The 143,368-nt window shown below is 47.7% G+C and overlaps 4 protein-coding genes across 4 annotated transcripts; 1 reads left to right on the top strand and 3 right to left on the bottom strand.

The window, feature by feature from the left end:
- Positions 1–961: 961 nt before the first annotated feature.
- Positions 962–4,242, top strand: LETMD1 (LETM1 domain containing 1; the record flags this gene model as incomplete). Its single annotated transcript, XM_054294229.1, has 4 exons — positions 962–1,063; positions 1,355–1,507; positions 2,287–2,383; positions 3,491–4,242. Coding segments are annotated over 4 exons (435 nt in total), but the record flags the coding sequence as incomplete, so codon positions are not given.
- Positions 4,243–9,200: 4,958 nt separating this feature from the next.
- Positions 9,201–16,903, bottom strand: LOC128949335 (forkhead box protein J1-like). The gene is made up of 5 exons (XM_054294199.1): positions 16,708–16,903; positions 16,529–16,612; positions 13,197–13,675; positions 10,504–10,646; positions 9,201–9,804 (listed from the first exon to the last, which is right to left on the bottom strand). Exons 1-5 carry the CDS (start codon positions 16,901–16,903, stop codon positions 9,201–9,203), a joined length of 1,506 nt encoding a protein of 501 aa, XP_054150174.1.
- Positions 16,904–20,746: 3,843 nt separating this feature from the next.
- STAC3 (SH3 and cysteine rich domain 3) lies at positions 20,747–36,466 on the bottom strand. The gene is made up of 11 exons (XM_054294201.1): positions 36,401–36,466; positions 32,364–32,628; positions 32,172–32,269; positions 31,238–31,310; positions 29,431–29,522; positions 28,905–28,968; positions 24,480–24,529; positions 24,289–24,383; positions 22,717–22,768; positions 21,810–21,947; positions 20,747–20,867 (listed from the first exon to the last, which is right to left on the bottom strand). Exons 1-11 carry the CDS (start codon positions 36,464–36,466, stop codon positions 20,769–20,771), a joined length of 1,092 nt encoding a protein of 363 aa, XP_054150176.1. The 3' UTR covers positions 20,747–20,768.
- Positions 36,467–42,070: 5,604 nt separating this feature from the next.
- R3HDM2 (R3H domain containing 2) lies at positions 42,071–107,881 on the bottom strand. The gene is made up of 24 exons (XM_054294207.1): positions 107,646–107,881; positions 89,483–89,681; positions 87,188–87,229; positions 84,809–84,895; positions 84,501–84,627; positions 83,311–83,389; positions 82,725–82,784; positions 82,121–82,261; positions 80,256–80,364; positions 77,314–77,409; positions 75,204–75,235; positions 70,026–70,258; positions 65,172–65,326; positions 62,035–62,124; positions 59,856–60,101; positions 58,379–58,505; positions 57,183–57,418; positions 55,619–55,773; positions 53,458–53,558; positions 51,498–51,667; positions 49,339–49,486; positions 46,768–46,868; positions 46,594–46,678; positions 42,071–42,753 (listed from the first exon to the last, which is right to left on the bottom strand). The coding sequence occupies exons 2-24, from the start codon at positions 89,648–89,650 to the stop codon at positions 42,377–42,379; spliced, it is 3,165 nt and encodes a 1,054-aa protein (XP_054150182.1). The 5' UTR covers positions 89,651–89,681; positions 107,646–107,881; the 3' UTR covers positions 42,071–42,376.
- Between the last annotated feature and the right edge of the window lie 35,487 nt (positions 107,882–143,368).

Here is a 143,368-nt window from a genome sequence, read left to right on the forward strand (position 1 = left end):
AAATGAACCCAAGATGAACCCAGTGTTCACAAAATGAAGCCAAAATGGTCACAAAAGAAAAACTACTGACAGAGTTAGTTACACCCAAGATGAACCCAAAATTGTCACAAAATGAACCCAAAATGGTCACAAAATGAACCCAAGATGAATCCAAAATGGTCACAAAATGAACCCAATATGGTAAAAAACTGAACCATGATGAGCCCAAAATGGTCAAAAAATTAACCCAAAGGTTCACAAAATGATCCCAAGACGAACCAAAATGAACCCAAAATGGTCACAAAATGAACCCAAAATGGTCACAAAAGAAAAACTACTGACAGAGTTAGTTACACCCCAAGATGAACCAAAATGGTCAAAAAAGGAACCTGAGATGAGCCCAAAATGGTCACAAAATGAACCCAAAGGTTCACAAAACAAACCCAAGATGAACCAAAATGAACCCAAAATGGTCACAAAATGAACCCAATATGGTCAAAAAATGAACCTGACATGAACCAAAATGGTCACAAAATGAACCCAAGATGAACCCAAATGGCACAAAATGAACGCAAAATGATCCCAAGGTGAACCAAAATGGTCACAAAATGATCCCAAGGTGAACCAAAATGGTCACAAAATGCACGACCTCTCGCGGGGTCTCTCACTTTTATAAGTTCTGTTCCATTTGTATGTTGGAGTTAATTATCCAATTACAGCTTTAGGGTATGAATTCCCATCCTTCTTTTTTTTCTCTCCTCAATTCACCATTATTTATGCTCTTGGGCCTGAAATTTGGATCATTTCTCCTTGGTCACCAGCTAGAGCAGGAATTGTTTTGTCTCCCTACTATGAACAGAGCTCACCATCCCATAATATGAAACCCACACCCACTAAAGCAACACAAAATGTGAAAAACGCCTCAGACCTGAGGCTTTGACGTGTCTGAGGTGTCACTTGTGCTCTCCTGGGGCTCTTCCAGGTGCAGGGAGGTGCCCGGCCCCACCTGGCGCAGCTCCTGGCTGTGAGGAGTTTGTTCTCGGGCTCTCTGCTGGTCCTCAACAGGCTCCAGGTGGATCACGTGGTGAGTTCAGGGGTTCACCTGCCCAGGTGTGCCCCAAAACCAGCCCAGGGAAAGCTGCAGAGGTGGCCTGGGCTGGGCAGGGGGGGATCCCCATCTCTGGGTTGGGATCCCCATCTCTGGTTTGGGATCCCCATCCCTGGTTGGGATCCATCATTTCAAGGAGGGGGTCAGAGACGTTGGGCATTGATTTTATTCCCAATCCACTCCTGCACCGGGAGCAGGGCACCTGGCTGGGTGGGAAGGTGGGTGAGCGGAGCTGCAGCCACCCCCGGGTCCCCCCTTGTCCCGCAGAGAGCCCTGAGCCAGGTGCTGTTCCTGACCCCTCACCTGCCGGCCTTCGTCCTGCGGCGCCGCCTGCGCAGCCACGTCCTGGAGATCCGGCAGCTGGACCGCGCCCTGCTGCACCTGGGGCTGGGGCAGCTGTCCGAGGAGGAGCTGCGGGCGGTGAGCACGGCTGTGCCAGCCGCGGGCACCTCAGGGGGCACCTGGGGGCACCTGCAGGGCGTTGGGGCACCTCACGGGGCACCGGGACTGCGCCCTGCTGCACCTGGGGCTGGGGCAGCTGTCCGAGGAGGAGCTGCGGGCGGTGAGCACGGCTGTGCCAGCCGCGGGCACCTCAGGGGGCACCTCAGGGGGCACCTGGGGCTGGGGCAGCTGTCTGAGGAGGAGCTGTGGGCGGTGAGCATGGCCTAGCACACCTGTGCCAGCTTGGGGCACCTGGGGTGGCACCTGGGGTGGCACCTGGGGGCACCTGGGGCTGGGGCAGCTGTCCGAGGAGGAGCTGCGGGCGGTGAGCACGGCTGTGCCAGCCTGGGGCACCTCAGGGGGCACCTCAGGTGGCACCTGCAGGGCTGTTTCCACATCTCCCTGTCCTTGAGGGGGTCCTGGTGGGTGCTGGGTGTCTGTGTGTCCGTCTCTGACCATGTCTGTGTGTCCATCCCTGACCGTGTCCGTGTGTCCATCCCTGACGGTGTTCGTGTGTCCGTCCTGACCGTGTCCGTGTGTCCATCCCTGACGGTGTCCGTGTGTCTGTCCCTGACGGTGTCCGTGTGTCCATCCCTGACCGTGTCCGTGTGTCCATCCCTGACGGTGTTCGTGTGTCCGTCCTGACCATGTCCGTGTGTCCATCCCTGACCGTGTCTGTGTGTCCATCCCTGATGTGTCTGTGTGTCCATCCTGACGGTGTCCGTGTGTCCATCCTGACCGTGTCCGTCTGTCCCCAGGCCTGTTACCTGCGTGGGCTGAACTCCACTCACCTGGGCCGGGCGCAGTGCCAGGCGTGGCTGGAGCAGTGGCTCAGGCTCTCCTGCCAGCTCCAAGGTACCCAAAACCTTCCCTGGGCACGGGGGTGGCACTGCAGGGGTGGCATTGTCACCATCGGGGCTCAGCCCTGTCACCTGTGCAGAGACTGTGCCCGTGTCCACCCCTGTGCCCATCCCAGTGCCCATCCCAGTGCCCATCCCAGTGCCCATCCCAGTGCTCCCCAGTGCCTCCCTATACTCATCCCAGTGCCAATCCCAGTTCTCCCCCCATGCCCAGCCCAGTGTTCCCCAGTGCCCATCCCAGTGCCAGTCCCAGTGCTCCCCAGTGCCCATCTCAGTGCCCCCAGTGATCCCCAATGCCCATCCCTGTGCCCATCGCAGTGCTCCCAATGCCCGTCCCAGTATTCCCCTGTGCCCATCCCAGTGCCAGCCATGCCCATCCCATTGCTCCTTCCATGCCCAGCCCAGTGCCCCAAGTGCCCATCCCAGTGTTCCCTCTATGCCCATCCCACTGCTCCCCCTGTGCCCATCTCTGTGCCCATCCCAGTGCTCCCCATGCCCATCCCAGTGCCCTCCATACCCATCCCAGTGTTCCCAGTCTGCCAGGTTCCTATCTCAGTGCTGCCCAGTCCACCCAGGGCCCATCCTGTGCCCATTCCATCACCCCCAATGTCCCCCAGTGCCCCCCAGTGCCACTCCCCTGCCAGTCCCCTCTCTCCCAGTGCCACTCCCACCCCAGTCCCAGCCCCTCCAGTGCCCCCAGTGCCAGCCCCAGCTCTCCCAGTGCCCCCCCAGTGCTGCCCAGACCACCCAGAACCCCCTCCATGCCCACTCCAGCACCCCCAGTGTCCCCCAGTGCCACTCCCACCCCAGTCCCAGCCCCGCCCAGTGCCAGCCCCAGCTCTCCCAGTGTCCCCCAATGCCACTCCCACCCCAGTCCCAGTGTCCCCAGCCCCCCCAGTGCCCCCCAGTGCCTCCATCCTGTGCCTACCCCAGACCCCCCAATGTCCCCCAGTGCCACTCCTGCCCCAGCCCCAGCTCTCCCAGTGCCCCCAGTGCCCATGCCGGTCTCTCCCAGTGCCCCCAGTGCCACTCCCACCCCATCCCATGCCCCCCCCAGTGCGCCCCCACGCCAGTCCCTGACGGTGCCCCTGTGCCCCCGCAGCCTCGGAGGCCTCTCTGCTGGCACACAGCCTGGTCCTGCTGGCCCTGGAGCCGTGCCAGCCCCCGAGGGACAGCCCTGCGTGACCGGAGGGTGACAGGGTGGCACCTGTCCGTCCTCCCCCCAGCTGGTACTGCCGCAGTGACTCAGAGGTGACAGGGTGGCACCTGTGTGTCATCCCCTCCAGGTGGTACTGCCATGGTGCCCTGAGTGAGCGGGCAGTGACAGGTGACACCTGCACGTCCCCCCCGGACTGTGCTGCCATGGTGCCCTGCATGACCAGAGGGGTGACAGGGTGGCACCTGTGTGTGCCCTCTCCAGACTGTGCTGTGACAGTGACCCAGGGAGGGTGGCACCTGCCTGTTCCCCCACCCCAACTGGTGCTGCCACAGTGCCCTGAGTGACCCGGGGGGTGACAGGGTGGCACCTGCGTGTCCCACCCCCACCAGACCGTGATGCCATGGTGCCCTGTGTGACCCAGGAGGTGATAGGTGGCACCTGCGTGTCCCCCCCAGACCGTGCCACCATGGTGCCCCCAGTGACCCGGCAGTGACAGGGTGGCACCTGCGTGTCCCCCCCAGACTGTGCTGTGACAGTGACCCAGGGTGGCACCTGCGTGTCCCCACCCCAGCCCGGGCTGTGCCCCCACTGTGCAGCCCCTGGCACAGTTGGCACAGCTGGCACAGGCGGTGGCTGTGCTGGTCAGTAATTAACTGTGTCTCGTTAATTGTGGGGAGAGAGAGCGGCTCCCAGAGCTGGGGGGGTGTTCTGTGGGACCTGATGGAGCTTCCTGTGGGATCTGCTGGGGGTTCCTGTGGGATCTTCTGGAGGTTCCTGTGGGACCTGATGAAGGTGCCTGTGGGACTTTGTGGATGCTTCCCATGAGATCTTTGAGATGTTCCTGTGGGATCTGCTGAGTGTTCTTGTGGGATCTCCTGGATGTTCTCATGGGACCTGCTGGGTGTTCCCGTGGGATCTGCTGGGTGTTGTCATGGGTTCTTCTGGATATTCCCCTGGGATTTGGTGGATGCTTCCCATGGGATCTTCTGGGTGCTCCTGTGGAATATTCTGGATGTTTACGTGGAATTTGGTGGATGTTTCTGTGGCATCTGCTGGAGGTTCCTGTGGCATCTGCTGGAGGTTCCTGTGGGATCTGGTAGGTGTTCCTGTGAGAACTTCTGGAGCTTTCCATGGAATTTGGTGGAGGTTCCCATGGGATCTGTTGGTTGTTCCTGTGAGATCTTCTGGGTATTCCCATGGGATTTGGTGGATGCTTCCCATGGGATCTTCGGGATGCTCCCGTGAGATCTTTTGGATGTTCCTGTGGGATATTCTGGATGTTTACGTGGAATTTGGTGGATTCCCATGGGATCTGCTGAATGTTTCTGTGGGATCTGCTGGAGGTTCCTGTGGGATCTGGTAGGTGTTCCTGTGAGATCTTCTGGAGCTTTCCATGGAATTTTGTGGATGCTTCCCATGGGATCTTCTGGATGTTCCCATGAGATCTTCGGGATGTTCGTGTGTGATCTGGTGGGTGTTCCCATGGGATCTCTTGGAGGCTCCTCTGAGATCTGCTGGATGCTTCCCCTGAGATCTATTGGATGTTCCTGTGAGATCTTCTGGAGCTTTCCATGGAATTTGGTGGAGGTTCCCATGGGATCTATTGGATGTTCCTGTGAGATCTTCTGGAGCTTTCCATGGAATTTGGTGGATGCTTCCCGTGGGATCTTCTGGATGTTCTTGTTGCATCTTCTGGAGGTTCCTGTGGGATCTGCTGGATGTTCCTGTGGGATCTCAGGATGTTCCCCTGGGATCTGGTGGCCCTGGCTCCCTCCTGGACACTTTTCCCGTTTCTTTTCTCCTCTGAACAGTCTCAACTGTCCCGGCCCTCCCTCAGGGGTTGAGCAGCGCCCTGGAATTCCCACCGACCCCCCCGGTCCTTGTGGGATCTCCTGGAGCCTTCTGGGGGTTCCTGAGAGAATTTGGTGTTTTCTGAGATGCTTTTGGGGTTCCCTGAGATCCTTTTGGGGTCTCCGGGGTTCTTTTTGGGGTCTCCTGAGAACTTTTTGGGGTCTCCTGAGAGAATTTGGGATTTCCTGAGAGTTTTTTGGGGTTTCCTGAGAACTTTTTGAGGTCTCCTGAGATCCTTTTGCGGTTCCTTGAGATCCTTGTGGGGTTTCCTGAGAACTTTCTGGGATTTCCTGAGAACCTTTTGGGATTCCCTGGGAGCCTTTTGGGGTTTCCTGAGATCCTTTTGGTTGTCCACCTAAATATTTCCCTTAAATTCCACATTTTTGGGAATTTCAGAGCCCCTCCCCTTGAGAAATTCACATTTTTTCACCACAATTCAATTTCATTTAACCATTTTTTTTGGTTTTTCCACTTAAATATTCTCCTTAAATTCCACATTTTTGTGAGTTTCAGAACCCCCTTTAATGAATTCACATTTCAGCCATAATTCACGTCTAATTTTACCAATTTTTTTTGTTTTTCCACTTAAATATTCCCCTTGAATTCCACATTTTTGTGAATTTCAGAGCCCCCCTTGAATTCACCATTTTCAGCCAAAATTCAATCTAATTTAACCATTCTTTTCATTTTTCCACTTAGATATTTCCCTTAAATACAGAATTTTTTGTGAATTTCAGAGCCGCCCCTTGAGAAATTCACTTTTCAGCCACAATTCACGTCTAATTTTACCTTTTTTTAATGTTTTTCCACTTAAATATTCCCCTTAAATTCAGAATTTTTCAGGAAAAAGGAGCCCGTTGTTAAATTTCCCATTATTTGTGGATATGGTTGGGAAAAAAATAAATTGTAAAATATTGAAGAGAAGCTTTGTATTCCCAAAATTTGGGAAAATAAAAATGAAAAATGAAAAATGAAAAGTGAAAAATGAATGGGGGTTGGAGGAATTTGAGGGGACCTCTGGATTTTGGGGGGCAGGGGGGACGCAAGGAGAGGATCTGGTGGATTAAATCAAATAAAAATTATTTTAAAATGGAAAAATGTCCTTGAAATGACTGAAATCTGGTAAAAGGGAATGAATTCTGGGAGGTCTGGGGGGGTCACATCTGGGGACACATCTGGGGTCAGATTTGGGGTCACAGCTGGGGTCACCCCCAGGACAGGGTGGGGGAGCAGGGGATCCGTGGGGATCAAAAATACCGGAAAACCGGGATTGTCACCCTCAATCCTGTGTCACCCTCAAGCCCTGTGTCACCCGTTTGTCACCTCCCAACCCTGTCACCCCTCAGCCCCGTGTCACCTCTGAGCCCTGTGTCACCTCTCAGTCCTGTCACCCCTCAGTCCTGTGTCACCTCTGAGCCCTGTGTCACCCATTTGTCACCTCCCAGTCCTGTGTCACCCCTCAGTCCCGTGTCACCCCTCAGTCCTGTTTCACCTCCCAGCACTGTCACCGGTAAGTCCCGTGTCACTTCTGAGCCCTGTGTCACCTCCCAGCCCTGTCATCTCTCAGTTCTGTGTCACTCCTTTGTCACCTCCCAGCCTTGTGCCACCCCTGTGTCACCTCTGAGCTGTTTGTCACCCCTCAGTTCTGTCACCCCTCGGTGCCGTGTCACCTCCCGGCCCTGTCCTCTCTCAGCCTCTGAGCTGTTTGTCACCCCTAAGTCCTGTGTCACCTCTGAGCCCTGTGTCACCCATTTGTCACCTCTCAGCCCCCTGTCACCCCTCAGTCCTGTGTCACCTCCCAGCACTGTCACCGGTAAGTCCCGTGTCACCTCTGAGCCCTGTGTCACTCCTGTGTCACCTCTCTGAGCTCTTTGTCACCTCTCAGTCCTGTGTCACCCCTTAGTCCTGGTCACCCTTCAGTGTTGTGTCACCCCTCCCAGCCCTGTGTCACCTTTGAGCTGTTTGTCACCTCCCAGTCCCGTGTCACCTCTGAGCCCTCTGTCACTTTTGAACTCTTTGTCACCCGTCAGTCCTGTGTCACCTCTGAGCCCTGTGTCACCTCTTAGTTCTGTCACCCCTCAGCTCTGTGTCACCCCTGTCACCTCTGAGCTCTTTGTCACCCCTCAGCCCTGGTCACCCCTCAGTCCTCTGTCACCCGTTTGTCACCTCTCAGTCTTGTGTGACCTCTCAGCTCTGTCACCTCTGAGTTCTGTGTCACCCTGTCACCTCTCAGGCCTGTCACCCCTCAGTCCTGTGTCACCTCTGTGCCCTGTGTCACCTGTCAGTTCTGTCACCTCCCAGCCTTGTGTCACCCCTGTGTCACCTCTGAGCTCTTTGTCACCCCTCAGTCCTGTGTCACCTCCCAGCCCTGTCACCTGTGTCACCTCTGTGTCACTTCTCACCCCTGTGTCACCTCTCAGCCCCGTGGGACCCCTCAGTCCTGTGTCACCCGTTTGTCACTTCCCAGTCCTGTGTCACCTCTCAGTTCTGTCACCTCCCAGCCCTGTGTCACTCCTTTGTCACCTCCCAGCCTTGTGTCACTCCTGTGTCAGCCTTCAGTTCTGTCACCCCTGTGTCACCCCTGTGTCAACTGTCAGTTCTGTCACCTCTGAGCCCCATGTCACCTCCCAGCTCTTTGTCACCCCTCACCCCTGTGTCACATCAGCCCTGCCACCGCCTCCTGGGGAGTGACAAAGGGACAGTGCCAGCCCTGTGCAGTGGCACAGGGACAGTGCCGTGCTCTGGGTGATGGCACAGGGACACTGCCAGCCCTTGAGTGGCACAGGGACAGTGTCAGCTCTGGGTGACGACACAGGGACAGTGCCAGCCCTGGATGGTGGCACAGGGACAGTGCCAGCCCTTGAGAGGACACAGGGACAGTGCCAGCTCTGGCAGTGGCACAGAGACAGTGCCAGCCCAGGGAGTGGCACAGGGACAATGCCACCCTCCAGGGCAGAGCCAAAGGTGCTGGAAGGAAACCAGAAAATAAAACAGGAATTCTTTTCTTTCTTTGCTTTGCTCTCTTTATTCTAGCTCTTAAAAACTGCCAATAAAACATTAAAAATTCAAATATCCCCAATTCAATTAAAAAATTCAATATCCCCAATTCAATTTAAAAATTCAATATCCCCAAATATCTTCAGTGCCGTTCCCCAAGCAAAAAACAGAACAGAAAGCAGCAAAAAGAACCGAAAGCAAAAAAATTCCCTCATCCATAAAACCACTTACGCCCACCCCTAAACCCCTCCTAAATCAATAAAATTAAATTAAATTTAATTGAATTGAATTGGATTGAATGGAATTGGATGGAATGGAATGGAATGGAATGGAATGGAATGGAATGGAATTGAATTGAATTGGATTGGATTGGATTGGGTTGAATTGGATTTATTGGAATGGAATGGAATTGAATGGAATTGAATTGAATTGAATTGGATTGGATTTAATTGAATTGCATTGCATTGAATTGAATAGAATCGAATCTAATGTAATCTAATGTAATCTAATGTAATCTAATGTAATGTAATCTAATCTAATCTAATCTAAAATTAATCTAATCTAATCTAATCTATAATCTAATCTAATGAATGGAATGGAATGGCATGGAATCTAATCTAAAATCTAATCTAATCTAGTCTAATCTAATCTAACATAATATAATCGAATCTAGTATAGTCTTGTCTAATTAATCTAAACAATATAATCTAGATTGTTTCTAGTCTAATTAATCTATCTAATCTAATCTAATCTAACCTAATCTAACCTAATCTAATCTAATCTAACCTAATCTAATCTCCCATGTCTAATAGAGCCTTAAATGTGCCAGCGAGTCCCAGTCCATGATCTCCCTGCTGCCCTGGAGGTTCCCAGCCCCCTGTTCCGCGGGCACGCAGCCGGGCACGCTGCCCCTCATCTCCTCGTGCCACGCGGCCTCCAGGAACGCCGTGGCCATCAGGGTTTCATCCAGGCCTGGTTTAGCTGGGCTGGGCTCAGGGAGGGCCTGGGACCAGCCCCGGGCCTGGCTGGGGTGCAGGGCGAAGGTTCCGGGCTGCCCCAGAGCACAGAGCTCCCCCTGCTCCACGGGGGCATCCAGCAGCGCTTCCCACTCCGTGCTGCCCTTCAGCTCCGTCAGCTCGCCCGGCGCCTCCTGGCACGCCTGGGCACAGCCGGGCACCCAGGGCACCTCTGCCCAGGGCTGCTGGCTCTGCTGGGCGCCTCGGTTCTCCACGGGGCTCCACCGGTGGCTGCTCTCAAACTCCTCGAACTCGTGCAGCAGCCGCTGCAGCTCCGCGCCCACCTCGAGGCCACCGCGGGTGGCGGTGACGGTGGCAGTGCCAGCGGGGCTGGGGACACGGCGGGGACGCTGCTGGGCTCGCCTGGAGGATGGCACAGGCTCTGGAAGGGCCCTGTGGGACAGAGATGGGTCACCATTGTGTGCTCTGAAAAATCGTCTTTGCCCAGCGTGCTTCTCATGGGGAGCTGAGAATGCTCAGGGGAAAATGAAAACAATTCTTTTGTCATTTGCGTCTCCTGTGTTTTGCTGCTTTGGGGTGTGGTTGGACAGTGTTAACCCAGGTAATTGTTTCATTGGTTTCTGCTGTGAATTGTTTGGAATTAATGAATTAATGGCCAATTAGGGCCAAGATGTGTCAAGGCTCTGGAAGGAGTCACAAGATTCATTATTATATTGTTAAGCCTTCTGTCTGTATCCTTTCTTTATTCTTTAGTAGAGTTTAGTATAGCATTCTTTAAAAAAAAAAAAAAATTACACGCACTATATATATATAATATTATATATAGTGTTATATTGTATTATAATATTAATATAATTATATATATTGTATTATTATATTAATATAATTATATAATATTATTATATTATATTATTATTTACTATTATAATATAATATAATATAATATAATATAATATAATATAATATAATATAATATAATAAAACTTTTCTGTTTCCAACACTCCCACAAAAGCCATCCTGCTGATTTTATCCATCTGAAATAGCTCAGCTATCCCAAACATGACAAAAATCACCAAAATCTAGCTCGAGGAGACCCTCATATCACTGGATTTGGTTTTTCCTGAGAATCACCTGTGTCCTTTGAGGGTGCTGCTCTTGAGCCACTGGGCGTACTGGGGGTGAAGCTTCCAGAAGGCTCCTCTGCCCGGCTCCCCCTTCTCGCGGGGCACCTTCACAAAGCGCTTGTTGATGCACAGGTTGTGCCTGATGGAGCTCTGCAGGCAAAGAAAAAAGAACAAATTTTTAAAATTTTCCAAGTTTAATAGTAATAAAATGATGCACAGGTTGTGCCTGATGGAGCTCTGCAGGCAAAGAAAAAAGAACAAATTTTTAAAATTTTCCAAGTTTAATAGTAATAAAGTGATGCACAGGTTGTGCCTGATGGAGCTCTGCAGGCAAAGAAAAAAGAACAAATTTTTAAAATTTTCCAAGTTTAATAGTAATAGAATGATGCACAGGTTGTGCCTGATGGAGCTCTGCAGGCAGAAAAGAAAACAAACTTTGAAAATTTTAAAGATTTAAGAGTAATAATATTAAATTACAACCATTAAATTAATGGTTGTAAGAATAGCAATATAATTAGAGTAATAAAAATTTGGACAATTAGGATTTAGGACAATATGAGACATTAAAAACAAAGAGTTATGGATGATCTCAATACCTTTTTCTGGGCAAAATAAGCCCAGAAAACAGCATTAACCCTTAAAAGCAACAGCCTGTTGCATATTCATACATCTCATGAATGATTCATAATTCCACTCAAACACAGGATTCTGTGTCAACTTCTTCCTCTGAATTCTGATGGCTCTTCAGGCCTGAGCAAGGTGGGAATGTGAAAAATGCCAATAAGTTATTTTTAAAATTTTAAGACCTTAATAGTAATAAAATAGCTATGAAAATAGCAATATAATTAGAGTAACAAAAATTTGGACAATTAGGATTTAGGACAATATGAGACAATAAAACAGATGGTCCAGGTACCTTTTTCTGGGCAAAATAAACCTGAAAAAGGACCCACGTTAACAGAGGATTAACCCTTAAAAGCAACAGCCGGTTGCATATTCATGCACCTCATGCATGATGCATAAATTCCATTCAAACACAGGATTCTGTCTGGGCACTGTTGGCTTCTTCCTCTTAATCCTGATGGTCAAGGTGGGAAGAACTCGATAAAAAAGCAATAAATTCTTTTTCTCTGAAAGATTTAGGTGTCCTGTGGCTGCTATCTCACTGAGAGTCCTCCCCAAAACAAAGTATCTTACATAGCAAAGTTTCTACTTTAACATTTTGTTATAACCTAAAACTGTAGTTAAAACACTACTTAAGAAAATTATTACAGCACAAATTTCTAACATTACACATAAAATATTCATTCGAATATTTGGAAAAAGCCAAGCATAAAATACACATTTCATAATATTTAACACACTACTTGAGAAAATTAGTACAACACAACTTTCTAACATAACGTAATATTCATTTGAACTCCTACCTGGACACAATCTGGGATTTCAAACATTCCCACCTGGTCAGAATCTGAGATTTCAAACATTCCTACCCAGATATAATCTGAGATTTCAAACATTCCTACCTGGATACAATCTGGGATTTCAAACATTCCTACCCAGATATAATCCAGAGGTTTTGAGACACCAGCACAGCTTCTCCACTGGATTTCCCAGAGGAGCAGCAGCTGCCTCTTCTTCCACTGGATCTTCAGAGGAAGAATAAATCCTTCTCTACAGGATCCCTGCTCCAGCAGAACCACCCCTGACACTGCAGGAGGGCTGCAGCCACAATTCCAATGGGACTGCTGCCAACACCCTGACCCACAGGGTGTCAGGTTGGGTTCTGACTCTGTCAGTGTTGTTCTAGTTCATTGCATTGTTTATTTTATCCTTTTATTTTCTTCCCTATTAAAGAACTGTCATCCCTGCTCCCATATTTTTTGCCTGAGAGCCCTTAATAAAAAATTTATACACATTTGGAGGGAGGGGGTTTGTATTCTCCATTTCAGGGGAAGTTCCTGCCTTCCTTAGCACACATCTGTCCTTCCAACCCGAGACAAACTGTTATTCCTGCTCCCATATTTTTAATACAAAATTTACAGCAATTCAGATGAGGGGAGGGTTTACATTCTCCATTTCAGGGGAGGCTGCTGCCTTCCTTAGCACACACCTGATTTTCCAAACCAAGACAAACCGTTATTCCTGCTCCCATATCTTTGCCTGAGAGCCCCTTAATTTCAAATTATAACAATTCAGAGGGAGGGGGTTTACATTCTCCATTTCAGGGGTGGGTCCTGCCTTCTTTAGCACACACCTGTCTTTTCTAACCAAGACAAAATGTTATTTCCTGCTCCTGTATTTTTTGCCTGAAAGCCCCTTAATTTCAAATTTCTAGCAATTCGGAGAGGTGGGGAGGGTTTACATTTTCCATTTCAGGGGTGGCTCCTGCCTTCCTTAGCAGACTGCTGTCTTTCCAAACCAAGACAAACTGTTATTCCTGCTCTCATATTTTTAATATAAAACGTATAGCAATTCAGATGAGGGGAGGGTTTACATTCTCCATTTCAGGGGAGGCTCCTGCCTTCCTTAGCACACACCTCTGTTTCCAAACCAAGCCAAGCTGCTATTCCTGCTGCCATGTTTTTAATATAAAACTTATAGCAATTCAGATGAGGGGAGGGTTTACATTTTCCATTTCATGAGAGGCTCCTGCCCTTCCTCAGCAGCCACTTCCCAAACCCACACACCCTCTCCTACCTGCCAGCTGGGGTGGGCACGGCGGAAATAGCAGAAATTGTTGCTGATCCACTTGCAGATGGCAGCCAGGGTGAGCTTGGGCTGCTGGCTGGCCTCCATGGCCATGCAGATCAGCGTGGCATAGGAGTAGGGCGGCTTGACGTGGCCGTTTGTCCTGTAGTCGACGTCCCCCGGGTGTCCCGGCGGGGTCACAGCCCGGGGCAGGCTCGCGGTGCCCGGCGAGGACGCGGCCGAGCGCGGGATGTCCATGTAGTGGCCGAGCTCCTCGGAGGTCAGGGGGAATCCCGGGCTCTGGAAGTCCACCAGGCTCACCAGGTTCTCCCAGATGCTGCAGCGATCCTCGGGGTCCTGGGAGATGGGGGCCAAGCCCAGGTGGGCGCCCGTCAGCTCGGCCAGCCACAGCAGGTCGGGCTGGGCGCCGCGGCGCTCGTCCTGGCCGGAGCCCTGGGATCTGGGCACGGGGCTGGAGCACACCATGGCTGCAGGAGGTAAAGGGCAGAGTGAAATATGAGATTTTTCATGGCTCACAGTGCAGGGTGGATGATGCAGGAGGAAGGGGCACAGTAAAATAAGAGATTTTTGGAGTTCACTTGTGTGATCATGTTCACAGTGGTCTCAGGTTAAGAGAAGAGACGAGGATCTGACTCCATGTTTCAGAAGGCTTGATTTATTATTTTATTCTATATATTATATTAAAACTATATGAAAAGAATAGAAGAAAAGGTTTCATCAGAAGGTTGGCTAAGAGTAGAATAGCAAAGAACGAATGATAACAAAGGCTCTGTCTCAGACACTCTCTGAGCCAGCTGGGCTGTGATTGGCCATTAGTTAGAAGCGACCACATGAGACCAATCCCAGATGCGCCTGCTGCATCCCACAGCAGCAGATAACCATGGTTTACATTTTGTTCCCGAGGCCTCTCAGCTTCTCAGGAAGAAAAAATCCTAAGGAAAGGATTTTTCATAAAAGTTGTCTGCGACAGGGCACAGTGAAATAAGAGATTTTTTGTCACAGACATCTTTTATGAGAAATCCTTTCCTTAGGATTTTTTCTTCCGGAGAAGCTGAGAGGCCTCGGGAACAAAATGTAAACATTGATTATCTGCTGCTGTGGGATGCAGCAGGCGCATCTGGGATTGGTCTCATGTGGTCGCTTCTAACTAATGGCCAATCACAGCCCAGCTGGCTCGGACAGAGAGCCGAGCCACAAACTTTTGTTATCGTTCCTTCCTATTCTATTCTTAGCTAGCCTTCTGATGAAACCTTTCCTTCTATTAATTTAGTATAGTTTTAATGTAATATGTATCATAAAATAATAAATCAAGCCTTCTGAAACACGGAGTCAAGATTCTCATCTCTTCCCTTGTCCTGGGATCCCTGTGAACACCACCACATAAACCAAACCCAAATAATGCTAAAGCTGGGTTAGCTGGGTTTATAATGAAGAATACAGAAACTGATAAATGGCTTTTAGGAACATAAGACAATTGTTTTTAGGAAGATAAGACAATTGTTTTTAGGAACATAAGACAATTGTAGGACTCCTCTGCTCTGAAACCAATTGAAGATGAGGAATGGGAGTTCTACCAAAGGTTCATTTGTCACATTTGCACTGAAAAGGTAGAAAGGTCAGAAGGAGGAAGACTTCATTTACTTCCTCATTTTGGGTCTCCTCCCCGTGAAAGGGACCCCATTTCAAGGAACAAACCGTGCATGCTTCATGGCTTTTGAACTAATTACCATGGGAAGCGGGGAATGGGATGTACCAAAGTTATCAATATGTATTTATGTTTTGGGTATTCAATACTTGTATAGATAAAAGGACTCTATAATCACCTGTAAATTGCAGTGTGGTTTTGGGAATTACCACACACTAAACGTCCACTTTCTAACTCTAAACTGTTAGGGAGTTTTTGGATATTGGTACTAGATCAATATCCATATTGGGAATGGGATGTACCAAAGTTATCAATATGTATTTGTATTTTGGGTATTCAATACTTGTATTGAATTGATATCTATGGATATCAAAATCCATAGATCAATATCCATGTTGGGAATGGGATGCACCAAAGTTATCAATATATATTTTGTATTTTGGGTATTCGATACTTGTATAGATAAAAGATACACTTGTGTAGATAAAAGATATAGATTATAGATTATATATTATATAGATATAGATTTGTAATCACCTGTAAATTGCAGTGTGTATTTGGGAGTTATCCTGCAATAAACATTCACTTTGTAACTTTGAACTGTTGGAGAGTTTTTGGATATTGGTACTAGATCAATATCCATATTGGGAATGGGATGCACCAAAGTTATCAATATATATTTTGTATTTTGGGTATTTAATACTTGTATTGAATTGATATCTATGGATATCAAAATCCATAGATCAATATCCACATTGGAAATGGGATTTACCAAAGTTATCAATATGTGTTTGTATTTTGGGTATTCAATACTTGTATAGATAAAAGATATACTTGTATAGATAAAAGATATAGATTATATATTATATAGATATAGATTTGTAATCACCTGTAAATTGCAGTGTGTATTTGGGAGTTATCCCACAATAAACATCCACTTTGTAACTTTAAACTGTTAGAGAGTTTTTGGATATTGGTACCATATCAATATCCATATTGGGAATGGGATGTACCAAAGTCATGAATATGCATTAGCATTTTAGGTATTCAATGTTTGTACAGATAAAAGGACTCTGTAATCACCTGTGAATTGCAGTGTGTATTTGGGAATTATCCCACAGTAAGGATCCACTTGCTAACTTTAATCTGTTAGAGAGTTTTTGGATATCGGCGCTAGATCAATATCCAGATTTTTAATAAATCAGTGGACTCTATTTATTCTGTGTATCGCTTCAGGAGGGTTGAGGTTCTGCGAGGTGCAGCCGCTGCCTGGCACCCAACAGGCGTTCCTGGAACCCCTGGAGCTGCCTGGGTGACACCTCTGGGTGACACCTCTGGGTGGCACGGAGCTCCATGCCTGCCCTGGTGGGGATTTTACAGCCCTGAACCTCGGGAAATTCCCTCTAAACCCCCTAAACCCGCCGGGCTGGCCCCGCCCAGCGAGGTTTTGGCAGGAAAGAAATCAGCATCCCCTCCCTGCCCTTAAACAACACAAACTCAGTCCTGCGTCCCACCGAGCGAGGATGTTCCTCATGGGTCGCAGGAGAGTCCAACACCTCCACCCTAAATACCCTAAAAAACTCATCCATCCCCCTATCCCGTCCCTGCCTCGGATTTCCCCCCCTTTGATGCCATTTCTTTGCCATCTCCCCCATCCCCGGTCCCCAAAACCAACCCGTGGCAGGGAGGGACCCCGAGGCCAGCGTCACCTTCAGCCTGCGGGGAGCGCCGGGGATGCTGCGCTGGTTCGGGCTCCGGGCTGCGAATCCGGGCCGTGTTTCGGGCCAGGAGAGAGGCGGGGAGGGAGGGAGAGGAGCGGCCCGAGGGCAGCAGCGGCCGCTGGCCCGGCGGAACCGGGAGCGCGGCGGAACCCGGGGCGCGCGGGGGGCGCCGCCGTTTGGGGCGGGGGGCTCGCGGGCGGCTCCCGGGACGGGCATTCGCTCGCATTCGCTCGCATTCGCTCTCCCCGTGGCCAAACGGGCTCCTTGGTGCCTTGTCGGGCTCGGCGGAGCGGCGGCACGGGGCTCCGGTAGCGGGGGAGCCGCGGCATCCCCGGAGCGCTCCCCCCGAGCCCGTTCGCTCGCTGCAGCCCCGGAGAGGAGAACGGGCCCGGCCCGGGAGGGAGAGCGAGGGTTGGGGAAGGGCAGGAGCGCAGAGAGATGGGAAGGGAGAAGGGGAAAGAGCAGAGAGGAGGGGCCGGGGCTGGCGGGGATGGTGCCCGGGGGTGCCGGGGACCAGAGCGGGGCAGGGGCAGCGGCAGCAGCCCCGAAGGCGGTGTCCTGCCCTGTGTGTCCTGTGTGTGCCCTCTGTCCTGCCCTGTGTCCTACTCTGTGTCCTGCCCGGCCCTGTGTGTCCTACCCGCGTCCTGCTCTGTGTCCCACGGTGTGCCCTGCCCTGTGTCCCGCCCCGTGTCCTGCTCTTTGTCCCGTGCCGTGTCCTGCCCTGTGTGTGTCCTGCTGTGTGTCCTACTCTGTGTCCTTCCCTCTGTCCTGCTCTCTGTGTGTCCTGCCCTCTGTCCTGCCCTTTGTGGTTCCTGCCCCTTGTCCTGCCCTGTGTCTGCCCTGCCCTGTGTCCTGCCCTGCCCTGTGTCCTGCCGTCTGTGTGTCATCCCCTCTGTCCTGCTCCATGTCCTGCCCTGTGTGTGTCCTACTCTGTGTCCTTCCCTCTGTCCTGCTCTCTGTGTGTCCTGCCCACTGTCCTGCACCGTGTGTGTCCTTCGTTGTGTCCTACCCTGTGTCCTACCCTGTGTCCTACCCTGTGTCCTGCTGTCTGTCCTACCCTGTGTGTCTTACCCTGTGCCCTGCTCCGTGTCCTGCCCTCTGTCCCATGCTGTGTCCTGCCCTGTGTGTGTCCTGCCCTGTCTGTGACCTTCCCCTCTGTCCTGTCCTCTATGTGTCCTCCCCTGTATCCTGCCCTCTGTCCCATGCTGTGTCCTGCCCTGAGTGCCCTGCCCTGTGTCCTGCCCTCTGTGTGTCATCCCCTCTGTCCTGTGCTGTGTCCTGCCCTGTGTGTGTCCTACCGTGTGTCCCGCCTTCTGTCCTGCCCTGAGTCCTGCCCTGTGTCCCTGTGTCCTGTCCCGTGTCCTGCCCTCTGTCCTGCCCCGTGTCTGTCCAGCCCCCAGGAGCACCCCCACCCTTTTGGCTGCTCCCTGAGCCCCCACCCCAATTCTGGCTCCTCATGCAGCACCCACAGCCCTGAGGGCAAACCTGGGGGGACGGGGGGCGCCAGAACCCCGAATTAAAGGGTTAAAGAGCTGTACCCTCGTTGGAATCACAAAATACAGCCAGGGGTTTGTAAGAGAAATCCCTCACTGACCCCTGTGCCATCCTCGAGCCTGAAATTCACTCGAAGCTTTGCAGGAGAAATGCTTAATATCAAAAATCCTTTATTTTATAGACAGATTGGACACATTCTGTTTGATTGGCTGACTGACAAAAACATCTTTTCACAAACAGTCCTTGAGAAGAGAAGAAAAACAGAATAGGAAAACATCTAAAAATAAAAAAAAATGGGAAGGGAAGGGAAGGGAAGGGAAAGGAAAGGAAAGGAAAGGAAAGGAAAGGAAAGGAAAGGAAAGGAAAGGAAAGGAAAGGAAAGGAAAGGAAAGGGGAAAGGAAAGGAAAGGGGAAAGGAAAGGAAAGGAAAAAGGAAAGGAGGGAAGGTAGAAAGGGGAGAGGAGAGGAGAGGAGAGGAGAGGAGAGGAGAGGAGAGGAGAGGAGAGGAGAGGAGAGGAGAGGAGAGGAGAGGAGAGGAGAGGAGAGGAGAGGAGAGGAGAGGAGAGGAGAGGGCAGCACAGGACAGGACAGACAGGAGAGGCTTTGGGGGGCCCTGGGGAGCCTGTGGGGAATTGGGGGGATCTGTGAGGAGCTGGGAGGGGATTTCGGGGGGTCTTTGAGGAGCTAAGGGGGGCTCTGAGCAGTTGGGGAGGGGATTGGGGGAATCTGTGAGGGGCTCTGGGGGGGGATCTGTGAGAGGCTTTGGGGGGCTCTGAGGAGCTGGGGGAGGATTTGGGGGAATGGGGGGACACCCCATTATGGGGGTCTCACACCTCCTTCCCCCACCCCTGGGGTTCCCTGTACCCCTCCACGGACTGGGGGGCGGGGGAACACGGGGACCCCTCCTCTAATTGGGGTGCTGGCAATGGAGGACACCCCAGTGTGGGGGTCCCGCACCTCCTTCCCCCTCCTCTAACTGGGGTGCTGGGAATGGGGGAGACCCCAATGTGGGGGTGCCACATCTCACCAGGGTCTCACATCCCACCAGGAGGCGCCGCTGCCTCCCTGTGTCATTTGCATATTTTTGCATATTTCTGCATACGGCTCAGCCGCTCCGCGCGCCCACCGCGCCCCCTGGCGGCGGAACCGGGCAAAGCGCGGCCACGCCCACCCCGCCCCGTTGCCGTGGTTACCGATGACGCCACGCGCACTGTGACGTCACGGGCGTCCGCGGGCAGCTCCCAAGGCCCCGCTGTGTCCCCGGCACCGGCACCTGGCACACCTGTCACTGTCACCTGTCACTGTCACCCATCACCTGTCACTGCCACCTGTCACACCTGTCACACCCATCCCCTGCCACTGTCACTTGTCACCGTCAAGCATCACCTGTCACTGTCACACCTGTCACGTGTCACACCTGTTACCGTCACCCATCATCTGTCACTGCAACGGGGGCGGGGGGGGGCCAGAACTGACCCTGCCCCTCGGAGCGGGGCCGGGGGAACCCGCGGGGGGACAGCGGCACCCCCAGAGTGACCCCAGAGTGACCGTGAGTGACCCCCAGAGTGACCCCAGAGTGACCCCAGAGTGACCCTGAGTGACCCCCAGAGTGACCCCAGAGTGACCAGTGAGTGACCCCAAAGTGACCAGTGAGTGACCCCAGAGTGACGAGTGACCCCCAGAGTGACTGTGAGTGACCCCAAAGTGACCAGTGAGTGACCCCAGAGTGACCGTGAGTGACCCCAGAGTGACCGTGAGTGACCCCCAGAGTGACCTGTGACCCCTTCATTGGGGACACCATCATCCCACAGCGACCAGTGAGTGACCCCCAGAGTGACCCCTCCACTGGGGACAGCGGCACCCCCAGAGTGACCAGTGACCCCTGGAGTGACCAGTGAGTGACCCCCACAGTGACCACTGACCCCTCCATTGGGGACACCGGCACCCCCACAGTGACTGCGAGTGACCCCAGAGTGACCCCTCCACTGGGGACACCAGCACCCCCAGAGTGACCACTGAGCCCCCCCACAGTGACCACTGACCCCTCCCCAGTGTGCCACTGCCACCCCAGCAGTGCCACCCCCGAGGTGTCACCGCTGTCCCCCAGTGACCCCCTCAGACCCACTCACCCCCCCCAAGGGGCACCCCCTCCCCATTAAATCCACACCGAGAGCAGGGGGTGGGCACAGCCGTGTATTGCCAACATCGGGGGGCACCGGGAGCAGCGGGGCACGACCCCCCCCAAACCCCAGAGACCCTCCCGAGGGACCCCCAGAGACCCCCAGGAACCCCCAAGGAACACCGAGGGACCCCCCAGAGACCCCCAAGGGCCCTCAGAGACCCCAAGGAACCCCCTGGGACCCTCAGGAACCCCCAGAGACCCCCAAGGACCCCCCAGAGAGCCCCCCAAGGACCCCCAGGAACCCTCAGGGACCCCCAAGGAACCCCCCAGGAACCCCTCCAGGCACCAGCAGAAATGGGGGTGCCCCCCTCGACCCAAAACCTGTCCCGCAGCCAGGGCCCTCCCATCCCAATCCCGGGGTTTTTTTTGGTTTTTTTTTCCCCATTTCCCATCCCCAGGGTGCCCCAATCCCATCCCTGCCCTGCAGCCTCTCCCCGTCCCCATCCCGGGGGGTCTCTGCCCCCGATCCCGGGGGTCTCAGCCCCCCCCCCCCAATGCCGGGGGTCGCAGCCCCCTCCTCAGATTTCCTCCAGGAAGTCCACGGGGAACAGCCCCACTTTGCGGCCCGTGAACACTTTGACGTATCCGTTCACCTCCTCCCCCTTCTGCACCACGATCTGGGGGGGACGGGGGGGTGGTGAGACCCCCGAGAGCCTCCCCAGAGCAAGGGGGGGACCCCTGAGACCCCCTCAGAGCAGGGGAGACCCCCATGAACCCCCCCAGAGCCAGGGGACCCCCAGGAACCCCTCCAGATCAGGAGGGAACCCCCCCTGGACAATGGGGACCCCCAGGAACCCCCCCCAGGACAATGGGGACCCCCGAGCCCCCCTCTCCCCCTAGAGCAAGGGGATCCCCAAGAACCCCCCAGGACAGGGGAGACTCCTGAGACGCCCCCCCCCAGGACATGGGAGACTCCCCCAAATCAGGGGAGACCCCCAGGAACTCCCCAGAAAAGGAGGGACCCCCCCCAGGACAGGGGAGACCCCCCAGGACAGGAGGGATCCCCCCAAGACAGGGGAGACCCCCATGAAATCCCCAGATCAGGGAGACCCCCCAGGACCCCCCCAGAGCAAGGGGACCCCCCCAGGGACCCCCCAGATCAGGGGAGACCCCCGAGACCCCCTCAGGACAAGGGACACCCCTCCAGAGCAAGGGGACTCCCAGGAATCCCCCAAGACAGGGGAGACCCCCAAGACCTCCCCCAGGACAGGGAGGACCCCCAGGAACCCCTCAGATCAGGGGAGACCCCCAGGATCCCCCCCAGGAACCCCCCAGATCAGGGGAGAGCCCCGAGACCCCCCCAGAACAGGGGGGACCCCTGAGACGCCCCCAGAACAAGGGAACCCCCCAGGACAGGGGAGACCCCGGGAACCCCCCAGAGCAAATGAGGAGGAGTCGGGACAGAGCAAATCTCATCCACTGGGATGAGGATGATGAGCATGATGAGGATGATGATGATGATGATGATGCAGTTTATGGGGTCCAGCTGTTTTTGGGGGGCTTGAAGAGGGACGGGGGGGGGGTCCCCTGGTAATTTTGGGGAGGGGGTTTCATCTCACCTGATCCTTTTTGAGCGTGATTTGCCCGATTTCCCGGTTTCCAACGAAGGAACGCGTCACTTTGTGCACCCGCTCGCCCGCCCGCACCCGGATGATGAAATTAGGAGGGAAAAACCCGACTTTCTCCCCGATTTTGCCCTGCAAGGAGTTCAAGGAGTGTAGCATTGTGTGTTTTATACAGGTTTTGTTGTAAAATTTATTATTTTATATAAATTAAGATTATGGTTTGACCCTCGGTTCCCCCCCCATGTTGTCCCCTCATAATGGTTTGTTCCTGAGTTATTTGTCCCTCGTTTTCCCGCCAGTGACCGGGAGGGACCAGACTGCAAGGGGGGAGGTTGAGGCCGATTTGGGGGTCCCAAACTCCCCTTTCCTGCCAGGATAGTGGTGCCAGGATAGGCATTGTGTGTTTTATACAGGTTTTGTTGTAAAATTTATTATTTTATATAAATTAAGTTTGTGGTTTGACCCTCCGTTCCCCCATGGTCTCCCCTCATAATGGTTTGTTCCTGAGTTGTTCGTCCCTCGTTTTCCCGCCAGTGACCGGGAGGGACCAGACTGCAAGGGGGGAGGTTGAGGCAGATTTGGGGGTCCCCAAACTCCCCTTTCCTGCCAGGATAGTGGGTGCCAGGATAGGCACAGTGTGTTTTATAAAAAATAACCAACTTTACCACAAAACCTGTATAAATTAAGATTATGGTTTGACCCTCGGTCCCCCCCCCATTTTGTCCCCTCATAATGGTTTGTTCCTGAGTAGTTCGTCCCTCGTTTTCCCGCCAGTGACCGGGCGGGACGAGGCTGCAAAGGAGGATTTGAGGAGGATTTGGGGGTCCCAAACCCCCCTCCCCACCAGGATAAGGGGTCAGAGAAGGCTTGGGGGTCCCCCAAAGCGTTTCCCCATCCTCACCCGCCACCACTCCTCGTTGGAGTCGTCGACCACCGTGATCTTCTCCCCCGGCCTGGAAGGGAAGGAGGGGATCTCTGAGGGACGGAAGGACCCCCAACCCATTACTGGGTGGGTTTTCCAGCCAAGAAAAATCTCATTTTCCTTCAGAATCTTCAGGGAAACCAATGGGGAAAAGTAGGCAGGAAAAATATCAGGGAAACAGTCAGGAAAAGCAGCTGGGAAAACCATAAGGAAAAACCAGTGAGGAAAACCAGTCTGGAAAACCAGCTGGGAAAACCAGTCTGGAAAACCAAACAGGAAAACCAGTCAGGAAAAATCTCATTTTCCTTCATAATCAGCTCCTCCAGCCCCGAGTCTGGCACAGCACAGAGCAGCTCAGCTTTGGGAAATCACTGAACCACGTGGAGCCAAACCCCAAAAAACCCTAAAAAACCTCAAAAACCCCCCAAAAACACACACAAAAAAAAACCTCCAAAAAACCTCAGGAAAGAGCCCAAGGAAAGGCTGGGAAATCCACAGAACCACGTGGAGCCAAACCCCCAAAACCCCCCAAAAAAACCCCCAAAAACTCCAAAACCCCCCCAAAAAACCCCAAACCCCCAGAACCACCAATAAATCCTCCAAAAAAACCCAAAACCACAAAAAAAAACCCCCAACCCCCCCAAAAACAACCAAAAAAAACCCCCAAAAACAAAAAAAAACCCCAACCCCTCAGAAATCCCCACCAAAAAAACCCCCAAAAACCCAAACCCCACAAAAAACAAAAAAAACCCACCAAAACCCCCCCAAAAGCCACCAAAACCCCCCCCCAAAAAAACCCCAACACCCCAAAAAACCCCCCAAAAAACCCCAAAACCCTCCCAAAACCCCATAAAACCCCCCAAAAAACCCAAAACACCCCCCGACCCCCCCCCCCAAAACCTCAGGAATCCCCCCAAAAACCGCCAACCCCCCCCCCAAAAAACCTTAAAAACCCCTAAAAAACCTCCAAAAACCCCCCAAAAAACCCCCAAAACCCCAACCGCCCCAAAAAAAACCAAGAACCCCCCCCAAAAAAAATCCCCAAAACCCCCAACCCCCCCAAAAAAAGCCCAAAACACCCCAAAAAACCCCCCAAAAACCCCAAGAAAGACCCCAAATAAAACCACCAAAAACCCCAAAATCCCCCAAAAACCCCCACCAAAAAACCCCATAAAACCTACAAAAACCCCATAAAAACCTAAAAGCCACCCCAAAAAACCCATAAAGCCCCAAAACCCCAAAAAAAACCCCCCAAAAACCCCAACCCCCCCAAAAAATTCCAAATAAACCCCCCAAAACCCCAATAAACCCCCAAAACCCCCTGATAAAAAACCCCAAAACCCAAAAAAACCCCAAAAAACCCCGAAAAACCCCATAAACCCCCAAAAAACCCCAAGAAAGACCCCAAAAATACCACCAAAAACCCCCAAAAACTCCCCAAAACCCCCATAAACCCCCCAAAAAAACCCAAAAAAACCCCAAAAAACCCCCAAAACCCCCAAAAAAACCCCAAAACCCCCAAAAAAACCCCAAACAAATCTGAGCACTCACGGGAAATCCAGGTCGTCCTTCTCCAGGGCTTTGAAGCGATAAAGGGCCACGAAATAATGGGATTGCAGGAACCCCCCCGGCTGCGGCTTCTTGCTCTGGGGGGTTTTGGGGGAGCCCTGAGGGTCTCCAGGGGGGACCCCAAAGGTTGAATTCGGGATTTTTTGGGGTGCAGGGGTGAGGTTTGGGGGTACCTTGTCGTCCGCCGGGCTCTTCTCGGCTTTTTTGTCGCCCTCGGAGGCGCCTGGGGAGGGAAGGAGGGGTCGGGATTGGGTCGGAATTCAAAGGAGGGGTCGGGATTGATTGGGAGGAGGGGTCGGGATTGAAAGGAGGGGTCGGGATTGGGAGGAGGGGTCGGGATTGATTGAGAGGAGGGGTCGGAATTCAAAGGAGGGGTCGGGATTGAGAGGAGGGGTCGGAATTCAAAGGAGGGGTCGGAATTCAAAGGAGGGGTCGGGGTTCAAAGGAGGGGTCGGGACTGGAAGGAGGGGTCGGGATTGGGTCGGAATTCAAAGGAGGGGTCGGGATTGAGAGGAGGGGTCGGGATTGGAAGGAGGGGTCGGGATGGAAAGCAGGGGTCGGAATTGGGTCGGGATTATTGAAAGGAGGGGTCGGGATGGGAAGGAGGGGTCGGGATTGAGCTGAGGTTGGATGTGGGGTGGCCAAAGTGGGGGTGTGAATTTGGGGACACTTTTTGTGAAGGGAAAAACCCCCCTAAAAAAACAAAATAACCCCAAAAAACCAAAACAAACAAACAAAAAAACAAAACCAAAACCAAACCAAACCAAACCAAAACAAAAAAAACCCCACAAAAATCAAAACCCACCCGAGGTTGGATGTGGGGTGGCCAAAGGGGGGGTGTGGGTTGGGGACACTTTTTGTGAAGGGAAAAATCCCCCTAAAAAACAAAATAGCCCCAAAAATACAAAAAAAACCCAAAAAAACAAAACCAAAAAAACAACAAAAAAAAAACCAAACAAAAAAAACAAAACAAAAAAAACCACCCCAAAATAACCCAAAAATCAAAACCCACCCGAGGTTGGATGTGGGGTGGCCAAAGTTGGGGTGTGGGTTGGGGACACTTTTTGTGAAAGGAAAACCTCCCTAAAAAACAAAATAACCCCCAAAAAACCAAACCAAACAAACAAAAAACCCCCAAAAAACAAAAAAAACCACAAAAATCAAAACCCACCCGAGGTTGGATGGGGGTGGCCAAAGTGGGGGTGTGAATTTGGGGACACTTTTTGTGAAGGGAAAAACGCCCCTAAAAAACAAAATAACCCCAAAAAAACAAAACAAAACAAAAAACCCCAAAACAACAAAAACAAACCCCAAACAAAACAAAAAAACCCCAAAATTCAAAACCCACCCGAGGTAGGATGGGGGGTGGCCAAAGTGGGGGTGTGAATTTGGGGACATTTTTTGTGAAGGGAAAACTCCCCTAAAAATCAAAATAACCCCAAAAAAACAAACAAAAAAACCCACCACCCCCAAAAATCAAAACCCACGCTAAAAACTAAAAAAAAAAAAAACCACAAAAAACCCCCAAAAAACCAAAAACCCCCAAAAACGAAAAGAACACCCCCCAAAAAAAACCGCCAAAAAATCCCCCCCAAAAAAACCCCAAAACACAACCCCAAAAAAACCCCCAAAAACAAAAACAAAAACAAAAAAAAAACAAAAATCAAAACCCTTGCCAAAAACTAAAAACCCCCCAATAAAAACCCAAAAAACCAAACCCCTCTCAAAAACGAAAAAAACACCCCAAAAAACAAACAAACAAAAAACCCCCAAAAATCAAAACCCACGCCAAAAACTAAAAAAAAAACCCAAAAAACCCCAAAAAAACAACCCCCCCCCAAAAAAACCCCCAAAACGAAAAAAACCACCCCAAAAAACAAACAAACAAAAAAAAAGGCAAAAAATCCCCCCCCAAAAAAACCAAAACACAACCCCCAAAAAAAGCCCAAAAAACAAACAAACAAAAAAAACCCCAAAAATCAAAACCTGCGCCAAAAACTTCAAAAAAAACCCCAAAAAACCAGAAGCCCCCCCAAAAACCAAAACCCACCCCAAAACAAAAAAAAACTAAAAAACCAAACCCCCCAAAAAAACAAAACAAAAAACTGCCAAAAAAACAACAAAAAGAAAACCCCCAAAATCAAAACCCACCCCCCAAAACAAAAAAAAAACAACAACAAAAACCACCCCCCCAAAAAACCCTCAAAAACGAAAAGAAAAACACCCCAAAAACAAAACAAACCAAAAAAAAAAAAAACCAAAAAATCCCCACAAAAAAACCCCAAACAAACAAAAAACAAAAACAAAAACAAACAACAAAAACCAAACCAAAACAAAAGACCAAAAACCAAAACCACGACCAAACAAACAAACAAACAAAAAACAAAACAAAACAAAACAAAACAACTAAACAAAAAACAAAAAACAAACCCCCCCCCCAAAAAAAACCCAAAAAAACCCAAAAAAAACTGAAAACCAAAGGTGGGGATGTGAATTGGGGACCCTTTTTCTGAAGGGAAATCCCCAAAAATCCCCAAAAAACAAGGAAAAAACTGAAACAAACAAACAAAACCTAAAAAAAACCCCCAAAAAACAAAACAAAAAAACCCCCAAAAAACAGAAACCAAAGGTGGGGACATGAACTGGGGACGCTTTTTCTGAAGGGAAAACCCCCAAAAACAACAACAACAACAACAAACCCAAAAAAACAAAAAAAACCCCAACCCCCCCCCAAAAAACAGCAACAAAAAAACCCCAAAAAACAGAAGCCCCCCCCAAAACCAAAACCCACCCCAAAACAAAACAAAACCCAAAAAATCAAGCCCCTCAAAAAACCCCCAAAAACGAAAAGAACATCCCAAAAAAACAAAAAACAGAAAAAGCCAAAAAATCCCCCCAAATAAACAAAAAAACAAAAAAAAAAAAAACAAAACAAAAACCAACCAAACAAAAAAAACCCACAAAAAACCCCAAAAAAACAAAACAAAAAACCCCAAAATAACAAAAACAAAGGAACAAAAAAACCCAAAAACAACAACAAAAAAACCCCTGAAAACCAAAGGTGGGGATGTGAATTGGGGACCCTTTTTCTGAAGGGAAACCCCCCAAAAAAACCCCAAAAAAAACCCCAAAAAACCAAAAAACAAAACCAAAAAAACCCAAAAAACAAACAAACAAACAAACAAAAAAACACTAAAAAAACCCCCCACAAACCTTCCCAAAAAACAAAACAAAAAAACCCCAAAAAACCAGAAACCAAAGGTGGGGACATGGATTGGGGACACTTTTTCTGAAGGGAAAACCCCCTAAAACAACAACGACAGCAACAAAACAAAACCCAAAAAAACAAAACCAAAAAACAAACAAAAAAAGAACCCCCCCCCAAAAAAAATAAAAAAGAAAAAGAAAAAAAAAAAAACAAAAAAACCCAAAAAAAAAGAAAAAGAAAAAAAAAACCAAAACAAAAAAAAAACCCCAAAACAAAAAATCCACCCCCCCCCCCCAAAACAACAACAATAAAATCCCAAAAAACAAAAACCACCCCAAAAAAACAAAAAACCCCAAAAAAAGATGGGGATGTGAACTGGGGACGCTTTTTCTGCAGGAAAAGCCCCCCAAAATACAAAACAAAAAAAAACACCAAAAAAACCCAAAAGCCAAAGATGGGGACCTGAATTGTGGACATGAATTGGGGACCCTTTTTCTACAGGCAAACCCCCCAAAAACCAAAAAAAAACCCTAAAAACCACACCCAGAGCATCCCCAAGGACTCAGCCAAAAAACCCCAAAAATCCCCCAAAAATCCCCCCAAAAAACCCCCTTAAAAAACCCTAAAAAGCCCCAAAAAACCCCCCAAACCCCCAAAAATAAAAAATAACCCCAACCCCCCCCAAACCCCCCCCCCCAAAATAACCCCCCAAAACCCCCTAAAAACCACACCCAGTGCATCCCCAAGGACTCAGCCAAAAAAAACCCAAAAATCCCCCAAAACCCCCCGAAAAAACCCTAAAAAAAACCCCCCAAAAACCCCAAACCCCCCAAAATAAAAAAATAGCCCCAAAAGCCCCCAAAAAACCCCCAAAATAACCCCCCAAAAACCCTAAAAATCACACCCAGTGCATCCCCAAGGATTCAGTCAAAAAAACCAAAAATCCCCCAAAAAACCCTAAAAAACCCCTAAACCCCCCCAAAAAAATCCCCCAAAATCCCCCCCAAACCCCCCCCCAAAAACCCCTAAAAAACCCCCCAAAAAACCCAAAATCCCCCAAAACCCCCCCAAAAAACCCCTAAAAAACCCTAAAAAAAACCACAGAAAACCCCCGAAATCCCCCAAAACCCCCCCCAACAAACCCTAAAAAAACCCAAAAAAAACCCCGAAATCCCCCCAAAACCCCCCAAAAAACCCTAAAAAAAACCCCAAAAAACCCCAAAAATCCCCCAAAACCCCCCCAAAAACCCCCTTTAAAAACCCTAAAAAACCCCAAAAAAACCCAAAAACCTCAAAAAACACCCCAAACCCCCCAAAATAACAAAAACACCCCAAAATCCCCCCCAAAAAACCCCAAAACCCCCCAAAAACCCCAAACCCCTCGGCTCACCCTCGGCTTTGCTCCCCGCCGCCTTCGCGGCCTCGGGCTCCTCGTCCATCATCGCTGCCAGCGGCTGCGGGGAAACAAGGGCAAAACTTGGGGGGCTCGGGGGGTTTGGGGGCGTCATTGGGGGGTTTGGGGGCGTTATTGGGGGGTTTGGGGGCGTTATTGGGGAATTTGGGGGGTTTTGGGGGGGTTTTGGGGGATTTTGGGGGGGTTATTGCAGAGTTATTGGGGGGTCCGGGGGGAGTTATTGGAGAGTTATTGGGGGATTTGGGGGCGTTATTGGGGTGTTTGGGGGGGTTATTGGGGTTATTGGGGTTTTTGGGGGGGGTTGGGGGGTTATTGGGACGTTATTGGGGGGTTATTGAGGGAACTTGGGGGGATATCGGGGAATTTGGGGGGTTATTAAGGGTTTTGGGGGGCTTATTGGGGAGTTTTGGGGGTTTTGGGGGGGATTTGGAGGGGTTATTGGGGGGTTTTGGGGTTATTTGGGTGGGTTTTGGGGTGCTCCCCCGCCCCCCCCCCTCCTCACGTTTTTCTTGTCCTCCTGGCCCTTCTTGCGCTCCCTGTTGGCCATGATGACCCCGGTGCGGAGCGTCTCGAACACGGGGTCGGAGCCGCTGCCTGCGGGGTCAGGGGGGAAAAGGGGATTTTGGGGGGGTTTGGGGGGATTTTGGGGGGGTCAGAGGGGATTTTGGGGGGTTATTGAGGGATTGGGGGGGTATTGGGTGGGCTCGGGAGGGCTGAAGGGGGTTTGGGGCGTCAAGGGGCTCAGGGGGGTTGTTGGGGAATATTGTGGGGTTTGGGGGTCAGGAGGGGTTTGGGGGGCTCAGGGGGGTTATGGGGGGATTTTGGGGGGTTACTGAGGGATTTGGGGGGGGTATTGGGTGGGCTCGGGAGGGCTGAAGGGGGTCAGGGGGGTCAGGGGGGGATTTTGGAGGGGTTTGGGGGGCTCAGGGGGGGGCTCAGGGGGGTTATTGGGGAATATTGGGGGGTTTTGGGGGTCAGGAGAGGTTTGGGATGCTCAGGGGGGTTTGGGGTGCTCAGGGGGGTTATGGGGGGTTTTGGGGGGCTCAGAGGGGATTTTGGGGGGGTTATTGAGGGATTTGGGGGGGTATTGGGGGAGCTCGGGGGGGTCAGGGAAACTCACAGGGGGCTCAGGGGGGGTCAGGGGGGATTGTGACACCCACAGGGAGGTGACAGAGGTGGCAGATGTGACACAGGTGACAGGTGACACAGTGACACAGTGACACGGGTGACAGATGTGACACAGTGACACACAGGTGACACATAGGTGACGCACAGGTGACAGAGGTGACATACACGTGACACAGTGACACAGTGACACACAGGTGACACAGTGACACAGTGACACAGGTGACACACAGGTGACACACAGGTGACAATGGTGACACACAGGTGACACACAGGTGACACAGGTGACAATGGTGACAATGGTGACACAGGTGACACAGGTGACAGGTGACACAGGTGGCAAAGGTGACAAAGGTGACACAGTGACACACAGGTGACACACAGGTGACACGGGTGACACACAGGTGATAATGGTGACACACAGGTGACACAGGTGACACAAGTGACACAGTGACAATGGTGACACAGTGACACAGCGACACAGTGACACAGGTGACAATTGTGACACAGTGACACAGGTGACACGGTGACACAGTGACATGGTGACAATGGTGACAATGGTGACACAGTGACACAGTGACAATAGTGACACGGTGACAATGGTGACACAGTGACAGTGGTGACACGGTGACAATGGTGACACAGTGACACACAGGTGACACAGTGACACAGTGACACAGTGACACAGGTGACACGGTGACAATGGTGACACACAGGTGACACACAGGTAACAGTGGTGACACACAGGTGACACGGTGGCACAGTGACAATGGTGACACACAAGTGACACAGGTGACACGGTGACACACAGTGACAAGGTGACACACAGTGACAATGGTGACACAGTGACACACAGGTGACACAGTGACAATGGTGACACAGTGACACACAGGTGACGCACAGGTGACACACAGTGACATGGTGACACACAGGTGACAGGTGACAATGGTGACACAGTGACACACAGGTGACACACAGGTGACACAGTGACAATGGTGACACAGTGACACGGTGACAATGGTGACAGTGACACACAGGTGACACGGGTGACAGGTGACAGGTGACACAGTGACACACAGGTGACAGGTGACAATGGTGACACGGTGACAATGGTGACACAGTGACACACAGGTGACACACAGGTGACAATGGTGACAATGGTGGCGCGGTGCCGTGGCACTCACCGATGTCCCTGGCGCCGCGCAGGCGCTGCTCGCTGTACAGGGGGGAGCTGTAGGCGCGGCGGAACCCGGGCGGCTGCGGGGGGGGGGGGGGGGGGCGATCAGGGACCCCCAAAGGCACCGGGGAGAGTCTGGGGGGACCCCAAACGGGAATGGGGCACCCCCAGAGGCAGCAAATGCCCGGGGGCGGCGGCACCTGCGTCGTGCCCGTAGGGACCGAGGCTGGCACTGCCAGGGGTGCCCATTTGGGGTCACAGACTCGGGCACCCCTCAGAGCCACCTGGCAGAGTTTGGGGACCCCCAGAGTGGGATGGGGGCACCCCCAGAGGCAGGAAGTGCCCAGGGGTGATGGCACCTGGTGTCGTGCTCACAGAACCGAGGTTGGCACTGCCAGGGGTGCCAAACTTGGGGCTGGATTTGGGGTCACAGCATCAGGAACCTCCTGGCAGAGTTTGGGGACCCCCAGAAGGGAATGGGGGCACCCCATAGCCAGGAAATGCCCAGGGGCGGTGGCACCTGCGTTGTGCCCATAGGGACCGAGGCTGGCACTGCCAGGGGTGCCCATCGGGGCCGAGGCTGGCACTGCCGGGGTGCCCGTTCGGGACCGAGGCTGGCACTGCCAGGAGTGCCCATCGGGGCCGGGGTTGGCACTGCCAGGGGTTCCCATTGGAGCCGAGGTTGGCACTGCCAGGGGTTCCCATTTTGGGGGGCCGGGGTTGGCACTGCCAGGGGTGCCCATTGGAGCCGAGGTTGGCACTGCCAGGGGTTCCCATTTTGGGGGGCCGGGGTTGGCACTGCCAGGGGTGCCCGTTCGGGACCGAGGTTGGCACTGCCAGGGGTGCCCATCGGGGCCGGGGTTGGCACTGCCAGGGGTGCCCGTTCGGGACCGAGGTTGGCACTGCCAGGGGTGCCCATCGGGGCCGGGGTTGGCACTCACGATCTTGCCGAAGCAGCGCTGCATCTCCACGTAGCCCTGGCAGTGCTGGTGGATGTTGGTTTTGCAGTTCTTGCACCTCAGCCCGAACTTGTTGTTCACTGCGAGGGGCGGGAAGCACAGGGGAGGTGACAAAGGCGACATCGCGCTCGTGACGATGTCGCGACAGAGCCCCGCCCCCCCCGCGGCACTCACGGACGATCATGCGGGCGCAAACATCGCAGAATTTGGGTTTTTTGAAGTAATGGTCTTTGAATTTGTGCGGTTTGTCGTTGACCAGTTTCTCCGGCTCCGGGGGCGGCTCCGGCTCCTCCTCCTCCTCTTCCTCGTCCTCCTCATCCTCGTAGATGTAGAAGAGGGGTCCCCCCGAGGGGCTGAGCAGCTCCCCGTTGGGCTGCGGGTCCGGAGCCGGCTCCTCTTTGGCTTTGCGGTGGAAAATTTCCTTCAGCTTCTGCAGCTGCTGGGACGGGACGGGATGGAGGGTGAGTGGCGCAAAAAAACCCCAAAAAAACCCACAAAAAAAAAACCAAAAAAACCAAAAAAAACCCCCAACACCCCCCCCAAAAAACCAAACCAAACCAAACCAAACCAAACCAAAAAAAAAAACCCAAAAAAACCAAACCAAAACAAACAAAAAAAACCCCAAAACAAAACCAAAAAACCCCCAAAAAACAAAAACAAAACCAAAAACAAACAACAAAAAACCCCAAAAACCCCAACCCCCCCCCACAAAAACAACAAACAAATCCCCACAAAAAAATACCAAAAAACCAAAAAAAAAAAAATCCCCCAAAAAACCCCAAATCGCAAAAAATCCCCAAAAACAAACAAACAAAAAAAACCCCCCAAAAAACGAAAGCAAAAAACCAAAAAACCCAACGCCCCAAAAAAAACCAAAAAAACCCCCACCAAAAAATACCAAAAAACAAACAAAAAAATCCCGCCAAAAACCCCAAAATGCAGAAAACCCCCAAAAACAAACAGACAAACAAAAAAACCCCAACCAAATAAAAACAAAAACAAAAAAACCCCCAAACCCCAAAAACCTTCCCCAAACCCACAAAAAACACAAAAAAACCCCAAAATCTCCAATAACCCCAAACTCCCCCCAAAGCTCAAAAAATCCTGAAAAAAACCCAACCCCCCCCCAAAAAACCCCAAAACCCCCCCAACCCCCCCAACCGAAAAAACAACCCCAAAACCCCCCAAAAAACCCCAAAAAACCCAAAAAACCCCCAACCCCCCCCAAAAACAGCAAAAAAACCCCACAAAAAATACCAAAAAACAAAAAAAATCCCCCCAAAAACCCCAAAACGCAAAAAATCCCCAAAAACAAACAGACAAAAAAAACCCCCCAAAAAACAAACAAACAAAAACCCCAAGAAACCCAACCCCCCCCAAAAACAACAAAAAAACCCCTACAAAAAAAATACCAAAAAACCAAAAAAATCCCCCCTAAAAAACCCCAAAATGCAAAAAACAAATAAAAACAAAAAAAAAACCCCAAACCCCAAAAACCTTCCCCAAACCCACAAAAAACACAAAAAAACCCCCAAAACCCCCAATAACCCCAAATTCCCCCCAAACCCCAAAAAATCCTGAAAAAAAACCAAAAAACCCCAAAACCCCTCCAAAACCCACCAAAAACCTCAGGAAAGAGCTCAGTACAAATCTGGGAAATGCACAGAACCACGTGGAGCCAAACCCCAAAAAACCCAAAAAAGCCCACAAAAAACCCAGAAAAACCCCCAAAAAACCCTCAAACCCCCCCCCAAAAAATCCCCAAAACCCCCAAAAAAACCCCAAAAACAAAAAAAAAACCCCAAAAAACCCCCATCCCACAGCCGAAAACTGCCCATCCCACAGCCCCTGCCTTTGTATGAGGAGCTGAAAATCACAGAAATTTAAATAATTTAAAATTATCACAGGGTGAAAATGGAGATTTTGGGATTTTTGGTATTGGAGGTTATGGGGACAAGATGGAGGAATGTGGGCGTGTCCTGTCCTTCTTCTCCTTCTTCTTCTTCTTCCTCTTCTTTGTGTGAGGAGTCACAAGCCACAAGAGTTTGAGTAGAATGACAGTGAATTAATCACAGGGTGAAAATGTAGAATTTTGGGGATTTAGAATGGGGGTTATGGGGACAAGATGGAGGAATCTGGGCATGTCCTGTCCTTCTCCTTCTTCTTCTTGGTCCCCATTTTCTGCAGTGATGGTGGCACTTTTGGATTGGTTTAGAGTGGAAGCTCACTGTCTAACACAGGTGATAGGTGTTGGGAATTAAGTGTAAATATTGTACACGTAGTTTGTAGTATAAAAAGTGAAAATGGAGATTTTAGGATTTTTCGTATGGAGGTTATGAGGACAAGATGGAGGAACTTGGGTGTGTCCAGCCTTTCTCCTTCTTCTTCTTCTTTGTGTGAGGAGTTACAAGCCACAAGAGTTTGAGTAGAATGACAGTGAATTATTCACTGGGTGAAAATGTAGAATTTTGGGGTTTTTAGAATGGAGGTTCAGGAGGCAAGATGGAAGAATGTGGGGCATGTCCTGTCCTTCTTCTCCTTCTTCTTCTTGGCCTCCATCTTCTGCAGTGATGGTGGCACTTTTGAGTTGGTTTAGAGTGGAAGCTCAGTGTCTAACACAGGTGATGGGTATTGGGAATTAATTGTAAATATGTTATACGTAGTTTGTAGTATAAAAAGTGAAAATGGAGATCTTAGGATTTCTGGTATGGGGTTTATGGGGACAAGATGGAGGAACTTGGGTGTGTCCAGCCTTTCTCATTCTTCTTCTTCTTTGTGTGAGGAGTTACAAGCCACAAGAGGTTGAGTAGAATGATAGTGAATTAATCACTGGGTGAAAAGGTAGAATTTTGGGGATTTAGAATGGGGGTTCAGGAGGCAAGATGGAAGAATGTGGGTGTGTCCTGTCCTTCTTCTGCTTCTTCTTCTTGGTCCCCATTTTCTGCAGGGATTTTGGCACTTTTGGATTGGTTTAGAGTAGAAGCTCACTGTCTAACATAGGTAATAGGTATTGGGAATTAAGTGTAAATATGTTATACGTAGTTTGTAATATAAAAAGTGAAAATGGAGATTTTAGGATTTTTGGTATTGGAGGTTATGGAGACAAAATGGAGGAATGTGGGCATGTCCAGCCTTTCTCATTCTTCTTCTTGGCCTCCATTTTCTGCTGTGATGTTGGCACTTTTGGGTTGGTTTAGGGTAGAAGCTCACTGTCTAACACAGGTGATGAGTATTGGGAAGTAATTGTAAATGTGTTGTAAATGTGTTGTACCTAGTTTGTATGTTGAGGATTGCAATGCAAGATGTTTGTAGTTACATCTGTATGGCAGATTATCTTTGTCAAGTTTGCCTTATTGCAGATTATTTTTTGTGGGCAGTTTGCCTTATCTCTCTCTTTGAGTGCTCACAATCACACCTCCCTCTGGGGAGACATCTGCTGATAACAGCTATTGAATGTCAGTGCATGGCTGATAAGAGCTACAGCATCCCATTGGGAGATGTGAGCCCAGAGGGAGGAGCCAAGCATTCCTGCCTGGATACAATCTGGGATTTCAAACATTCCTACCTGGATAGAATCAGAGATTTCAAATATTCTTACCTGGATACAATCAGAGATTTCAAACATTCCTACCCAGATATAATCTGAGATTTCAAACATTCCTACCTGGATACAATCTGGGATCTCAAACATTCCTACCCAGATATATCAGTGTTGTTCTAGTGTACTGCATTGTTTATTTTATCCTTTTATTTTCTTCCCTATTAAAGAACTGCTATTTCGTGCTCCCATATTTTTTGCCTGAGAGGCCCTTAATTTAAAATTTATAGCAATAGATATATTTATTTAATATATAAATGTATATTAATAAATATTAATAAATATATAATATATAAGTAAATATTTATATATCTAAATATTTATGTATTTATTTAATATATATATAAATATTTAATATATAAATAAATAAATTTATTTCTATTGCAGGGGTGGGGAGGGGTCACATTCTCCATTTCAGGGGAGGCTCCTGCCTTCCTTAGCACACTCCTGTCTTTCCAAACCAAGACAAAACACCAAGCTGGGCAATGCCCACCCCACACCCGGCTGGATCGGGGTCCCACCATGCCCCCCAAAGCCCCCAGGGGCTGCAGGAGGGTGATGGCAGAGAGGGGACATCGCCCACCCACCCCAATGCCCCGTGGGCAGCACTTACCCGGCTCTTGGGTTTGCCCCCTGCAGCAGGTGAGGCCGGCGGCTCTGGCACCTCCTTCTCCGTCATGCTGCCGGGGGAAGAGCAGGGATGGCGCTGGATGGGGCAGTGCCACCCTGCTGGGTGGGCAGTGCCAGCCCTTCCCCTGGGACAGACAGCGTCCGTGTGTCCTGCGGCCCCGGACAGGGCTGGTTCTGACAGGAGGAACCCCACATTCACTGAAGGACAGACAGCGTCCGTGTGTCCTGCGGCCCCGGACAGGGCTGGTTCTGACAGGAGGAACCCCACATTCACTGAAGGACAGACAGCGTCCGTGTGTCCTGCGGCCCCGGACAGGGCTGGTTCTGCCAGGGGGAACCCTGGGTTCACCGAAGGACAGACAGCGTCTGTGTGTCCTGCAGCCCTGGACAGGGCTGGTTCTGCCAGGGGGAACCCTGGGTTCACCGAAGGACAGACAGCGTCCGTGTGTCCTGCAGCCCTGGACAGGGCTGGTTCTGCCAGGGGGAACCCTGGGTTCACTGAAGGACAGACAGCGTCCGTGTGTCCTGCAGCCCTGGACAGGGCTGGTTCTGCCTGGGTTCACTCCCACTGCCCATCCCACAGCCTCTGCCCTGGCCAGGGCTGGTTCTGCCAGGGGGAACCTTGAGTTCATTGCAGGACAGACAGCCTCCGTGTGTCCTGCAGCTCCTGTCCTGGGTAGGATGAACCCCACGTTCACAGCAGGACAGACACCCTCCGTGTGTCCTGCAGACCCTGCCCGGCTGGTTCTGCCTGGGTTCACTCCCACTGCCTGTCCTGCAGCCCCTGCCCCTGCCAGGGCAGGTTCTGCCAGGATGAACCCCTGGTTCACAGCAGGACAGACACCCTCCGTGTGTCCTGAACCCCTGCCTGGGCCACGGCTGGTTCTGCCAAGGGGAATCCCCAGGTTCACTGCAGGACAGACACCCACCGTCCCACTGTCTGTCCTGCAGCCCCTGCCCCAGCCAGGGTTGATTCTGCCAGGGCAAACCCCGAGTTCACAGCAGGACAGACACCCTCCGTCTGTCCTGCAACCCTGGCCAGGGCTGGTGCTGCCAGGACAAATCCGGGTTCATTCCCAGTGCCCATCCTGCAGCTCCTGTCCTGCCCAGCCTGGTTCTGCCAGGATGAACCCCAGGTTCACTCCCACTGCCCATCCTGTAGCTCCTGCCTGGGTTGGTTCTGCCAGGATGAAACCCAGGTTCACAGCAGGACAGACGCCCTCCGTCTGTCCTGCAGCCCCTGCCTGGCTGGTTCTGCCAGGGCAAACCTGGGTTCACTCCCACTGCCCATCCCACAGCCCCTGCCAGGATGAACCCCATGTTCACTGAAGGACAGACAGCCTCCGTCTGTCCTGCAGCCCCTCTCAGGCTGATTCTGCATCCCTGAGCCCCAGGGCCGGGCTGGAGGAGGTCCCTGCCCACCCCAGGTGCCCACCTTAGCCTGGGCATCTCCATCCCAAAGTGAAACCACGAACGGTGCTGCCCTCGGCCCCTCAGTGAGCACAGGGGGCACTGAGGGCGTCACCCGGCTGGCACCGGGGCAGGAGCTGCTCCAGCATCCCCCAAACCATCCCGGTGCCACCTGGGACAGCCCTGCCCGCAGTGCTGCCACCCAGAGCTCCATGGTTTGGGTGATACCAACCCCAGGCAGGAAAAACACCAGGAAAACCAGCCTGGAAAACCATCAGGAAAAACCAAACTGGAAAACCATCAGAAAAACGAGTTGGGAAATCCAGCTGGGAAAACCAGTCAGGAAATCATCAGGAAAACCAGCTGGGAAAACCAGATGGGAAAACCTTCTGGAACACAAGTCAGGAAAACCAGTCTGGAAACCAGTCGGGAAAACCAGGTGAGAAAACCAGTCAAGAAAACAGCCAGGAAAACCAGTAAGGAAAAGCAGCTGGGAAAGCAACAGGAAAAACAGTGAGGAAAACCAGTCAGAACAACCATCCAGGAAAACCAGTCAGGAAAACCAAAAACCAGCCAAGAAAACCAGCTGGAAAACCATCAGGAAAAGCAGTCGGGAAAACCAGCCAGGAAACCCAGCCGGGAAAACCAAAAACCTGTCAGGAAAATCAGTGAGGAAAACCAGTTGGGAAAAGCAGTCAGGAAAACCATCAGGAAAAACCAAACTGGAAAACCATCAGGAAAACCTGTCAGGAAATCCATGCAGGAAAACCAGTCAGGAAAACCAGCTGGGAAAACGAAAAACCAGTCAGGAAAACCATAAGGAAAAACTAAACAGGAAATCCAATCAGGAAAACCAACTGGGAAAACCAACTGGGAAAACCATAAGGACAACCAGGTGGGAAAGTCATCAGGAAAAGCCAAACAGGAAAACCAAAAACCAGCCAGGAAAACTAGCTGGGAAAACCATCAGGAAAAACTAAACAGGAAAACCATCAGGAAAAGCAGTGAGGAAAACCAGTCGGAAAAATCATCAGGAAAAACCAAACAGGAAAACCAACTGGGAAAACCACCAAGACAACCAGGCAGGAAAACCATCAATAAAACCAGTCAGGAAAACCAAAAACCAGTCAGGAAAACCAGTCAAGAAACCAGCCAGGAAAACCGGTTGGGAAAACCAGACGGAAAAACCAAACAGGAAAACCATCAGGAAAATCAGTCAGGAAAACCAACAGAAAAACCAAAAACCAAACAGGAAAACCAGTCAGGAAAACCAGCTGGCATAACAAAAACCAGCCAGGAAAACTAGCTGGGAAAACCAGTCTGGAAAACATCAGGAAAAGCAGTGAGGAAAACCAGTCAGGAAAAACCAAATAGGAAAACCAGTCAGGAAAACCAAAAACCAGTCAGGAAAACCATCAGGAAACCAGTGAGGAAAAGCAGCTGGGAAAACCAACAGGAAAAACTAAACAGGAAAACCATCAGGAAAACCACCCAGGAAAACCAGCCCGGAAAACCATCGGGAAGCAGCAACGGGAACGGCGCTCGGGGCACAGCGGGATTGGGGCACCCCGAGACCCCACAGCCCCGGCGGGTGCCCAGAGCGGGCACGGGGGCACAGAGGGGCACACAGGGGGCACACAGGGGCACACGGGGGGCACAAGGGGGGCACTCACCCTGCGCTGAAGGAGCCCCAGGAGCCAGGGCCGGAGCCGGGGCCGCAAAGCGCTCGGGGCCGGGGCCGGAGGAGTGACAGGGCACAGGGGGACGACAGCTGAGCCGGGCCGGGGCTGACGCCGGGAAATTGGAACCCGGGCGGCAGCGGGCGGAGGAGGCTCCGGCTATTTGCGTTGGTGGTTGCTGGGCGTGCCAGGGGCCCCCCCAGGCCGGGAACCGGGCACGGAGAGGGCTCAGGGATTTGGGCACACAAGCTGGGCACAGAGAGGATCCAGGCTCAGGGATTTGGGCACAGAAAGGATCCAGGCTCAGGGATTTGGGCACACCGAGGGTTCCAGAGCTGGGCACAGAGAGGATCCAGGCTCAGGGATTTGGGCACATGAAGGGTTCCAGGAGTTGGGCACAGAGAGGGCTCAGGGATTTGGGGACACGGAGGGTTCCAGGAAAGGATCCAGGCTCAGGGATTTGGGCACAGAAAGGATCCAGGCTCAAGGATTTGGGCACACGGAGGGCTCCAGGAGTTGGGCACAGAGAGGGCTCAGGGATTTGGGCACACGAGCTGGGCACAGAGGGGATCCAGGCTCAGGGATTTGGGCACAGAGGGGATCCAGGCTCAAGGATTTGGGCACAGAAAGGATCCAGGCTCAAGGATTTGGGCACAGAGAGGATCCAGGCTCAAGGATTTGGGCACACGAAGGGTTCCAGGAGTTGGGCACAACAAAGGATGCAGGCTCAGTTTGGGCATTGGAGGTTTGCTGGGCAGAGGGGCAGCAGTGGGGTCTGGCATGGATGCCTGGCACACCTGGCACCAAACCCTGCTGGCATGGCAGGAGTTGGGATCCTGTAGCTCTGATATTTTCTGAAAAATTCCTTTCCTTGGGAATTTTTCTCCGGAGAAGCTGAGAGGCCTCATGAACAAAATGTAAACATTGATTATCTGCTGCTGTGGGATACAACAGGTGCATCTGTGATTGGTCTCATGTGGTTGTTTTTAATTAATGGCCAATCACAGTCAGTTGTCTCAGACTTTCTATCTGAGCCACAAACCTTTGTTATCATTCTTCCTTTTTTATTTTTAGCCAGCTTTCTAATGAATTTTTTTTTCTATTCTTTTAGTGTAGTTTTAATGTAATATATATGTATTATTATATACATATATATTACATTATATAATATATATATGTACATATATTATACGTACACACACACATATATGTTATATATACATATATAATATATATGTATATATATTATATATTATACATTGTATATATAGTATATAATGTGTATATAGTATATAGTATATATACACATGAATATATATTATATACCACATATATAATATATATAGTGTATTATGTGTATATAGTATATAAGTATATATATAGTATATAATGTTCAAATATATATGTATATATATGTACACATATATATACATGTTATATATATACATATATAATATATATGTGTATATATTATATACTATATATAATATATAGTGTATATATATAGTATATAGTATATAGTATATAGTATATAATATATATAGTATATAATGTACATATATATATTATATGTACACAAATACATTATATAAATACACACATATATATGTGTGTATATGTTATATACTATTATATATAACATATAGTATTACTATATATTATCATATAGTATTACTATATATTATATACAGTATATATTATAGTATAGTATATATTATAGCATATATTATAATATAGTATTTATTACTATATATATAATATCTAGTATAATACTATATATAAAATCTATAATATTATTATATGTAATAATAAATCAAGCCTTCTGAAACACGGAGTCAGATCCTCATCTCTTCCCACTGTCGCAGGATCCCACTGGTGCCAGGCTGCCCTTGGGTCCCTGCCAGGCTGGGGGTGGCACCAGGGTGGGAGCTGGAGCCATCCTGGGGTTGGAGCCTCCCCTTTCCTGGCAGCTCTTACCTGTGCTCAGCAATTTTGGGGGCATCCTGCTGCTGCCAGGGGCTCTGGCTGTGCCACCCCAAAATCCTGTCCCTGTCCCTGCCAGCTCCAGGTCAGCAGGAATGCGATGGTTCCTGGCAGGGCTCATTACTGCCCTGGAATTCCACAGCTGGATGGGGCTGGCAGCTGGATGGGAGGCCATGAACATCTGTCAGCCTCAATCCAAATGCTCTGATCCCAGCCTGGGATCCCCATTTTGGAATCATCCCTGCCCCTGCCAGCTCCAGGTGCTGCTGCTGCCAGCAGGAATGTGATGGTTCCTGTCCTGGAATTCCACATCTGGATGGGGCTGGCAGCTGGAGGAGAAGCCATGAACATCTGTCAGGGAAATCCAGCCCCAATCCAAATGTTCTGATCCCCATTTTGGAATCATCCCACTCTCCCCTCACCCCACTGAAGCAGCACAGAGCCCCCCAACCCTGACACAGAACAGGAATTTACATTCAAATGATGGACAATTTTCCTTTTTCTTTTTTTTTTTTTTATTTAAAAACAACCCCCCCCCAAATAAAATAAGACCAAAAAAAAAAAATTCACCCCTCCCTCCCCCCCAGCAAAATAATAATCTGATTAAATAAAATGTGCAGTGAACATACCAATCAACACCTGTATGTGAGGTCCAACACAGTGCTTAAACAAAAAACCATAGACACAGGGAGAAGGGGGGCGGGCATGGGCGTCACTCCAAAAAAAAAAAAAAAAAAAAAATTAAAAAAAACCAAAAGAAAAACCAAAAAAAAAAAAATCAACTTCTCGTCTCTTAATTATGTTCATATAAATATATCAAGGAAGGAGGGCGAGAGGAAGGGAGGGCGGGAGCAGAGGGTGCCCAGGGCAGTGCCCACAGCGGGGCTCTATTGGGAGCTCGCCCTCTCCAGCACCCGCAGGTCGTAGTTCTTTTTGGCCACGCGCAGTTTGAAGCGGCTCAGGGAGTTGTTGAGGCGCAGGGAGGCGTTCTGGGCAGCCAGGGGGCTGGGGAACACGGCCACGATGGTGTATAAGGCAGCGAGGTCACCGTGCCTGCCGTTCTCCGCCGTCCCGCCGCCGCCGCCGCCGCCGCTGCTGGTGCTGTTGTTGTCCCCGCCGCCTCCCCCGTCCCCGCGGCGCCCCTGAGTCTCTTTGAGCCACTGGATTTTGGCACCGGCCATGGCGAGCTGCGTGAAGAGCTTGTCGGCCTCTGTCCGTGTGATGCCCTCGGGCAGGTCGGTCACCTCCAGCACGCGGCCCAGCACTGCAGGGGACGAGCAGAGCGTCAGATCTGATCTTTCAAAACACCTAATCTATTATCTAAAGGCAGACAATCGATTCTTTTAATCCAGTTACTCTTTTAAGGCCTCCAAATTACCCTTACCTGCTCTCTGGAATGCCCCATCCCAATCCCCTCCTGTGCCCACAATGCTGATTTTCCTTCAGGAGGAGCTGTGGGTATTCCCACAGTCACCTGGGCACAGGAACACTGCCAAGCTGCCCCCAACTGGAATTTATTCTTTTAAACCACCCAATCTACTCTTTTACGCCACCCAATGTATTCTTTTAAGCGACCCAATCGATTATTTCAATCCAGTTATTCTTTTAAACCCTTCAAATTACCCCTGCCTGCTCCCTGGAATGCCCCATCCCAATCCTCTCCCTTTGCCCACAGTTCTGGTTTTGCTTCAGAAGATGTGGGCACAGGAGCAGTGCCAAGCTGCCCCCAGCAGGAATTTATTCTTTTAAACCACCCAATCTATTCTTTTAATCCAGAAATTTCCCCTCCAAATTACCCTTACCTGCTCTCTGGAATGCCCCATCCCAATCCCCTCCTGTGCCCACAATGCTGATTTTCCTTCAGGAGGAGCTGTGGGTATTCCCACAGTCACCTGGGCACAGGAACACTGCCAAGCTGCCCCCAACTGGAATTTATTCTTTTATTCCTTTGTGGAGGGGATCCCAATCCCCTCCTGTGCCCACAATGTTGATTTTGCTTCAGGAGATGTGGGCACAGGAACACTGCCGAGTTGCCCCCAGCAGGAATTTATTATTTTAAATCACCCAATCTACTCTTTTACGCCACCCAATGTATTCTTTTAAGCGACCCAATTGATTATGTTAATCCAGTTATTCTTTTAAGCCCTCCAAAGTAACTCTGCCTGCTCCCTGGAATGCCCCAACCCAATCCCCTCCTGTGCCCACAGTTCTGGTTTTGCTTCAGAAGATGTGGGCACAGGAGCAGTGCCAAGCTGTCCCCAGCAGGAATTTATTCTTTTAAACCACCCAATCTATTCTTTTAATCCAGAAATTTCCCCTCCCAAGCACCCTGGAATGCCCTATCCCAATCCTCTCCCTGTGCCCACAATTCTGATTTTGCTTCAGGAGGAGATGTGGGTGTTCCCACAGCCATCTGGGCACAGGAGCAGTGCCAAGCTGCCCCCAACTGGATTTTATTCTTTTAAGCCACCCAATCTACTCTTTTAAGGCACCCAGCCTATTCTTTTAAGCCACCCAATCGATTATTTCAATCCAGTTATTCTTTTAAGCCCTCCAAAACACCCTTACCTGCTCCCTGGAATGCTCCATCCCAATCCCTTCCTGTGCCCACATTTCTGGTTTTCCTTCAGGAGGGGACGTGGTTCCCAAATCCCTCTGCAGCCCCAGTCCCTGTCTTGTGGTATGCAAACCCCTCTGCAGCTCCAGTTCCTGCCCTGTGGTACCCAAATCTCTTTGCAGTTCCCAGCTCCTGCCCTGTGGTTCCCAAATCTCTTTGCAGCTCCCACCGCCAGCCCCTGTGGTTCCCAGATCTCTCTGCAGCTCAGAGAGATCAACCCTTTCCTCTGGTTCCCAAATCCCTGTGCAGCTCCAGCCCCTGTGGCTCCCAAATCTCTGCAGCTCCAGCCCGTGTGGTTCCTAAATCCCTGTGCAGCTCCAGCCCCTGTGGTTCCTAAATCCCTGTGCAGCTCAGCTCCTTTCCTCTGGTTCCCAAATCCCTGTGCAGTTCCCAGCTCCAGCCCCTGTGGTTCCCAAATCCCTGTGCAGCTCCTGGCTGCAGCCCTGGGCTCGGTTGAGGATTCTTTGCTAATATTAACGTGGCACGTGGGGACCCTGCCAGGGCCGGGGGGGAGGCAGCGCTTAAAGGGCCCCTGTGAGCAGCAGCTGCTGCTGGGGACACTGAGGGGACACTGGGGACAGGCCTGTGACACTGAGAGGACACCGGGGACAAGTCTGTGACACTGAGGGGACACCAGGGACAGTCCTGAGGGCACTGAGAGACACTGGGGACAGGCCTGTGACACTGAGGGGACACTGGGGACAGGCCTGGGGACACTGGGGTGACACCAGGGACAGGCCTGGGGACACTGGGGGGATACTGGGGACAGGCCTGTGACACTGAGGGGACACTGGGGACAGGCCTGGGGATACTGAGGGGACACCGGGGACAGGCCTGTGACACTGAGGGGACACCAGGGACACCGAGGGGACACCAGGGACAGGCCTGTGACACTGAGGGGACACCAGGGACACTGAGGGGACACCAGGGACAGGCCTGGGGACACTGAGGGGACACCAGGGACAGGCCTGTGACACTGAGGGGACACCAGGGACACTGAGGGGACACCGGGGACAGGCCTGGGGACACTGAGGTGACACTGGGGACAGGCCTGGGGGCTCCAGAGGCTCCTGGCTCCAGCTCCTGCAGCCCCCAAATCCCTCTGCAGCTCCTGGCTCTGCCTCATGGTCCTCAAATCCCTCTGCAGCTCAGCCCCTTTCCTCTGGTTCCCAAATCCTTCTGAGGCTCCAGTTCCTGCTCTGTGGCACCCAAATCTCTTTGCAGTTCCCAGCTCCAGCCCTTGCTCTGTGGTACTCAAATCTCTTCAGCTCAGCCCCTTCCCTGTGGTTCCCAAATCCCTCTGCAGCCCCAGCCCCCTTCCTCTGGTCCCTCCCTTCCCCAGGACCAGTGGAGACACCCTGGGCATGGACAGAAAGCATCACTGGAACCTTCAGCCCTCAGAGCCACCCTCCCAAATCTCCAAAAATTTGGGATTTGAAGGTGCAGGACCCACGCAGTCACCTTTCCCACCCATGGAACCTTCAGCCTTCACTGGAACCTTCAGCCCTCAGAGCCACCCTGGGAGATCCCAAATCTCCAAAAGTTTGGGATTTGTCGCTGCAGGAGCCACGGGAAAGGGAAGCAGGAGGGGGAAGAGAGACTGGGGAATGAGATCTCAGAGTGTGACACTCACTTTGTGCTGAGAAAGAGGAAGAAAATTCCAGCTCTGCCAGCTCCACCTGCTCCATCATTTCCACCCTCCAAAACCAGCACAGGGACTAGCAGGAACCCCAAAACCAGCACAGGGACTGGCAGGAACCCTCCAAAACCAGGACAGGGACTGGCAGGAACCCTCCAAACCTCCAAAACCAGTACAGGGAGTGGCAGGAACTCCAAAACCAGCACAGGGACTGGTTGGAACTCCAAAAGAAGCACAAGGACTGGCAGGAACCCCAAAACCAGCTCAGGGAGTGGCAGGGAATGGCAGGAACCCCAAAACCAGCACAGGGACTGGCAGGATCCCCAAAACCAGCTCAGGGACTGGCAGGATCCCCAAAACCAGCTCAGGGACTGGCAGGGACTGGCAGGAACCCCCCAAAACCAGCACAGGGAATGGCAGGAGCCCTCCAAAACCAGCCCAGGGCTCTGTGGGATGCTGGAAACGGCACCTGGAGTCTCCAACCCCCATTTTTGGGGACATCAGAGGACAAACAGAGGCTGGAGGGGGTCACTTGCAGCCTGGACCCACCAAATCTCCAAAACCAGCAAAGGGACTGGCAGGAACCCTCCAAACCTCCAAAACCAGCACAGGGACTGGCAGGAACTCTTCAAAACCAGGACAGGGACTGGCAGGAACCCTCCAAATCTCCAAAACCAGCACAGGAACCCTCCAAACCTCCAAAACCAGCTCAGGGACTGGCAGGGAATTGCAGGAACCCTCCAAAACCAGCCCAGAGCTCTGTGGGATGCTGGAAACGGCACCTGGAGTCTCCAACCCCCATTTTTGGGGACATCAGAGGACAAACAGAGGCTGGAGGTGTCACTTGCCTACGTCACTCGTGCCCAGGTCGGTGGACGCCGATTTCAGGGCCTGCCTCTTGCTCCTGTTGCCGTGCTTCATGCCAGCCTGGCCCTGCAAGGAGACAAATGTCCCCGTGTCACCTCGGGGGACGTGGTGGCCTCAGAGAGGCGCAGGGCAGGGCACAGCTGGCCCGGCTGTACCTGGTGTCCTGTGTAGCTGGGCTGGTTGTGCAGCAGAGGAGGGGGACACAGCGACAGGTTGTACTGCAGAGGTTGGCCCAGCAGCGAGTACCGCCCGTCACCTGCACGAGGAGAAATTTTTGGGGAATATCACAGCATTCCTGACATTGTGATATTTCCCGGATCCCAGGGAATCTCACAGCATTGCTGTCATTGTGATATTTCCTGGATCCCAATATCACAGCATTCCTGACATTGTGATATTTCCCAGATCCCAGGAAATCTCACAGCATTCCTGACATTGTGATATTTCCCAGATCCCAGGAAATCTCACAGCATTCCTGTCATTGTGATATTTCCTGGGAAAATCCTCTTTGCCCAGGATTGCTTCTCCTGAGAAGCCTCAGAGAAAAAAAGTAAATAATAATTATCTGATTTTTTCTCCTGTGTTTTGCTGCTCTGGAATGTGTTTGGAGATTGGTTACCAATAGGTGAATGCTTGATTGGTTTCATTAGAATTGTTTTTAATTAATGACCAATCACCATCATGAGGAGCCAGAGTTTGTGTGGGGATCCCAGGGAATATCACAGGATTCCTGTCATTGTGATATTTCCTGGAAAAATCCTCTTTGTCCAGGATTGCTTCTCCTGGGAAGCTGAAAAGGCTCAGAGAAAAATGTAAATAATAATTATCTGATTTTTCTCCTGGTTTTTGCTGCTTTGGAATGTGGTCTGGAGATTCTTTACCAACATGTTTGATTGGTTTCATGAGAATTGTTTTTAATTAATGACCAATCACCATCCAGCTGTGTCAGGACTTGGGAAGGAGTCATAGGTTTTTATTATAATTCTTTGTAACCTTCTGTCTGTATCCTGGCTCTATTCTTTAGTATAGTTTAGTATAGCATTCTATAATATAATGTAATGTAATGTGATATAATGTAATATCATATCATATTGTATCACATAATATCATATCTCATATAATACACTCTGATATACTGTACTATCATATACTGTAAAATAATATACCTATACTATAATAACATGATATAACATAATATAACATAACATAATATAATAAAAACCATATCATAATCATATCACATGTTACATCAAATGTAATATACGATAATATAATATACTATAATATATTATACTATAATATACTATACTATAACATAACATGATATAATATAACATAATATCACATCATATGATATATGATATTATGTGATATAATGTGGCATAATATAATATAGTATAATATAATAATATGATCTGATATATCATATAACATATCATATGTCATATCATATCTCATATAAAATAACATAATATAATGTGACATAATGTGATAAAATGTGATATATCACATAATATCATATATATAATATAATCATATCATATATGTAAGTCATATAATATGTCATATCACATCATCATATATGTCATCATAAATATGATATGATATAATATAATATAATATAATATAATATAATATAATCATATTATATCAAATCAGCCTTCTGAGTACATGGACTCACATTCACCTCTCCCCTCACACATCCCCACCCCAGGGCTGTCCCAGGATCTCTGTGCTGTTTCCCCACCCCAAACCCCCATTCAGCAGCACTGGGAGCCAAACCCCGCTGCCCCCTGCCCTGGCTGACCCCTGGAGGAGGAGGAGGAGGAGGAGGAGGAGGAGGAGGAGGAGGAGGAGGGAGCCTCCCTTACTGATGCTGGCAAGGGTTTATTTACAAACTACCAACGAGACGGGGCTGCTGCTGAAAGCGCCTCGAGCTGTTTTATTTTCCAGCATCAGTCTCATTCCATGGTTATGACAATGGGAAGATGCTACCAGCTCACATCCCAGGCAGCAGACAAAAAACTTAATGTTACAACTCACTTTGTAACTTTTTTTATCAATCACACAAAGCAAAAGCACATTGACAGCAGTTCTATCCAATCACCATAAGCAATGCGCCTTTGGTTAAAACAATGCTTGCTTATTTCCAAAACAATACCTGCTTGTGAGCCTTAAAACACAACGCACAGAGCTCCATTATTAAGCTTCAAACTTCCTAATATCTTGCTAGATAAACTTTTCTGTAGCTTAGGGAGTTATTCTAGACAAGCATTAATACACAGATTATATATTATATATAATATATTATTATATATTATATATACATAATATATGTTTTATATCTATATAGTATCTAGAATATCTGTATATAAATATATATAATTATATATTTATCTATATATTATATATAAAATAGATATTATATATATAGCATTATATATAGCATATATATAAATATATACTATATATAATGCTATACATATAATATATATAATATAAATATAATATATATTATATCTATACATATAATATATATAAAGAGAATAATAGAGGATGTCTCTCCTATTATTTTATTTGCCTTTGCTTTTCTACAGTTTAAATACTTTTCCTGCTGACCTATCCCATGGCTGCTGCTTAGCTCTGCTCACAGTTCTGCTGTATCTGAGTCCTGCCTTTTGCAGCTTTCCCCAAACGCTCTGAATTTGCAGATTCCCAGAGCTTACCTTGTGCAGGGCCCATGGGCCTGGGGGGGAACTGTGTGAGCACGGGCAGGGGGCTCAGCCCCGGGCACACGCCGCCCAGGTTGGTGACGGGCGACGGCGTCGGCGACTGCGTGGGGGACGTGATGGGGCTGCTCAGCTGGGTGCTGGCCTGGGATGGAGGGGGGAGACAGGGTCAGACAGCCCAGGGCTGGGGACAGCTCACACGCCCAGCCTGGGTCACAACCGACACAAAAAACAACCTCCTTTCTCTCACAATATACCATTCAATCCAATCCAATCCAATCCATTTCAATTCATTTCAATTCAATTCATTTCATTTCAATTCAATTCAATTCAATTCAATTAATTTCAATTCAATTCAATTCCATTCAATCCAATCCAATCCAATTCAATTCAATTCAATTCAATTCAATTCAATTCAATTCAATCCAATTCCATTCAATTCAATTCAATTCAATTCAATTCAATTCAATTCAATTCAATTCAATAATGTTCCAGATTGGCAAGGCAAGATGTGTTCTATTACCATTTTTGGTAATAGAATACCAAAACTGGGCAGTTTTGCAGTTTTCCTTATCTCTTCCACAATCACACCTCCCTCAGGGGGCACATCTGCTGATAGCCATTGAATGTCAGTGCATGGCTGATAAGAACTACAGCATCCCATTGGGAGATGTGAGCCCAGAGGGAGGAGCCAAGCATTCCTGCCTGGATATAATCTGAGATTTCAAACATTCCTACCCAGATACAATCAGAGATTTCAAACATTCCTACCTGGATGTAATCTGAGATTTCAAACATTTCTACCTGGATACAACCTGAGATTTAAATCATTCCTATCTGGATAGAATCTGAGATTTCAAACATTCCTACCTGGATACAATCTGAGATTTCAAACATTCCTACATGCCCACCCTGGGTCACAACTGACACAAAATAAAAACCTCCATTCTCTCACAATATACCATTCACCTCCCTCCAAGGAGATAAACTGAAGCTTAAAATAAACAATCTACATTTCCTATACTTTCATTCATCTACATTCACTCACTTTTATTTCTCATTCCCTCTCACATACAACAAGACAACAATCAGGTACCTTTTGCTTTAAAATCTCAGACGTTATTGGCCATTTCAAGGTGCTCTTGGATCCCACACCCCTGAGTCTCTTGAGTTTGCTACTCTCAACCTTTAAACCTATGTGCCCGTTGAGTTTTCTACTCCCAGCCTAGCAGCTTCTAAGCCTAGGTGCTCTTGAGTTTGCTACGCTCAGCTCAGCAGGTTTAAGCCTGCATGCTCTTGAGTTTGCTACTCGGCCTAGCAGCTTCTAAACCTCAGTGCTCTTGAGTTTGCTACTCTCAGCCTTGCATCCTTTAAGCCTGGCTGCTCTTGAGTTTGCTAATCTCAGCTTAGCAGCTCTTGAGTTTGCTACTCAGCCTAGCAGCTTCTAAGCCTGGCTGCTCTTGAGTTTGCTACTTGGCCCAGCAGCTTTTGAGCCTCAATGTTCTTGAGTTTGCTACTCTCAGTCTAGAACCTTTAAACCTAAGTGCTCTTGAATTTCCTACTCTCAGCCTAGCACGTTCTAAGCCTAGGTGCTCTTGAGCTTGCTACTCTCAGCCTAGGCGCCCTTGAGTTTGCTATTCTCAGCCTAGCAGGTTTAAGCCTGGCTGCTCTTGAGATTGCTAATCTCAGCCTAGCAGCTTCTAAACTCTTGAGTTTGCTACTCTCAGCCTAGAACCTTTAAACCTAGGTGCTCTTGAGTTTGCTACTCTCACCTTAGCAGGTTTAAGCCTGGCTGCTTTCGAGTTTGGTACTCAGCCCAGCAGCTTTTAAGCCTCAGTGCTCTTGAGTTTGCTACTCTCAGCTTAGCAGCTCTTGAGTTTTCTACTCTCAGCCTTGCAGCCTTTAAGCCTGGCTGCTCTTGAGTTTGCTAAACTCAGCCTAGCAGCTTTTAAGCTCTTGAGTTTTCTACTCTCAGCCTAGAACCCTTAAACCTAGGCGCTCTTGAATTTCCTACTCTCAGCCTAGATACTCTTGAGTTTGCTACTCTCAGCTTAGCAGCTTTTAAGCCTAGCCTCAGCCAGCCCTGCCCCAAAAGCTGAGCTGCCTCCTCCCAGCCCTTTCCAGCCCCTCCCAGTCCCTCCCAGTGCCCCCAGTACCTGAGCAGTGCTGTCGGGGTTGTAGAGGTCTCCAGGCTTCTGCCCCCTCTGCTCCAGGCTGTAGTACTTACAGTGGCTCCACTGCACCACGGGCGGGTTCTGGGGGGCCTGGGGGCCGTTGGGGACATTCAGCTGCATCACCACCACGCCAGGGCCTGATGGGGACACCCCTGGGGACACACACAGGGCTGTGTGGCCCCGGTTCTGCTGCTGTGGGACACAGAGCACCTCCCTGTCCCTGCTACTCTCACCCTTCCTGCCCCACAGTCCCACTCTGGGCTCTCTCTCCTCTGCCACTCGTGATTTTTCCAGGTTGGAAAAGCCCCACCAGGACCCTCTGGGGATCCCTCTCCGATAGCAAAGGTTACACCTGGGAGTGATGGTGTTTAATGCAGGAGAAACGGGAGCCAAGGTGAGGGATGGCAGCTCAGTGACAGCTCTGAGCATCTCCACAAAACTCCAGGCACAGATCCAGGTCCAGATCCATCATCCCAGCTCAGATCCTGCTCCAGGCCCCCACCTCCATCATCCCAGCTCAGATCCTGCTCCAGACCCAAATTTCCATCATCCCAGATCAGATACAGGTCCAGATTCATCATCCCAGCTCAGATCCTACTCCAGACCCAAATTTCCATCATCCCAGATCAGATACAGGTCCAGATTCATCATCCCAGCTCAGATCCTGCACCAGGCCCAGATCTCCATCATCCCAGCTCAGATCCTGCAGCTCCCCAAGCCCAGACCTCCATCATCCCAGCTCAGATCCAGGTTCAGAGCCATCATCCCAGCTCAGATCCTGCTCCAGGCCCAGACCTCCATCATCCCAGCTCAGCTCCTGTCGCTCACCAAGCCCAAACCTCCATCACCCCAGCTCAGATCCAGGCCCAAATTTCCATCATTCCACTTCAGATCCAGGTCCAGATTCATCATCCCAGCTCAGATTCTGCACCAGACCCAGACCTCCATCATCCCAACTTAGATCGAGGCCCAGACCTCTATGATCCCAGCTCAGATCTTGCTCCAGACCACCAGGCCCAGATCTCCATCATCCCAGCTCAGATCCAGGTCCAGATTCATCATTCCAGCTCAGATCCTGGTCCAGGCCCAAATTTCCATCATCCCAGCTCAGATCCTGCACTAGGCCCAGATCTCCATTATCCCAGTTAAGATCCAGCACCAGGTCCAGATCCATCATCCCAGCTCAGATCCTGTACCTCACGAAGCCCAGACCTCCATCATCCCAGTTTAGCTTCTGCTTCACCTCACTAGGCCCAGACCTCCATCGTCTCAGCTCAGATCCTGCACCAGGCCCAGACCTCCATCATCCCAGCTCAGATCCTGCACCAGGCCCAGACCTCCATCATCCCAGCTCAGATCCTACAGCTCCCCAAGCCCAGACCTCCATCATCCCAGCTCAGATCCAGGCCCAGACCTCCATCATCCCAGCTCAAATCCTGCTCCAGGCCCAAATTTCCATCATCTCAGCTCAGATCCAGGCCCAGATACATCATCCCGGCTCAGATCCTGTACCTCACCAAGCTCAAACCTGCATCATCCCAGTTTAGCTTCTGCTCCACCTCACCAGGCCCAGACCTCCACGATCCCAGTTCAGATCCAGGCCCAGATCCCTCATCCCAGCTCAGCTCCTGTCCCTCACCAAGCCCAAATCTCCATCACCCCAGCTCAGCTCCTGCCCCAGCTCACTCCCAGCAGCTGTGACAGGGAGCAGGACTCCCCAACCTCCCCATCTGCAGTTTTTCCCCTCTCTCACCACCCCACAGCCCCCCCAGCTCCCTCCACCCTGTGCCCACCCTGGCAGGGAGATGCCAGCACCCCCCAGTGCCCCGCCCTGACCATTCCCCTGGCACAGCATCTTGGCTGTGAAGTGGCACCTCCAGAGCCCAAAGGCTGGTGCCACCTCTGGAGGGGGTGCCAGCCTTGCCCAGTGCCCCCCTGGTACCTGAATACTGCTGCTGCATCTGGGGAGGGCTGCAGGGCGCCGGCGACTGGGGCATCTGGTACTGCTCGGAGCCTGGGGGCTGCAGGAACCCCACGGACGGGCTGGGGAGCACAGAGGGCAGGTCAGCATTCAGGAGGGGTTTGGGAACCCAAATCCCTCTGGATACCCTGGAGACCCTGCCCAGGGGGCTCAGAGACCTTGGCACAGAGCACAAGACCCCTGGGACTGCGATTTAGCCCTTGGAAAAAATCATTCCCAACCTTTATATGAAGGACTACAAGTCAAGAAAGTTTGAGTAGAATGATAGGGAATTTATCACAGGGTGAAAAATGGATTTTTTGGGGTTTTTAGAATGGGGGTTCAAGAGGCAAGGTGGAGGAATGTGGGCTTGTCCTGCCTTTCTCCTTCTTCTTCTTGGTCTCCATTTTCTGGGTGATGGTGGCACTTTGGGATTGGTTTAGAGTAGAAGCTCACTGTCTAACACAGGTGATAGGTATTGGAAAATTATTGTAAATAAAGTACAGGTAGTTTTTAGTATAAAAAACCAACACCACCCCAAGGGCTGGAAACCATTGCCAGCTTTGTGTGAGGAGTTACAAGCCATAAGAATTTGAGTAAAATTATAGTGAATTAATGACAGGGCGAAAATGTAGAATTTTGGGGATTTAGAATGGGGGTTCAGGAGGCAAAATGGAGGAATTTGGGCATGTCCAGCCTTTCTCCTTCTTACTCTTGGCCTCCATCTCCTGCTGTGATGGTGGCATTTTGGGAGTGGTTTAGAGTAGAAGCTCACTGTCTAACACAGGTGATAGGTATTGGAAAGTAATTGTAAATATGTTATATTTAGAATAGAGGCTCACTGTCTAACATAGGTGATGTGTGTTGGAAATTAAATGTAAATAAAGTACAGGTAGTTTTTAGTATTAAAAACTAACACCACCCCAAGGGCTGGAAACAATCACCAGCTTTGTGTGAGGAGTTACAAGACACAAGAGTTTGAGTAGAATGACAGTGAATCAATCACAGGGTAAAAATGTAGAATTTTGGGGTTTTTAGTATGGGGGTTCAGGAGGCAAGATGGAGGAACGTGGGCTTGTCCTGTCCTTCTTCTCCTGCTTCTTCTTCTGCTGTGATGGTGCCACTTCTGGATTGATTTAGAATAGAAACTCACTGTCTAACATAGGTGATAGGTGTTTGGAATTAATTGTAAATATTGTACAGGTAGTTTTTAGTATAAAGAACTAACACCACCCCAAGGGCTGAAAATAACCTCCAGCTGTTTGTGTGTTGTATTTTTACACCAATCCCAGCTTTTCCCAAGGCTCCAGCTCAAACCCTGCTGTGCCTGTGGAAGTTTCTCTTTTTCTGATTCCCACACCCAGCTCCCTCTTTGCTGGCATGGCTGGGCACACAGCAGCTTCACCCCCTGGTGCTCAGGAAGGGATCCAGGATGGACAAGCTCAGGGAGGAGCAGAACTTGTGACCACAGGAGCAGAAAACAGAATCACAGAATCTCCCAAGCTGGAAGATCACAAGGATCCCTGACTCCTGCCCTTGACAGGACACCCCAAACCCCCCAAAACTGTGGGCACAGCTCCCTTTTCACCCCCTGCCAGCTGCCAGAGCTTTACCTGGTGCCATTCTGCTGGGCAGTTTCCAACATTATAAACCCTTTAACATCTTATTAATGAAGTTTCCTACATACAAACCCCTCACCATCTTATCAATGAAGTTTTCTACATTATAAACCCCTCACCATCTTATTAATGAAGTTTCCTACATTATAAACCCCTCACCATCTTATTAATGAAGTTTTCTACATTATAAACCCCTCACCATTTTATCAATGAAGTTTCCTACATTATAAACCCCTCACCATCTTATTAATGAAGTTTCCTACATTATAAACCCCTCACCACCTTATCAATAGTTCCCTACATTATAAACCCTTCACCACCTTATCAAGGCAGTTTCTCACAACTCACAACCCTTACAAGTATAAAAGCATAAATTTATGATTTTTCTCCTCAATCTCTGCATATTGTATTTTTACATCAATCCCAGCTTTTCCCAAGCCTCCTGCCCTTGACAGGACACCCCAAACCCCCCAAACTGTGGGCACAGCTCCCTTTTCACCCCCTGCCAGCTGCCAGAGCTTTACCTGGTGCCATTCTGCTGGGCACTGGGGATGACACTGTAGTAGATGGGCACCCCTCCAGCCTGGAGCCCGCCCTGCACAGACTGGCTGGCTGGCACCAGCACGGGCTGCTGGAAGGGCTGCTGGACCACGTTCTGGGACTCACTGGCCATGGGCACCTGGGCAGGGAGGAGAGCAGCAGGTTACAGCAACAGAGCAGGGAAAACGGCCCAAAGACACCCAGCAGGGTGAGGAGGCTCCAGGTGGGGTTTTCTGACAGCCCACAGCAACCTCCCCCTGAAACAACCCTTCCCAGAGGTTCTCCCAGCTCCAGATGGGTCCCACAGATGCCCTGGCAGCAAATCCCCACTTTTGGGGGATCCCTTGGGCCCATCCTGCCCAGCCAGAGCCCCCTGCCCAGCCCCTCAGTGCCCACCTGGTACGAAGGCAGTGGTGTGTACTGGACACACAGCAGGGTGAGGAGACTTCAGGTGGGTTTTTCTGACACTCCACAGCCCCCTCCCAGCCCTCCTGCTCCTGATGTGCCCCACAGATCCCCCCATGGATGTGTCCTCCTCATCCCTGTGAGCAAATCCCCAGCTCTGGGGCATCCCTTGGGCACATCCTGCCCAGCCAGAGCCCCCTCCCAGAGGGTCTCCCAGCTCCAGATGTGCCCCACAGATGCCCTGGGAGCAAATCCCCACTTTTGGGGGATCCCTTGGGCACATCCTGCCCAGCCCTCCTGCTCCAGATGTGTCCCACAGATCCCCTCACGGATGTGCCCTCCCCATCCCTATGAGGAAACCCCCAACTTTAGGGGATCCTTGGGCACATTCATCCCTGGGGGCACATCCAGCCCATCTTGAGCCCCCTGCCCAGCCCCTCAGTGCCCACCTGGTACCAAGGCAGTGGTGTGTACTGGACACACCAGCAGGGTGAGGAGACTCCAGGAGGGTTTTTCTGACACCCCACAGCCCCCTCCCCCTGGCACAGCCCTTCCCAGCTCTCCTGCCCCAGATGTGCCCCATAGATGCCCACATGGATGTGCCCTCCTCATCCCTATGAGGAAACCCCCAACTTTAGGGGATCCTTGGGCACATCCTGCCCAGCCTGAGCCCCCTGCCCAGCACCCCAGGCTGGGGAGCAGCAGGTGCCCAGCAGGGTGAGGAGACTCCAGGTGGGTTTTTCTGACATCCCAGAGCAATCTCCCAGCCCTCCTGCTCCAGATGTGCCCCACATGGATGGGCCCTCCTCATCCCTGTGAGCAAAGCCCCACATCTGGGGATCCCTTGGGCACATCCTACCCAGTCAGGACCCCCTCCCCAGCTCTCCAGCTCCAGATGTGCCCCACACATCCCCTCATGGATGGTCCTCCTCATCCCTGTGAGCAAATCCCCACTTTTGGGGGATCCCTTGGGCACATCCATCCCTTGGGCACATCCTGCCCAGCCCTCCTGCTCCAGATGTGTCCCACAGATCCCCACATGGACGTGCCCTCCCCATCCCTATGAGGAAACCCCCAACTTTAGGGGATCCTTGGGCCCATCCTGCCCAGCCTGAGCCCCCTGCCCAGCCGCCCAGTGCCCACCTGGTACGAGGGCAGGGCTGTGTACTGCACCATCAGCCCTTGCATCTGGCTGCCCATGCTGCTCCTCTGGGTGCTGAGCAGCCCGGGGGGCTGTGCCTGCTGCACCCCCAGCACGTTCTGCATCTGGCCCCCCAAATTGTTCCTCTGGCTGCCGAGGAGCCCGGGGGGCTGAGCCTGCTGCACCCCCACCACGCCTTGGTAGCTCTGCTGCTGGTTGGACATCATGGGCTGTAAACCTGCCACGACAGGGTTGGAACGGAGTCACTTCATGGGTGGACAGGGGAAATGACAACAAATTTGAGATTTGGGGAATAAATAACCCCAAATTTCAAATTTAGGGAATAAATAACCCTAGATTTAGGGAATAAATAACCTCAGATTTAGGGAATAAATAACCCCAGATTTAGGGAATAAATAACCTCAGATTTAAAATTTAGGGAATAAATAACCCCAGATTTAGGGAATAAATAGCCCCAAATTTAAAATTTAGGGAATAAATAACCCTAGATTTAGGGAATAAATAACCTCAGATTTAAGATTTAGGGAATAAATAACCCCAAATTCAAGATTTAGGGAATAAATATCCTCAGATTTAAAATTCAGGGAATAAATAACCTCAGATTTAAGATTTAGGGAAAAAATAACCCCAGATTTAAGATTTAGGGAATAAATAACGCCAGATTTAAGAATTAGGGAATAAATAACACCAAATTCAAGATTTAGGGAATAAATAACCCCAAATTTAAGATTTAGGGAACAAATAGCCCCAAATTTAAGATTTAGGGAATTAATAACCCCAAATTTAAGATTTAGGGAATAAATAACCCCAAATTTAAGATTTAGGGAATCAAATCCTGCTTTTGCCCCCCACCTCCTGCTGAAGAGAGGGGAAAGCAGGAGCAGATTTAAACACACCCAAGGGAAGCTCCTGGCTCTAAATTCGCTCAGTGGGGTTTAAATCCACCTCATCCCATCCCCTAGCAAGCTCAGAGGAGAGGGAGGGAAGGACACAACCCCTCTGCAGACAGACAGACAGACAGACAGACAGACAGACAGACAGACCCCAATTTCCCACCCATGAGCACCAACAACCCAACCGCAGCCAGCACAGGGGAGATCCCTGGAGCAAATAAAACCAGCAGGAATGGGAAAATTAAACCCCTTTAACCCTTTTTTAACCCTTTTTTAGCCCTTACCTGGCTGCTGGGACTGCTGGGGGAGCTGCTGGGGGCGCTGGGAGCTGTAGGCCACTGGGTGACTGAGGGGTCGGTATTGCTGGCTGGAGCTGGGGTACTGCCCAGGGGGGTAGTAAGAAACCTGAATCTGCAAAAAAATCCCAGTGGTGAGAGCACAGCAGGGATCAGGAGCAAGAAAACTGATTTTTTATATATTTTATGGAAAATATAATTTATATGTATTTTATGGAAAGTGTAATTTATATATGTTTTACGGAAAATATAATTTATATTTTATGAGAAAGCCTTTTGTTCGGTTTTCTTTTCTCTCCTGAGAAGCTGAGAGGCCTCAGAAATGAAATGTAAATAATGTAAATGATGCGTAAATAATGATTTTTCTGGTTTGTTTCTCCTGTGTTTTGCTGCTCTGGAATGTGATTGGAGATTTTTTTATTTGGACTTCATGACCAATCATGGTCAGGCTGTGTCAGGACTCTGGAAGGGGTTAAGAGCTTTTCATTATCAATTCTTTGTAGCCTTCTGTCTGTATCCTATCTCTATTCTTTAGTGTATTAATATAATATAATATAATATAATATAATATAATATATATAATATAATATAATATCATATCATACGATATATCATATCATATCACATCACATCATATCATATCTCATACCACACCATGCAATGTAATGTAATGTAATATAAAATATAATATAATATCGTATCATATCATATAATATTGTTTTGTATAATGTAATGTAATGTAATATAATGTAATATAATAATAAATTAGCCTTCTAAGAACATGAAGTCAGACTCTCAAACCCCCTCCTCAGCAACCTCAGGCCTGCCAGCTCTGGGGATATCCCCAGACATATATATGTCAATATGATATGATATGATATGATATGATATGATATGATATAATATAATACAATATTGTATAATATCATACAATATTGTATAATATAATATTGTATAATTTAATATAATATAATAAAGTATGATATGAGATAAGGTAAGGTAAGGTAATGTAATGTAATGTAATATAATATCATATCATATAATATCATATTGTATAATAACATATTGTATAATAGAATATAATATTGTATAACATATTGTATAATAGAATATAATATTGTATAATATAATATCATATAGTATGATATGAGATAATGTAATGTAATATAATATAATATCATATCATGTAATATAATATAATACAATATAATACAATGTAATATAATACAATATAGTAGAATTATATCATATAGTATAATAACATATTGTATAATAGAATATAATATTGTATAATATAATATCATATAGTATGATATGAGATAATGTAATGTAATGTAATGTAATGTAATGTAACGTGATATAATGTAATGTAATGTCATATAGTAATAAATCACCCTTCTAAGAGCACGCATTCAGACTCAATTCCGCAGGGACCCCTCCCCAGGCCCCCCTCCTGCCCCGGTACCTGCTGAGGGGGCTGGATGTAGCCCTGGGGCTGCAGCACCGGCTGGCTGGGGGCCGAGTGCCCCGAGGCAGAGTAGCTGGAGGTGGGGATGGGCTGCCCAGGGGGGGCTGCCATGATGAACCCCGGCTGCTGCGGGTGCTGGGACAGCAGCGACGGCTGGAACATCCCCGACGAGGGGTCCGGAGCTTCTGTGGAGCCCTGGCGGCTCAGGCTGATCTGCCCGAAGGGGCTGCTGAGCTCGTCGGCCTGGAGCGGGGTAAGGATGGAGGAGATGGGACAAAAGCAGCCAAGAGCAGTGGGACACAGCTCTGCTGGTAATACAGACCCTTTCTCCCAGACAAGCCCCCCAAACACAGAGCAGGACATGGGACACGCCAGCTGAGCTCGTCGGCCTGCAACGGGGCAAGCATGGAGCAGGTGGGACAAAAGGAGCACTAGGACACAGCTCTGCTGGTAATACAGACCCCTTCTCCCAGAGAAACCCCCCAGACACGAGCCACAGACCCAGAGCAGGACATGGGACACGCCAGCTGAGCTCAGCAGCCTGCAACGGGGCAAGCATGGAGGAGGTGGGACAAAAAGGGCAGCAGGACACAGCTCTGCTGGTAATACAGACCCCCTCTCCCAGAGAAGCCCCCCAAACATGAGGCACAGACCCAGAGCAGGACATGGGACACGCCAGCTGAGCTCGTCGGCCTGCAACGGGGCAAGCATGGAGCAGGTGGGACAAAAGGAGCACTAGGACACAGCTCTGCTGGTAATACAGACCCCTTCTCCCAGAGAAACCCCCCAAAAGCGCCCCAAAAGCCCCCCAAACATGAGGTACAGAGCAGGACAGGGTGACATGCCAGGTGAGCTCAGCAGGACATGGGACATGCCAGCTGAGCTTGTTGGTCTGGAGTGGGGCAAGGATGGAGGAGGTGGGACAAAAAGAGCCACGACCAGCAGGACACAGCTCTGCCGGTTAATGCACACCCCTTGTCCCAGAGGAGCCCCCCGAAAGCCCCCAAACATGAGCCACAGACCCAGAGCAGGACAGGGGGACGCCATTCCCAAAAGATCCACATGGAGACCCCACAGGGGCTGGGCTGAGCCCAGGGGGCTGCCACGGCCCCCAGACCCCACAGTGAGCACAAGAACTGCTGGGGAGCTCTGCGAGCTCTGGGCTTGGGATTGGATTTGCTCTTCCCAAGGCCACCACTCCAGCACTGGCGGCCTCAAGCATCTGCTGGGGAGCTCTGGGCTTGGGATTTGCTCTTTCCAGGCTCCTTCCAACCAGCAGTGGTGGTCCCATGGCCTCAGGGATCTTTTGGGGAGCTCTGGGAGCTCTGAATTTGCTATTCCCAGGCTCTTCCCACTCAGCAGTGATGGTCCCATGGCCTCAGGAATTGCTGGGGAGCTCTGGGAGCTCTGAATTTTCTCTTCCCAAGCTCTTTCCAACCAGCAGTGGTGGTCTCATGGCCTCAGACATCTTTTTGGAAGCTCTGGGAGCTCTGAATTTTCTCTTCCCAAGCTCTTTCCACCCTTCAATGGAGGTCCCATGGCCTCAGGCATTGCTGAGGAGCTCTGGGCTTGGGATTTGCTCTTCTCAAGGCCACCAGTCCTGCAGTGGTGGCTCAGGCATCTTTTTGGAAGCTCTGGGAGCTCTGAATTTTCTCTTCCCAAGCTCCTTCCACCCTTCAATGGTGGTCCCATGGCCTCAGGCATTGCTGGGGAGCTCTGGGAGCTCTGAATTTGCTCTTCCCAGGCTCCTTCCAAACCCACCACTGAAGCAGTGGTGGTTCCATGGCCTCAAGCATCTTCTGGGGAGCTCTGGGCTTGGGATTTGCTCCTTCCAAGGCCACCAACCCAACAGTGGCAGTCCCATGGCCTCAAGCATCTGCTGGGAGCTCTGGGAGATTTGAATTTTCTCTTCCCAAGCCCTTTCCAACCAGCAGTGGAGGTCCCATGGCCTCAGGAATTGCTGGGGAGCTCTGGGAGCTCTGAATTTGCTCTTCCCAGCATCTTTCCACCCATCACTGGTGGTCCCATGGCCTCAGGGATGCCAGAGCGGGCTGGATCCCAGCCCCAGGGGTTGGGTGGGTGTGTTTGGGACACAGCTGATCAGCACAAGCTCACACGCCACAAACACAGCACAGAGCACAAGAGACACGGAGCAGAGAGGAGCTGGGGCTTGTACCAGGCTGTACTGCTGGGGTGGAGACACTGGCAGGAGGACTTGGGGGCAGGAGCTTGGAGAGTACGGAACGGGCTGCAGCGCCGGCACCGGCTACACCAGCAGAGAGGGATGGGGATGGGGGAGGAAAGGGAGGAAAAGGGAGGAAAAGGGAGGAGGAAAATGTGAGAAAAAGGGGGAGGAAAAGGAAGGGAAAGGACAGAGAAAAAAGGAGGAAAACGGAGGAAAAGGGAGGAAGGAAAGGGAGAAGGAAAAGGAAGAAGGAGAATTAAGGAAAAGGGAGGAGGAAAAGGGAGGAAAAGAAGGAGGAGGAAAAAGGAAGGAAAAGGGAGGAAAAGAAGGAAGGAAAAGAAGGGAGGAAAAGGAGGGAGGGAGGGAGGGAGGGAGGAAAGGAAGGAAGGAAAAGGGAGGAAAAGGAGGGAGGAGAAGGAGGGAAAAGGACAGAGAAAAATGGAGGAAAATGGAGGAGGAAAATGGAGGAAAAGGGAGGAAGGAAAGGGAGAAGGAAAAGGAAGAAGGAGAATTAAGGAAAAATGGAGGAGGAAAAAGGAGGAAAAGGAGGAAAAGGAGGATGTAAAGGGAGGAAAAGTAGGGAGGAAAAGTAGGGAGGAAGAGGGAGGAAGGAAAGGGAGGAAAAGGGAGGAAAAGGGGGGAGGAAAAGGAAGGGAAAGGGATGAAAAGGGGGGAGGGAGGAAGGAAAAGGGAGGAAAAGGAAGAAGGAAAGGGGAGGAGGAAAAGGAATGGAAAGGGAGGAAAAGGGGGGAGGAAAATGGAGGAAAAGGGGGGAAGAAAATTAGGGGGAAAGGGGAAGGAAAGGGAGAAGGAAGAAGGAGAATTAAGGAAAAGGGAGGAGGAAAATGAAGGAGAATGAAGGAAAAGGAGGGAGGAAAAAGGAGGAAAAGGGAGGGAGAAAGGAAAGGAAGTAAAAGGAAGAGGGAAAAGGGAGGAAAAGGAGGGAGGAAAATGATGGAAAAGGAGGGTGGAAAGCGAGAAGGAAAATTAAGGAAAAGGGAGGAGGAAAATGAAGGAGAATGGAGGAAAAGAAGGAAGGAAAAGGGAGGAAAAGTAATGAAGAAAATGATGGAAAAGGAGAGTGGAAAAGGGAGGAAAAGGAAGAAGGAAAGGGGAGGAGGAAAAGGGAGGGAAAGGAGGGAGGAAAAGGTAGGAGGAAAATGAGGGAAAAGGGGGGAAGAAAATTAGGGGAAAAGGAGAAGGAAATGGAGGGAAAAGGAGGGAAAGAGAGAAGGAAAATGAAGGAAAAGGGAGGGAAGGAAGGAAGGAAGGAAGGAAGGAAGGAAGGAAGGAAGGAAGGAAGGAAGGAAGGAAGGAGAGAAAGAAGGAACAACAAGGTTAGTCAAGTCAAGTGAGCCAACTGCAAACACAGAGGGGCTTTGCAGGGAGTTGGGGAGCACAGGAACCATTCCAGGCCAGCATCCACCATCCATCCATCCCATCAGGCACAGCCCAGCCATCTCAGGGGTCTCTGCCGTTCCCCACGGTGCTCCTTGGCCATCCCTGCACACTCACCTGCCACAGGGAGCCCTGCTTTGTCACCTGGAGCCCTTGATGGCACTAAAGCCCCTCACTGAAACCCCACCCTGAGCTTTGGGCACCAATGGTCAGTGCTGGACGGGGGGATTTGATTGGTGACACAGAAGGGACATGGGCATGGTGCATTTCCAGACCCTTCAAAACACTCAAACAGCCTGAAATCAGTTTTTCTAAGACCTAAACCCTTGGATGAGACAGTAAAACCCCTAAAACCCCCACCCTGTGCTTTGAACACCAATAATCAGTGCTGGATGGGGGCATTGATCCTTTGATTTGACCTCTGGTGACATAGAAGGGACAGGGACATGGGCATGGTGCATTTCCACACCCTTCAAAACACTCAAACAACCTGAAATCAGTTTTTTCCAGGCTCCAAACCCTTGGATGAGACAGCCTGTGCTTTGAGCACCAATGGTCAGCACTGGATGGGAGGGGTTAATCCTTTGATTTTACCTTTGGTGACACAGAAGGGACATGGGCATGGTGCCTTTCAGACCCTTCAAAACACTCAAACAACCTGAAATCAGTTTTTTCCAGGCTCTAAACCCTTGGATGAGACAGCCTGTGCTTGGGCACCAATGGTCAGCACTGGATGGGGGGGTTTGATGCTTTAATTTGACCTGTGGTGACATAGAAGGGACATGGACATGGTGCATTTCCAGACCCTTCAAAACACTCAAACAGCCTGAAATCAGTTTTCCCAGGCCCTAAATCCTTGGATGAGACAGTAAAACCCCTAAAACCCCCACCCTGTGCTTTGAACACCAATAATCAGTGCTGGATGGGGGCATTGATCCTTTGATTTGACTTTTGGATGGACATGGGCATGGTGCATTTCCAGACCCTTCAAAACACTCAAACAACCTAAAATCAGTTTTTTTCCAGGCCCCAAACCCTTGGATGAGACAGCAGAAGATCAAAACTGAAATCTAAATCTCTCCTGCTTGAATTAAAGGCATTTCCTGAGAATTTATTGATCACGTTAAGCAAACCAATAAAGAAAGAAATGTAAAATAAACAGATATCCTAGTAAAGTTAGGAAACACAAGGGATTCCTCTGGCTCTGCTTCCTCCAAGAAGCAGATTTCTAGGAGCCAAAGAAATTGATTTACAAGATGGGAGGAGGGGGCAGAAATTAGGCAGAAGATTTAGTTTGTTTGAAAAGAATGGACCTCTGTAATTCTTTGCTTTTATTGTCCTAACTCTGATTGTCCAAATTCTTATTTCTATTTTTATAACTATTTTATTACTGTTAAACTTCTAAAATTTCAACACAAGCGATTGGGGTTTTTTGCACATAGCAACGCTTCATGCCAGCAAAAAAAGCAGAACTACTGGTTCAGCAAAAAGAGCTGAATTACTTTCAGTTTGTCCAATTTTTAAGTTATTTTTTAAGCTTTTTTGGGCTGAAAATAATTCAAAAATTAGGCAAACCTTGAGTCATGATCTAAATGTCTCCTGCTTGAATTAAAGGCGTTTCCTGAGAATTTCTGTATCACGTTAAGCAAACCAATAAAGGAAGAAATATAAAATAAGCAGATTTATTGTAGTAAAGTTATCAAACGCATTTTGTGCCCTGTGGGACTCACCTGGGACATGATGGGGCTGCTGATGGGCGGCTGCTGCTGCTGCTGCTGGGCTGGGGGGAGCCCGGGGGGCTGCGGGGCCGAGCAGGGCAGGAGGGCACGGCTGGCCTGGGACGAGGGCGAGGGGCTGCAGCCCTCGGGGGCACCCAGCACCAAACCTGGAACACAGAGAGCACAGGGGGATGGAGCCAGCAGGAAATGCACCCATAGAATGTATCTGACTCTGTTCTGATTCAGAATGCTGAACAACTGCTTTATTAAAATGTATTAAATTGGACTAATATTATATAAAGGCTTCAGGGGCACCCAAACCTGCACCAAACCCAGCACCAAACCGGGAACAGAGAGCACAGGGGGATGGAGCCAGCAGGAAATGCACCTATGGCATTCATTTGACTCCATTAATTCAGAATGCTGAACAATTGCTTTATTAAACTGTATTATATTACACTAATATGATATCATATAAAGGTTTCAGGGGCACCCAGCACCAAACCTGGATCAGAGAGCACAGGGGGATGGAGCCAGCAGGAAATGCACCTATAGCATTCATTTGACTCCATTAATTCAGAATGCTGAACAATTGCTTTATTAAACTATATTATATTGGACTAATACTGTATTATATTACACTAGTACTATATTATATTAAGGCTTCAGAGGCACCAAACCTGGAGCACAAACAGAGGCACAGGGGGATGGGAGCGAGCAGGAAATGCACCTATAGCATTCATTTGACTCCACTGATTCAGAATGCTGAATAATTGCTTTATTAAACTGTATAATATTCCACTAATATTATATTATACTAATACTATATTGTATTACACTTCTATTCTATCATATCATATCATATCATATCATATCATATCATATCATATTAAGGCTTCAGGGGCACCCAGCACCAAACCTGGAACACAGAGGGCAGAGAGGGCTGGGAGCCAGCAGAAAAGAGAAGGGCACCTATAGGATGTATCTGACTCCACTGATCCAGAATGCTGAACAATTGCTTTATTAAACTGTATTATATTCCACTAATACTATATTATATTCCACTAATACCATATTATATAAAGGTTTCAGGGGCACCCAGCACCAAACCTGGAACACAAACAGAGAGAGCACAGAGGGATGGGAGCCAGCAGAAAAGCAGCAGGTAACAGGGGAAAAAAGGGGAAGGCATGGATAGGATGTATCTGACTGCACTGATTCAGCATGCTGAATAATTGCTTTATTAAACTATATTATATTACATAATTATTAATATATTAATGTAATATAATATACATTAATATTAATATAATACATTATATTAATGCCTCAGGGACACCAAACCTAGAACACAGAGGGATGGGATCCAGCAGAAAAGGGAAGGCACCCATAGGATGTATCTGACCCCATTGATTCAGAATGCTGAACAATTGCCTTATTAAACTGTATTATATTCCACTAATATTATATTATACTAATACTATATTGTATTACACTTCTATTCTATTCTATTCTATTATCATATCATATCATATCATATCATATCAAGGCTTCAGGGGCACCCAGCACCAAACCTGGATCAGAGAGCACAGGAGGATGGAGCCAGCAGGAAATGCACCTATAGCATTCATTTGGCCCCATTAATTCAGAATGCTGAACAATTGCTTTATTAAACTATATTATATTGGACTAATACTGTATTATATTACACTAATACTATATTATATTAAGGCTTCAGAGGCACCAAACCTGGAGCACAAACAGAGGCACAGGGGGATGGGAGCGAGCAGGAAATGCACCTATAGCTTTCATTTGACTCCACTGATTCAGAATGCTGAATAATTGCTTTATTAAACTGTATAATATTCCACTAATATTATATTATACTAATACTATATTGTATTACACTTCTATTCTATCATATCATATCATATCATATCATATCATATCAAGGCTTCAGGGGCACCCAGCACCAAACCTGGAACACAGAGGGCAGAGAGGGCTGGGAGCCAGCAGAAAAGAGAAGGGCACCTATAGGATGTATCTGACTCCACTGATTCAGAATGCTGAACAATTGCTTTATTAAACTGTATTATATTGGACTAATATTATATAAAGGCTTCAGGGGCACCCAGCACCAAACCTGGAACAGAACCAGAGGCACAGAGAGGTGTCCTGGATGTGCCTCCCCAAACCCCAGGTGCCCTTTGGCAGGAAAAGAGCTCCAGTTCCCCAACCCAAAATCAGTCTCCCAGGTGCCCTTTGTCAGGTCAAGATCTCCAGTTCCCCAACCTCAGGTGCCCTCTGGCAGAGGAAGATCTCCATTCCCCATCCTAGGTACACTTTGTCAGGTCAAGATCTCCATCCCCACCCCATTTGCCCTCTGTCAGTTCAACATCTCAATTTCCCACCCCAGGTGCCCTCTGGCAGATGAACATCTCCGTTCCCCTTCCCAGCTGCCCTTTTTCAGTTCAAGATCTCTGCTTCCCCAACCTCAGGTGCCCTTTGGCAGATGAAGATCTCCATTTCCCACCCCAGGTGGGAATGATGAAGATGAAGATCTCATCTTTTCAGATGAAGATCTCCATTCCCCATCCTAGGTACACTTTGTCAGTCCAAGATCTCCATACCCACCCCAGGTGCCCTTTTTCAGTTCAAGATCTCCATCCCCAACCCAGGGGCCCATTGTCAGGTAAAGTGCTCCATTTCCCCAACCCAAATTCAGTCTGCCAGGTGTCCTCTGGCAGGTAAAGTGCTCCAGTTCTGAAACCCTAAACCTGTCAGTCCTGGTGACAGACTGGAGACCATGGAGACAGTCAGGTGTCCTTTGGCAGTTCAAGATCTCCATTTCCCACCCCAGGTGTCCTTTGGCAGGTAAAGCGCTCCAGTTCCAAAACCCCAAACCTGTCAGTCTTGGTGACAGACTGGAGACCATGGAGACAGTCAAGTGTCCTTTGGCAGGTCAAGATCTCCATTTCCCCCAGCCCCAAAATCAGTCTGCCAGGAGTCCTTTAGGAGAGAAAGAATTCCAGTTTTCCAACCCAAAATCAGTGTCCTAGGTGCCCTTTGGAAGGACAAGATCTCCATTCCCACTTCCAGGTGCCCTTTTTCATGTCAAGATCTCCATTCCCCATTCCAGGTACCCTTTGTCAGTTCAAGATCTCCATTTCCCACCCCAGCTGCCCTTTTGCAGTCCAACATCCCCATTTCCCACCCCAGGTACCCTTTTTCAGGTGAACATCTCCATTTCCCCACTCCAGGTGCCCTTTTTTATGTCAAGATCTCCATTTCCCCACCGCAGGTTCCCTCTGGTAGATGAAGATCTCCATGAAGATCTCCACCCCAGCTGCCCTTTTTCAGGTCAAGATCTCCATTCCCCATTCCAGGTACCCTTTGTCATTTCAAGATCTCCATTTCCCATTCCAGGTGGGAATGATGAAGATCTCATCTTTTCAGATGATCTCCATTCCCCACCCCAGGTGACCTTTTTCAGATGAAGATCTCCATTCCCCACCCCAGGTTCCCTTTTCCAGGTGAACATCTCCATTCCCCCACCCCAGGCGCCCTGTGGCAGATGAAGATCTCCATTCCCACCTCCAGCTGCCCTTTTTCAGGTGAAGATCTCCATTCCCCATGCTAGATACCCTTTTTCAGTTCAAGATCTCCATATCCCCAACCCCAGGTACCCTTTTCCAGGTGAAGATCTCCATCTCCACCCCAGGTGCCCTTTGTCAGTTCAAGATCTCCATTCCCCACCCCAGGTGCCCTCTGGCAGGTAGAGAACTCCAGTTCCCCAACCCTAAACCTGTCTGCCAGGTGTCTTTTGGCAGGGAAAGATCTCCATTTCCCCAACCCAAAATCAGTCTCCCAGGTGCCCTTTGTCAGGTGAACATCTCTATTTCCCACTCCAGGTGCCCTTTTTCAGTTCAACATCCCCATTCCCCACCCCAGGTGCCCTCTGGCAGGTGAAGCTCTCCATGAAGATCTCCACCCCAGGTGCCCTTCATCAGGTGAACATCTCAATTCCCCACCCCAGGTGCCCTTTGGCAGATGAAGATCTCCATGAAGATCTCCACCACAGCTGCCCTTTTTCAGGTCAAGATCTCCATTCCCCATTCCAGGTACCCTTTGTCAGTTCAAGATCTCCATTTCCCACCCCAGGTGGGAATGATGAAGATGAAGATCTCATCTTTTCAGGTGAACATCTCCATTCCCCACCCCAGGTCCCCTTGGTCAGGTCAAGATCTCCATTCCCCACCTCAGGTGCCCTCTGGCAGATGAAGATTTCCATGAAGATCTCCACCCCAGCTGCCCTTTTTCAGATGAAGATCTCCATTCCCCACCTCGGGTGACCTTTTTCAGGTCAAGATCTCCACTCCCCCCCCCAGCTGCCCTTTTTCAGGTGAAGACCTCCATTTCCCACCCCAGGTGCCCTTTTCCAGTCCAACATCTCCATTCCCCACCCCAGGTCCCCTTGGTCAGTTCAAGATCCCCATTCCCCACCCCAGGTCCCCTTGGTCAGTTCAAGATCCCCATTCCCCACCCCAGGTGCCCTCTGGCAGGTGAAGCTCTCCATGAAGCTCTCCATGAAGCTCTCCATGAAGCTCTCCATGAAGCTCTCCATGAAGATCCCCACCCCAGGTTCCCTTTCCCAGTCCAACATCCCCATTCCCCACACCAGGTGCCCTCTGGCAGGTGAAGCTCTCCATGAAGCTCTCCATGAAGCTCTCCATGAAGATCTCCACGAAGCTCTCCATGAAGCTCTCCATGAAGCTCTCCATGAAGATCCCCACCCCAGGTTCCCTTTCCCAGTCCAACGCCCCCATTCCCCACCCCAGCTCCCCTCTGCCCCAGCTCCCCCCGTACCTGCCCGCGAGCTCCGGCTGCCCGCGCTGCCCTTGCTGCTGCCCACGCTGTCCCCTCGGGTGAGGATGGAGATGCCACTGAAGCTGCTGGCCTTGGTGACCGGTGGCCTCAGGCTGCGCATGGAGCCGTCCGAGTCCGTGCTGCTCCAGGGCCGCGGCTCCAGGGATTTGATCTCGCTCTCGGTGCTGCTCTGGCGGCTGCCGGGGCTCCTGCCCAGCCCCTCCCGGCCGCCCCTGCACAGAGCAAAGGGTCAAAATGGGTTCCAGAGAGGGGAAAAATTTACACAATATTGGTGCAAAAATTTAGAGAATATTGGTGCAAAAATTTAGAAAAAAATTGGTGTAAAAATTTGACAATATTGCTGTAAAAATTTAGAAAAAAAATTGGTGTAAAAACGTGGTGTAAAAATTCAGAATTTTTTTTGGAAGGTTGCACTTCAGTTTATTTATTTAGTTTTCCATTAGTTTTTTTGGTGTTGGAAATGTTTAGGTTCAGGTTCAGGTTAGGTTGGGTGGGTTATAGGTGTGAGCTGTTGGTGTTTTTTGGGTGTTTAGTTGGGAGTCAAACTGGGCTCCAAGGAAGGGAAGGTGTGAGGCAAAAATGTTTCATTTATTTAGTTTTTTATTAGGTTTTTTTGGTGTTGAAAATGCTGTGATTTAGGTTTGGTTTGGTGGGTTTTAGGTGATTTTTGGGTGTTTATTTGGGAGCCAAACTGGGCTCCAGGGATTTGATCTCGCTCTCGGTGCTGCTCTGGCGGCTGCCGGGGCTCCTGCCCAGCCCCTCCTGGCCGCCCCTGCACAGAGCAAAGGGTCAAAATGGGTTCCAGAGAGGGGAAAAATTTACACAATATTGGTGCAAAAATTTGGGGAAAAAAAATATTTTTTGGGGTCGTAGTTTAGTTTATTTTGGTTTTTTATTCGGTTTTTTCGGTGTTGGAAATGCTGTGGTTTAGGTTTGGTTTGGTGGGTGATAGGTGTGAGCTGTTGGTGGTTTTTTGGGTGTTTAGTTGGGAGTCAAACTGGGCTCCAGGGAGTGGAAAAATATAGAAAATATTGGTGTAAAAATTTAGACAATATTGGTGTAGAAATTTAGAAAATACTGGTGTAAAAATTTAGACAATACTGGTGTAAAAATTTAAGAAAAAAAAATTTTCTTGGGTCACAGTTTAGTTTATTTCGGTTTTTTTATTCATTTTTCCGGTGTTGGAAATGCTGTGGTTTAGGTTTGGTTTCATGGGTTTTAGGTGTTTTTTGGGTGTTTATTTGGGAGTCAAACTGGGCTCCAGGGAAGGGAGAGGCACATTGCTGGTGCTGCCACCCAATGTGGTGTAAAAATGTTTATTTATGTACTCTTTTATTTGGTTTTTTTGGTGTTGGAAATGCTGTGGTTTAGGTTTGGTTTGGTGGGTTATAGGTGTGAGCTGTTGGTGGTTTTTTGGGTGCTTAGTTGGAAGTCAAACTGGGTACCAGAGTGTCAAAATTTAGAAAATATTGGTGTAAAAATGTGGTGTAAAAATTTAGATTCTTTTTTTTAATTGTAGTTCAGTTTATTTAATTTTTTATTCATTTTTTTGGTATTGGAAATGCTGTGGTTTAGGTTAGGTTTGGTGGGTTATAGGTGATTTTTGGCTGTTTAGTTGGGAATCAAACTGGGCTCCAGGGAGTGGAAAAATATAGAAAATATTGGTGTAAAAATTTAGACAATATTGGTGTAGAAATTTAAGAAAAAAAAATTTTTTTTGGGGTCGTAGTTTAGTTTATTTTGGTTTTTTATTCGGTTTTTTCAGTGTTGGAAATGCTGTGGTTTAGGTTAGGTTTGGTGGGTTATAGGTGTGAGCTGTTGGTGGTTTTTTGGGGTTTTTATTTAGGTTTTTATTAGTTTTTTCAGTGTAGGAAATGTGGTTTAGGTTTGGCTTGGTGGGTTATACATGTGAGTTGTTGGTGGTTTTTTGGGTGTTTAGTTGGGAGTCAACTGGGCTCCAGGGAGTGTCAAAATTTAGACAATATTGGTGTAAAAATGTGGTGTAAAAATTGAGATTATTTTGGGGTTTTAGTTTAGTTTATTTAGTTTATTTATTTAGTTTTTATTCTTTTTTTTTTGGTGTTGGAAATGCTGTGGTTTAGGTTTGGTTTGGTGGGTTATAGGTGTGAGTTACTGGTGGTTTTTTGGGTGTTTAGTTGGGAGTCAAACTGGGCTCCAGGGAAGGGAAGGTGTGAAGTAAAAATGTTTCAGTTATTTAAGTTTTATTAGGTATTCCTGGTGTTGGAAATGCTGTGGTTTAGGTTTGGTTTGGTTTGGTTTGTTATAGGTGTTGTTTTTGAGAGTTTAATTGGAGTCAAACTGGGCTCCAGGGAGTGTAAAAATTTAGAAAATATTGGTGTAAAAATGTGGTGTAAAAATTCAGATTTTTTTTTAAATTGTAGTTTAGTTAATTTCATTTTGTATTCATTTTTTCGGTGTTGGAAATGCTGTGGTTTAGGTTTGGTTTCATGGGTTTTAGGTGTTTTTTGGGTGTTTATTTGGGAGTCAAACTGGGCTCCAGGGAAGGGAGAGGCACATTGCTGGTGCTGCCACCCAATGTGGTGTAAAAATGTTTATTTATGTACTCTTTTATTTGGTTTTTTTGGTGTTGGAAATGCTGTGGTTTAGGTTAGGTTGGGTGGGTTATAGGTGTGAGCTGTTGGTGTTTTTTGGGTGTTTAGGTGGGAGTCAAACTGGGCTCCAAGGAAGGGAAGGTGTGAGGCAAAAATGTTTCATTTATTTAGTTTTTTATTAGGTTTTTTTGGTGATGGAAATGCTGTGATTTAGGTTTGGTTTGGTGGGTTTTAGGTGATTTTTGGGTGTTTATTTGGGAGCCAAACTGGGCTCCAGGGATTTGATCTCGCTCTCGGTGCTGCTCTGGCGGCTGCCGGGGCTCCTGCCCAGCCCCTCCCGGCCGCCCCTGCACAGAGCAAAGGGTCAAAATGGGCTCCAGAGAGGGGAAAAATTTACACAATATTGGTGCAAAAATTTGGGAAAAAAAAATTATTTTTTGGGGTCGTAGTTTAGTTTATTTTGGTTTTTTATTCGGTTTTTTTGGTGTTGGAAATGCCGTGGTTCAGGTTTGGTTGGGTGGGTTTTAGGTGTTTTTTTGGGTGTTTATTTGGGAGCCAAACTGGGCTCCAGGGATTTGATCTCACTCTTGGTGCTGCTCTGGGATTCTGTGATTGATCCTGTGATTCTGTGATCCTGTGATTGATTCTGTAATTCTGTGATTGATTCTGTAATTCTGTGATTGATTCTGTAATTCTGCGATCCTGTGATTCTGTAATTCTGTAATTCTGTGATTCTGTAATTCTGTGATCCTGTGATTCTGTAATTCTGTGATTGATTCTGTAATTCTGTGATCCTGTGATTCTGTAATTCTGTGATCCTTGATTCTGTAATTCTGTGATCCTTGATTCTGTAATTCTGTGATTGATTCTGTAATTCTATGATTCTGTAATTCTGTGATCCTGTGATTCTGTAATTCTGTGATTGATTCTGTAATTCTGTGATTTTGTGATCCTGTGATTTTGTGATTGATTCTCTGATCCTGTGATTCTGTGATCCTGTGATTGATTCTGTGACTCTGTGACACGCTCTGACTCGAGGAGAGCGCTGCATTTTGACCTGAGGCCATGGAAAATGCTCCCAAAATTGATCAATTTTGGCATCACTGCAGGGATTTTGGAATCACTGATATTATGACTGTGTGTAAAATCACTTTTCTGCCCAAACCCAGCAGGCAGAAAGGCAGGGATGGGGCTGGAGGGAGAAGTGGGGGCTGAGATCGGGCTGGCCCAAAGAGCCGATGTTGGAGCTCTGGATGCTGAAGGGTTTCAGACTTTTCTGACACAAGTGTTTAAAAAAAGAATGGACGTGGCACTGGGGGCTGCAGTCTGGGTGAGGTGTTTGGGCACAGGCTGGACTTGATGATCTTGGAGGTCTCTTCCAACCTCATGATTCTGTGATTCTGGGATTGATTGTGTGATTGATTCTGTGATTCTGTGATTGACTCTGTGATTGATCCTGTAATTCTGTAATTCTGTGATTCTGTGTTTGATTCTGTGATTGATCCTGTGATTTTGTGATTGATTCTGTGATCCTGTAATTCTGTGATCCTGTGATTGATTCTGTGATCCTGTGATTTATTCTGTGATTCTGTGATTGATTCTGTGATTTTGTGATTGATTTTGTGATTGATCCTGTGATCCTGTGATTCTGTGATTGATTCTGTGATTCTCTGATTGATTTTGGGATTGATTCTGTGATCCTGTGATTCTGTGATTGATCCTGTGATTCTGTGATTGACTCTATGATTGATCCTGTAATTCTGTAATTCTGTGATTCTGTGTTTGAATCTGTGATTCTGTGATTGATTCTGTGATTGATTCTGTGATTGATTCTGTGATTTTGTGATTGATTCTGTGATCCTGTAATTCTGTGATCCTGTGATTGATTCTGTGATCCTGTGATTTATTCTGTGATTCTGTGATTGATTTTGTGATTTTGTGATTGATTTTGTGATTGATTCTGTGATTCTGTGATTTTGTGATTGATTTTGTGATTTTGTGATTGATTCTGTGATTGATTCTGTGATTTTGTGATTGATTTTGTGATTGATCCTATGATTCTGTGATTGATCCTGTGATTGATTCTGTGATTCTGTGAATCTGTGATTGATTCTGTGATTTTGTGATTGATCCTGTGATCCTGTGATTGATCCTGTGATTCTGTAATTCTGCAAATCTGTGATTCTGTAATCACTGATATCATGGCTGTGATTAGAAGTGTGTAAAATCCCTTTCCTGCCAAAACCCAGCAGGCAGAAAGGCAGGGATGGGGATTTCCTGTCTTTCTGGGGAAAAAGAGGATTGAAAACTCCTGGAATTCCTCCCTGCCATTCCCACCTTCCTTTTTCATTTGAATCAGCCAAAAAAAAAGGAATAAAAATCGAAAGAAAACTCCACTGGGGGATTCACCATGGCATGGCACAAACAAATCACAGGGAAATCCCTGCAAATCTGCCTCTGGCTGTGAGAGCTACAAGAAAACCATTCTGTGGGGAGCGTGGTGAGGGAAAAAGCAACACTTTAAATCATGAAAGGGCATTTAAACCATGCCAGGGCATTTAAACCATGCCAGGGCAGCACTCACCTGCTGTCTGTGAGGAATCCATTCTGGCCAGACTGGGAGCAGGAACGTGCAGATGGGGAGGAAAGAAAAAAAGAGACTTAGAAAAAAACCCCTGAAAAAATAAATTAATGCATTCCAGAGGGTGGGGATGGCACACGGAGGGGGCTGAGGGTGGTGCTGAGCCCCCTGCACAGCAGATCCCTGGGGAGCTCCATCCAGGTCCTCTCCTGATCCCTGAGATCTCCCAGCTCCTCCTGGGAAGGACGAAATTCCTCCTGGGAATGGTCAAATTTCATCTGGGAGTGCCCAAATCCCTCCTGGGAATGCCCAACTCCTCCCTAGGAAGGACTAAATCCCTTCTGGGAATGCCAAATTCCTCCTGGGAATGCCCAAATCCTCCTTGGAAGTATTAAATCCTTCTTGGGAATGCCCAAATTCCTCCTGGGAATGCCCAAATCCCTCCTGGGAATATCAAATTCCACCTAGTAAGGTCCAAATTCCTCCTGGGAAAGCCCAAATTTCTTCTGTGAATACCAAATTTCTCCTTGGAAATGCCCAAACTCCTCCTGGGAATGCCCAAACTCCTCCTGGGAATATCAAATTCTACCAAGGAAGGCCCAAATTCCTACTTGAAATGCCCAAATTCTTCCTAGGAATGCCCAGATTCCTTCAGAGAGAATGCCCAATTCCTCCTGGGAATGCCCAAATTCCACCTAATAAGGCCTAAACTCCTTCTGGGAATACCCAAATCCTCCTTGGAAGTATTAAATTCCTCCTGGAAATGCCCAATTCCACAAAGGAAGGCCCAAATTCCTTCTGGGAATGCCCAAATCTCTCCTGGGAATGCCAAATTCCACCTAGTAAGGCCTAAATTCCTTCTAGGAGTGCCCAAATTCCTCCTGGAAATGCCCAAATTCCTCCTGGGAAGGCCCAAATCCTCCTTGGAACTATTAAATTCCTCCTGGGAATGCCCAACTCATCCTGGGAATGCTCAAATCCCTCCTGGGAAGGCCAAAATCCCTCCTGAAAATGCCCAAATTCCTCCTGGGAATATCAAATTCCACCAGGGAAGGCCCAAATCCCTCATGGGAATGCCCAAATTCCTCTTGGGAATGCCCAAATTTCTTCTGGGAATGCCCAAATTCTTCCTGGAAATGCCCAAGTTTCTTCTGGGAATATCAAATTCCACCAAGGAAGGCCCAAATTCCTACTTGGAATGCCCAAATTCCTCCTAGGAAGGCCTAAATTCCTTCTAGGAACGCCCAAATTTCTCCGGGGAAAGACTAAATTCCTCATGGGAATGCCCAGTTCCCTCCTGGGAATGTCAAATTCCACCAAGGAATGCCCAAATTCCTCCTGGAAATGCCCAGATTCCTCCCAAGAATGCCCAAGTTCTCCTGGGAATGCTCAAATCCCTCCCAAAAATGCCCAAATTCCTCCTGGGAATGCCCAAAGTCCACCCAGGAAAGCCTAAATTCCTCCTGGGAATATCAAATTCCACCCAGGAATACCCAAATTCCTACTTGGAATGCCCAAATTCCTCCTAGGAAGGCCTAAATTCCTTCTAGAAATGCCCAAATTCCTCCCGGGAATGCCCAAATTTCTTCTGGGCATATCAAATTCCACCGAGGAATGCCCAAATTCCTCCTGGAAATGCCCAAATTCCTACCAAGAATGCCCAAATTCCTCTTGGGAATGCCCAAATTCCTCTTGGGAATGCTCAAATCCCTCCCAAAAATGCCCAAATTCCTCCTGGGAATGCCCAAATTCCACCCAGGAAAGCCTAAATTCCTCCTGAGAATGCCCAATTTCCTCCTGGGAATATCAAATTCCACCAAGGAATGCCCAAATTCCCTGAAACGTTATGCACGGAGCAGACTGGAGGCTGCAGCTCCTCCAGCCCACAACCTCAGCCACCTTTGCTGGCAGCTGGAATCCACTGGGACACCCCCAAAACTCTGAAAAATCGCTAAAAACAAAATAAAAATGCAACAACATCTTGGAATATTCAAGGGGGGAACCTTGTGGCCCAAAGCTCCAGGAGGGTCCTGGACTAATAATAATAATAATAATAATAAAAATAATGAATTTGGCGAATAATTAATTAATTTGGTGAACGATCCAAGCTCACCTCTCGCGCAAAGATCCTCTCGCGGACGCGCTGATATTCCTCCTCCCGCTCCTCGATGGATTTGCTCCTTCTCCCGTCCTGCAAGGGGAGTCTGATCTGAAGGGACAAACACAGCTCAGGGGTCAGCAGGAGCAGCCAGCTGCTGGGAATTCTGGGTGGGAATTGTGGATTTTTGGTGGGTTCAGGGATTTTCTGCACCTTGGAGACACCTGAGTGTGGGGATGAAGCTCCCAGAGGTGTCAGGGTGGATATTCCTGGATATTCCCAAATAGAAACCAGCCTGCCTGAGCTCTGCATGAGGCAGAAATCAGGAATATCACCCTGGTTCCATGGGGAAAATATCAGGAATATCACCCTGGAAAATCAGGAATATCACCCTGGTTCCATGGGGAAAATATCAGGAATATCACCCTGGAAAATCAGGAATATCACCCTGGTTTCATGGGGAAAATCAGGAATATCACCCTGGTTCCATGGGGAAAATCAGGAATATCACCCTGGAAAATCAGGAATATCACCCTGGTTTCATGGGGAAAATACCAGGAATATTCAGAGGGAAAATCAGGAATATCACCCTGGCGTCACAGGGAAAATATCCAGAATATCACCCTTGTTCCATGGGGAAAATATCAGGAATATCACCCTGGAAAATCAGGAATATCACCCTGGTTCCATGGGGAAAATCAGGAATATTCGGAGGGAAAGTCAGGAATATCACCTTGGTTCCAGGGGGAAAATATCAGGAATATCACCCTGGAAAATCAGGAATATCACCCTGTTTTGATGGGGAAAATATCAGGAATATCACCCTGGAAAATCAGGAATATCACCCTGGTTTCATGGGGAAAATATCAGGAATATTACCCTGGAAAATCAGGAATATCACCCTGGTTTCATGGGAAAAATCAGGAATATCACCCTGGAAAATCAGGAATATCACCCTGGTTCCATGGGGAAAATCAGGAATATCACCCTGGAAAATCAGGAATATCACCCTGGTTTCATGGGGAAAATATCAGGAATATTACCCTGGAAAATCAGGAATATCACCTTGGTTCCATGGGGAAAATCAGGAATATTCGGAGGGAAAGTCAGGAATATCACGTGGGTTTGAGGGGGAAAATATCAGGAATATTGAGAGGGAAAAATCGGGAATGTCACCCTGGTATCACAGGGAAAATATCAGGAATATTCAGAGGGAAAGTCAGGAATATCACCCTGGTTCCAGGGGGAAAATATCAGGAATATCACCCTGGAAAATCAGGAATATCACCCTGGTTCCATGGGGAAAATATCAGAAATATTCACTGGGAAAATCAGGAATATCACCCTGGTGTCACAGGGAAAATATCAGGAATATCACCTTGGAAAATCAGGAACATCACCCTGTTTTGATGGGGAAAATATCAGGAATATTACCCTGGTCCTAGAGGGAAAATCAGGAATATTCAGAGGGAAAATCAGGAATATCACCCTGGAAAATCAGGAATATCACCCTGGTTTCAGAAAATCAGGAATATTCAGAGGGAAAGTCAGGAATATCACCTGGGTTTGAGGGGGAAAATATCAGGAATATTGAGAGGGGAAAATCGGGAATGTCACCTTGGTTCCAGGGGGAAAATATCAGGAATATCACCCTGGAAAATCAGAAATATCCCCCTGGTTTCATGGGGAAAATCAGGAATATTCAGAGGGAAAATCAGGAATATCCCCTGGTTTCAGGGGGAACTGGAATTCCTTGTTTCTCAGGGAAACCAAGACCTGGATGAGCTTTAAGGTCTGTCCCCAATTCTTCCATGATTTTATCAAGGTGGGAGCTACAACACCCTGAGACCCCTGGGTGGGGGCATGGCTTGCTCCAAGAGTGGAAAGCACCAGGAATATTCCCAAAGAAACCTTGGGAAAAGGCTCCACTTCAAAACCTGGCCTGTCCTCTGGCTGATTTTGGGGAATGGAGAAGCACAGCCACAGCAATTCTTCATCCATTTTTAGAATATTTGGGAAAATCTTTCATGAAATTCAGATGTTGCTGCTTTGGGGTGGGATGGGAGCTTCTATGAAATGAAACCTGGGAGGATTTTGGAGTTTTGGTTGTTTTGTGAGTTTTGCTCCACTTTAAAACCTGGCCTGGCCCCCATCTGATTTTGGGGAATGGAGAAGCACAGCCACAGCAATTCTTCATCCATTTTTAGAATATTTGGAAAAATCTTTCATGAAATTCAGATGTTGCTGCTTTGGGCTGGGGTGGGAGCTTCTATGAAATGAATTCCAGAAGAATTTTGGAGTTTCTGTTGTTTTTTGAGTTTTGCTCCACTTTAAAACCCGGCCTGGCCCTCAGCTGATTTTGTGGAATGGGGAAGCACAGCCACAGCAATTCTTCATCCATTTTTATAATATTTGGGAAAATCTTTCATGAAATTCAGATATTGCTGCTTTGGGGTGGGGTGGGAGCCTCTATGAAATGAATTCCAGGAGAATTTTGGAGTTTTGCTCCACTTTAAAACCTGGCCTGGCCCTCAGCTGATTTTGGGGAATGGGGAAGCACAGCCATAAATCCCACAGCAATTCTTCATCCATTTTTAGAATATTTGGGAAAATCTTCCATGAAATTCAGATGTTGCTGAACATCTGGGGTGGGAGCTTCTATGAAACGAAACCTGGGAGGATTTTGGAGTTTTGGTTGTTTTGTGAGTTTTGCTCCACTTTAAAACCTGGCTTAGCCCCCAGCTGATTTTGGGGAATGGGGAAGCACAGCCACAGCAATTTCTTCATCCATTTTTAGAATATTTGGGAAAATCTTTCATGAAATTCAGATGTTGCTGCTTGGCTGGGGTGGGAGCCTCTATGAAATGAAACCCAGGAGAATTTTGGGAGTTTTTGCTGTTTTGTGAGCAGCCAGAGGTGATTTTGCCAAGGCTGCAGTGCCCCCCTGCCCTCCTCACCTGGTTGTCATCCCGATCCATGCTGGTGTCGTCCCTTTTCAGGATGAACCTCTGAGGGAATTCCGCGTTCTTCTCATCCTTGATGTGCTCAGAGAATCTCTGCTCAGGGCTGCAAGGAAACCAGCGCTTGTTAGGAGGGGAAAAACAGCCCCAGGATGATTTTTGGGTGGAATTTCAGCTCCTGTTCCTACTCCAGGAGCTGTGGCAGAGATGGAAGGAAAAGATTCTTCTTCCCTATTGCCTTCATTCCGTGATTTTGGCTCTTCTAGAGAGGGATTTTCACCTCTCATGAAGCAAAAAATAATGGAAATGTGGTGTGGAAATCATCCTGCTACAGAGCTGGGTTGTGGGGAAGGGAGGGGAAAAAGGGGAAGGGAAAAAGGGGAAGAGGAAGGGGAAGAAGAAAGAGAAGAAGAGGGGAAGAGAAGGGAAAAGGGAAAGGGAAAGGGGAAAGGGAAAAAGGGAAAAGGGAAAGGGAAAGGACAAAGGGGAAAGGGAAAAAGGGAAAAGGGGAAGGGAAAGAAGGGAAAAGGGGAAAGGGAAAAAGGAAGAAGAAGGGAAAGAGAAGGGGAAAGGGGAAAGGAAAAGGGAAAGGGAAAGGACAAAGGGAAAAGGGGAAAAGGGGAAGAAAGGGAAAAAAAAGGAAGAAGAAGGGGAAGAGAAGGGGAAAGGGGAAGGGAAAAGGGAAAGAGGAAGGGGAAGAAGAAGGGAAAGGGAAAAATGGAAAGAGGAAGTAGAAAGAGAAGAAAAAGGGGAAAGGGGAAGGGAAAGAGAAAGAGAAAGGGAAAAGGGAAGAGAAAAAAGAAAAGGGGAAGGAAAAGGATAAAGGGGAAGGGGAAGAAGAAGGGGAATAGAAGGGAAAAAGAGAAAGGAAAGGGGGAAGGGGAAGAATGGAAAGGGAAAAGGGAAAGGAAAAGGGGAAGGGAAAGGGAAAGGGAAGGGAAAATGGAAGAAGAAGGGGGAGAGAAGGGGAAAGGGGAAGGGGAAAGGGAAAGGGGGAAGGAAAAAGGGAAAGGGAAAAAAGGAAAGGGAAAGGGGAAGGAAAAGGAGAAAGGGAAAAGGAGAAGAAGGGAAAGGGAAGGGAAAATGGAAGAAGAAGGGGGAGAGAAGAGAAAAGGGGAAAGGGAAAGGGAAAGGGAAAAAAGGGAAAGGAAAAGGGGAATGGGAAGAAGAAGGGGGAAAAGAAGGGGAAGAGAAGGGGAAAGGGGAAGGGAAAGAGAAAAGAAAAAGGGAAGAAAAGGGGAAGAGAAGGGGAAGGGGAAGGAAAAAGGGAAAGAGGGAAAAAGGGAAAAAGGGAAAAAGGGAAAAAGGGAAAAAGGGAAAGGAAAAGGGGAAGGGGAAGGAAAAAGGGAACGGAAAAAAGGGGAAGGGGAAGAAGGGAAAGGGAAAGGGAAAAGAAAAAGGGAACAGGAAAAAGAAAGAAGGGGAAAAGAAGGGAAAAGGGGAAGGGAAAAAGGGGAAGGAAAAGGGGAATGGGAAGAAGGGAAAGGAAAAAGGGAAAGGGAAAAAGGAAGAAGGAGGGGAAAAGGGGAAGGGGGGAAGGGGAAAAGGGGAAGGGGGGAAAGGGAAAGGGGAAGGGGGGAAAGGGAAAGGGGAATGGGAATGGGAAGAAGAAGGGGGGAAAGAAGGGGAAGGGAAAGAGAAAGGGAAAGAGAAAAGGGAAGGGAAAAGGGGAAAGGGAAAAAAGGAAAGGGGAAGGAAAAAGATAAAAGGGGAAGGGGAAACAGGAGAAAGAAAGGGAGAAAAGGAGAAAGGGAAAGGAAAAAAGGAATGGGAAATGGGAAGAAGAAGGGGAAGAAGAGGAGGAAGGGGAAAGGGAAAGGGAAGGGGAAAAAGAAGGGGGAAAAGAAGGGGAAGGGCCTTACATCCGTGTGTTGCTGGTCTTGTTGATGATCACGGCCTTCCCAGTCTGGTCCACGTTGTGATCCATCCCGAAGTACGCGGCCACGCGGTGCAGCAGCATGCGGTGGTACGAGGTCATCTGGGGGAACTTCTTGAACTGATTGCTGGGGACAGGGACAGGGACAGGGGACAGTCAGTTCCACCCCTGCCACGTCAGGGTGCACAGCAGAACATCCCCACCCTGCTCCCCCGAGAGCCCAAATTGCCAATTTTCAAATTCCCAAATTCCCAAATGTCCATTCCAAACTTCCTTTGCTGGGCACAAGGACAAGGACAGGGGACAAGGACAGGGGACAGGGACAGGGGACAGGGACAGGGGACAGTCAGTTCCACCCCTGCCACGTCAGGGTGCACAGCAGAACATCCCCACCCTGCTCCCCTGGCAGCCCAAATTGCCAATTTTCAAATTCCCAAATTCCCAAATCTCTGTTGGGAATGCACAGCAGAACATCCTCACCCTGCTCCCCTGGCAGCCCAAATTGCCAATTTTCAAATTCCCAAATTCCCAAATTCCCAAATCTCCGTTCCAAACTTCCTCTGCCGGGCACAACCCCGAGGGTCACTCACTTGTTGTCACTGATGAACTCCAGAATCTCCTGTTCCAACTTGAGCAGCATCATTCTGTCCCTGCCAGGATAAAAAAATAAAGATTAAAAAGTCACTTTAGGGACAGGGAACTGCCTCCCCTGCTGCCAGCCCTGTCCTGCAGGAGAAAAATCCACAGGAGGAAGTGATGTCTGATTTTACATAGAAATGGGCTAAAAAACTTCTTGTTTTTCAAATATATCAAATTAAACACCAGATTTTTCAAATATGTCAAATTAAACACCAGATTTTTCAAATATATTAAATTAAACACCAGATTTTTTCCCAGTTTAAGGTTGTTTTGCTAATAATTCTTGGCTTTGGAAAGCCTGAATCTCTGCTGGAAGCTCCAACTTTGCCACTCCCTTTCCTCAGTCCCACTGATTATTCCCTTCACAGGCTGGCACTTGAAAACCATTTATAGAAAAGGTTTTAAAAGCAATTAAAATTATTTCTTTGCATTCAAATAAATTATTTGTCCTTCCCTCTCCACATCACACACAATTCCACATTTGGAATTGAACAGGATATAAAATTACAGGGAGTTGTTTTATTGACCATGACCTACCTTGGGTTTTTTTTCAGTGTATTTACTAAAAATTCATGCAAATCTATTCCAGTGGAGTCTGTATATTCCTGGCTGGAATCTGCAAAAAAAATAACAGTGGCAGGAAAAAAAAATTAATAAATTTATTTTATTGGGAGAGCACAGAGGGAAGGAAAAAAAGGGGGGAAAAGGAAAAAGGGGGAAAAGGAAAAAAGGGGGAAAGGAAAAAAAGAGGGAAGGAAAAAAGGGAGGAAAAGGAAAAAGGGAAAAAGGAAAAAAGGGAGGGAAAGGGAAAACGGGGGAAAAGGGAAAAAGGGGAAAAGGAAAAAAGGGGGGAAAAGGGGGAAAAAGGGAGAAAAGAAAAAGGGGAAAAGGAAAAAAAAGGGGGAAGGAAAAAAAGGGGAAGAGGAAAAAAGGGGAAAAGGAAAAAAGAGAGGAAAGGAAAAAAGGGGAAAAAGGAAAAAATGGAAAAAGGAAAAAAGGAAGGAAAGGAAAAAAGCGGAAAGAAAAAAGGGAAAAAGGAAAAAAGGGGGGAAAGGAAAAAAGGGAGAAAGGAAAAAATGGGGGAAAAGGGAAAAAAGGGGGAAAAGGAAAAAGGGTAAAAGATGGGGAAAGGCAAAAAGGGGGAAAAGGAAAAAAGGGGGGAAGAGGAAAAAATGGGAAAAGGATAAAAAGGGAAAAAGGGGAAGGGGAAAAAAGGGGAAAGGAAAAAAAGAGGAAAGGAAAATGGGGGAAAAGGGGGTAAAGGAAAAAAGGCGGAAGAGGAAAAAAGGGGGGAAAAGGAAAAAAGGGGGAAAAATGGGGAAAGGAAAAAAGAAGAAAAGAGAAAAGGGGAAGGAAAGGAGAAAAGGGGAGAAAAGGAAAAAGGGGAAAAGGAAAAAGGGGGGAAGGAAAAAAGGGGAAAAGAAAAAAGGGAAGAGTGTGGGTGAACCTGGAGAAGAGAAGAATCCAGGAAAACCCTGGAGCCCTCTCCAGTGCCTCATTTTTTATACTAACAAACACTTTACCTATTAAATAAACAATTTTTTCCCACTTCCCTCCCCCCAAAAAAATATTTTCTCCACACCAATTTTAAAAAACCCGCTTAAATTTCCTTTGCTTAGGAAAAAAAAAAAAACAACTTTAAATTTTTTTCTCCCAAAATTACCAAAAACCCAAACAGCCCCAACCACCTGCCCAACTTCCAGAAGGTTCCCAGAGCAGCACCTGACCTCGAGAGAGCATCTTCCTTGGTGTTTTCTCTTTATTTTTCTCTTTTTCTTCTTTTTCCACCCCATCTTTCGTGGATTTTTCCTCTTCCTTGTCAGAGGGGCAGCTCACGTGCAGCTGGATGATGTCCTGGGGTGGAAAACAAAATGAGTTTCAGACATTCCCTGAGCAGAAAAGCAGCCCAGGAAGGTCTCAAAAAGCTCTTGGAGGAATTTTTTTGGCTCCCCGATGGCATGAGAGAGCAAAACCTGGATAATTTCTGATTTTTTGGGCTTCCAAATTCCCCAGATTTGTCTTATTTCGGGCGTACCTGAGACTCCAGCAGCCCATCCACAAAGGGGCCTGAGGATTCCTCACACACAGCCAAGCTCCTGACCAGCTTCAGCTTTGAGTTGGACTGAAAAAGGTAAAAAAAATAAATTTAAAAAAGGGGAATGGTTAAAACACCTCATACTTGAATTGCTGCAGCTGCATTCCCAAGGCACCTGTGCAGCCATTCCCAATTAAATCCCAATTAAATCCTAATTAAATCCCAATTAATCTGCCCAATAAGAGGAATATTCCCCTCAATATACAGATACAAAATTATTTAGAATCCCTGAATAAATCAGTTATTTTATTCCTTTTATTTACTGAAGCATAAAATTCCCAATTAATCTGCCCAATAAGAGGAATATTCCCCTCAATATACAGATATAAAATTATTGGGAATCCCTGAATAATCAGTCATTTAAATAAGAGGAATATTCCCCTCAATATACAGATACACAGTGACTTGGAATCCCTGAATAAATCAGTTATTTTAATAAAGGAATATTCCCCTCAATATACAGATATAGAATGATTTAGAATCCCTGAATAAATCAGTTATTTTATTCCTTCAGCCTTTAAAGCATAAAATTCCCAATTAATCTGCCCATAAGAGGAATATTCCCCCACAGATATAAGATTATTTGGAATCCCTGAATAATCAGTTATTTTAATAAGAAAAATATTCCCCTCAATATGCAGATACACAATGACTTGGAATCCCAGTTATTTTATCTCTTTTATTTATTGAAGCATAAAATTCCCAATTAATCTGCCCAATAAGAGGAATATTCCCCTCAATATACAAATATAAAATTATTTGGAATCCCTGAATAATCAGTTATTTTAATAAAGGAATTTTCCCCTCAATATACAGATACAAAATTATTCAGAATCCCTGAATAAACCAGTTATTTTATTCCTTTTATTTACTGAAGCATAAAATTCTCAATTAAGTGCCCAATAAGTGGAATATTCCCCTCAATATACAGATACACAATGACTTGGAATCCCTGAATAATCCGTTATTTTAATAAAGGAATATTCCCCTCAATATACAGATATAAAATGATTTAGAATCCCTGAATAAATCAGTTATTTTATTCCTTCAGCCTTTAAAGCATAAAATTCCCAATTAATCTGCCCATAAGAGGAATATTCCCCCACAGATATAAGATTATTTGGAATCCCTGAATAATCAGTTATTTTAATAAGAAAAATATTCCCCTCAATATGCAGATACACAATGACTTGGAATCCCAGTTATTTTATCTCTTTTATTTATTGAAGCATAAAATTCCCAATTAATCTGCCCAATAAGAGGAATATTCCCCTCAATATACAAATATAAAATTATTTGGAATCCCTGAATAATCAGTTATTTTAATAGGAGGAATATTCCCCTCAATATACAGATACACAGTGACTTGGAATCCCAGTTATTTTATTTCTTTTATTTATTGAAGCATAAAATTCCCAATTAAGCTGCCCAATAAGAGGAATATTCCCCTCAATATACAGATCCACAATGACTTGGAATCCCTGAATAAATCAGTTATTTTATTCCTTTTATTTATTAAAGCATAAAATTCCCAATTAAGTGCCAAATAAGAGGAATATTCCCCTCAATATACAGATATAAAATTATTGGGAATCCCTGAATAATCAGTTATTTTAATAGGAGGAATATTCCCCTCAATATACAGATATAAAATTATTGGGAATCCCTGAATAAATCAGTTATTTTATTAAAGGAATTTTCCCCTCAATATACAGATATAGAATGATTTAGAATCCCTGAATAATCAGTTATTTTATTCCTTCAGCCTTTAAAGCATAAAATTCCCAATTAATCTGCCCATAAGAGGAATATTCCCCTCAATACACAGATATAAAATTATTGGGAATCCCTGAATAATCAGTTATTTTAATAAAGGAATATTCCCCTCAATATACAGATACACAGTGACTTGGAATCCCTGAATAAATCAGTTATTTTAATAAAGGAATTTTCCCCTCAATATACAGATACAAAATTATTTAGAATCCCTGAATAAACCAGTTATTTTACTCCTTTTATTTATTAAAGCATAAAATTCCCAATTAATCTGCCCAATGAGAGGAATATTCCCCTCAATACATAGATATAAAATTATTGGGAATCCCTGAATAATCAGTTACTTTATTCCTTTTATTAATTGAAGCACAAAATTCCCAATTAAGTGCCCAATAAGAGGAATATTCCCCTCAATATACAGATATAGAATGATTTAGAATCCCTGAATAATCAGTTATTTTATTACTTTCATTAACTGAAGCACAAAATTCCCAATTAACCTGCCCAATAAGAGGAACGTTGGGGTGGCAGCAGAGCTCCTACCTTGGCTCTTTTCCTGGCGTGGCCGTGACTCGACGTTCGCTTCTGTGGAGAGAGAAAAAGGCAAAAACTCAGCCTGGGAATTCCCTGCCCTTCCTGGGGATTCCCTGCCCTTCCTGGGGATTCCCTGCCCTTCCTGAGGATTCCCTGCCCTTCCTGGGGATTCCCTGCCCTTCCTGGGAATTCCCTGCCCTTCCTGAGGATTCCCTGCCCTTCCTGGGGATTCCCTGCCCTTCCTGAGGATTCCCTGCCCTTCCTGGGGATTCCCTGCCCTTCCTGAGGATTCCCTGCCCTTCCTGAGGATTCCCTGCCCTTTCTGGGGATTCCCTGCCCTTCCCGGGGATTCCCTGCCCTTCCCGGGGATTCCCTGCCCTTCCTGGGGATTCCCTGCCCTTCCTGGTACACAAGAAGGGACCAGGACAGAGATGATGGGGCTGGAGCTGGCTCAGAAGTGTTTGAGGAGGTGTCCTGGCCTGCAGGACAAAGTGTATTTTATTTGTCAGAGGGCAGTTGCAGTTTTCTTCATCTCTTCCATAAATCCTCCCTCCAGGAGATATCTGTTAATTGGCCATTAATTATTAATTATCTTCTGTTACTGGGCCGTTAATTACTAATTATCTTCTGTCCATGGCCAGTGAATGTCAGTGCATGGCTGATAAAATTCCATCATCCCATTGGGAGATGTGAGCCCAGGGGGAGGAGCCAAACATTCCTACCTGGATACAATCTGGGATTTCAAACATTCCTACCTGGATACAATCTGGGATTTCAAACATTCCTACCTGGATAGAACCTGAGATTTCAAACATTCCTACCTGGATACAATCTGAGATTTCAGACATTCCTACCTGGATACAATCTGAGATTTCAAACATTCCTGCCTGGATACAATCTGAGATTTCAAACATTCCTACCTGGATAGAATCTGAGATTTCAGACATTCCTACCTGGATACAATCTGAGATTTCAAACATTCCTACCTGGATACAATCTGAGATTTCAAACATCCCTACCCAGATAGAATCTGAGATTTCAAACATTCCTGCCTGGCAGGGCAGTGGAATAATTGAATTATTATTTTGAAATATTATATTGAAATATAAGTATTATCTTTAAGTATAACATTGAAATTGAAATGTAATACTGAAATTGAAATATTGTATTGAAATATAATATTAAAATATAATATTGAAATAGAAACATTATATTGAAACTGAAATATAATACTGAAATTGAAATATTATATTGAAATATTATATTGAAATTGAAATATAATACTGAAATTGAAATATAATACTGAAATTGAAATATTTCAACCCCTCTGGCCAGGAGAGCCTGAGTGAGGAGGAAGGGATCAGCCTGCCCAGCCTGGGGTCACTGAGGGGCTCTGGATGCTTTGGGAAGGGAGGGGAAGCTGCAGGTGAGGCCCAGGTGAGGCCCAGGTGAGGGACAGGTGAGGGACAGGTGAGGGACAGGTGAGGCCCAGGTGAGGGACAGGTGAGGGACAGGTGAGGGACAGGTGAGGCCCAGGTGAGGGACAGGTGAGGGACAGGTGAGGCCCAGGTGAGGCCCAGGTGAGGGACAGGTGAGGGACAGGTGAGGCTCAGGTGAGGGACACGTGAGGCTCAGGTGAGGCCCAGGTGAGGGACAGGTGAGGGACAGGTGAGGCCCAGGTGAGGCCCAGGTGAGGGACAGGTGAGGGACAGGTGAGGGACAGGTGAGGCCCAGGTGAGGCCCAGGTGAGGGACAGGTGAGGGACAGGTGAGGCCCAGGTGAGGCCCAGGTGAGGGACAGGTGAGGGACAGGTGAGGGACAGCTGAGGGACAGGTGAGGGACAGGTGAGGCTCAGGTGAGGGACAGGTGAGGGACAGGTGAGGCCCAGGTGAGGCCCAGGTGAGGGACAGGTGAGGGACAGGTGAGGGACAGCTGAGGGACAGGTGAGGGACAGGTGAGGCTCAGGTGAGGGACAGGTGAGGGACAGGTGAGGCCCAGGTGAGGCCCAGGTGAAGGACAGGTGAGGGACAGGTGAGGCCCAGGTGAGGGACAGGTGAGGCTCAGGTGAGGGACAGGTGAGGCCCAGGTGAGGGACAGGTGAGGCTCAGGTGAGGGACAGGTGAGGCCCAGGTGAGGGACAGGTGAAGGACAGGTGAGGGACAGGTGAGGCCCAGGTGAGGCCCAGGTGAGGGACAGGTGAGGGACAGGTGAGGCCCAGGTGAGGGACAGGTGAGGCCCAGGTGAGGGACAGGTGAGGGACAGGTGAGGGACAGGTGAGGCCCAGCTCCCCCTGCCCACGCTCACCTGAGACTCCTGGCGCACGCCGACCTCGTCGCCCCCATCCTTCTCCACCTCCTCCTTGCTGGGTGACCTGGACACGAATTTGGTTTTGTTCACAGATTCCTCCACCACCTTCTTTTCCGATTCCTTCATAATTTCCAGGGACTCCTGTGCCGTGTTGCTGTTGGACATCTTCAGAGCCCTGCGACGCAGCGACGGGCACCTGCAGGGACAGGGGACAGCTCGGGGACAGCTCGGGGACAGCGCAGGGACAGCTCGGGGACAGCTCGGGGACAGCTCAGGGACAGCTCAGGGACAGCGCGGGGACAGCTCGGGGACAGCTCAGGGACAGCTCAGGGACAGTTCAGGGACAGCTCAGGGACAGCCTGGGGACAGCTCAGGGACAGCTCAGGGACAGCGCAGGGACAGCTCGGGGACAGCTCAGGGACAGTTCAGGACAGCTCAGGGACAGCTCAGGGACAGCTCAGGGACAGCGCAGGGACAGCTCGGGGACAGCTCGGGGACAGCGCAGGGACAGCTCAGGGACAGCTCGGGGACAGCGCAGGGACAGCGCAGGGACAGCTCGGGGACAGCGCAGGGACAGCTCAGGGACAGCTCAGGGACAGCTCGGGGACAGCTCAGGGACAGCTCAGGGACAGCGCAGGGACAGCTCGGGGACAGCTCGGGGACAGCTCAGGGACAGCTCAGGGACAGACCAGGACAGCTCGGGGACAGCTCGGGGACAGCTCAGGACAGCTCAGGGACAGACCAGGACAGCTCGGGGACAGCTCAGGGACAGCTCGGGGACAGCTCGGGGACAGCTCAGGGACAGCTCAGGGACAGTTCAGGACAGCTCAGGGACAGCTCAGGGACAGCTCAGGGACAGCGCAGGGACAGCTCGGGGACAGCTCGGGGACAGCTCAGGGACAGCTCAGGGACAGCGCAGGGACAGCACAGGGACAGCTCAGGGACAGCTCAGGGACAGCCGGGGGACAGCTCAGGACAGCTCAGGACAGCTCGGGGACAGCTCAGGGACAGCTCAGGGACAGCTCGGGGACAGCTCAGGGACAGTTCAGGACAGCTCAGGGACAGCCGGGGGACAGCTCAGGACAGCTCAGGACAGCTCGGGGACAGCTCAGGACAGCTCAGGGACAGACCAGGACAGCTCGGGGACAGCGCAGGGACAGCTCAGGGACAGCTCAGGGACAGCTCGGGGACAGCGCAGGGACAGACCAGGACAGCTCAGGGACAGCTCAGGGACAGTTCAGGACAGCTCAGGGACAGCTCAGGGACAGACCAGGACAGCTCAGGGACAGCCTGGGGACAGCTCAGGGACAGCTCAGGGACAGCTCGGGGACAGCTCGGGGGCTTTGCTCTGCACAAAAACCCTCCCAGAGCCAGGCTGGAACTTCCTTGGAGCCCACCCCGTGCACAGATCCCAAATCAAACCCTCAGAGTGCGACGGACAAAAAATCCCTGACGGTTTAAAATCAGAAATAGAATGGTTATGGTGGGATTGTTCCCAAAACCACAGCGCAATTCACAGGTGATTACAGAGCCCTTTTATCTCTACAAGTATGGAATACCCAAAATACAAAATATTTATTGATAATTTTGGTACATCCCATTTCCAATGTGGATATTGATCTATGGATTTTGATATCCATAGATATCAATTCAATACAAGTACTGAATACCCAAAATACAAATACATATTGATAATTTTGGTAAATCAAATTCCCAATATGGATATTGATCTGGTACCAATATCCAAAAACTCTCTAACAGTTTAGTTAGAAAGTGGATGTTTATTGTGAGATAATTCCCAAAAACACTCTGCAATTTACAGGTGATTACAAATCTATATCTATATCTTTTCTATATCTATTTAAGATATAATCTATATCTTTTATCTATACAAGTATTGAATACCCAAAATACAAAATCTATATTGATAACTTTGGTACGTCCCATTCCCAATATGGATATTGATCTATGGATTTTGATATCCATAGATATCAATTCAATACAAGTACTGAATACCCAAAATACAAATACATATTGATAACTTTGGTACATCCCACTCCCAATATGGATATTGATCGAGTGCCAATATCCAAAAATTCCCTAACAGTTTAAAATTAGAAAGTGGATGTTTATTGTGGGATAATTCTCAAAAACACACTGCAATTTACAGGTGATTACAGAGTCCTTTTATCTATACAAGTATTGAATACCCAAAATACAAAATATATATTGATAACTTTGGTACGTCCCATTCCCAATATGGATATTGATCTATGGATTTTGATATCCATAGATATCAATTCAATACAAGTACTGAATACCCGAAATACAAACACATATTCAAAATTTCGGTAAATCAAATTCCCAATATGGATATTGATCTAGAACCAATATCCAAAAACTCTCTAACAGTTTAGTTAGAAAGTGGATGTTTATTGTGGGATAACTCCCAAATAACTTTGGTACATCCCATTCCCCGCTTCCCATGGTAATTAGTCCAAAAACCATTAAGCATGCGTAGTTTGTTCCTTGAAATGGGGTCCCTTTCACGGGGAGGGGACCCAAAATGAGGAAGTAAATGAAGTCTTCCTCCTTCTGACTTTTCTACCTTTTCAGTGCAAATGTGACAAATGAACCTTTGGTAGAACTCCCATTCCTCATCTTCAATTGGTTTCAGAGCAGAGGAGCCCTACAATTGTCTTATGTTCCTAAAAACAATTGTCTTATCTTCCTAAAAACAATTGTCTGATCTTCCTAAAAGCCAGTTTTATCAGTTTCTATATTCTTCATTATAAACCCAGCTAACCAAACATGGTGCTGACAAGCAACCAATTATTAGTTAACTACTAACTTCATCAAGGCCTACCCATTTATTTTAATTAACTCCAATAAAGCTTATCTCTAACTAAGGGCAGCTGAGGGCAGCTCTAAACCACAAACATCACACAGGTGAAATAAATTCCACCAAGCACAGCTGTGCTCTGCCCCAGGGCCAAACCAGCACCAAAAATTCTGAATTTCCTCAAATCCCAGCCCAGTTCTTCTTGTGATCACTCAAATCATTTATAACCACTCAAATCTTTTGTGATCACTCAGATCTTTTGTGATCACTCAAATATTTTGTGATCACTCAAATCTTTTGTAATCACTCAAATCTTGAGTGAGAAAACAGCCTTGAGCTCCAAATAGGCCCAGTGAGATAAGACAACCCTGATATCTCCTCCTGGGCAGGACAAGTGGGACTCAAATTGCACATTAAGACAAAAATCCCTGATAAAGTTGCATTTAAAGTTCCCAACCCAAACCAGTGCAGGATTTCATGATTCTGAGCCTAAACAAGGATTAACCCAGCTCCATGTGGCCGTGGAGGGATGTGGCGCCAGCAAACACCTCTGGAAAAGACAAATTTCCAAAAAATAAAAGGGGAGATGTCCTGGTTTGGATTTTTTAGGAGCCTAAATCAGAGCAAGGCTCAAACAAAACCCCTCGCGGCAGAAAACATCTGTTGGAAAACTGATTTTTAATTCATTTGAATTAAAAATGTGGCTGAAACAGAGTCAGAACTCGCAGACATTTATCAACCCCTGCCTCTGATATTCCTGGAGAATTCCCCTTTAATTTGTGGAGCTGCTGAACACAAAATGTGCATTTGACATTTATGAAGTTGCAGGAATTGGTTCCAGGCAGAGAAAGCAGGAAAATGCAGTGAGCTGCCTCCATTCCATGGATTCTTACAGGGAATTTTAATAAATTTGTTAAAGACATGGAGGGGAGGAGGGAAAATGCCAGATCCAGAGGGAAAATGGGACAGGAGTGATACAGGGAGGGAAATATCCCAGAAAATTCATGGGGAAAAGGAAATATCCCAGAAAATTCATGGGGAAATGGAAATGTCCCAGAAAATTCATGGGGAAAAGGAAATATCCTAGAAAATTCATGGGGAAAAGGAAATATCCCAGAAAATTCATGGGGAAATGGAAATGTCCCAGAAAATTCATGGGGAAAAGGAAATATGCCAGAAAATCCATGGAAAAAGGTGCAGGGAGAGAAATATCCCAGAAAATTCATGGGGGAAAAAAAATATCCCAGAAAATTAATAGGGAAATGGAAATATCCCAGAAAATCCATGGGGAAAAGGTGCAGGGAGGGAAATATCCCAGAAAATTCATGGGGAAAAGGAAATATCCCAGAAAATTAATGGGGAAATGGAAATATCCCAGAAAATTTGTGGGATAAAGGTGCAGGGAGGGAAATATCTCACAAAATTCATGGGGAAATGGAAATATCCCAGAAAATTCATAGGGAAAAGATGCAGGGAGGGAAATATTCCAGAAAATTCATGGGGAAAAGGAAATATCCCAGAAAATCCATGGGGATAAGGAAATACCTCAGAAAATCCATGGGGAAAAGAAAATATCCCAGAAAATTCATGGGGAAAAGGAAATATCCCAGAAAATCCATGGAAAAAGGTGCAGGGAGAGAAATATCCCAGAAAATTCATGGGGAAAAGGAAATATCCCAGAAAATCCATGGGAAAAGGTGCAAGGAGGGAAAATATCCCAGAAAATTCATGGGGAAATGGAAATGTCCCAGAAAATTCACGGGGAAATGGAAATATCCCAGAAAATCCATGGGGAAAAGGTGCAGGGAGGGAAATATCTCACAAAATTCATGGGAAAAAATGAAATATCCCAGAAAATTAAAGAGATGAAGGTGCAGGGAGGGAAAATATCCCAGAAAATTCCCCTCATGAGGGAATCCCACGCCGCTCCAACAGGAATTAGGTCAGGAAGGGAAAAGGGAACACTCTGCCTGATTTGTGGGATGATTTTTGCAGGGGGTGAAGGTGGCAAACTCTGCCTCCTCCCACCCCAAAATATTCCAAACTGCTCCGGGCTCAGGGATTTAAATATTCCAAGAGGATCTGGAGCAGATTTTGGGGAAGGGAAGGGAAGGGAAGGGAAGGGAGGAGGCAGCACCGGATCTGCACACATGGCACTGAAATAAATTCGTACAGCTCATTCCCTTTTGCACCACCCACCCTCTAACAAGTTTTTCCCCCCGAGCCAAACACCTCAGCCAAATTTAAGAATGATAACAGGATTTTTTTTTTTTTTCCTGTCGCGCTGGCAACGTAACTTCAGCATCACGCTGATCAGATTTCCCAGAAAAGACAAACTCAGAGGCACAAAAATGACATTTATCAGCTGCCCCCTCCTGTTCCCAGCTCCCATCCCCAGCAGGCAGCCTCCAGGACATGCAGAAATCAGGGGAAATTTTTGTTTTCCAGGGGAGGATTCCTTGCAGGATGAATGAATCAGCCCCAGCTCCCTGGGGCAGCCGTGGGATGCAGTGAGGGGGTGGCAGACACAGAGTGACGGTGACAGACGGGGTTTGGTGGAGAAATTTCAAGTTCAGAGCACTCAGGGAGGGTGGGCGGGACTGAGCTGGGCTTTGGCAGAGAGAGAGAGAGAGAGAGGAAAAAAAATGACCCAGATGCAGCAAAAAATGTGTGTCAGGAATAAAAAAATGAGTAAAGGTGGAAGGGAGGAATGGGAGGATGCAGATTGGAAAATGGCAGCAGGGACTGGGGAAAATGGGAATATTTTCTGGGATATTTCCTGCCCTAAAAGGGTCAGGGAGTCAGGACACATTGAAATCCTCCTCCTCACTGCAGAAATGAACGTGGAATTCCACCTCTGCTGCCTTTCTGCCACCTGCACTTTGCAGCTGTGAGCTCCCGCCTGGGGAGGGAATTAAAGCGAGGAAAGTTCTGAATTTCCAGCTCAGATGGATCTGGCAGCAGATCTGGGAAAGGCAGGAAGCTCCTGCTAAATAAACTCCTGTTCCTGGCCTTGTTTCTCAGGGAACAGAGCAAAAAATGAGGGTGGCAAAGGAGACACATGGCTGCAGCTGCCCACACACAGAGCTGGGGACGGAGGGGGCTGAAAATGGGGATTGAGGGGTCTGAGGGGGGATGGAGGGGGGATTGAGGGGTCAGAAATGGGGATTGAGGGGTTTGAGGTGGGGATTGAGAGGTTTGAGAAGGGATGGAGTGGTCAAAAATGGAGATTGAGGGGTCTGAAATGGGGATTGAAGGGTTTGAGGTGGGGATTGAGGGGTTTGAAGTGAGGATGGAGGGGTCTGACAGGGAGATTGAGGGGTCTGAAATGGGGATTGAGGGGTCTGAGGGGGGATTGAGGGGACATGGAGGGGTTTGAGTTGGGGATTGAGACGTTTGAGAAGGGATGGAGTGGTCAGAAATGGGAATTGAGTAGTTTGAGGTGGGGATTGAGGGGTTTGAGGGGGTCTGAGGGGGGGATGGAGGGGTTTGAGGTAGAGATAGAGGGGGATGGAGGGGTCTGAAATGGGGATTGAGGGGTCTAAGGTGGGATGGAGGGGTTTGAGGTAGAGATAGAGGGGGATGGAGGGGTCTGAGGTGGGGATTGAGTGGTCTGAGGGGGAGATGGAGGAGTTTGAGGGGAGATGGAGGGCTCAGAAATGGGGACTGAAGGGTTTGAGATGGGGATTGAGGGGTCTGAAATGGGGATGGAGGGGTCTGAGATGGGAATGGAGGGGTTTGAAGAGGGGATTGAGGGGTTTAAGGGGATATGGAGGGGTCTGAGGGGGGATTGAGGGGTCTGAGGGGGGATCGAGGGGTCAGAAATGGGGACTGAGGGGTTTGAGGGGAGATGGAGGGGTTTGAGGTGGGGATTGAGAGGTTTGAGAAGGGATGGAGGGGTCAAAAATGGGGATTGAGGGGTCTGAGGGAGGATGGAGGGGTCTGAGGGGGGCATTGAGGGGTCAGAAATGGGGACTGTGGGGTCTGAAATGAGGATTGAGGGGTTTGAGGGGAGATGAAGGGGTCTGAGGGGGGGACAGGGGGGACGAGAGCAGATGGAAGGGTCTGAAATGGGGATTGAGGGGAGATGGAGGGGTTTGAGGGGGTCTGCGAGGGGGATGGAGGGCTCTGAAATGGGGATTGAAGGGTCAGAAATAGGGATTGAGGAGTTTGAAGGGGGGATTGAGGGGCCTGAAATGGGGATGGAGGGGTCTGAGGTGGGGATTGAGGGGTTTGAAGTGAAAATGGAGGGGTGTGACAGGGAGATTGAGGGGTCTGAAATGGGGATTGAGGGGTTTGAAGAGGGGATTGAAGGGATTAAGGGGATATGGAGGGGTCTGAGGGGGGATGGAGGGGTCAAAAATTAGGATTGTGGGGTTTGAGGTGGGGATTGAGGGGTTTAAGGGGATATGGAGGGGTCTGAAGGGGGATTGAGGGGTCAGAAATGGGGATTGAGGGGTCTGAGGGGAGATGGAGGGGTTTGAGGTGGGGATTGAGAGGTTTGAGAAGGGATGGAGGGGTCAAAAATGGGAATTGAGTGGTTTGAGGTGGGGATTGAGGGCAATAACGAAAACTCGTGACTCTTTCCAGAGTCACATTTCAGTCTCCATTTTATAACATTACATTATATTCAGTATTATATCATTTTATAGTACTATATTATTTTATAATACTATATTATATTCAAGAATACTACACTCAACTATTCTAAAGAATACATCTCCCAATGGAATTGGGATACAACGGAAACCCAAATGAAATATTCACCTGTGGGTAAACAATCTGCAAACACATCCCAAAGCAGCAAAAAAGAGGAGCAGCAAATGAGATAATCATTGTTTTCAATTTTTTTTCAATTTTTTTTTCATTTTTTTCAATTGTTTTCCTTTTTCTTTTTTTTTCAATTTTTTTTCTTTTTTTTTCAATTGTTTTCATTTTTTTTCAATTTTTTTTCCTTTTTTTTCAATTATTTTCCTTTTCCTCTGAGGCTCCTCAGCTCCCCAGAACAACAATCCTGGCCAGGGGATTTTTCAGACAAAGTGAATTTTGTGACACCATCCCGAGGACACCTGCCCTTCCAGACTGGAGCTCAGACTAATTAACTAAAGAGTACAGATATTATATTTACAGAAAGCTAATAATAATGAAAATAATAATAATAATAAATAATGATAATAATGAAAACTCGTGACTCTCTCCAGAATCCCAACACAGTTTGGCCCTGATTGGCCAAAGAGTCAAAACAATTCACACCAGAATCCAATGAAACAATCTCCAAACACATTCCAAAGCAGCAAAACAGAGGAGAAGCAAATGAGATAATTACTGCTTTCATTTTTCATTTGTTTTCAATTTTTTTTTCATTTTTTTCAATTTTTTTTCTATTTTATTTCCAGTTATTTTCCTTTTCCTCTGAGGCTCCTCATCCCCCCAGGAGAACAACCCTGGCCAGGGGATTTTCAGACACTGTGACCGTGACACCCTCACCATCCTCGCTGCCCTCCCTGGCCTCACCCAAGCCCAGTCCATCCCATAATTTCCCCATTTTGCCCACTTTGGGGGCAGCATCACCCAGCACCCATCGCCTCCCATCCTCCCGCCGGGTACCAGTGACGCTCCGGCCAGCAATTCCCTGATTGGCTGCCCGGCAGCCAATGGGAGGTCGAGCTCCATAGCAACGGGGCGGTGTTGCCAGGGGCAACGGGGCGGGGGTGACTCAGGGAGAGGGAAATGGGGGCGGTGGGGCTGGGGGGGGGGGGAGGGGCTGGAATGAGGGATGGGGGCTCCAGGCTGCGCTGAAAATTCAATTTATTGTATGGAAAATGTCATTTATTGTATGGGAAATGCAGGTGATTGTACACAAAATGCGATTTATTGTATACAAAATTCAGGCTATTGTATACAATAATTTATTGTATTGAAAATTCAATTTATTGTATGGAAAATTCAGTTTATTGTATTCAAAATGCGGTTTGTTGTATACAATAACTTACTGTATGCAAAATGCAGTTTATTGCATACAAAATGCAATTTATTGTATGGAAAATGTCATTTATTGTATAGGAAATGCAGGTGATTGTACACAAAATGCGATTTATTGTATACAAAATTCAGGCTATTGTATACAATAATTTATTGTATTGAAAATTCAATTTATTGTATGGAAAATTCAGTTTATTGTATTCAAAATGCGGTTTGTTGTATACAATAACTTACTGTATGCAAAATGCAGTTTATTGCATACAAAATGCAATTTATTATATGGAAAATGTCATTTATTGTATGGAAAATGGGATTTATTGTATACAATAACTTATTGTAAGCAAAATGCAACTCAATGTACAGAAAATGTCATTTATTGTATACAAAATGCAGGTTATTGTATGCAATAGCTTATTGTATACAAAATGCCATTTATTGTATACAAAATGCAGTTTATTGCATATAAAATTCAGTTTATTGTGTACAATAACTTATTGTATGCACAGTGCAATTAATTGTATAGTAAATTCATTTATTGTATACAAAATGCAGTTTATTGTATACAAACTGCAGTTTATTGCATACAAAATGCCCTTTATTGTATGGAAAATGTCATTTATTGTATAGGAAATGCAGGTGATTGTACACAAAATGCGATTTATTGTATACAAAATTCGGGTTATTGTATACAATAATTGATTGTATGGAAAATTCAGTTTATTGTATAGGAAATGCAGTTTGTTGTATACAATAACTTATTGTACAGGAAATGCTGTTTATTGTATAGGAGAGGCAGTTTATTGCATACAAGAACTTATCGTATGCAAAATGCAATTTATTTTATATTAAATGCATCTTATTGTATACAAAATGCAGTTTATTGTATACAAAGTGCAGTTGATTGTATACAATAATTTATTGTATAAGAAAAGCCATTTATTGTATACAAAATGCCATTTATTGCATACAAAATGCTGTTTATTGTATAGGAAATGAATTTATTGTATCCAAAATGTCATTTATTGTATACAAAATGCAATTTATTGTGTACAATAATTTATTGTATACAAAATGCAGGTTTTTGCATACAAATTGCCATTTATTGTATACAATAACTTATTGTATAGGAAATGCAGCTTATTGTATCCAAAATGCAACTTACTGTATAAAAAATGCAATTTATTGTGTACAACAACTTACTGTATATAAAATGCAGTTTATTGTATACATGAAGTTATTGCATTCAAAATGCCATTTATTGTATTCAAAATGCAATTTATTGTACACAAAAAGCAATCTGTTGTATACAATAACTCATTGTATAGGAAATGCAGTTTATTGTATAGGAAATGCAGTTTATTGTATACAAAATGTCATTTATTATATACAATAATTGACTGTATAGAAAACGCAACTTGTTGTATAAAATAATTTATTGTATACAAAATGCCATTTATTGTACCCAAAATGTCATTTATTGTATACAAAGTGCAGCTGGTTGTATACAAACTGCAGTTTGTTGTATACAATAACTTATTGTATAAGAAAAGCCATTTATTGTATACAAAATGCAGTTTATTGCATACAAAATGCAATTTATTGTATGGAAAATGTCATTTCTTGTATAGGAAATGCAGTTTGTTGTATACAATAACTTACTGTATGCAAAATGCAGTTTATTGCATACAAAATGCAATTTATTGTATGGAAAATGCAATTTATTGTATACAAAATTCAGGTTACTGTATACAATAATTTATTGTATTGAAAATTCAATTTATTGTATAGGAAATGCGGTTTGTTGCATACAATAACTTATTGTATAGGAAATGATGTTTATTGTATAGGAGAGGCAGTTTATTGCATACAATAACTTATTGTATGCAAAATGCAATTTATTTTATAGTAAATGCAATTTATTTTATAGTAAATGCAACTTATTGTATACAAAATGCAGTTGATTGTATACAATAACTTATTGTATAAGAAAAGCCATTTATTGTATACAAAATGCAGTTTATTGTATACAAAATGCCATTTATTGTATACAATAACTTATTGTATAGGAAAAGCCATTTATTGTATACAAAATGCAGTTTATTGTATACAAAATGCCATTTATTGTATACAATAACTTATTGTATAGGAAATGCAACTTGCTGTATAGAGTAAGTTACTGTATACAAAATGCCATTTATTTTATCCAAAATGCCATTTATTGTATCCAAAATGCAATTTATTGCATACAAAATGTCATTTAATGTATACAAACTGCAGTTTATGGTATACAAAATGCCATTTATTGCATACAAAATGCAATTTATTGTATACAAAATGCAATTTATTGCATACAAACTGCAGTTTATTGTATACACGGAGTCAATTTCCCATCCAGGGAATTCCACAGGAAGGAGTTTTTAGTGTGATAAAAATGTCCTGAAATGGCTCCATCAGGTAAAAATCCTTTAGAGCTCCTTCCCCTCCCAGCTCCCACCAGGACAAACACCCCAAAAACCCCAAAAAACCCCAAAAACCCCCAAAATTCATCAACCTCAAAGCCACCTCTCCTGAATTCTCTCCTCATTATCAACAACAGAAAAATTATTTCATTCATTCCTCCCTCCCTCACAGCTCCTTTAATTTCATTTCAGGCTCAGCAAGAACCTCCTCACCCTCATTTCCCAAAATCTGGAGGAGGAAAAAAACCCAAATTCAACAGGAAAAAAACTCAAATTCAACAGGAAAATAAAAAAACCCAGCAAGATTCTGCCTTACTGTCTGTATCATTTCTCTGTTTCTTTTAGCATTGCATTTTTAATATCATATCTATCAGAAAATAAGAAGTCGAGATTCTCATGCAGGGAATTCCACAGCAAGTGTAATAAATTAAAAATCAGTGTGATAAAAATGTCCTGAAATGGCTCCATCAGGTAAAAATCCTTTAGAGCTCCTTCCCCTCCCAGCTCCCACCAGGACAAACACCCCAAAAACCCCAAAAACCCCAAAAAAACCCAAAAATCCCAAAATTCATCAACCTCAAAGCCACTTCTCCTGAATTCTCTCATTATTACCAACAACAGAAAGAATTAATTAATGAATTCCTCACAGCTCCTTTAATTTCACTTCAGGCTCAGCAAGAACCTCCTCACCCTCATTTCCCAAAATCTGGAGGAGGAAAAAAACCCAAATTCAACAGGAAAAAACCCCAAATTCAACAGGAAAAAAACCCAAAAAACAGCAAAAAATAATTCCCCCCATGAGGCTGGAGGTGCCTGCAGTGCCTGTGCTGAGTCACTGCTTGAAATCCTCATTTCCACCCCCTCATGACATCAAATTCTGAAATAATGATGCAGATGGAAGGGTTTGGACTCCAATAAAAAGAATTTAAAACTTTTTATGAACGTGCATAGAGGAAATGCAGAGTCCAAGGGAATGCTGGGGAAGCAGGAGGTTTCCTTGTGGAAAACACCTCAAATTAAACATCATTTAATAAAGAATTAAATATTCTGGTGTTTTGTTACCTCCCTCCATCAAGATTAAACTCAGGACAGGTGAAAACTTTTTTTCACTTTATTCCAAAACTGTGGCCTGGGCTGTCAAAATAATCTCCATGTGATACCCAGGAATCACAGAGGTGAATAAAAGTTTTATGCTTAGATTTTATACAAATAATTTTATATTTTACAGAAATAATTTTTTATGTTATAGAAATATTTTTCTATGTTACAGAAATTTTTATGCTAATATTTTTTGTTTTGTAGAAATATTTTATATAAATATTTTTCTATTTTATAGAAATTTTATATCTTATACAAATATTTTTCTATTTTATATAAATAATTTAATATAAATATTTTCTATTTTATATAATTTTATATGTTATAGAAATATTTTCTATTTTATATAAATATTTTAATACTAATATTTTTTGTTTTACAGAAATATTTTATACTAATATTTTTCTATTTTATAGAAATTTTATATCTCATACAAATATTTTTCTATTTTATACAAATATTTTCCTATTTTATAGAAAAAAAATTATATTTTATAGAAGTATTTTATATTTTATAGTAATAATTTTATATTTTATAGAAATATTTTTATGGGATTAAACAGTTTTAAACAGGCCTGAGGAACAGTTCCTTAAGAAAAATGGGATTAAACTGTTTTAAACAGGCCCGAGGAACACTTCCCTAAGAAAAATGGGATTAAACTGTTTTCCTTGAGAAAAATGGGATTAAACAGTTCTAAACAGGCCTAAGGAATCCTTCCCTGAGAAAAATGGGATTTCTGCAGTTTTAAATACTAAGGAACCCTTCCCTAAGAAAAATGGGATTAAACAGTTTTAAACAGGCCTGAGGAACCCTTCCCTAAGAAAAATGGCATTAAATTGTTTTAATTTCAAGTTTTCCAAGCCTGGAGCTCTCAGCAGCAAGGGCCACTCTCAGACCCGCAGCTGAACAAAATGTGAAATTATTGATTTGATGTTGAAAAAAACAGGATCCTGCTGCTCCTTTTTCCTTTCATTTTTGGGAGATGCTTTAGGCTGAGCAAGAACATTCTCACCCTTCCTTTCTAAAATCTCTGTGAGGAAAAAAAACCCAAATTCAACAGCAAAAAATTCAACCCCAAAAGAGTCAAAAAGTGAAGGATGATCCCAGACACTGAGGGAAAGGAACCAAGTGCACAAACAGGCCTGGAGTTAAACAGGCCTGAGGAAAAATTCCCTGAGAAAAATGGGATTAAACACTTTTAAACAGGCCTGAGGAACACTTCCCTAAGAAAAATGGAATTAAATTGTTTTAATTTCAAGTTTTCCAAGCCTGGAGCTCTCAGCAGCAAGGGCCACTCTCAGACCCGCAGCTGAACAAAATGTGAAATTATGGATTAGATGTTGAAAAGAAAGAAATGGTGATCCTGCTGCTCCTTTTTCATTTCAGTTTTGGGATCTGCTTTAAAACCTTCTCACCCTTCCCTTCCAAAATCTCTGTAAGGAAAAAATCCTAAATTCAACAGCAAAAAATTCAACCCCAAAAGAGCCAAAAAGTGAAGGATGATCCCAGACACTGAGGGAAAGGAACCAAGTGCACAAACAGGCCTGGAGTTAAACAGGCCTGAGGAAAAATTCCCTGAGAAAAATGGGATTAAACTGTTTTAAACAGGCCTGAGGAACAGTTCCCTAAGAAAAATGGGATTAAACAGTTCTAAACAGGCCTAAGGAACCCTTCCCTAAGAAAAATGGCATTAAATTGTTTTAATTTCAAGTTTTCCAAGCCTGGAGCTCTCCGCAGCAAGGGCCACTCTCAGTCCTGCTGCTGAACAAAAAGTTCTCTGTCCTGTTAATCCCTCATGTAGGAAAAGTGAAATTATTGATTTGATGTTCAAAAGAAAGGAAATTATGATCCTGCTGCTCCCTTTTCCCTTTTATTTTTGGGAGGTGCTTTAAAACCTCACCCTTCCCTTCCAAAATCTCTGTGAGGAAAAAATCCTAAATTCAACAGCAAAAAATCCAACCCCAAAAGAGCCAAAAAGGTGCAGGATGATCAATGCCCCAGCCCTGGGGAACAAAGGGAATGCTCCCAATGCAGCACCAGAGCTTTGTGGACAGATCCTGTGCCGAATTTCTGGCACAGAGGGGAGGAATTCAGGCTGAGAATTCCCTGTCAGAGCTCCCAGCTCCATTTCACAGCATTTCCCACGTCCCCAGCCTGAGCTATTCCTGTCTCCATCATCCCCAGAGCAGGGAAACGCTGCCCTGACGTCAAAGCAGTTTCCCAGCAACGATGAATGAACAGGGCTGTCCACCACAGGGCTTTCCTGAAAAGCCAGGGATTCATCCACCTGCTTCCCTCAGGGCCAGGAGGCTAAAGGGCTGTCCAAAACTGTTTAATCCCATTTTTCTTAGGGAACTGTTCCTCAGGCCTGTTTAAAACTGCAGAAATCCCATTTTTCTAAGGGAAGTGTTCCTCAGGCCTGTTAAAACTTTTTAATCCCATTTTTCTTAGGGAACTGTTCCTGAGACCTGTTAAAACTGCAGAAATCCCATTTTTCTTAGGGAAGGGTTCCTTAGGCCTGTCTAAAACTGTTTAATCCCATTTTTTCTTAGGGAAGTGTTCCTCAGGCCTGTTTAAAACTGCAGAAACCCCTCCACTGATTTTTTAGAGAAACTCGAGCAGAATTCCTTCTACCTGCAGCAGAGGTACCAACCAGGACAACCAACCAGGGAAACACGGAAAACCAAGCAGGAAAGCATGGAAAACCAACCAGAAAAAAAATGGAAAACCAATCAGGAAAATCAAGCAGGAAAACATGGAAAACTAGCCAGGGAAACAAGGAAGATCAACCAGGAAAATCAACCAGGACAACATGGAAAACCAACCAGGAAAACCTACTAGGAGAACATGGAAAACTAACCAGGAAAATGTGGAAAACCAAGCAGGAAAACAAGGAAAACCAAGCAGGAGAACATGGAAAACTAACCAGGAAAACAACCAGGAAAGCCTGGGAAACCAACCAGGAAAAAAATGGAAAACCAAGCAGGAAAACCAAGCAGGAAAACATGGAAAACTAACCAGGAGAACGTGGAAAACCAACCAGGAAAACAAGGAAAGACAACCTGGAAAACCAACCAGGAAAACATGGGAAAACTAACCAGGGAAATCAACCAGGAGAACATGGAAAACCAAGCAGGGAAACCTGGAAAACTAACCAGGAAAACCTGGAAAATCAAGCAGGAAAACCAAGCACAAAAACAAGGAAAACCAAGCACGGAAACCTGGAAAACTAACCAGGAAAATCAACCAGGAAAACATGGAAAACTAACCAGGAAAACCAAGCACGAAAAAATGGAAATCCAAGCAGGAAAAAAATGGAAATCCAAGCCGGAAAACCAAGCAGGAAAAAATGGAAAACCAAGCAGGAAAAAATGGAAATCCAAGGGGGAAAACGTGGAAAACCAAGGGGGAAAACGTGGAAAACTCTCCTCCTGCTGGGACCTGCTCCTGTGGCCAGCCTGTGCCAGGCAGGAGCAGCAGCACTGAAAATCTGGATGAGGGAACAAGGAATTCCCTGCCCTTGCCCAGCTGGCAAACACAAAGTCTGTCCAGCAGCTCCCAGAAAAGCTCCAGAGGAGAAAAGGAAAAGGCAGGAAGGTTATGGGGATCCCTCCTCCTGCTTTTCCCCACACTCATCCCATGGCAGACTCTGGGTGTTCTCCAGGTGAGACCCAGAAATGGATTAAACAGGGGAAAAAAAAAATAAATAGGGAAATAATGATTCAGAGAAAAAAATTAATTTTATTTGTTGGCTGCCAGCAGAAGTTGGGATGGAGTGTGAGGAGCAGGCAGAGAGATCCCGAGATCCCAAAGTACAATAACCACACCTCAATCCTAAAAAAACCCAGCTCCCAGCACTAAATCTGGGGTGAGGAGAGCAAAACTTAATTTACATTAAATTTACATTAATTTAAAAATGAGGTTAATGTATCAGTGAACACAAGCACCATCCTACAGAACACCAAATTGCATAAGCCACCCCAAAAACGTCACAGGGCACCACGCCAACCCAACAACCAACATTCCCCATCAACTAAAGAAATAAATCCACTAAAAATAATTCAGAAAAAGAGCTGGGAAGGTTCTGTCTCTGCAGAACGAGGGGAACCACCCAGGAGCAAGCTGGAGAAGTTGGGATGGAGTGTGGAGTGTGAGGGGCAGGCAGAGAGATGCCGAGATCCCAAAGTACAACAACCACACCTCAATCCTAAAAAAATCCAGTTCCCGGCACTAAATCTGGGATGAGGAGAACACAACTTCTCCTAGGCAAAACTGCATGATGTGAGGAGGGGGAAAATCAATCCAAGCTCATCATTCCACTAAACTCAGCTCAGTGAGGGGTTTAAATTAATTTACATTAACTTAAAAATGAGGTTAATGTATCAGTGAACACAAGAACCACCCTACAGAACACCAAATTGCATAAGCCACCCCAAAAACGTCACAGGGCACGACGCCAACCCAACAACCAACATTCCCCCATCAAATAACCAGTTCCAAAGAAATAAATCCACTAAAAAATAACATAGAAAAGGAGCAGAGAAGGTTCTGTCTCTGCAGAACGAGGGGAACTACCCAGGAGCAAGCTGGGGAAGTTGGGATGGAGTGTGGAGTGTGAGGAGCAGGCAGAGAGATCCCAAAGTACAATAACCACACCTCAATCCCAAAAAAACCCAGCTCCCAGCACTAAATCTGGGATGAGGAGAGCAGAACTTAATTTACATTAAATTTACATTAATTTAAAAATGGGGTTAATGGATCAGTGAACACAAGCCCCATCCTACAGAACACCAAATTGCATAAGCCACCCCAAAAACGTCACAGGGCATGATGCCAAGCCGGCAACCAACATTCCCCCATCAAATAAAAAGCTTTAAACACATAAATCCACTAAAAAATAACCCAGAGAAAGAGCTGGGAAGGTTTTGTCTGTGCACAACCTGCAGAAGTTGGGATGGAGTGTGGAGTGTGAGGAGCAGGCAGAGAGATGCCGAGATCCCAAAGTACAACAACCACACCTCAATCCTAAAAAAATCCAGTTCCCGGCACTAAATCTGGGATGAGGAGAGCACAACTTCTCCTAGGCAAAACTGCATGATGGACACAGGTGAGGAGGGGGAAAATCAATCCAAGCTCATCATTCCTCTAAACTCAGCTCAGTGAGGGGTTTAAATTAATTTACATTAACTTAAAAATGAAGTTAATAGATCAGTGAACACAAGCACCATCCTACAGAACACCAAATTGCATAAGCCACCCCAAAAACGTCACAGGGCATGATGCCAAGCCAGTAACCAACATTCCTCATCAATTAAAAACCTCCAAACACATAAGTCCACTAAAAAATAACCCAGAAAAGGATCAGGGAAGGTTCTGTCTGTGCAGAACGAGGGGAAGTACCCAGGAGCAAGCTGCAGACGTCGGAGCACAAGGAGATTCCATGATGCTGTCAGGGGAACTCCTTAATGACACGGCAGAGCACAGGGGATTCCCTCTCTCCCTCTCTCCGAGGTGAATCCCCGGCACAATCACAAAAGGAACAAGAGCAGAGCTCATCTCACCCTCCCAAACCCCCTCAGAGCCACATTTTTATCTAGTCCAGCTCCATTTTAAATTAACAGCAGCAGAAATCCTGGCGTCTTCCAAGGGGAGAGCCACACTGAAATATTCACCCACATTCACGCCGGGGAAAGGGGGGGGGGAAAGAAAAGTCTGACCAATTTTTTTTTTTTTTTTTCCCTCTCAAACAATTAAAACCTCATTCTAAAAATAAACTCACCCTGGTGGTTCTGCACTCTGAGCACGTCAGCTGTTTGCTGATTTCAGCGGAGACTCCATGGCCACGAGCAGTTCAAGAGGAATTCTGCCAGGATAATCCGGCTCCCGGGGAGCCCCCGCCAGCTCTCCCGAATAAAAAATACCCACAAAACCCCCCAAAAACCTGATTTCTGCTGCTGCTGGGGGCTCTGACAAGCAGCTCAGCAGCTCCTGGAGATGTCAGCACAGCTCTGCCAACAGCCACATCCACACAGCCCCCTCCTGCTCTCCTGCAAATCTTCAATGGAGCTGCTGCCTCCGCGCAGCCGGAGCCGCGTTAAAGACGCAGCATCCGTCCCCCAGCAGCCCTGGAGAAACACAGGGAGGATCTGGGGGTCCTGAGGGGTGCTCAGAGCTCCTACAGCCAGGTCAGAGTGCTCAGGAGATCTGTGTGCTGCAGGGCTGGGCTCAGGTGTGCCCAGGTGGGACATGAGGGCTCGGAAGGGGAGGAAGGTGAAATTATGGAATGCTGTGGGTGGGAAGGGACCTTAAAGCTCCTCTCATTCCACCCCCTTGCTGTATTTAAGAGATATAAAACTATCAGAGATATAAAACTATCAGAGATACAATACTATCAGAGTATTTAGGAGATTTGTGTGCTGGAGGGCTGGGCCCAGGTGTGCCCAGCTGGGACATGAGGGCTTGAAAAGGGAGGAAGGTGAAGAAAGGATCTGAAAATGGAATCATGGAATGGTTTGGGTGGAAAGGGACCTTAAACTCATCTCATTCCATCCCCTTGCTGTATTTAAGAGATATAAAACTATCAGAGATATAATATATCAGAGAGATAATACTACCAGAGTATTTAAGAGATTTGTGTACTCAGAAGTGCTGAAGGACAGCTGGGGCTGTGGCCCAGGTGTGCCCAGCTGGGACATGAGGGCTTGAGAGGGGAGGAAGGTGAAGAAAGATCTGAAAATGGAACCATGGAATGGTTTGGGTGGAAAGGGACCTCAAACTCATCTCATTCCACCCCCTTGCTGTATTTAAGAGATATAATACTATCAGAATATTTAAGAGATTTCAGTGCTGGAGGGCAGCAGAGAACACCTGGGGCTGTGGCTCAGGTGTGCCCAGGTGGGACATGAGGGCTGGAAAGGGGAGGAAGGTGAAGAAAGGATCTGAAAATGGAACCATGGAATGGTTTGGGTCCACCTCATTCCACCCCCTTGCTGTATTTAAGAGATATAAAACTATCAGAGATATAAAACTATCAGACATAAAATACTATCAGAGATATAATACTATGAGTATTTAAGAGATTTGTGTGCTGGAGGGCTGGGCCCAGGTGTGCCCAGGTGGGACATGAGGGCTGGAAAGGGGAGGAAGGTGAAGAAAGGATCTGAAAATGGAATCATGGAATGGTTTGGGCGGAAAGGGACCTCAAACTCATCTCATTCCACCCCCTTGCTGTATTTAAGAGATATAAAACTATCAGAGATATAATACTATGAGTATTTAAGAGATTTGTGTACCATATATTTTTTAATATATGATAGTATTATAAAGTTATAAATTAACCTTTCAAAAACACGGAGTCAGATCCATCATTCCTCCCTGCCACAGGGGTCCAGGACACGAACATCACAGACATCACCCAGCCCCTCAAGTATCTGACTCTATGACAGAATATTTAATATATCATAGACTCTGTGACAGTATATTTCATATATGATACTCTGACTCTGACAGTATATTTAACAGTCTGACTCTATGATAGTATATATTTAATATATGATAGTCTACCTCTATGATAGCATATTTAATATATCATAAACTCTATGACTGTATATTTAATATAGGATAATCTGACACTATGATAGTATATTTAATACATCATAGACTCTATAACAGTATATTTAATATATAATATGACTCTATGATGGCATATTTAATATATGATAGTCTGACTCTATGATAGCATATTTAATATACCATAAACTCTATGATAGTGTATTTAAGATATGATAGTCTGACTGTGATAGACTATCATATATTAAATATACAATCATAGTCAGACTATATGACTCTATGATAGTATATTTAATATATGATAGTATATATTTAATATATGATAGTCTGACTCTACGGTAGCATATTTAATATATCATAAATCTATTACAGTATATTTAATATATCATAGACTCTATGATAGTGTATTTAATATATGATAATCTGACTCTGTGATAGACTACCATATATTAAATATACAGTCATAGAGTCAGACTATCATATATTAAATATATACTATCATATATTAAACACACTATCATAGAGTCAGTATATTTAATATATGATAGTCTGACTCTATGATAGCATATTTAATATATCACAAACTCTATGACAGTATATTTAATATATGATAATCTGACTCCATGACAGTATATTTAATATATCACATAGTATATTTAATATATGATAGTCTGACTCTATGACAGTATATTTAATATATCACAGACCCTGTGACAGTACATTTAATATATGATTGACTCTATGACAGTATATTTAATATATAATAGTCTGACTCAATGGATGTATATTTAATATATCAGATAGTATATTTAATATATGATAGTCTGACTCTGTGGCAGTATATTTAATACATCACAGACTCTGCGACAGTATATTTAATATATGATTGACTCTATGATAGTATATTTAATACATAATAGTCTGACTCAATGAATGTATATTTAACATACCAGATAGTGTATTTAATATATGATAGTCTGACTCTATGGCAGTATATTTAATATATCACAGACTCTGTGACAGTATATTTAATCTGTGCTGGTCTCTGAGCCCCTGCAGGCTCTGGCGCCACCCAGGGCAGCCAGAGGAGTGTCCCGGGTGTCCCCACAGCTCTGCCACCCATGAACCCGCAGCCAATGTCTCGGTTCAGCCGCGCGGGCAGGGCGGGCTCATTCAGCCCCAGCCCTGATGAATGAATAATTCAGCAGCAGGAATGCCGCAGTACAGAGCGAGCCCGGCGAGGATCAAACACAAACCCGGAGCTGCTCCGTGGGGCGGAGGGAGGGAGGAGAGGGGGCAGCACACAAACCCGGAGCTGCTCCATGAGAGGGAGGGAGGAGAAGGGGCAGCACATAAACCCGGAGCTGCTCCGTGGGGCGGAGGAGAGGGGGCAGCACATAAACCCGGCGCTGCTCCGTGGGGCGGAGGGAGGGAGGAGAGGGGGCAGCACATAAACCCGGCGCTGCTCCGTGGGGCGGAGGGAGGGAGGAGAGGGGGCAGCACATAAACCCGGCGCTGCTCCGTGGGGCGGAGGGAGGGAGGAGAAGGGGTAGCACATAAACCCGGAGTCGCTCCATGGGAGGGAGGGAGGAGAGGGGCAGCACACAAACCCGGAGCTGCTCCGTGGGATAGAGGGGAGGGAGAAGGGGGGAGAACGTAAATCCGGAGCTGCTCCATGGGGCGGAGGGAGCAGCACATAAACCCGGAGCTGCTCCATGGGATGAGGGGAGGGAGCAGAGGGGCAGCACACAAACCCGGAGCTGCTCCGTGGGATGGAGGAGAGGGGGCAGCACATAAACCCGGAGCTGGGACGGGATGGAGGAGAGGGGGCAGCACATAAACCCGGAGCTGCTCCATGGGAGGGAGCAGAGGGGCAGCACACAAACCCGGAGCTGCCCCATGGGATGAGGGGAGGGAGCAGCACACAAACCCGGAGCTGGGACGGGATGGAGGGATGGAGGAGAGGGGGCAGCACATAAACCCGGAGCTGGGACGGGATGGAGGAGAGGGGGCAGCACACAAACCCGGAGCTGGGACGGGATGGAGGGATGGAGGAAAGGGAGCAGCACACAAACCCGGAGCTGGGACGGGAGGGAGGGAGCAGAGGGGCAGCACACAAACCCGGAGCTGGGACGGGAGGGAGGGAGCAGAGGGGCAGCACACAAACCCGGAGCTGCTCCATGGGATGAGGGGAGGGAGCAGCACACAAACCCGGAGCTGGGACGGGAGGGAGGGAGCAGAGGGGCAGCACGAGGGGGCAGCACGGGGGGTCCCAGCTGCACCCCCAGCCCAGCCCAGCGCTCCCCTCTGAAATGGGATTTCACCCCACTTTGTTCAGGCAGCAGCACAATTCCAGGCTGGGTCCTGGTGCCCTTCTGGCTCTGGATCGGGCCCAGAAAAGGAAAAGCAGCCCCAGAGGAGGGGGTGGGGGTGGGTGAGACCCCAAATTCAGCCGCCCAGGCACCCCCATTCAGCACCCAGAACTGTCCCAATATTCTACCTAAAATTCCAGCTAAATATAGATAAATATGAGATCTATTTTAAATATATATAAATATACAAACCCTATATACATATATAAACAAAAATATTAAAATTAAAATATAAATATATAAATATAAATATACAAGATATATATAAAAATATAACATTATCTAAATATATAAAATAAAAATATAAAAACAATATAAATATAAAAATATATATTATAATATATATAAATATATAAAATATATAAATATATAAAAATATATAAATAAAATATAAAAATATAAATATTAAAATATATAAGATATAAAAATATATGAATATATATAAAGACAAAATATATGAATATATATAATAAAAATATAAAAATTAAAAGAAATATATAAATATAATTAAAATAGAAAAATATATAGAATATATATAAATATATTAAAACAAAAATGTAAATATTAAAAATGAAATATTGAAATAATAGCTACATAAAAATATTTATAAAATATTAATATATAAATAAAATGGAAATTAATATTGAAATATAAAAATAGCATAAACATTGAATGTATTTAATAAAAGTATTAAATATGGAAATATAAATACATAAAATATAAATAGAAAAATTAAAATAGAAAAATTATATAAATATATTAAATGTATGTAAATATAATAATAAATATACAAAATAAAAACTAAATTATGAAAATTAAATAAATACATAGAATATATATATATTTTTATATATATATATATGTATGTATATGTATATATGGATGTATATAAGCTGGAAACTGTTAACCACTCCCTTAATTATTGATAATTAATTATTAATTAGCCCCAGGCAGAGGCACAGCCCCTTTATCCCAGTTTGCCACTGAAGGAAAAAATGGAATTTCCAGGTTTTGCAGGAAGATTTTGGCAGATGGTTGAGTTCTCCCCTCCTCTCCCAGCTTCAAAAATAGCTCAGAAAATCAGATTTTCCCTCCTTCCTCGTGAGCAACAATTCTGGCTTCCCAGGGACTTGTGAGAGGGGAAATTGCCATTAATGAGAAAACACAGAGTGAGTTTTTATAACGAAAAATAAAATTTAAAACCTATTAACTCCAGACTTAGAGGTTTTACAGAATTATTTTTGAGTTTTCCCAAAAAACATTCAAATAAATCCTGGATTCCCTGAGAGAGGAAATTGCCATTCATAAGGAAATACAGAGTGTGTTTTTATAAAGAGAAATAAAATTGTGTAGAAAATACACAGCGAGTTTTAATAAGGAAAAATAAAATTAAAAATCTACAAACTCCAGACTTAGAGGTTTTCCATAAACATTTTTGGGTTCTCCCAAAAAACATGAAATTAAATCCTGGTTTCCCAGGGACTTGTGGGAGGGGAAATTGCCATTAATAAGAAAATACAGAGTGAGTTTTAATAAAGACAAATAAAATTTAAAACCTATTAACTCCGGATTTAGAGGTTTTCCATAAATATTTTTGAGTTTTCCCAAAAAACATTCAAATAAATCCTGGTTTCCCTGAGAGGGGAAAGTGCCACTAATGAGATGAGCTTTAAGGTCCCTCCCAAACCAAAATTGGGATTTTTTGGAATCCTGGGATTCCAAAATTCCCTGGTAAAAGGGAACTTTTGCTCTCTCCCCGGTGGGAATTTGGGGTTTTTCCATGTTTTGGGGGCTCAGTGAGGGGTTCAGGTCCAAGGAGAACAAATGCTGCCATAAATTTCATGTCTGAAACCAAGGTGCGGGAGAGAAAAGCCCAAAATTTTGCCATTTTTGGGTCAAATCCCAACAGGATTGGGCTCAAAGCTCCTGGTCCTTTGAATAAAATCCCATTTCCTCATGGAGTTTCCTGCCTAAGAAAGGTCAATTTTAGGATAACACCTTCCCAAACAAAGTGAATTTTGTGTCTAAACTCAGCTCGGGAGGAATTAATTCCTCAAAGAAAAAACCAAAAAAAATGTCAAAGCAAGAGCAAAAAAAATTGGAAAAAAATCATTAAAAAAAAAAAAATTTAAGGGAGTTGCTGTGCTGAGTGGGATGGGCCTGCCCACACTCAATGAAACCCAAAATTGTGAATTTTTCTGGGAAAAAGAGGAGCAGCAGTGACTCAGCCTGCAGCACACGCAGATCCTGGGACTGGGGCTCCTGTGGGATTGGGGCTCCTGTGGGATTGGGGCTCCTGTGGGATTTGGGGCTCCTGTTCCTGTGGGATTGGGGCCCCTGTGGGATTGGGGCTCCTGTGGGACTGGGGCTCCCGTGGGACTGGGGCTCCTGTTTCTGTGGGATTGGGGCTCCTGTGGGATTGGGGCTCCTGTTCCTGTGGGATTGGGGCTCCTGTGGGATTGGGGCTCCTGTGGGATTGGAGCTCCCGTGGGATTGGGACTGGGGCTCCTGTGGGATTGGGATTGGGGCTCCCGTGGGACTGGGGCTCCTGTTCCTGTGGGATTGGGGCTCCTGTTCCTGTGGGATTGGGGCTCCTGTGGGATTTGGGGCTCCTGTGGGATTTGGGGCTCCTGTTCCTGTGGGATTGGGGCCCCTGTGGGATTGGGGCTCCTGTGGGATTGGGGCTCCTGTGGGATTGGGACTGGGGCTCCTGTGGGATTTGGGCTCCTGTTCCTGTGGGATTGGGGCCCCTGTGGGATTGGGGCTCCTGTGGGATTGGGACTGGGGCTCCTGTGGGATTGGGGCTCCTGTGGGATTGGAGCTCCCGTGGGATTGGGACTGGGGCTCCTGTGGGATTGGGATTGGGGCTCCCGTGGGACTGGGGCTCCTGTTCCTGTGGGATTGGGGCTCCTGTGGGATTTGGGGCTCCTGTGGGATTTGGGGCTCCTGTTCCTGTGGGATTGGGGCCCCTGTGGGATTGGGGCTCCTGTGGGATTGGGGCTCCTGTTCCTGTGGGATTGGGGCTCCTGTGGGATTGGGGCTCCTGTGGGATTGGGGCTCCCGTGGGATTGGGACTGGGGCTCCTGTGGGATTGGGGCTCCCGTGGGACTGGGGCTCCTGTTCCTGTGGGATTGGGGCCCCTGTGGGATTGGGGCTCCTGTTCCTGTGGGATTGGGGCTCCCGTGGGACTGGGGCTCCTGTTCCTGTGGGATTGGGGCTCCTGTTCCTGTGGGATTGGGGCTCCTGTGGGATTTGGGGCTCCTGTTTCTGTGGGATTGGGGCCCCTGTGGGATTGGGGCTCCTGTTCCTGTGGGATTGGGGCTCCTGTGGGATTGGGGCTCCTGTTTCTGTGGGATTGGGGCCCCTGTGGGATTGGGGCCCCTGTGGGATTGGGGCTCCTGTGGGATTGGGGCTCCTGTTTCTGTGGGATTGGGGCTCCTGGATCCGCAGCCCTGGGGATGTTGGTGCTGAGGGCACCGGGGATGTGCCCACAGCCCCAGCTGGGCTGCCGTGGATGGGGCAGGGATGGATGGAGCCCCTTCTTCTTCTTCCTCTTCCTCATCCCCTTTCCCTTCTTCTTCCCCATTCCCTTTCCCCTTCTTCTTCCTTTTCTTCCTCCCCTTCTCTTCTCCTTCCCCTTCCTCTCCCTTCTTCTTCCTCTCCCTTCTTCTTCCCTTCATTTTTCCTTTTCTTCTCCTTCTTCTTCTTTCCTTTTCCTTCCCCTTCTTTTTCCCCTTCCCCTTCTTCTTCCCCTCTCCCTTCCCTTTTCCTTTCCTTCCTTTTCCCCTTTTACTTTTTCCTTTCCCTTCCCTATTCCCTTTCCCTTCTTCTTCCCTTCCCCTTCCCCACCTCTTCTTCTTCCCCTTTTTTCTTCCCCTTCCCCATTACCTTTCCCTTCTTCCCTTTCTTCTTCCCCTGCTCCTCCCTTCTTCTTCCCTTTCCTTTTCTCCTTCTTCATCCCCTTCTTCTTCTTCCCCTTCCCCCTTTTCCTTTCCTTTTTCCTTCCCCTTTCCCCTTCCCTTCACCTTCTTCCCCTTCCTCTTCTTCTTCTTTTTCCTTTTCCTTCCTCTTCCCCTTCCCCTTTTCCTTCCCCTTTTTCTTCTCCTTCCCCTTTCCTTCCCCTTCTTCTTCCCCTTCCTATTTCCCCTCTCCTTCTTCTTCCCTTTCTTATTCCTTTTCTTCTTCCCTTTCTCCTTCTTCTACCCTTTCTCGTTCCCCTTCTTTGTCCCCTTCCCCATTTCCTTTCCTCTTCTCTTCTCCTTCCCCATTCCCCTTCCTCTTCCCCTTCTTCTTCCCCCTTCCCTATTCCCTTTCCCTTTCCCTTCTTCCCCTTCCCTTTTCCTTCCCCTTCTCCTTCTTCCCCTTCTTTCCCCCTTCCTCCTCTTCTTTTTCCTTTTCCTTCCTCTTCCCCTTCCCCTTTTTCTTTCCCCTTCTTCTTCCCTTTCTTCTTCCTTTTCTTCTTCCCCTTCCCCATTTCCTTTCCCCTTCCCCTTCTTCTCCTTCTTCCTTTTCCTTCCTCATCCCCTTTCCCTTTTTCCTGCCCCTTCCTCTTTCCCTTTTTTCCTTCTCCTTCCCCTTCTTTTTCCCCTTCCCCATTTCCTTCTTCCTTCCTCTTCTCCTTCTTCTTTTTCCCTTTCCCTTTCCCCTTTTTACTTTTCCTTCCTCATCCCCTTTCCCTTTTTCCTGTCCTTCCTCTTTCCCTTTTTTCCTTTTCCTTCCCCTTCCCCTTTTCCCCTTTCCTTCCCCCTTCCTCTTCTTCTTTTTCCTTTTCCTTCCTCTTCTCCTTCCTATTTCCCTTCCCCTTCTTCTTACTTTTCTTCTTTCCCTTCTCCTCCTTCTCCCCTTTCTCTTTCCCCCTCCTCTTCTCCTTCTTCTTTTTCCCCCTTCCCCTTTTCCCTTTTCCTTCCCCTCTTTCCTTTTCCTTTTTCTTCCCCTTATTTTCCCCTTCCTCTTCTTCTTTTTCCTTTTCCTTCCTCTTCTCCTTCCTATTTCCCTTCCCCTTCTTCTTCCCTTTCTTCTTCCTTTTCTTCTTTCCCTTCTCCTCCTTCTCCCCTTTCTTCTTTTTCCCTTTCCCCTTTTTACTTTTCCTTCTTCATCCCCTTTCCCTTTTTCCTGTCCTTCCTCTTTCCCTTTTTTCCTTTTCCTTCCCCTTCTTTTCCCCCTTCCCCTTTTCCTTCCCCTCTTTCCTTCCCCTTTTCCCTTTTCCTTCCCCTTCTTTTCCCCCTTCCCCTTTTCCTTCCCCTCTTTCCTTTCCCTTTTTTTCCTTTTCCTTCCCCTTCTTTTCCCCCTTCCCCTTTTCCTTCCCCTCTTTCCCTTTTTTCCTTTTCCTTCCCCTTCTTTTCCCCTTCCCCTTTTCCCTTTTCCTTCCCCTCTTTCCTTTCCCTTTTTTCCTTTTCCTTCCCCTTCTTTTCCCCCTTCCCCTCCTTCCTTTTCCCCTCCTTTTCCCCACGTTGATCCCCCACATCTCCCTCAGAATTTTCCAGACCCTTTTCCTGCTGCTCCAGCCCTTCCCTGTCCCCCTCCACGCACCTGCAGCTCTCTGACCTCTCCAAACCTTTACCAAACATAAAAAAATCCAAAATCCATCTTTTAAAACAAGATAAAAATAAATATTCAGACCATGTCGGAGCTGAATCCACCTGGTCCCACAAACACAGAGCCACCAACATTTCCCATTTTTTATCCCCTTGGGAATTCTGCTCAACATCATCCCAAAAAATATTAAAACATTTTAAATTTGGGTTTCAAGCCTTTGGATCCAGCCAGAAATGAAAATTTGGGAAAAATTTAAAGTAAGAAAATCCCCTTGGCACAGTAATGCAGGGGAAGCAGCAGCAGCCATAAATATTGGCAAAATCAGGATTTTTTTAGCCAAAAAAAACCCAAAAAAATACTTTTGAAAAGCCTTCAAGGTGCCAAGCTCTGCTCCATGCTCCCAATGATTTGGGAATAACTCAGTGAGTGGCTGAGGTGGGAGAAGAGCTCCTAAATCCGCTCGGAAATTTTGGATTTTGGCCACTGATCCCTCTGTGGTGCCCCTGGGGCAGCCACCTCCTCCTTGCAAATAATTAAACCCCAATAAATTTATTCTAATTAATCTGGTTTGTAATTCAGATTAAATGAGATAACAAGGCTGGGAACAGCGCTTTAGGCACTTTCAATAAGTGATTTAGGCACTTTCCCCCTCATAAAATCAGGGTTTGGAATGGCAACAAATTAAATTTAGCAACACAAATGGCAGCAAATAATTCAATTAAAATCAATTTATTCCAATTAATCTGGTTTTTAATTCATATTAATTGAGATAACGAGGCTGGGAGTGGTGGTTTAGGCACCTTCCCCCCATAAAATCAGGGGTTTGGAATGGCAACAAATTAAATTTAGCAACACAAATGGCAGCAAATAATTCAAATAAAATCAATTTATTCGAATTAATTCTGGTTTTAAATTCAGATTAATTGAGATAACGAGGCTGGGACACGGAACAGTGGTTTGGGCACCTCCAAGGGGTGATTTAGGCACTTTCCCCCACATAAAATCCAATTTATTCCAATCAATTCAAACCAAATCAATTTATTCCAATTAATCTGGGTTTTGATTCAGATTAAATGAGATAACAAGGCTGGGAACAGCGCTTTAGGCACTTTCAATAAGTGATTTAGGCACTTTCCCCCTCATAAAATCAGGGTTTGGAATGGCAGCAAATTAAATTTAGCAACACAATGGCAGCAAATAATTCAAACCCGATCAGTGGATTCCAATTAATCTGGTTTTTAATTCATATTAATTGAGATAACGAGGCTGGGAACAGTGATTCAGGCACTTCCAAGGGGTGATTTAGGCACTTTCCCCCTCATAAAATCAGGGTTTGGAATGGCAACAAATTAAATTTAGCAACACAAATGGCAGCAAATAATTCAATTAAAATCAATTTATTCCAATTAATCTGGTTTTTAATTCATATTAATTGAGATAACGAGGCTGGGAGTGGTGGTTTAGGCACCTTCTCCCCATAAAATCAGGGGTTTGGAATGGCAGCAAATTAAATTTAGCAACACAATGGCAGCAAATAATTCAAATAAAATCAATTTATTCCAATTAATCTGGTTTTTAATTTATATTAAATGAAATAACGAGGCTGGGAACAGTGATTCAGGCACCTCTCCCCCCATAAAATCAGGGCTTTGGAATGGCAGCAAATTAAATTTAGCAACACAAATGGCAGCAGTGCTAAAAGGGGAACCAAGGGGGGATCCGGTGTCCCAGGCTGGCCCTGGGTGCTCCCCACTGCTCCTCCCTCAGGAATTCATCCAAAATAAAAAGAAAAATCAAAAAAAGAAAAATCAAAAAAAGAAAAACCAATTTATTCCCATCCAGGTCAGTCCCTCTGAGCAGGGAACCCTGCAATGGGTTGGGTTGGGAGGGATTTTAAAGATCAAAACTTTAAAATTCAAATTTTTTGAAGCTCAAAACTTTAAAATTTAATTATTTTTTTAAAGCTCAAAACTTTAAAATTCAAAACTTTAAAGCTCAAAACTTTAAAATTCAATTTTTTTAAAGTTCAAAACTTTAAAACTCAATTTTTTTAAAGCTCAAAACTTTAAAATTCAAAACTTTAAAGCTCAAAACTTTAAAATTCAATTTTTTTAAGCTCAAAATTTTTTAAAGTTCAAAAATTTAAAGCTTTAAAGTTCCACCATCCCTGCTCCAACCTGGCCCTGGACACTTCCAGGGATCTGAAATTCCTCCCAATTTCTCTTCTGATTCCTCTTTCTACAATATTTTATTTATGGCATTTTTAAATTGGCATTTTTTATCTCAAGGTTTGTACATTGGTTTGGGAGAATTGGAGAATTCTCTATAAATTCATTTCCCACACTTGGAAATCCAGATTTGAGCCAGGAAACCCAAATGGAAGGCAAAAATTTTAAATTAATTTAAATTAAGAGGGAGGGAAGTAGAAACCAGGTCAGGTTTGAGCCAGGAAAGCCAAATGGAAGGCAGGAATTTTAAAATGTTTAAATTAATTTTTTAATTAATTTAAATTAAGAGGGAGGGAAGTGGAAGCCAGATTTGAGCCAGGGAACCCAAGGGGAAAGGCAGGAATTTTAAACAAATTTAAATTAAGAAGGAGGGAAGTAGAGCCCAGGTTAGATTTGAGCCAGGAAACCCAAATGGAAGGCAAAAAATTTAAATTCATTTAAATTAAGAGAGAGGGAGATGGAGCCCAGATTTGAGTCAGGAAATCCAAGTGGAAGGCAAAAATTTTAAATTTTAAATTTTAATTACCAGTTTAATTACCAGGGGACAACTCTGACCCTCAGCCCAAATTTTGCAGGTACCAAAATCAGAATTTCTGTGAGGATTTACAGGATTTAAACCAAAATAAAAACTCAAATTTCCACCAGCACATATCAAACAGACCCAAGGATTCTTTAATTAACTCTTTAATTACCACATTAATTACCAGGGGACAACTTTGACCCTCAGCCCGAACTCCTGCAGGTACCAAAACCAGAATTCCTGTGAGGATTTAGAGGATTTAAACAAAAAAAACCCCAAAAACTCACACAAATTTCTACCAGCACATTTCAAACAGTCCCAAGGATGCTTTAATTAACATTTTAATTACCACTTTCATTACCAGAGGACAACTCTGACCCTCAGCCCAAACTCCTGCAGGTGCCAAAATCAGAATTCCTGTGAGGATTTCAAAGATTAAAACCCAAAAAACCCCAAAAAATCTGCACAAACTTCCACCAGCACATTTCAAATAGACCCAGGTATTTTTTAATTAACATTTTTATTAATTACCATCAACTCATCTACAGCACCTCCTGCCAGAGGATCAACCCTGACCCTCAGCCCAAACTCCTGCAGGGGCCAAAATCAGAATTCCTGTGAGGATTTCAAGGATTTAAACCAAAATAAAACCTCAAATTTCCACCAGCACATATCAAACAGACCCAGGGATTCTTTAATTAACACTTTAATTACCACGTTAATTACCAGGGGACAACTCTGACCCTCAGCCCAAATTTTGCAGGTACCAAAACCAGAATTCCTGTGAGGATTTACAGGATTTAAACCCTAAAAAACCCAAAAAATGCTCAAAAACTTCTACCAGCACATTTCAAATGGACCCAATGATGCTTTAGTTAACACTTTAATTAACACTTTAATTACCATCAGCTCCTGACAGGGGACAGAAACAACTCTGACCCTCAGCCCAAATTTTGCAGGTACCAAAATCAGAATTCCTATGAGGATTTACAGGATTTAAACCAAAAAAACCCCAAAAAAATCTGCACAAACTTCTACCAGCACATTTCAAACAGTCCCAAGGATTCTTTAATTAACACTTTAATTACCACTTTATTACCAGGGGACAACTCTGACCCTCAGCCCAAATTTTGCAGGTACCAAAAGCAGAATCCCTGGGAGGATTTCAAGGATTTAAACCCAAAAAACTCCCCCAAAAAATCACTTTTTAAATGGATCCCATCAGCACAGACCCCTGCAAAGCAGCACTTCCCCGCTGCTGGGGGATCCCAGGTTGGGAATAACTCTCTGGAAAAGGGAAAATATCTCTGGGAAAAGGGGAAATATCTCTGGGAAAAGGGGAATTACACCCAGGAAAAGGGGAATCGCCTCATGGAAAAGGGGAAACAAATCCAGGAAAAGGGGAAACAAATCCGGGAAAAGGGGAATCACATTCGGGAAAAGGGGAATCGCCTCATGGAAAAGGGGAAACACATCTGGGAAAAGGGGAATCACACCCAGGAAAAGGGGAATCGCCTCATGGAAAAGGGGAAAAACATCCAGGAAAAGGGGAAACACCTCTGGGAAAAGGGGAATCACACCCGGGAAAAGGGAAAACAGCTCCAGGAAAAGGGGAATTACATAGAGGAAAAGGGGAATCGCCTCATGGAAAAGGGGAATCACATTTGGGAAAAGGAGAAATGTCTCAGGGAAAAGGGGAAAAACATTCAGGAAAAGGGGAATCACATTTGGGAAAAGGGGAATCACATCCAGGAAAAGGGGAATTGCCTCATGGAAAAGGAGAAACACATCCGGGAAAAGGGGAATCACATCCAGGAAAAGGGGAATCATCTCAAAGAAAAGGGGAATCACATCCAGGAAAAGGGGAAATATCTCCAGGAAAAGGGGAATCATCTCAAAGAAAAGGGGAATCACATCCAGGAAAAGGGGAAATGTCTCTGGGAAAATGGGAATCACATTGAGGAAAAAGGGAATCACATTTGGGAAAAGGGGAATCGCCTCATGGAAAAGGGGAAACATCTCCAGGAAAAGGGGAAACACATTTGGGAAAAGGGGAAATGCTTCTGGGAAAAGGGGAATCACATTGAGGAAAAGGGGAAACAACTCCAGGAAAAGGGGAATCACATCCAGGAAAAGTGGAAATGCTTCTAGGAAAAGGGGAAACATCTCCAGAAAAAGGGGAAATATCTCTGGGAAAAGGGGAATTACATCCAGGAAAAGGGGAATTGCCTCATGGAAAAGGAGAAACACATCCGGGAAAAGGGGAATCACATCCAGAAAAAGGGGAAATATCTTCAGGAAAAGGGGAATCATCTCAAAGAAAAGGGGAAACACATCCAGGAAAAGGGGAATCACATTTGGGAAAATGGGAAACATCTCCAGGAAAGGAGGAATCACATTCAGGAAAGGGGGAAATGTCTCTGGGAAAAGGGGAATCGCCCCATGGAAAAGGGGAAACACATGCAGGAAAGGGGAAATATCTCCAGGAAAAGGAGAAACACATTCAGGAAAAGGCAAAACGCTTCTGGGAAAAGGGGAATTACAGCCGGGAAAAGGGGAATCGCCTCATGGAAAAGGGGAATCACACCCAGGAAAAGGGGAAATAACTCCAGGAAAAGGGGAAACACATTTGGGAAAAGAGGAATCACATCCAGGAAAAGGGGAAATGTCTCTGGGAAAACGGGAATCACATTGAGGAAAAAGGGGAATCACATTGAGGAAAAGGGGAAAAACATTGAGGAAAAGGGGAAATGTCTCAGGGAAAAGGGGAATCACCTCCAGGAAAAGGGGAAAAACATCCAGGAAAAGTGGAAATGCTTCTAGGAAAAGGGGAAACATCTCCAGGAAAAGGGGAATCACATTTGGGAAAAGGGGAATCCCATCCAGGAAAAGGGGAATCACACCCAGGAAAAGGAGAAAGATCTCCAGAAAAAGGGGAATCACATTCAGGAAAAGGGGAATTGCCTCATGGAAAAGGGGAAACACATTCGGGAAATGGGGAATCGCATCCAGGAAAAGGGGAAACACATTTGGGAAAACGGGAAACACCTCCAGGAAAAATGGAAACATCTCCAGGAAAAGGGAAATCACATCCAGGAAATTTGAGGGTTTCTTTTGGTTTAAATCGCCTCCAGGAAAAGGGGAGTCACATCCAGGAAAAGGGGAAATGCATTTGGGAAAAGGGGAAACATCTACAGGAAAGGAAAAGGGGAAACATCTCCAGGAAAAGGGGAATCACATCCGAGAAAAGAGGAATCATTCAGGAAAAGGGGAAACACTTCCAGGAAAGGGGAATCACATTTGGGAAAAGGGGAAACAGCTCTGGGAAAATGGGAAACACCTCCAGGAAAAGGGGAAACACCTCCAGGAAAAGGGGAATGGCACCCAGGAACGCATTTCAGAGCAACCCCGCTGTCCCTGAGGACACCACAGCGCCGCCCCTGCCCCCGGTACCGGCGGCTCTCGGGCTCCACGTGCTCCGCTCACGGGCCCGGGGCGGCGGCTCCGGGAGAGCCCCCGGGAACCGCCGGGAGCGAGCGGAGACAGCGGCGGGAGCGGCGGAGAGCGGGCACCGAGAGCGGCACGGCGGGAACCGGTACCGAGAGAGGAGACCGGGAACCGGAGCCGGAGATGGGACGAAACCGGACCCCGAGAGCGGCGGGACAGGAACCGGGGCTGGACCCCGAGACGGGCACGGCGGGAACCGGGGCCGGACGGGAACCGGGAACCGAGAGAGGAGACCGGGAACCGGACCCGGAGAGAGGCAGGGAAGGAACCGGAGCCGGAGATGGGACGGAGCCGGACCCCGAGAGCGGCGGGACGGGAACCGGGGCCGGACGGGAACCGGAGCCCGAGAGGGGAGACCGGGAACCGGAGCCGGAGCCCGAGAGGGGCCGGACGGGAACCGGGGCCGGACGGAGCCCGCACCGAGCGACCCCGAGAGGGGCAGGAACCAGCCCCGGGAACCACTCCCGGGCCGGGAACCCCGTCCAGGAACCAGCCCCGGGACCCATCGCGGGAACCATCCCGGGAACCATCCCCGAACCGAGAACCATCCCCGGGCCGGGAACCTTCCCCAAGCACCATTCCCGGAGCAGCCCCGGGCCGAGAACCCCCCCCGCCACGTGCCCGCTGCCCCGCGATCGCCCCGGTGCCCCCAGCCCCGCTCCCCCCCCGCCCCCGCCGCACTTACCGGGACCGGGCCGCGCCGCGCCGGGCCCTGCGCCGCGGGGCCGCCGCCGCCACCCCGGGCCGGGCCGGGGCTGGGCCAGCCCTGCGGGGTGGGGCGGGACGGGGATGGGGAGGGGGGGGAGGGGGGGGGTGAGCGGAACGGGGAAAAACGGGAAAGAAACGGGAAAAAAAAAAAAGGGAAAGAGGAGGCGGCCCCTCCCCCGCGGCGTGCGCGCTGCGTCAACGCGCCGTGCGCGCTGCGTCATCATCGTGCGCTCGCTGCGCCCGCGTTGCTGTGGCAACCGGAGCGACGCTACGCGGGAGGGGCGGGGGGCGCCCCCTGGCGGCGCGGAGGGAGAGGGACGCCTTTTATGGAAAGGGGCGGGGCTGTGGGCGGGGTTATCGCCAGGCTCCGCCCATCAAGTATGGCTCCGCCCCCTCGGGGTCCCGCATGGGCCGGGGTCCTCCTCCGAGGGGGGGGGTCCCGAATTCCCCAGGGATCCCAAATTCCCCAGGGGTCTCACATGTGCCCAGTGACCCCAAACTTCCGTCCCCTGGGATCCCAAATTTTCCAGGGGTCCCACATCTCCCCGGGGGTCCCGAATTCCCCAGGGATCCCAAATTCCCCAGGGGTCTCACATGTGCCCAGTGACCCCAAACTTCCGTCCCCTGGGATCCCAAATTTTCCAGGGGTCCCACATCTCCCCGGGGGTCCCAAATTCCCCAGGGATCCCGCAGGTCCCAGGATCCTCTATCCCCGGGGACCCCAAATTTTCCAGGGGTCCCACATGTGCCCAGTGACCCCGAATTCCCCAGGGGTCCCACATCTCCATGGGGGTCTCACATCACCAGGGGTCCCACATCCCCCCGGATCCTCTGTCCTCCAAAATTCCAAATTCCCCGGGGTTCCCACATGTCCCCAAGGCTCCCACTTCTCTCCAGGGACCCCAAATTCCTCAGGGGTCCCACATGTGCCCAGTGACCCCAGATTCCCCAGATTCCCCAGGAGTCCCACACCTCTCCTGGGGTCCCACATCATCAGGGATCCCACAGTTCCCAGGATCCTCGGGGATCCCAAATTTTTCGGGGGTTCCACATGTGCCCAGTGACCCCAAATTCTCCAGGGGTCCCACATCTCCCCGGGGGTCCCAAATTCCCCAGGGGTCCCACGTTTCTCCGGGGGTCCCACATCCCTCCGGATCCTCCGTCCCCCGAAATTCCAAATTCCCCAGGGATCCCACATGTCCCCAAGGCTCCCACTTCTCTCCAGGGGTCCCAAATTCCCCGGGGGTCCCACACCTCTCCTGGGGTCTCACATCACCAGAGATCCCACATCCTGCAGGATCCCACATCACCAGGGACCCCAAATTCCGCAGGGATCCCACATTTCCCTGAGGATCTCGCATCACCAGGAATGCCACAGCCCCCAGGACCCTCCGTCCCCAGGATCCCAAATTCCCCAGGGGTCCCAATTTTTCCAGGGAACCCAACATTTCCCCGGGGGTCCCACATCACCAGGACCCCAAATTCCCCGGGGATTCTCCATCCCCTGGAACCCCACATCTCTGGACACCCCTGATCCCCCCATGGATCCCTCATCCCCCAGGGAACCCCGATCCACCTGGGATTCCCTTCCTCTGAGGATCCCCCATTGGTTGGGATCTCCCATCTCCACCTCCAACCACCCCTCGACCCCCCAAAATCCCCTTCTCTGGGGATCCTCAATCTCCAGAGATCCCCAAAGACCCCTCGACCCCCCAAAATCCCCTTGTCTGGGGATCCCCGACCTCCAGAGATCCCCCATTGGTGGGGATCTCCAAATTTCAGATTTCTTCACCTCCAACCACCCCTTGACCCCCCAAAATCCCCCTTCCCTGACCTCCAGAGATTTCTCCACCCTCGGGGATCCCCCATTGGTGAGGATCTCCCATTTTCAGATTTCTCCACCTCCAACGACCCCCTCGACCCCCCAAAATCCCCTTCTCTGGGGATCCCCGACCTCCAGAGATCCCCCATTGGTGGGGATCTCCCATTTTCAGATTTCTCCACCTCCAACCACCCCTCGACCCCCCAAAATCCCCCTTCCCTGACCTCCAGGGATCCTCCCACCCTCGGGGATCTCCCACTGATCGGCATTTCCCATCTCCAGAGATCCCCAAAGACCCCTCGACCCCCCAAAATCCCCTTCCCTGACCTCCAGAGATCCCCCCATCCTCGGGGACCCCCCAACTCCGTGTCCCTCCAGGATCCTCCTGGTGTCCCTGGGAGTCCTCACCGCGTCTCTGCCGGTGCACCGGGCCGGGATGGCACCGGGATGGCACCGGGATGGCACCGAGGTGACACCGGGTTGTCCCCAATGTCCCCCCCGAGCAGCCCCAGCCCCACCGGCCCCGCTCCACCTTAACGGGAGCGGCGGCCCCGCTGTGCCCGGGCGGCTCCGGCGGAGCTCGGGGGCGTTGATCTCGCCCGGGATCAGCCAAAGTTTGCGGCCACGTCAGGAGAACGAGCCCGGTGCTCCCGGCTCAGCCCCGCTCCTCTCCGCGCTCCCGTTCTGCTGCTCGGACGCTGCCGGGAGTCGCTCCCGTTGTCACCTCCCGCCGCCGGGGATGTCGCTGACCGTGCTTCTCCTCCTGCTGAGCCTCCCGCGGGTGGCCGGTGCCAGGGGCGGGTGGTGCCCGGTGTGCGGGGCGGCCTCGGTGGCCCCCGGGGCTCAGCGGGACGCGCTCCTGGCTCTGGCCAAGCGGAGCATCCTGGCCAAGCTCCGGTTACCGGGCAGGCCCAGCGCGCCGCGGCCGCCGTCCCGGGGCTCGCTGCTCGCCGCGCTCCGTGCCATGCTGCGGGACGGGGCTGCCACCCCCGGGATGCCCCGCGATGCCACCCCCGGGGTGCTCCAGGATGGATCCGACACCCCCGGGATGGTCCGGGATGCCAGCCCCGGAATGGTCCCGGATGGATCCGGCACCCCCGGAATGGTCCGGGATGCCAGCGCCACTCCCGGGATGGTCCGCGATGCCAGCCTCGGGATGCTCCAGGATGCCAGCCCCGGGATGGTCCTGGATGGATCCGCCACTCCCGGGATGGTCCGGGATGGATCCGCCACACCCGGGATGATCCAGGATGCCACTGCCACCCCCGGGATGCCCGGCGATGCCAGCGCCGGGATGATCCGGGATGGATCCCGCACCCCCGGGACGCCCCGGGATGGATCCCGCACCCCCGGGACGCCCCGGGCCGGCGGCGGGGGGACGGCGCTGCAGGAGTACGAGCTGCTGAGCTTTGCTGAGCCAGGTGAGGGCGGATCCTGCGGGTTTGGGGCACCGAGGGAAGGAGGGAAGGAGGGAAGGAGGGAGGGGAGGGAGGTGGGAGGTGCGGGGCAGGGCCGGGGTGCGGGGACGCCGCTGCTGGAAGGGGGGACCCCTCCCGAAGCTGCCCGGGTGGGAGGGTGGCACATGTGTGTTGAAAGCGAAGGGAGACTACCCATCTTTGTTGATCAGCATCGACTCCAATTTATTGATCAAATCAGTCACCTTTTATAACAGTGTTAATTAACTTCATGCATATTGCAAAATTCGAGCTCGCGATAGGTTACAGAGAAAACTCTAACCCCTCCTTTTGTTTACAATACCTGTGGTTTGTTTATTGAAACCAAGACCAGTGTTCTCACCGTGATATGAAAAGTTCTCAAAACCTTCATATCTGTTCCCAGAGCAGCCAAGGACAGAATGTTTACCTGTTATGAGAAGACTGTCTGAGAATCTTGTTGTTTATAAAAAATGTGCTTGAGAACCTAATTATTTACCGAATCAAGCCTGGGAACTGCTGCTTTACAGCTGCCTTTTACTTTTCCATCAGCTGTGTACCTTCATGGCCTTTTCCTTTAAGCCGTGTTTAAACGAGGCTCTCCACACATGTGCTGCTCCGTCGTGTCACCTGTTGGCCACTTGGGCTGAAGCCTCCCCCTTGTGCTGGAGGTGAAGGGGTGGCATGGCCACGTTTTCCTAAAATGGGATTTTTAGCCTCGGTTTTCTGTCGGCTCCTGGCGTGTGGATGGAGCTGCACAGCTCGCTGTGCCTCCACATCCCGCCCAGAGCAGTGGGTGCCTCATTTCGCTCCAGAATCTGCTGCTTCTGCAAGGAGAAAACTCCCCAAAACACACTCAGGGCTCCTGAAAAGAAAAATAAATATCACCAGTGGGAAAAAAGTATTCAATTTCTCACAGACAGCTTTCCTTGGGGACCCCATCTCACAGAGCATCCTGAACTGTCACAGACACATTTTCTGAAAAATCCTTTTGCCAGGATTTTTCTCCTGAGAAGCTGAGAGGCCTCAGAAATGAAATATAAACAATATTATGAAATATATGAAATATAAACAAAAATATAAATAATGATTATCTGCTGCTGTGGAATGCAACAGGTGCATCTGTGATTGGTCTCATGTGGTTGTTTTTAATTAATGGCCAATCACAGTGAGCTGTGTCAGACTCTCTGAGTCTGCCCCCAGTTTTTATTCTGATTCTTGTCTGGCCTTCTGGTGGCTTCTTTCTCTTTCTTTAGTATAGTTTTAATATATCATTTTCTTATAATATAATATGACATTATATGATGATATGATATGGTATGGTATGGTATGGTATGGTATGATATAATGTGATATGATATGATATGATAAGATAAATAAATTATAATGTAATGTAATATGTATAATATAATACGATATGATATTATATGGTATGATATATGTATTACATTACATTACATTACATTACATTACATTATATGTATTATATTACATATAATGTATTATATTGTTGTATTATTGATATGATATATGATATGATATGATATGATGATATAATATTACATTCTATTATATGTATTATATTACATTGTATATAATATAATATAATATAATATAATATAATATAAATAATACAATGTAATATAATACGTATAATATAATGTAATGTAATACATATTATATTATATTATATTATATTATGTTATGTTATGTTATGTTATGTTATGTTATGTTATGTTATGTTATATCATATCATATCATATCATATCATATCATATCATATTATATCAGCCTTCTGAGAACTTGGAGTCAATTCTCATCTCCCACCTCACCTTGGGGTCCCTCACAACACCACAACAGGGCTGGGTCAGGATTTCCCTTCACTCTTGACCCCGCTCTTTCTCCTCTGCCCAGGACCCTCCACTTCCCGCAGCGTCCACCTCCATTTCCACTTCTCCCCGGAGGTGTCCAGGAGCGCCGAGGTCCAGCAGGCCACGCTGTACCTGTTCTGGCCATCCCCTGGGACCCACCCTGTCACCATCAGGCTCCTCCAGCCGGGCCCAGCAGTTCCAAACCTGACCGTGACCAGCGAGACCCGGCTGCAGGTGCAGAGACCCGGCTGGACCACGTTGGATGTTGGAGCAGCCGTGCAGAACCTCTTCACCCAGGGCACCCCGCGGCTCACCGTGCACCTGGAGCTGCCGGAGGGCCGGGGATCCCCTCTCCCATCCCACCACGGCGATTCCCACCGGCCGTTCGTGGTGGCCAAAGCCCATTCCAGGGCTGCCCACCGCGTCCGGCGGCGCGGCCTCGACTGCGGCGCGGACCCACGGATGTGCTGTCGCCGGGAGTTCTTCGTGGATTTCAAGGAGATCGGCTGGGAGGATTGGATCATCCAGCCCGAGGGGTAGGTCTTGCGGAGATAATCAAAATTTCACGACTTTTGCGAAGTTTTGCGGAGATAAAACTCCACAATTTTTTGTGGAAGTTGTAAAGCCGGTGTGTTTATGACAGCGCTGGACGCATGTGGGAATCGTTCCTTTAAAATGACACGTGTGCTTCTGGGGACTTCAGGTCCATTTTTATCCCCTTCTCAAATGCATGGTACCTGTGTTTTGAGGAGATAATCAAAATTCCACAACTTTTTTGTGAAGTTTTATGGAGTCAAACAGAACTCCACAAGTTTTGGGAAAGTTGTAAAGCCGGTATGTTTATTACAGCGCTGGACGCATGTGGGAATCGTTCCTTTAAAATGACACGTGTACTTCTGGGGACTTCAGGTCCCTTTTTATCTCCTCCTCAAATACATGGGACCTGTGTTTTGTGGAGTCAAACAAAATTCCACAACTTTTGTGAAGTTTTGCGGAGATAAACAAAACTCCACAACTTTTTTGTGACAGTTGTAAAGCCGGTGTGTTTATTACAGCATGTGGGAATCATTCTTTTAAAATGACATGTACTTCTGGGGACTTCAGGTCCCTTTTTATCTCCTTCTCAAATTTCACAATAGGCTGTGAAAGGGACAAGATGGGCACCACGGTGCTGGTACCTGTGTTTTGTGGAGTCAAACAAAACTCCACAATTTTGGTGAAAGTTGTAAAGTCGGTGTGTTTATTACAGCGCTGGATGCATGTGGGAATCATTCTTTTAAAATTACACGTGTTCTTCTTCACGTCCCTTTTTATCTCCTTCTCAAATACATATGCACACAATTTCACAATAGGTTCATACATGTTCATTTTTACGAATTTTGCGTGACATTTGCTGCTAGTTCTTCTTCATCAGGAAGAATTCTTTCACAAAAGTTGTCTGTGACAGCCGTGGACAGCGCGCCAGGAGAACGAGGTTGGGTATGTTCCCTTTGATGGTCATGGGAGCCACCTTAATCTCCGTGGGTGTTTGTGTGCAGTGTCCCCAATAACAAAGTACTCACTGTCCAATCTTGTCCGATCTTTTGTCACGTTCTGTGAGTCCGCTGGTAGGTGCACTCCAACGACTGTCCACTGAGAGAACCTGAAAACAAAAGCTTTGGTGGCCAAAGCTTGAAATGCTTGTGAGGTTGAGACAGAGTAGAAATTCTCCAGAGCAGAAATCCATTTTGATTTGGGTGAAATGTGCATCTTTAAGTCTGTGTAACATGACTGCAAGGCCTAGGCTCAGGGGAAACTGAGTAGAAATTCTCCAGAGCAGAAATCCATTTTGATTTGGGTGAAATGTGCATCTTTAAGTCTGTGTAACATGACTGCAAGGCCTAGGCTCAGGGGAAACTGAGTAGAAATTCTCCAGAGCAGAAATCCATTTTGATTTAGGTGAAATGTGCATCTTTAAGTCTGTGTAGCCCAACTGCAAGGCCTAGGCTCAGGGGAAACTGAGTAGAAATTCTCCAGAGCAGAAATCCATTTTGATTTAGGTGAAATGTGCATCTTTAAGTCTGTGTAACATGACTGCAAGGCCTAGGCTCAGGGGAAACTGCTTCAATGAAGGACAGAGATAAGGGGGGGAGACAGAGGGTGATAGAGAGAGACAGAGACTGCTGTGGAAGCAGGTCAGCCTGGCCTAGGAATTCTTTCTGATAAAGAAGAACTAGTGGCAAATGTCATGCGAAATTCATAAAAATGAGTATGTGTGAACCTATTGTGAAACTGTATGCATGTGTATTTGAGAGGGGGATGAAAAGGGACCTGAAGCTCCCAGAGGCACACATGCCTTTTAAGGAGAGAAATCTCCCCGTGTGTCCAGCGCTGTAATAATAAACATACATGTTTTATTTTTCAGCATCAGTCCCATTACATGGTTATGACAATGGGAAGATGCCACCAGCTCACATCCCAGGCAGCAGACAAAGAACTTAATGTTACAACTCACTTTATAACTTTTTTTTGACCAATCACACAAAGCAAAAGCACATTGACAGCAGCTCTATCCAACCACTATAAGCACAGGTACCTTTGGTTAAAACAATGCTTGCTTATTTCCAATACAATACCTGCTTGTGAGCCTTAAAACACAACACACAGAGCTCCATTATTAAGATTTAACTTTCCTAATATCTTGCTAGATAAACTTTCTGCAGCTTAGAGAGCTATTCAGACAAGCGTTAATACACAGACCATTGTTCTATTTGCCTTTGCTTTTCTACAGTTTAAATAATTTTTCGGCTGACCTATCTCATGGCTGCTGCATAGCTCTGCTGTCTCTGAGGCCTGCCTTTTGCAGCTTTCCCCAAACCCCCTAATTTTGTAGATTCCCAGCTATGTTTTCCAACCACAGAGACTCAACTCAAAAAACGTACATTTCGCTTAAATCAAAACAGATTTCCACCCTGTAAAATTTCTCCTGTGCCTCAGGTACCACATGAATTACTGCTCGGGGCTGTGCCCGCTGCACATGGCCGGCGTCCCCGGCCTGGCCGCCTCCTTCCACACGGCCGTGCTCAACCGCGTGAAGGCGGCGAGCGCGGCGGCGGCCGTGGATTCCTGCTGCGTGCCCACGCGGCGCCGCCCGCTCTCGCTGCTCTACTACGACCGCGACGGAAACATCGTCAAGACCGACATCCCCGACATGATCGTGGATGCTTGTGGCTGCACCTGAGCGGGGATGGGGAGGGTGGGAGGGAGGGACGTGGAGGGATGGGATGGGATGGGATGGAGTGGGATGGGATGGGATGGGATGGAGTGGGATGGAGAGGGATGGGATGGGATGGGATGAGATGGGATGGGATGGGATGGGATGGGATGGGATGGGATGGGATGGGATGGGGGTGCACCTTCCTGGCTCCTCCCAGCTGGACAGACTGACAGACTGAGGGACTGATGGACTGACGGACTGAGGGGCTGACAGATGGACAGACTGAGGGACTGATGGACTGACGGACTGATGGACTGAATGACTGATGGATTTATGGACTGACGGACTTCTCCTGATAGACTGAGGGACTGATGGACTTCTCCTGACAGACCGGCGGACTGAGGCACTGAGGGACTGAGGGAGAGATGGACTTATGGACTGATGGACTTATGGACTGATGGACTTCTCCTGATGGACTGATGGACTGAGGGAGTGACGGACTTCTTCTGGATGCTGCAGAACCCGTATCAGCACAGTCCCTCTGTCTGTCTGCTCCATCAGTCCCACGCAGTGCTGCTGGGACTGGTGAGGACACAGGGCAGGGGTCACCCCACGGTCCCACCCGGGGGGACACGAGGCTGAGCAGGGAGAGAAAAGGGAAATCAACCCCGGGGGAGGAATTGTCCCCCTCTCCAGGCACCCCAGTGTTCAATCGGGACTCCCAGTGGTGTGTGCACGTGTGCCCTGTCGTTCCCTGGCACATCCTCAGTGCTCCTGGCACGGGACAGACCCGGGATGGCGCAGGACAGACCCAGGATAGCACAGGACAGACCCGGGATGGCACAGGACAGACCTGGGATGGCACAGGACAGACGCAGGATGGCACAGGACAGACCCGAGATGGCACAGGACAGACCTGGGATGGCACAGGACAAAGCCAGGATGGCACAGGACAGACACAGGATGGCACAGGACAGACCTGGGATGGCACAGAACAGACCCGGGATGGCACGGGACAGACGCAGGATGGCACAGGACAGACCCGGGATGGCACAGGACAGACCTGGGATGGCACAGAACAGACCCGGGATGGCACGGGACAGACGCAGGATGGCACAGGACAGACCCGGGATGGCACAGGACAGACCTGGGATGGCACAGAACAGACCCAGGATGGCACGGGACAGACGCAGGATGGCACAGGACAGCCCCAGGATGGCACAGGACAGATCTGGGATGGCACGGGACAAACCCAATCTGTGGGGCTGGACTCTTCCAAAGCCCCCCCCTTCCCGCCCTCTGCCCCTCAGCTGCCTTCCCCAGGGGGTGCAGAGCCCCAAATTCATCCCAGCCACATCCAGGGGCCCCCCTGCACACAGGTGCTCCGTCACGGACACGTCTTGTGGAAAATCCTTTCATTAGGATTTGTGTCCCAGACATGTTTTCTGAAAAATTCCTTTCCTTGGGATTTTTTATCCTGAGAAGCTGAGAGGCCTCAGGAACAAAATGGAAACAATGATTATCTGCTGCTGTGGAATGCAACAGGTGCATCCTTGATTGGTCTCATGTTGATTGTTTTTAATTAATGGCCAATCACAGTCAGCTGGCTTAGATTCTCTGGTCAGTCACAAGATTTTATTATCATTCCTTTCTATTCCTTGCTAGCCTGATGAAATCCTTTCTTCTATTCTTTTAATATTGTTTTAATATAATATTAATAATTTTATTAATATATAATAAAATAATTAAAAAACCTTCGAAAACTGATGAAATACTTTCTTCTATTATTTTAGTATAGTTTTAATATCATATATATAATAAAATAATAGAACAACCTTCTGAAACTGATGAAATATTTTCTTCTATTATTTTAGTATCGTTTTAATATAATATATATCATAAAATAATAAAACAACCTTCTGAAATGGATGAAATCCTTTCTCCTATTCTTTTAGTACAGTTTTAATATAATGTAATATATATAATAAAATAATAAACCAAGCCTTCTGACACTTGGAGTCAACATTCTCATCTCTTCCCTCACGCCGTGAACACCACCACAGTGGTCTGTAATTCCAACCAGGAAAGGGCAATTCCCTTGCTGGGACCAAATCCCCCATTCCACCAAAACCACCTGAATTTGGCCATCCCTGCCCCAAATCAGGACAGAACTGAGAAATTCATTTTTTCCTTTTGGAGCAGATGGATTTAGGGGCAGCCTCAGCTCCCAGAGCATCCCCTGGGCTCATCCCTGGCCCCGTGCCCCTCGCCAGCGTGGTGACACCGAAGTGGGACATGGGACACGTCAGGGCCGTGAGAGCAGGGGACAAAGGGCGGCTCTGACACTTCTGCCCCGTTACGTAACTGGGTTCGGGTTTCTCCACCTGTCCCCCGTGTGCCAGGACTGGCAAAAAGGGGAGATCTCAGGGGTTTAGCTGCTCTGAGTGACCCCAAGATGTGTTAGAAAATCTCTTTTCCCAGCCTGCTGGTCGAAGAAGGAGGCAGAATTCTTCTATTCTCATTCTCAGGGTTATTTATTGTTTCTTATCTATAAAATTCTTTCTTTTGTCCAGCTGAGGTCTGCTCAGCAAGACAGACAGAGGCACTCTGCCTGCCCCCAGGGGGGTGTTATCTCTTTATACTAAAAACTACATGTACAATATTTACAATTAATTCCCAATATCTATCACCTATGTTAGACAGTGAGCTTCTACTCTAAACCAATCCCAAAGCGCCAACATCACTGCAGAAAATGGAGGCCAAGAAGAAGGAGGAGAAGAAGGATAGGACATGTCCAGATCCCTCCATCTTGCCTCCTGAACCCCCATCCTAAAACCCCCAAAATTCTACATTTTCACCCAGTGATTAATTCACTGTCATTTTACTCAAACTCTTGTGGTTTGTAACTCCTCACACAAAGCTGGCGATTGTTTCCAGCCCTTGGGGTGCTGTTAGTTTTTTATACTATGACCTACATGTACCTTATTTACAATAATTTTCCAATACCTATCACCTGTGTTAGACAGTTTGTCTCTACTCTAAACCAACCCAAAAGTGCCACCATCACAGCAGGAGATGGAGGCCAAGAAGAAGGAGGAGAAGAAGGACAGGACATGCCCAGATTCCTCCATCTTGCCTTCTGAACCCCCATTCTAAATCCCCAAAATTCTACATTTTTACCCTGTCATTAATTCCCTATCATTCTACTCAAACTCTTGTGGCTTGTGACTCCTCACACAAAATTGATAAATGTTTCCAGCCCTTGGGGTGCTGTTAGTTTTTTATACAGGTAGTTACCTGTACTTTATTTGCAATAATTTTCAAATACCTATCACCTATGTTAGACACTGAGCTTCTACTCTAAACCAATCCCAAAGTGCCACCATCACAGCAGAAAATGGAGGCCAAGAAGAAGAAGAAGGAGAAAGAGGAATCTGGGCATGTCCAGCCTATCTTGCCTCCTGAACCCCCATTCTAAAAACCCCCAAAAATCCATTTTTCACCAGGTGAGGAGAGGCTCAGAAGAGTGAGGAGGTGCTCTGAGACCTTCTCCCCACCCAGCTTCACATCCTGTCCCTGCCCCAGGAGCAGCGAGGCACCAGCCACGAGCAGCCCTGCTGGAGCAGGGGTGGGATGTCCTGGAGGGCTGGAGAAGTGATGGAAGGGATGGAAGGGACACAAACTTGTGGCAGTTTGTCACACATCCTCCCACCTCCCCAGCTGGAGCAGGGTTGGGTTGTGCTGAAGGACTGGTGACACTGGAGCAGGGATGGAAGGGACACAAGCAGTTTGTCACACATCCTCCCAGAAGCCCACCTGGAGCAGGGATGGGTCATCCTGGAGGACTGGAGAAGAGATGGAAGGGACACAGGTGTGTGGCAGTTTGTCACACATCCTCCCAGCAGCCCTGCTGGAGCAAGGATGGGATGTCCTGGAGGGCTGGTGACACTCCTGAAGGGATGGAAGGGATGGAAGGGATGGAAGGGACACAAGCAACTTCTCACACATCCGCCCAGAAGCCCTGGCTGGAGCAGAGATGGGCTGTCCTGGAGGATTGGTGACACTGGGGAAGGGATAGAAGAGATGGAAGGGACACAAATGTGTGGCAGTTTGTCCCACATCCTCCCAGCTGGAGCAGGGTTGGATTGTCCTGGAGGGCTGGTGACACTGGAGCAGGGATGGAAAGGATGGAAGGGATGGAAGGGCCACAGGTGTGTGACAGTTTGTCACAGATCCTCCCACCTGCTGTGCTGGAGCAGGGATGGGTTTTCCTGGAGGGCTGGTGACACTCCTGAAGGGATGGAAGGGACACAAACCTGTGGCAGTTTGTCCCACATCCTCCCAGCTGGAGCAGGGATGGGTTGTGCTGAAGGACTGGTGACACTGGAGCAGGGATGGAAGGGCCACAAGCAGTTTGTCACACATCCTCCAGCAGCCCACCTGGAGCAGGGATGGGTTGTCCTGGAGGACTGGAGAAGGGATGGAAGGGATGGAAGGGATGGAAGGGACACAAACGTGTGGCAGTTTGTCACACATCCTCCCAGCTGGAGCAGGGATGGGCTGTCCTGGAGGACTGGTGACACTGGAGAAGGGATGGAAGGGATGGAAGGGACACGAACATGAGTCAGATTGTCCCACACCCTGCCAGCTGGAGCAGGGACCCCCATCTCCCAGGTCCAGGTGTCCCCAGGGAAGGGAGGAAGGCTCAGGGATCGATCCCGTCTGGGACCCAAGGCCGCTTGCGCAAACCCGGGGAGGGTTTGGTGTTTGTTTTATCCCTTCCTTTTCCAACTCCTCGTTTCACAGTCTATATTTATTGAACAAACAGCTGCCCTGGAGCCAGTGCCAAGCTCCCTGGGATGCAGCAGCTGTGGGGACACGGGGAAGGGACAGCAGAGCCCTGGGCTGCTCCTGTGGCCCTGCAGACCCCTCAGCTCCAGCAGCACAACCCTGAGGCGTTTTTTCATTTTTCCACTCCCAAGGAAAGAGGCACCCTCCCCCTAATCTTAACCCTAACCCTTCCTCCCCCTAATCTTAACCCTAACCCTTCCTCACCCTAATCTTAGCCCTAACCCTTCCTCACCCTAATTTTAACCCTAACCCTTCCTCACCCTAATCTTAACCCTAACCCTTCCTCACCCTAATCTTAACCTTAACCCTTCCTCATCCTAATCTTAACCCTAACCCCTCCTCACCCTAATCTTAGCCCTAACCCTTCCTCACCCTAATCTTAACCCTAACCCTTCCTCACCCTAATCTTAACCCTAATCCTTCCTCCCCCCAGCACAGCTCAGCAATTCCAAAGCGGCCCTTCCCATGGAGGATGAGGAGGGTGCAGCCCGGGCAGAGTGATCCTTCCTCCCTGCCATGACTCCCTGCTCCGCTGGTGTCCCCTGATTTCTCAGGAGGCTTTGGAAGGGGTGGGAGATTGTCCTGCTGGGACCAGTCAGGCCAGTGGGGAGCCCACCCAGCAATGCCATGGGGACATGGACACAACCTCAGCAATGCCATGGGGGTGTGACATCCATGGAACCAATCCAGATGTGACACAGATGGGGACAGACACGATGTCCCCTTGGTCTCCACTCCAGGAGGGAAGAGTGATCCGTCCCCTGATGTCTCAGGAGGGTTTGGAAGGGTTGGCTGAGGCCCAGGGCTGGGATTTTGTCCTGTTGGGACCAGTCCGGCCAGTGGGGAGCCCACCCTGCAGCCCCCAGCAATGCCTTGGGGATGTGACATCCATGGAATCACTCCAGATGTGGCAGAGGTGGGGACAGGCACGCCGTCCCCTTGGTCCCCACCCCAGGAGGGGACAGAGGCGCTGCAAGCAGAACCAACAGCCCCTGAAGCAAAGGTCCGAGCCGGCTGTGCCAAGCGTCCCCTGGGCTCCCGGGACGGGTGGGAATTTCTCCCAGTGCCTTCCCTTGCCTTGAGGGGAGTTAATGTTTAATTCCCAGTGCCGTGGCCCGTTCCCAGGCGGCCCCACCGCCCCGGGCACCGCTGCTCTTCCCCAGGAAGGGGAAACGGCCTCAGGCTGGGTCAGGAGAGGTTTGGGTTGGAGATTAAGGAAAATCTCGCCATGGAAAGGGTGGCCAAGCCCGGAATGGGCTGCCCAGGGCAGTGGTGGAGTCACCGCCCTTGGAAGTGTTCAAAAATGTCTGGGGATGTGGTTTAGGGGCGGCCTTGGCTGTGCTGGGGTAATGGTCGGGCTCAATGATGTAGGTTTTTCTGATTTATTCCATAATTCCACAGTTAATTCCATTATTCCGTGATTAATTCCATGACTCCATGATTAATTCCATGATTCCATGATTAATTCCATTATTAATACCATGATTCCATTATGAATTCCATTATTAACTCCATGATTCCATGATTAATTCCATTACTAATCCCATTATTCATTCCATTATTAATTCCATTATTAATCCCATTATTAATTCCATTATTAATTCCATGATTAATCCCATGATTAATACCATTATTAATTCCATGATTAATCCCATGATTAATCCCATTATTCCATGATTAATACCATGATTAACTCCATGATTCCATGATTAATTCCATTATTAATTCTATTATTAATTCCATGATTCCATGATTAATTCCATTATTATTTCCATGATTAATCCCATGATTCCATGATTAATACCATGATTAACTCCATGATTCCATGATTAATTCCATGATTAATTCTATTATTAATTCCATGATTCCATGATTAATTCCATTATTATTTCCATGATTAATCCCATGATTCCATGATTAATTCCATGACTAATTCCATTATTAATTCCATGATTAATCCCATGATTCCATGATTAATACCATGATTAACTCCATGATTCCATTATTAATTCCATTATTAATTCCATTATTAATTCCATGATTCCATGATTAATTCCATTATTAATTCCATTATTAATTCCATGATTCAATGATTAATTCCACGATTATTCCCATTATTAATTCCATTATTAACTCCACGCTTCCCTGCCCAGGTGCTGCTGCACGCACTCCTGGTGGGGGTGGTGGCTCAGCCCGGCCGTTGTCACCTCCAGGTCAGGTCACCAGGTGCCACATTCACCCTGGCGGCCATGGGGTCAGAGAACCCGGGAGCCGCGTGTGCACCTGGTGCCGGGCCCGGGGGGACCTTGGCGGTATTTTGGTCAGGTCAGTGCCTGGGCTTTGCTTTCTGGGAACCGCTTAATCAACAACACAATTATGCAACGGGTGCAAGAGCTCCGCGCTCACCCCTGCCCCAGATCCGCGGCTGCAGCGTGCCGGGGGGCACGAGATGAGAGGGGAGGGGATGGGATGCTCTTGGTGAGCTGGAGGTGCTCGGGGGTTCATGGGGTGCTGCCCCGTGCACGGGGATCCAGGCAGGCTCAACAGGGTTAATCCTTTTGGGGAGACCCAGCTCAAAGCCAGGGTGGGTGTTCTGGAGAGTGTTCATATGAGAGAAGAGAGAGTTCTCATCCATTTTTCCACACTTTGTCTCCTGTTTCTGCTGTTCCACAGCCCTAAAAGTGGTTCTGGGAGTGGCAGGGATGGGGGAGCACAGAACAGCTGCTCTTGCTGAGCTGGAGGTGCTCTGGGGGTTCGTGAGGTGCTGCCCCATGCACAAAAATCCAGACAGGTTCACCAGGACTAATCCCTTTGGGGAGACACCACTCACAGCCTGGGTGGCTGTTCTGGAGAGTTCTCATCCATTTTTCCACATTTTGTCTCCTGTTTCTGCTGCTCCACAGCCCTAAAACTGGTTCTGGGAGCTGGCAGGATTGGGGAAATACAGCACAGCTGAGGATTGGGTGCTCTTAGCAAGCTGGAGGTGCTCTGGGGTTCATGGGGTGCTGCTCCATGCAGAGGGATCCAGGCAGGTCCAACAGGATTGATCCCATTGGGGAGACCCAGCTCGAAGCCTGGGTGGGTGCTATGGACAGTGCCTCTTCTGATTTTTCATACTTTGTCTCCTGTTTCCTGTGTTCCACAGCCCTAAAAATGGTTCTGGGATCTGGCAGGGATGGGGGAACACAGCACAGCTGGGGATGGATTCTCTTACCAAGCCAGAGGTGCTTGGGGGTTCATGGGGAGCTGCCCTGTGCACAGGGATCCAGGCAGGCTCAACAGGGTTAATCCCATTGGGATTAATGTCACAGCCAGGGTGGGTGTTCTGGAGAGTGTTCATCTGAGAGATGAGAGAGTTCTCACCCATTTTTCCACACTTTGTCTCCTCTTTCTGCTGCTCCACAGCCCTAAAACTGGTTCTGGGAGCTGGCAGGATTGGGGAAATACAGCACAGCTGAGGATTGGGTGCTCTTAGCAAGCTGGAGGTGCTCTGGGGTTCATGGGGTGCTGCCCCATGCACGGGGATCCAGGCAGGCTCAACAGGGTTAATCCTTTGGGGACACCCAGCTTATAGCCTGTGTGGGTGTTCTGGAGTGTTCATATGAGAGATGAGAGAGTTCTTATCCATTTTGCCACATTTTGTCTCCTGTTTTCTGTGTGTTCCACAGTCCCAAAAGTGGTTCTGGGAGCTGGCAGGGATGAGGGAACACAGAACAGCTGCTCTTGCTGAGCTGGAGGTGCTCTGGGTGTTCATGGGGTGCTGCCCTGTGCACAGGGATCCAGGCAGGGTCAACAGGGTTAATCCCATTGGGGAGACTCCACTCACAGCCTGGAATGGAGGGTGGCTGTTCTGGAGAGTTCTCATCCATTTTTCCACACTTTGTCTCCTGTTTCCTGTCTGTTCCACAGCCCCAGTCCTGGTTCTGGGGTCTGGCAGGGATGAGGGAACACAGCACAGCTGAGGATTGGGTGCTCTTACCAAGCTGGAGGTGCTCTGGGGGTTCATAGGGTGCTGCCCCGTCCACAGGCATCAGGGCAGGTCCAACAGGATTGATCCCAGTGGGGAGACCCAGCTCACAGCCAGGGTGGGTGCTCTGGACAGTGTTCATCTGAGAGAAGAGAGAGTTCTCATCCATTTTGCCACATTTTGTCTCCTGTTTCTGCTGTGTCTCCTGTTTTCTGTGTGTTCCACAGCCCTAAAAGTGGTTCTGGGAACTGGCAGGGATGGGGGAACACAGCACAGCTGGGGATGGATTCTCTTACCAACCTGGAGGTGCTGTGGGGCTCATGGAGTGCTGCCCCGTGCACGGGGATCCAGGCAGGTCCAACAGGGTTAATCCCATTGGGATTAATGTCACAGCCATGGTGGGTGTTCTGGACAGTGTTCATCTGAGAGATGAGAGAGTTCTCACCCATTTTTCCACACTTTGTCTCCTGTTTTCTGTCGGTTCCACAGCCCTAAAAGTGGTTCTGGGAGCTGGCAGGGATGGGGGAACACAGCACAGCAGGGATGGGATGCTCTTGCTGAGCTGGAGGTGCTGTGGGATTTGTGGGGTGCTGCCCCGTGCACGGGGATCCAGGCAGGTCCAACAGAGTGAATCCCTTTGGGGAGACCCAGCTCGAAGCCAGGGTGAATATTCTGGACAGTGCCTCTTCTGATTTCTCACACTTTGTGTCCTGTTTTCTGTGTGTTCCACGGCCCCTGCCCTGGCTCTGGGAGCTGGCAGGGATGGGGGAACACAGCACAGCAGGGATGGGTGTGTGGGGCACAAGGAGCCGGTCCAACATGGAGCAGGTGTGCAGACATCTGAGAGGGGGCCTGGACATGTGTGAGTGTGCATCACAGAATCCTGGATGGTTTGGGTTGGAAGGGACCTCAAAGCTCATCCAGCTCCACCCCTGCTGTGGACAAGGACACCTTCCACCATCCCAGCTTGCTCCAAGCCCTGTCCAACGTGGCCTTGATCACTTCAGGGGTGGGGGAACTTCTCTGGGCCCCCCCACCAACATCTCAATGGGGAACTGCTCCCTCATATCCCAACCCCATCCCCTGTCAGTGGGCAGCCACCATCCCTGCTCCTGCCACTCCAGCTGCTTCCAGAAGTCTCCCTCCATGTGGCAGCACCTGTGTGCCCTGGAGGTGCCAACAGCCCCATCACCCAGAGCTCCCAGGCCCTGTGGGATCTGTGCTCCAGGCCACCCTGTGCCCCCTGGCTCCCTTCTGTTGACATTCCTGGGCTATTCTGGGAGCTGCCAGCCAGCTGAGCCCTTTGCTCCTTGCTCTGGGCTTGCATCACCTCCTGTGGGTGCTTTTTCCCAGACTCTGTTTACATGGCACCTCTGGCTCGCCCATCCCAGGGGCTCCGTGTGGTCAGGACCTTGGAGCTGGTGCAGCGGGCACAGGACATGCTGGAGCCCTGGCCTGGCAGGGCTTCAAGTTCCCTGGCTTCTCTGCCAATCCCACCCTGGTGGCACCTTGCATCACTTTGGTCAGGTTTCTGCCAGCCCCTGCCCTGCACATCCCGCTCCAAAGAGTCTGAGGAACATCTTCAGCTTGGTGTGAGAAACATCTTCAGCTTGGTGTGAGGAACATCTTCAGCTTGGTGTCAGAAACATCTTCAGCTTGGTGTGAGGAACAGCTTCAGCTTGATGTGACACTGGCTGAGTCCTCAGGACACACAAATCCCCCTTTTTATTTTATTTTATGAGGCTTCAAGTTCCCTGGCTTCTCTGCCAATCCCCCAACACCCTGGTGGCACCTTGCATCACTTTGGTCAGGATTTCTGCCAGCCCCTGCCCTGCACACCCTGCTCCGATGAGTCTGAGGAACATCTTCAGCTTGGTGTGAGGAACATCTTCAGCTTGGGGTCAGAAACATCTTCAGCTTGAT

This window comes from Melozone crissalis, unplaced genomic scaffold (genome assembly GCF_028551555.1).
Source record: "Melozone crissalis strain CALT ecotype California unplaced genomic scaffold, PUWL_Pcris_2 ptg000222l_1, whole genome shotgun sequence".
Lineage (NCBI taxonomy): Eukaryota > Metazoa > Chordata > Aves > Passeriformes > Passerellidae > Melozone > Melozone crissalis.

What these genes read in the sequence shown, in the direction of transcription:
- R3HDM2 (XM_054294207.1), bottom strand. Translation starts at nt 89,650, where the DNA reads ATGTCCAACAGCAACACGGCACAGGAGTCCCTGGAAATTATGAAGGAA. An exon ending in GCCCAGCAGAATGGCACCAG is followed by an intron (nt 53,559 to 55,618) that starts GTAAAGCTCTGG and finishes TGTGCTCCCCAG; the next exon opens with CCCGTCCGTGGGGTTCCTGC. An exon ending in ACCCCGACAGCACTGCTCAG is followed by an intron (nt 49,487 to 51,497) that starts GTACTGGGGGCA and finishes CCTCCATCCCAG; the next exon opens with GCCAGCACCCAGCTGAGCAG.
- LOC128949335 (XM_054294199.1), bottom strand. Translation starts at nt 16,903, where the DNA reads ATGCCGCGGCTCCCCCGCTACCGGAGCCCCGTGCCGCCGCTCCGCCGA. An exon ending in GGGGTCCCTCCCTGCCACGG is followed by an intron (nt 13,676 to 16,528) that starts GTTGGTTTTGGG and finishes TACCTCCTGCAG; the next exon opens with CCATGGTGTGCTCCAGCCCC. An exon ending in AGCACCCTCAAAGGACACAG is followed by an intron (nt 9,805 to 10,503) that starts GTGATTCTCAGG and finishes TCTGTCCCACAG; the next exon opens with GGCCCTTCCAGAGCCTGTGC.
- STAC3 (XM_054294201.1), bottom strand. Translation starts at nt 36,466, where the DNA reads ATGACGGAGAAGGAGGTGCCAGAGCCGCCGGCCTCACCTGCTGCAGGG. An exon ending in TTGCGCCCGCATGATCGTCC is followed by an intron (nt 32,270 to 32,363) that starts GTGAGTGCCGCG and finishes CGCCCCTCGCAG; the next exon opens with TGAACAACAAGTTCGGGCTG. An exon ending in AGCGCTGCTTCGGCAAGATC is followed by an intron (nt 31,311 to 32,171) that starts GTGAGTGCCAAC and finishes CCCCCCCCGCAG; the next exon opens with CCGCCCGGGTTCCGCCGCGC.